Genomic DNA, 144,179 nt, shown 5'->3' on the forward strand with positions numbered 1-144,179 from the left:
GCCTTTAAAAGGTGAATTAAATTTGGACAGACTTCTTGTCTATAAATCAGATGTTAAGCAGAAATGTCATCCAAACTTATCACAACAGGGGGATGATTGCATGTTGCATTCAGATTCTGAGCATCGTTTCATGAAACGTCATAAGAACAAGTTTGACGACGTCCCATTGAAACACGTTTTGATGGGATTTCATTGAACCTTGTACAGTTATGACAATAGACCAGTTCACGGTTAGCACATTACTGCAATGACCCCGAATATCCACAGATCTTCAAAACATGAAGAGCTCCCACTTTGTACATTTTGAAATAATCACTCCTACAGCGATGGAGGTGCTACATAAATAGCCTTTGTTTCCCCTTTTCAATGAATACTTCCACCTGTGTATCATGGAGTGCATAAATGAATAATGATTACATAACTTTCATGAGCACGTATCCAGTATTTCGTCTCCATGTATTTCACAATTCGTTCTGCAATGACCTTTATCTGCTCTTGCTCAGACTGCAACCGTGAACTGGCTTATTTCATGAGATGCTGCCCTAAATTGATATCTTTATTTATTTTTGTTTGTTAATGTCATTCCTTGTAAAGGTACCATAATATTTATATCTTTTTGGCAATTTTTGGCTGAAAAGGAATTGATTTTACTTAGGATGTGATGAGCTATGACCTTTTTCCCCTTCATTTCATGAAATGATATATGTGTAGATACTTCTGGATGGTTATCTTCCAGGTTTACTGGTGTCACAGGCATTGTATGGTCAGCTGTTTCACTATTTGTGAACATATCACCAAAACCACAAGATTAAGGTGAAAGGATAAGGCCTTTTCTACTACTGAAAAGCTAAAAATTGCTACACATTCAAACAAAATTAATATTTATATTGTCAATCAAGACTATGAAATGGATATGTAACACCTGAATTTGATGGCTAATCCTCATACATTTTATTTCCACATCTTGTCATAGTGCAGTTGTAAGGTGTGTAGTGAGCGGGCTTTATAAGAATGAGTGGATTTAGAGTTCAAAGGTCAAAGGTTATTTATCTCATTGAATATATATGTAATACATGTACATATAGGTGGAGACATTTTGAATCATGTTCACATATAGTAGTAGTATTCATCAAGGGGAGGGGGAGTTATTGTTCATTCATTACATATTCAACCAAAGCATTCCATATTTGATACATTGTGCCGATCTTCACTTCCAAATAAGCTTGTATTCATCATGTAAATGGAGCTTTTCTCGCAGAGTAAAGTTGGAGGGCAATAGCACTGCATTCATGTTTTCAATGCTGGTTTCTAGTGAAGAAGATGTAATTAAATACATTGTTTGCTAGATGTCAAGCAATATTTCTGTTCCTAATTTTGCACTTACCGGTAGGTTTCAGTGTGGGTCGGGCACATGATCAATACATGTTTTGGAAAGTATAATGCAATGTTTTTTGTCATTTAAGAGCTGGATACATACTTTTGGTGTAAACGCAGGAATGTGTCTTTAAAAAAACAACAAGGTAAACATGCACTCTACCTTTAAATGGGTCAGTAATCAAGTTTATTTGATATGGTTCAACTAGCAGTTCACCTATTTTACCTATTTGTTGAAGAAATTTGTAAGTTGCTCGCACCATACATTGATTAGTTTTGTGTAATTTCCTGCATTTTAAAATCCTTGTTCAGAGACACAATTGTACACTAGCGTCTGCTTGTACAATGTTCATGCACCAAGAAAACACACAATTTTACTTTTGACCTGTAAGTCGTTTTACAGAGATATTTCATACTTTGCTGATTTAATACATTGGAAGTCACTTTGCTTTTAGCTGTTAATATAGTATCTTGAACTGAAGTACTCTCCTTAATCTCAACTAGCAGTTTCTGTTGATGCTCACCATAACAATATATTGAATATTTTCTTTGAAAATATTGCTTTTTTAACTGTTTCCCATGCATAGTGTTTAGTTTCGAAGGGACTAATCAAATAGGGATTAAAACAATGACAAACTGATGCATTATTTATGTTATCAGTTGCTTCATGTTGAACCAAGGGCGTTTTATTATGGGACATTGTTCGACTGGATGATAAATTAAACCATAGCCACATTGATGGTAGCCTTAACCATACAAATACAAGTAAAACAAAAATCATAATGTGATGCACAACACATGTACGTTTGTGGGTCAAACGTTGCATAACGCCTATCTGGTTCTAACCAATGCAACTGAAACAGATTTCACCAATATCATATATGAGGACCACAGGTTTGAAACTTTTTTTTGTCTGTACATAAATTTTGAAGCCAATCTGTGACTTCAGGTGTATTATTATTATTGTTCGTATGCTGGTATACCAAAGTATAAACATGACCAGTTTGGGTAGTTTTGTAATTTATTGCTAGAAAATCATAACCTTTTTATGAAGATGCACAACCTATTGAGTAGGTAAATTTATTGAGTACCGGTAGGTAAATTAAAGCCAAGTTGAAACTCTATTCTATTTTCCTATCATGTACTTGCTAAATTAATATTTGTTGTAGCATGGATTATTAAAAATGTGTTCTGCTTTTTTAACGTTGAAATCGACCACCCTCTGAAAAGATATATTTTTAAATATGAAGAATTATTTTGTGCTTGTGAATTTGAATTTGTGGATGCAACAAAAAAATGGATGATATACAAAAAAAATTACGATGAGTTTGCAACAGGTCGCAAAAATAATTTCTAGAGCTATGACTAAAGAGTACATGTATTTTCATATTCTGATCTTAATATGAGATATGTGTAAAGCCTTTGTTTTGAAAGTTGACCACGTTAAACCAGGTGGGTGGTATTCTCGAAAGCGGACTAACTTTAGTCCATGGTTTAATCCTCCGACTAAGTATGAAATGCCAAGTATCCATATGAATATATCTTTGAATAATTTGATATGTCACTAAATAACCATGATAACATAATTATTCCATAGTTATATTGTTGTTTATTAATTATGTTATTAAATTTTATTTTAATTTAGTGACAGATTAACTTATTCAAAAACATATTCATATGGACACTTGGCATTCCATACTTAGTCGGAGCAGTAAACAATGGACTAAAGTTAGTCTGCTTTCGAGAATACCACCCGGTTTATTCAAGTTTTTTAATCAATCGATGTGTGTGCCTGTACTCTCTGCACTCCATCCTCTACTCATGTCTCTCACTCCATTGGAAAATTCATGTACTAAAATTAATTTTGTCATGAAATGGTGACATTATTTTTGTCTATTAATTCAGTTAAGCAGAGAACAACATATAGGGAAGTCGGGTTTCAAACCCGGCGTGAAGTCAGTTTTGCTTGTTTTAAAACCGGCCTTTTTACTCTTATCTCATTATGATATATATGTCAATTGCACCACCTTCAAAGTTTAAAAAAAATGAATATTTTCGGTGCTTTTGTGATAATGATCACTTTTTATTTCCGAAATTATTTTACATTTAGTACTACCATAACTCTTTGCTCAGTTTTTGCCAGTTTTGTGAAGGAAATGGTTTATTGAAACTGTTCCCCTAACTTAGTGGTGTGGGGGTGTTCTTTCTTTGAAAGTTTTTTGAAAAGGAGGGAAGGAAGAGAAAATCAACGAAATTGAACGGTTCATCGCCGGGCTCTATTGCTCAATATTTGAAAATTATCTGTATGTTGAGTTTACAATGTTACATTTTCATAGTGTTTTATTGTCATTGAAAATGTTTGATAGTTATACAAATTTGTTCAATGTATTTTAGTATTCTAGGCAATAATGTGTTATTCATACAATTTTCAATTTCAACGAGATACACTGTATTTCCATTCCATTGATTGCCGTTAGAGCGAAGATTTCATCACTGTATATCTGAATTCATTACAACTTTTGAAAAGGAAGTGTTAAATTTTGACTATTGTTTTATTTCGTTCAAGTACAGTACAGAATTCTATACATAGATTTAATGCCATGGAAAGCTGGTTTTTGATAATAATAATAATAATAGTTATAATAAAAACGTTGCTTATAAAGCACTTACCACGACGTCTTTAGGAATCAGTATGAGAGGTGTGGTGTGTGGTTGAGTAGGAAGGGGAAAAGAAATGTTGATAGTTGGGTGAAATTGATTCTTGCCGGGGAGGGAGGAAAACGTTAAAGCCCATCTGTACTAGTTTGGCCAGGAGGGATTAGACCTCCCAGAGAGGTCACTGACAGGTGACTATCTCATCAACTCGGCTCTCAATTAACCGTAGAAAAAGAGGATCACGGGGGACCAACAGGCACCGATTAGGCAGTGTTTTCTATATAGAGGGAGCAATAAGCTACAAGTAGTACAGTGGGGCTTAAAGGCAGGGTATTTTACAGACATCACTACCACTACTGTAATATAATTTATATTCCACACTCTTTTCTTGAAGGCTGACATAAAACCGAAGTCCGGTTCATGTACTCATGCATCATCGCGCGTCCATCATGCAGGCATGCAGTTGGTGTTGCATTGTGGGACAAGGCTGCGGACACATGAGCAGCAGATGGCACTGTAGATAAATCTCAACCAGAGCCATCTATATACAGAGTTTGGCCAACTTGGTTTCACTGGGTCATGACATGGCGTATATTCTTTTGTTTTGTGCTTGCACAACACAACAGTGGTCGCCATATTGGTCCGAATTCACAAAGGAGGTTTGTCGACAAACCTAGGTTTTCGTGCGTCATAATATGACGTGTTCATAAATTGGTTTGTCGACAAACCTCCTTTGTGAATTCGGGCCATTGTGTCCAACTCGAACCAGGTTGGCCAAACTCTGTGTGTAGATGGCTCTGGTCTGAAGTAGTGTCGGTAAAATACCCTGTGGCTTTCAGAGGAGGATGTGGAATTAAAAGCCAGTAAGGGTAACGTTGATGTAAGCGGGTCGGGGGCATGCACTATGACGGAAGAAGAGAAGAGAAGATAGCGTTTTGGGAAAGGTGAACAATAATTTGTGAGCTTTTTTTCATTCTTTTTATATTAGTTTGGAATAACAATATTTCTAATAATGCTGTTAATAATAATAAATCCCTATGCGCTGTAATGGAGAGAAGGAAAGAAAATACTATAAAAGAGTGAGATACACTTGGCGTACTTCCTTAAGTCATTAGTTAACATTGTAAATTGTTTCTAAAAGTTTTGAAGTTTTCAACAGTATCGCAAGTTTTGATATCAGTTTTGGCAGTTTATTCTAAAGCTCTGCTGATGTAACCTGAAAGAGCACGACCCATATACTTTGTATTTACTTGAGAGGTCGTAAACATTTTTGGGAAGACCCGAGATTTCTATGCCATAGAAAAATATTTTTCCCGATTAGGATGGCTCTTGGATTACCCTCAATTTTCCAAATATTACAAGAAATTATTGACCACATTTTCATGCCGCATGGCTATGTCGTCTCATAAGCACATTTATGTGTACAGTGCATGCGACAGTAAACAAGACTAAAAAAAAAGATTTGAGTCACCGTCTCATCATTTTGATAATTCCAAAACCCCACAATGCATTGTGCGCTTCATGACCTTGTAACCATTTCCGACCACTTATAAATAAGAACAGAACTCAATTGATCTTTAAATGGCAGCTTTGAAAGAAAGAATTGAGAAGAGTGACGGAGAATGATCCTGGTATAGGAGGAGCCAGCTCTCCATATATTTATTTGATATCCGTCAGTTGAAATGATTCATAATGATAAAAACGCTCTGAAAATAATTATGGCGTAATCTGTATCCCCTTCGCTTATAATGGAGACATCCGTATGCTTAACGATCACTTGATTCAAGTTGAACTTCATACTTTTGTGATAACAAAACGATCAGTTCACATTAATAAATGTCATAAATATAAACTCTGGTATATAAAGCTATACAAATAGAGGCAAGGTCGATGTCCAATCTATTGTTCTATACTGCCGTCTCTCTTTTCGTGATGATTATTCCAGTTCCAAGTTCGTTTGTTTGAGAGTCCACCCTGTGAAAAATACCTTTCATCTCAAACTCGTTGCCTCTATCTTTAGGGGCATGCCCATTTTTATTCCCATGGTGGTTAGTATCGTTACGATCACGGTGAGCGTACGGCGGTCTGCTCCCCTCCTCTTCCAGTCCGTACGCCTTCGCTAGAACACCTTTCCCTCTTAACCCCTCCGTGTAGACACCAACGTATTTTGTTGATGTCTCCGTTGCTATGGACACCGTTGGGATGATGGTTGCTGTTGCTATGAGGAACATGGTTTTCCATGATGAGGCGAGTATCGCTTGGTGACATGACATCTCTTCTATAACTCCTCCTCCTCCCGCGGTCATCCTCCAAGCCACCTCTGTCCACGAATCGCCTCTTCCAAACATCATCCTCTGTGACACCATTTCCCAACATCATCTCTGCATCCTCCTTGGCAACCATTCTGGGCGTGGCCTCCTGAGGGATCATCAACGCTCGTTCTTTCGCTTCGTGAGCATCCTGCTTCTCGTCGTCGGCTTCCTCGTCAGGGTCGTCCGATCGAGGGTCGGTTTCAATGTAGAAGAGGGTGCAGACTGTGATCATTGGCGGAATACCGGATAGGGCAAAAGCTAAGGTGTAATTCCCAGTCAGGTCATACAGAAAGCCTACGTAACATGAAAGAGAGAGAGAGAGAGAGAGAGAGAGAGAGGGAGGGGGGGGGGGGGGGAGAGAGAGGGAGAAACGAATGAAGGAGTGAAGTGGCAGTGTCTCTAGTTTTTTTGTGGGGTTGGGTTTAAGAGGGGAAAGGGACGGTAAATTTACTATAATTTATTCACCTGAAATGAGTTTGTTATCCAAGTTGATGATGTCCATTGATACTTGTCCTAGCCGGGTTGTCCTGGGGGATTGTGCCAAGGGGTAGATGTATTATGGTGTATATACGTGTCCGAGGAGTACTTGTTCAGCGAGTAGACGTCTAGACGTCCCTATACAAAGATATCCACTTCAAAGTGGCCACCTTTTCCCAATTATATTTTAAAGAATTAATTTTTCTAATAATTTAGCAAAAAGATGATTAGATGATTGGTTCACCAACAGTACCCTGTGGGAAAGTACACAGAAAACTCTTACCAGCAATCGGTGGTCCAATCATCATGGGAAAGGACATGATGCCAAGGACACATCCAATGGCTTGTGACGCCCTCTGCGGCCCGACTAAGTTGAATGCGACAGGTCCGATCATGGAGAAGAAGGCTCCGTCGAAGACTCCCATGATCAGGATAGTGGCACAGAGGGCGATGAAGTTTCGCATGAGTGGCAACAGCGCTGTCGAGACTCCAATCACCAGAAAGGCAAGCTAAGAAGAGAAGTAAAGGGAAAGTTTCATTAATTTAGTACATGAAATAAGTGGTATGGGTCTTGCTAATCTAATAATAATTATATGTTTACCCTCAGCAGCTTAAATGGTGTTCTTCTTGATGGCCCTGCAACTATCATAATGCCATCAAGTACCAGGTACTTACTATACCTGGATGGAGATTGGCAAATGTTGAATTCATTTTTTAAAACATATATTGCCAAAGAACGTTAGGGCCAAGCTGGGATTTGAACCCTCAACCCCTGGAACGAGAGTCAAGTTAATGCACCACAAACTCACACTTTCATACCAACTATTAATTTGACACACTGACAGAGGAGGTTGAATTTTTGATACATTGTAAAGCAAGCGCCATGAACGTCCAGCATGGTAGAACTTACCGGAGCTACACAAGAAGCCAGCATTTAAAGTTTTCTTGAGTAGCATTCATTTTCATGAAAGGTTTCGGTGATTACCTGCTGGATATGAACTGGACTGATCTTTGGATGGTCACTCAGGAATCCTGCAGAAATCCTTCCAACTCCCGACGAAGCACCAAGGCACATGATGATCAACTCTGCCCGGGCTTCAGGTATGGTTTCGTTGACATGTTTTATCTAAACGGAACGAAAACATACCTACATTTGAGATTTCAAATAAAAATAGATCTTAAGGGTATAGATCAGTTCTGGTCATGCGATTGCATTGTGAAAGAAACGTTGTGGAATCGATCGGAAAAGGTTGATCATTGTACTGCAAGGTTCTGAAATCATCAAAATGATAAGAAATTTGGTCCAGTCTTGGTAAAGTTACAAGCATTGTTCACAGAAAGATGTATATGGGACTACGCGATATCTATCCAGTCCGGATAGATAAAATAATTTACTAAATATATCAATTAGTAGGCGGTTTCCCGGCAAAATTTGTATCACCACGTATCAGTCAAAACATATTCTTTCACATGATTGGTAATAAGAGCTTTCATTTTATTTTTGAGGGGGGGGGGGGCGTTTCCAAAACTGGTCTTAGAATCATGTGTGTCTTATCATCAAAGTTTCGATAAATTTCTACATTTAATTATTTCAAGGATAATTCCATTAAGGATCATTCTCACAAATATGTAAACCAACTCTATACACCTTGAGCGGTATACAATTGAACAAGAGTGGTCATTCGTAAGATGCATCTAAACATAAGGTGCGATATTACTCTTCCTTGAGTAGATTTTTTAATTTTTTATTTAATCAGTTTTGATGATAAAAACATTGAACATGCAGCCCAAGGATTGAAAATATTCAAAAAACATAATAAAATATACAGAATATATGCGACTCAAGACAGAAATCAGGTATCAATCATCAATCATGTTGAAATATCTCAAATATTACATCAATCCTACAAAATTACAATGATTTTTTTTTCTCGAATACAACATTAACAACTTAAACGTTCAATGTTGTGTCATCAGAAGTAATATGAATAGGGGAGAGAAGAGAAAAAAAAGGACCCGGTAGATATGGAGAAAAGGAAAAATGGGAATGGAGAGAAAGAAAGAAAGAATAAGATAAAGACAAAGAAGGGAAGGGAAAGGAGCGGAAGAGACATAGAGAGGAAGGATGACAAAGAGAACAGGATGAGGTACCACTCGTATAAAGGTGCGAAGAAGTACTTTTTTTATTATCGGTACTCACCAGGTGAAAGAAGGGAACAAAGTACCCTAACAATCCCAGAGGCATACCAATGGCCCATAACCTGTAGTTCCTGTCCTTCCAGATACTGACATTAATGATACTGCTACAGGAACACTTGGTACGTTTCACCCTTCTACACCACCTTCCGCAGCATCCTTCCCCTTCTTGAAGGTCATCATCCTCTGACCTCCGGACGGAAGTATAGTCCTCCTTGAGGTCAAGGACCTCAACCACTTCCGGTCGAGGGCGATAGGTTAAGGAACCGAGCAACATCACGAAGATGATGGTACTGAGGAGCCAGATACAAGGTCTAAGGCCATAGCGCTTGAGGATCTCCCGCATACCTAAGGGTAGGACGACCGTGAAGATGGACGTCCCGGTGCTGACTAAACCATTCGCGATACCGAGGCGCTTCTGGAAGTAGATCCCAAGGATGTAGAGCGACGGCTGGAAGGCGATGGAGAAACCCATCCCCATGGCCAGGCCGAAGGTGATGTACAAATGTTCAATCCGGGTAGCGAAGGAGCTGCTCAGGATACCGGCAAGAGCGAGGGCGCTGCCGAGGACGGCAGTAGGTCGGCATCCGAACCTGTCCGTGATGAGACTTGCGAAGGGTGCCATGGAGAACGTGACACCGGCACAGATAGATCCGACCCAAGCTGCCAGAAATAGAGTTTGAAACAAAAAATTACTCTTCGATTAAAATGTTAAACGTGACACCGGCACAGATAGATCCGACCCAAGCTGCCAGAAATAGAGTTTGCAACAAAAAATTACTCTTCGATTAAAATGTTAAACGTGACACCGGCACAGATAGATCCGACCCACCTGCCAGAAATAGAGTTTGCAACAAAAAATTACTCTTCGAATAAAATGTTAACGTGACACCGGCACAGATAGATCCGACCCAAGCTGCCAGAAATAGAGTTTAATTGCAACAAAAAAATTACTCTCGATTAAAATGTAAAACTTGCCACTGTCCTAGAAAAAACACGAACGCAAAGACTTGAAAACAAATAAACTGAAAGGCAGCATTTATATTCTTTCTTGTGTATCCAATAGAAAACCATCTTCGGGTCACGTAATTATGTCATTGCTATAATAGTATTAGCAGTATTTAATGGGTGGTGCACAAGGCTATCGAAATGGCGCAGGTTGATTTTTCGAAACGCTATTACAATCGTGTTGAAATGGCATTTTGGGATTTTGGGTAGAATATGTCACTCATTTATTTTGGGGTCAGTTATAAGGGTATTAGCTGTTTGTTCACTATGGGAATCGGGGAAGGTGGTGGTGGACATGGTGGAGGAGGCAGACCCAAGACCAGGGGCCCGTTTCACAAAGCCTTTTTTCAATGACAAAAATCAGTGACAAATCTGCTGATATCCAATCAGAAGCAAGGATTTCAGTAGCTTATAACAAAAACTGTCATTTGTCACTGGCGACAAGTTTTGTGAAACGCCCCCGGGATGGTTTTTAATAAGGCACAATTTGTCCAGCTTTTTAATTTTTTTTAAAGTCAGGGCACCTTTTTGAGAAACAAAATTTTTTGCTTCACCCTTATCGTGAATTCATTTTTTCATCCCTCTGGTACAGATCAAGTGCCATGTGAGTCAGCAAAAACAATGACATATATTTAGTTTGGTACAAGTGTCATTTGTTAACAAAACACACTTTATGATATTATGTATGCAGGCAACTCGCTGACCAATTCATGGATACAAAAGTCATATATTTGGTCATCTCGACGCACGCATATTATAAGGATATTCGGGCATCCCGTTGTCCAGAATCATCCTGTTTCTAAATGTCCCGAGCGAGTGAAGCGAACGAGCTTGGTAAAAATGTAATTTCGATATAAAAATATAAGATATATTCGGACACCTTGCTTCCCGAATGTGACAATATTCGGGTGCCTCGTTGTCAAAGAGATATTCTGGCACCTCATTGATGAATTATGTGGAATATTCAGGTACTTCACTGCCTGTGATCATATTGTTCCTAAATGATGCGAGAGAGTGAAGATTTTTCTTTTCTTTTGGCAGGAATTTATTCTTTGAAATGCTAGAGCGCCGTAATGGCAGCACAGCTAAAACCGGGTTGATAATCTCCAAGTTTGAAAGCGCTTAGTGATTGTAATAAGCGCTATATAAAAACTGAGAATTTTTATTATTATTATATGTTATTTCTTAATGAAAATACATAGCGGCTTATAATACTTTTGTTTTCACGAAATCGACGTTATTTCCATAATGGATAAGCAATCAAATAGATCTTTAATTTATTTCTCTCGCGGCACCCATGTCGGTCACATTACCCAAAAGTAGCCTGCTCGGCGGCCGAGCGGCGAGTTTTTAACCAATTCTGCCCGGCGGCTGCCCGGCCACCGAGCGGCGGCCGCCCAGGCACCGCTCGTTTTTAGGGCATCGCTCGGTCGCCGCTGAAGTTTTAGCGCGGAGTTAAAATTTGGGCGGCGCCTACTCACTTTTCACTCGCCGCCCAAAATACGTTCGGTGCCTGGTCGGTCGCCGCCCGGGCACCGACCTAATCGCTGGGCGATGCCTAAATTCCAGCAGCGACCGAGCAGGCTACTGATCGGTCGGTCGCTGCTCTGATTTGTGACCATATAGCATTAGCACGCCGGTTGAAAAACGATGGAATATGGTATTGAGATATGGGTATCCCTATAATAGTGCGAATCTGCGATTTACATGCTATTATTTGCTTGAGATCATCGAACACGTTTTCTGCTGGACAATAAATCCTTCGCTGCTTTTGCAACTGAGGTTGTAGAACAGCCTTCCTCGTACATACGTTTTGTGATCTGCTGTCTACTTGCCACAAAAAAGTCAGCTGATGACATAAATTATCTATTCCACATTGCGTACAACTAGCCGGATGAAGTATGGATGATATGCAAATGGCAGTTTGTTGTCACTCTGCGAATTCTCAAAATAGATTGGATATGTATGATTATAGTGTAGAGCAAGGAGGGGGGGGGGGGGGGGTGTTTCACAAAGATCCTAAGTTGAATTTATCTCTAAGTTTGACTTAACAATTAATGGAAAGCCGTTAGCATCTATACAAATATTTTGTACAAGTTATTTTAAAAGTCATAAAATGTTGATTCAAATCAATCATATTTTCCATTATCAAGGAGATTTCATGTTTTTGATGTGCAATTAATAAAAAGTCGAAAATACGTGAAATTTCGCTTTTGAATATATCTTTTTAAAAGGCTACAAATGGCTGTCTAACTTAGAGTCAAGTTCGACTTATAATATTGTGAAACACCCCCTTGGTGGCATTTCGGCTTACATGTTTTGAACGCATCGGCGCCTTCGATGTTGAGCATGGCCACGTAAAGGACGCCGAACGAGTTGATGACTCCGCAGACGACACCGTTGGCCCAGCACGACGCCAGACACACCACCCAACCCCAACCGCCTTCGGGGACCGACGTCGGTATAGTACGTCTCGTCATCGTGGTGCAACACCGAGCTCGATGACGTCGTCGACCGCTCTTTATTCTGGCTTGTAAACCGTCATCGACAAAGTGGCGTTGATCCTTCTCGCAGTCTCGTAGTGGCGAATCTAACAGCAGTGCTCAGTAACATTAAACGGTGGTGTAGCTGCAATGGTGATTCCGAATGTCATGTCGTGTCTTTAACATCCAGTGCAGTGGAGGTGAACAACAAGCAATATAATTGGTCAACCTCAATTCTAAATGTATCCAAGTTCATTCGTGATTTTATTGGTAATGAAAAATCTTACTGTTTATTCACGATAAAAATCTGTTTAATGTGTTTACATTGCCATTGATGACGGGATTACGTGACGAATTCATCTTGCTCTCAAACAGGGGCGGCAGAGCGTCTTCCAAAGTTGGGGGGGGGGGGCACTAACAAAAGGGGCACTCTCTGGAAAAAATAATGCACCTATACGAAGGGAAAACCTCAAAGCGAAAATATACAATTTTAGACTTTTGCATATACCCCTACATTGTGTTACATTATTCTGTATGATTTCAATATTTGTTTCTCTCTTTACAAGGTCCAAAACTTGCAGTCGGGTGTGATGGTCAAAATATTCGTTTGTGAAAGTTGGATTTCGAAAATTACATCTTACAAAGAGGAGAATACCTATCCGGATGGGGTTTTAAGCACAATCCCATCATGAAAGACTGAAAAAACTGTAATAAGTTACATAGTTATATCCAAAATAAATGCGAGGGAGTGTAGTGAGCAAGCTTGGGGGGGGGGGGGAATTAAATATTTAAAAAATGCTCTTAGTTTCTTTGAATTAGGGGCCTCATGTTACGAAGGAGTTAAGTGGGCATTTATCAGAAGAGAAAAGGATACTTATTAGACAAGAATAGGAGTATGTGTCAAGTTAAAAAGGGATATTATCAGAATTGAAAAGGTGCACTTTTTGCTCTTGAAAAAGGGCACTTATGAGAATGGAGACGGGGCACTTATTATAAAGGACAGAGCTGAGGATTGAAATGGGTGAAACAAATGTTGCCAAATTGTGTTTGAGTTTCTGATGGTATAACTCTATCATCAAATAAACGTTTATTTTCTTGTACTAAAGATTACTTTTGCTGAGCTAGCGCCATGAGCGTCCCTGGACGGTGTGTGCGCTTAAATAAGTTTACATTATAATTATTATTATTTGGAGTGTCATTTGTCAAAGTCAAGGCGGAAGGGGCTCTTATCAAAGAGGAAAAAGGGAAACGTATAAGAAGGAAAAGGAGCACTTATTAGAAAGAAAAAAGGGCACATATACAAATAAAATAAGCACTTTTAAGAGGTTAACAGGGGCACTCATCATAAATGAAACGGAGCACTTATAAAAAGGGAAGAGGCACTTACTACAAAAGAAAAGGGGTACTTTTCAAAGCAAAACACACAAAAGGGGGCACCTATCAGATTTTGAGAGGAGCATTTATTAGAGATGAAAAGTGCATTTATGAGAAGGGGAAGGGGCTCTTAATAAAAAGGAAAGGGGCATTTGTCAAAATAAAAGGGGCACCTCTTAGATTTGATCAGGGGACATTATCAGAGGAAAAGGGGGCATTTATACGAATGCGGAATGGGCATCTTCTAGACAGAAGAAGGGGCACTTATCTGAAGTAAAAATAAGGGGCAATTTTCCTATGTAATAACCGACACTTTTTGGGTACTTGAAAAAAATTGCCCCTACCCCTTCCTTGGGAGCGCCTCCTCTGCTCTCAAAATAAAAAAATGGGATCGGCTCTTGTGAAGGGGAAGTTTCCCCATTTGAACCCCCCTTTCAAAATTATCAAGCCATTATTTTGATCACCCTTCTGAGCTACAATAAATATAGGTTCAATAAATGCAAATAAATGTATTGTGCTGAAATGCAAGGGCGTATCAAAAATACTGTAAACGTGGACAATAGTCAAAGAAAGCTCCGAGAGGCTAGAATAATAATAGCAATGGTAAAGTTGATGAACAATAATAATGATACTACTACTACTACTACTACTACTACTACTACTGATGCTACTACTACTACTACTACTACTACTACTACTACTACTACTACTACTACTACTACTACTACTACTACTACTACTGATGCTATTACTACTACTACTACTAACTACTACTACTACTACTACTACTACTACTACTACTACTACTACCAGTGGCGGATCTACGGGGGGGGGGGGGGTTTAGGGGGTTTAAATCCTGCCCCCCCCCCTTGGACTGCAAAGTGAAAATGTGATACATGTGAAAAGAAAAACGCCATCATGTGTCCAGACCCACACAGTATTAGAAGATGCCAAGAAAACATCACTAACGGGGATTCAACATAGCCACACACAAAAAATAAATATTAAAACAAAAACAAATCGCCTCACCGCTCCGCATCGTCATTTGGTCACCCCCCCCCCCCTTTAGCAAAAAGCTACATCCGCCCCTGGACTACTACTACGACTATGATTACTACTACTACTACTACTACTACTTCTACCACAACCACTTACCCACTACCATGCCGCCACCACCACCACCACCACCACCACCACCACCACCACCACTACTACTACTACTGCAACTGCCACTAAAGCTAATATGTGATAATCATAGGGGATATTACAAGTCGTAGCTGCAAATATACATTGTATTTTTACAAATCTCTCCCAAGCAAAAGAGAGTAAAGCGGGGTGGGGGGGGGGGGGGGGGGGAAGGAAAGGTCAATTTGCCTCCCTTTAACCCGCTATACTGCTACAAAAAATAATGAGCTCAGTTATTATACTCGAAAAATGAGAAAAAAAAGACGACATAAAAATGATTTACGGCCATGAATCATGACCTGCTTTTCCACGGTTGCTAGTCTATTTTCGAAGACCCAATCTACGGTCATCCGGTGACAACTTATTTTATCCGTCAAAATCATTTGCAGTCAGCCACGACACAGCGGATTAATGCAACCTTGTAGAGTATTGTCATTTCTTGGCTTCTTTATTGACACAAGCTTATCAATTGCTTGTGAAGTCAACGCATTACATCAAAAGAGGAATAAGACTGTATTTATTTTAACTCTATATAATTATGCTGCTATCAAACCTATTCAGCCTAGCTACATTACAAAGGAAAAGACAGCGCCTGGTCTCTTTGGGCGAGGGGTGGGGGCGGCAGGACGGTCTTAAAATTTAGCGACTGAAAAATAAAAAGGGGTACCTTTTTACTTATAAATTGCCAAAGTAAAGCAAATAAGACAAATGAAAGCAAAACGAAAACAAATGCAAACAGACGAAAAAACATAATCAGATTGTTACATGCATTAATTCTGGAAAAAATACTGCCAGGGGCATAACAATTAAGGCAATGGTATAAACAATTAAGGCAATTGTATACGGGTACAATCATGGACCTACTAATCCTCAGGGTCTTTTCAACTTACAACAATGCTATGCATATATACGTCACAATGCGCCGACGTCATAAATGCGCAGGCGCACTTTCAGTATTGCATCACAATCCGCGATCAGCTGTTTTTGTGACCCAGCTGACTGTATAGTAAACACAGTATTATTCCACTGGTATAATGAATACGTCGCATTCTCGCACTGTAGTGCGTGCGGTTCTATCACCGAAGCCAGTGCCACATGCACGGGGAAAGGTCGGGGTAGGGCATAGATAAGAGGCCGTAGCGTTGTGTCAAGTGTCGCTCTGATCACCGATTTGAAGATAAGATGTACTTTGACCAAAAGTAAATATATCTAATTCGCATTGACACAGAATTAGTTAGCTGCGACAAGTTTGACTTACCGTGTATGAGCAACGTGGTGTACGTCAAAACGAAATTCTTTATTCTTCCTCATGCGCCCGTAAGCCTAACCTTACGTTTATCTGACCTCGTGCTTACCCGTGCACCATCGCAACTTTTCTTCATTTTCTCTTCTTCAGCGGTTTGATCAATTTTTGAAGATAAATTGACTTCTCCGAATTGCTGGGATTTTATATATTATTCTGCATCGACGATTGCCTTGGCCGATATCAGAACCGCATGAGACTACCGCACCAATCGAGAGAGCAAGTGCCATGCGACAGTTATAATTGCGTGGGATATCTTCCAGGAGTCGCCCCTTCTTTTTAAACAGTGAATAATGTACATCATTCCTTTCGCAAACTACCGATGGTCGTTTGGACAAGTGGACACCAAAGGAACTGACAGCTTAGCTTCGTCAAGCAGAGGTCGAAGTGTATTTATCCTGCTACTAAAAAATCTGACTTGTATGGGATTTTTTCTTTACAAAGACATTTTATGATTCGATAACTGTAAGTGACGTAATATTTCGTTGCAAGTAGAATTCTTATTCCAATTTACGAGGAATACCAAACGTGACAACACGACATCGTCGACCTCCATTTCTAAGCACGCGACGCGACGTCGGCGTTTAGTCTTCTCCCTCGAGAACGACTACGGCAACGATGACGAGGCGGAGCGTACCGACGTCGGTGCCCGAGGGCGGCTGGGGATGGGTCGTGTGTCTAGCGTCAAGCTGGACCAACGGCGTCGTCTTCGGAGTCATTAATTCATTCGGGGTGCTCTACGTGGTCATGCTCGAACTCGACGGCGCTGATGCATTCCGAACATGTGAGTTTATATATTTCATCTTCTCCATATTATTATATGTTTACTGTGCTATCATACCCTCATTTCCAGTTCTTTTTACTACGACATTTTGTACTCCATTCAAAATAAATGAACTATTCCAAAGGAACTAGCCAAAGAAGAAACACCAATTGATAGACTTTTAAAAGAATTTGAGTTTGTGGTGTTTCATTTACTTCGCAGGAATTATCTTTTATTTAGATTTCCTTTACCACAGCCAATTTTTGTACTCATAATGAACTATACCAAGAGAACTATATCAAAGAGAACACATCAAAAGAGCTAGGTGCATAAAACACGCGAGCTGATGATGATTATTGTTCGTTGTTTTTCTTTTAGATATTTATTCACTCCATAAGAAATTTAAGAATATATGTTCATTTCCACTGACATACCATTTACCGACATATGCTATATGAAACCACGTCGAATGGTGGTAATATACTTATGGTCGCCTATACTCGATTTTATTTACAATCCTCGTTGGCGATAATATGTACGCCTACGATAATGTGACTGACTACCCAAACAAGTTTATATTTCCCAAACGGATAAATTAATACATCTCACTCTCTGACAATATTAAATAACTTAAAAAAGACACAGTAACAATCACGTCAATATATATATTGCAGGTTGGAAAGGTATTATTTACAGCTAAGGAAATACCGAAAGGTCAACAAAAGTCTAATCGTCTAAAAATCACAGAGTTTGCGTTTATCAACTGTGTGGTAAAAATGACACTAGTCATTGATGTGTGCATAATTACGATTGTCATGGTCGCTCGCCTTTCCTTTCATTATGATCAACTGTCAAGTTTAGTTCATGGACGTGTACTATTCGACCAATACCACATGTAAGCAAATATTCTTAACAACCAAGGTGGGATTGGCAATCTCGTAGAAGGACTTTACTGGTACTACACAAAAAGTGATGGGAGAAATCTGAATTCATGGAAACCATTAGTTGACTTTGCATCAAGGCCTTTTGTACTCATAAATGCATAGTTTGTGAAAATGTGTTTCACGCGTTACAATCAATAATTTAATGGTCCATATCTTGTTTCGATGGTGGCAAATATAGACGTGACATATTCTTGTCAACTAAAATCTCGACTAGATATGCCGACGAGAATATTGTTTACTTCGGAAGGGTTGAAATGCTTGATGTTATGACCAGTGAACTGAAGAGTTTTTTCAAGGCTCGATCTATTGTTACCATGTACAGTCGAATGGATATTCGAAATTTCCCTTAACTAGAAAACACTTACACGCTTCAGTGTCTGCCTCTTATAATTATGGTGGCCCTGAAGGGACATCTCGAATAGACTAAATCGTGAAAAATATGCGATAAAATTCACGATATCGTCAATTTTATCGCATATTTTTCACGAAGAAATTCACGAAATTGACGATATCGTGAACTTTATCGTGAACTTTTCACGATGAAATTGACGATATCGTGAATTTTATCGTGAAAAGTTCACGATATAAAGTTCACGATATCGTCAATTTTATCATGTACTCTATCGTGTACTCCCCTGACGGGCGCTTCGTAAACAAAACCAGCCCTAGCTGGGGAAGACAGAGAGAAGGAAAAAAGGGAAAGGGAAAGAGAAGATAAAAGGAAAGAAAGAAGAGGAATAAGAAGGAAAGAGGGAAACGGGGGAAGGGCGAAGGGCTCTTGCCTCCTCCCTCCCCACCCCCGCCAAAAAATAAATAAGAGATAGAGAGAGAAGGGAAAGGGAAAGGGAAAGAGAAGATAAAAGGAAAGAAAGAAGAGGAAGAAGAAGAAGAAAAGAGGGAAACGGGGGCGAAGGGCTCTTGCCTCCTCCTCACCCCCCCCCCCAAAAAATAAATAAGGAGAGAGAGAAGGGAAAGGGAAAGGGAAAGAAAATATAAAAGGAAAGAAAGAAGAGGAAGAAGGAAAGAGGGAAACGGGGGAAGGGCGAAAGGCTCTTACCTCCCCCCCCCCGCCAAAAAAATAAATAAGAGAGAGAGAGAGAGAGAGAGAGAAGGGAAAGGGAAAGAAAGAAGAGGAATAAGAGGGAAACAGGGGAAGGGCGAAGGGCTCTTGCCTCCTCCCCCCCCCCGCCAAAAATAAATAAGAGAGAGAAGGGAAAGGGAAAGAAAATATAAAAGGAAAGAAAGAAGAGGAATAAGAAGGAAAGAGGGAAACGGGAGAAGGGCAAAGGGCTCTTGCCTCCTCCCTCCCCACCCCCCGCCAAAAAATAAATAAGAGATAGAGAGAGAAGGGAAAGGGAAAGGGAAAGAGAAGATAAAAGGAAAGAAAGAAGAGGAAGAAGAAGAAGAAAAGAGGGAAACGGGGGCGAAGGGCTCTTGCCTCCTCCTCCCCCCCCCCCCGCCAAAAAATAAATAAGGAGAGAGAGAAGGGAAAGGGAAAGGGAAAGAAAATATAAAAGGAAAGAAAGAAGAGGAAGAAGGAAAGAGGGAAACGGGGGAAGGGCGAAAGGCTCTTACCTCCCCCCCCGCCAAAAAAATAAATAAGAGAGAGAGAGAGAGAGAGAGAGAGAGAAGGGAAAGGGAAAGAAAGAAGAGGAATAAGAGGGAAACAGGGGAAGGGCGAAGGGCTCTTGCCTCCTCCCCCCCCCCCCGCCAAAAATAAATAAGAGAGAGAAGGGAAAGGGAAAGAAAATATAAAAGGAAAGAAAGAAGAGGAATAAGAAGGAAAGAGGGAAACGGGAGAAGGGCAAAGGGCTCTTGCCTCCTCCCTCCCCACCCCCCGCCAAAAAAAAAAAGAGATAGAGAGAGAAGGGAAAGGGAAAGGGAAAGAGAAGATAAAGAAAGAAGAGGAAGAAGATGAAGAAAAGAGGGAAACGGGGGCGAAGGGCTCTTGCATCCCCCCGCCCAAAAAATAAATAAGAGAGAGAGAGAGAGAGAAGGGAAAGGGAAAGAGAATAAAAAAGGAAAGGAAGAAGAATAAGAAGAAAAGAGGGGCTCTTGCCTCCTCCCCCCTCCCGCGCCAACAAATAAATAGGAGAGAGAGAGAGATAGAGAGAAGGGAAAGGGAAAGGGAAAGAAAATATAAAAGGAAAGAAAGAAGAAGAAGACGGAAAGAGGGAAACGGGGGAAGGGCGAAAGGCTCTTACCTCCCCCTCCCCCCTCCCGCCATAAAGGGAAAGAGAAGGGAGAGGGAAAGAAAATATAAAAGGAAAGAAAGAAGAGGAAAAAGAATAAGAAAAGAGGGAAACAGGGGCGAAGGGCTCTTGCCTCCTTTCTTTTCTTTCTTTTCCTTTCTTTCCTATTCTCCCTCTTTTTCGTTTTTCTCTTTCTTTCTTCTCTTTCCCTTTCCTTCTCTCTCTCTCTCTCTTATTTATTTTTTGGCGGGGGGCGGGGGGACGAGGCAAAAGCCCTTTGCCCCCGTTTCCCTCTTTTCTTCTTCTTCCTCTTCTGTCTTTCCTTTTATCTTCTCTTTCCCTTTCCCTTTCCCTTCTCTCTCTCTCTCTGATTTATTTTTTGGCGGGGGGGGGGGGGAGGGGGGGGGGGCAAGAGTCCTTCGCCCTCCCCCGTTTTCCTCTTTCCTTCTTCTTCCTCTTCTTTCTTTCCTTTTATCTTCTCTTTCCCTTTCCCTTTCCCTTCTCTCTCTCTCTCTGATTTATTTTTTTAGCGGGGAGGGGGGGGGGGGAGTGAGGAGGCAAGAGCCCTTCGCCCCCCCCCCCCGTTTCCCTCTTTTCTTCTTATTATTCTTTCTTTCCTTTTATCTTCTCTTTCCCTTTCCCTTTTTTCCTTCTCTCTGTCTCCCCCAGCTAGGGCTGGTTTTGTTTACGAAGCGCCCGTCAGGAGAGTACACGATAGAGTACACGATAGAGTACACGATAAAATTGACGATATCGTGAACTTTATATCGTGAACTTTTCACGATAAAATTCACGATATCGTCAATTTCATCGTGAAATGTTCACGATAAAGTTCACGATATCGTCAATTTCGTGAATTTCTTCGTGAAAAATATGCGATAAAATTGACGATATCGTGAATTTTATCGCATATTTTTCACGATTTAGTCTATTCGCGATGTCCCTTCAGGGCCACCATATATAATGGCATAATCCTTGAAATCACCAGATCGTAGCACAAATGGGCATTATGTAAACTTATGCTACGGTCACAAAGGTTCGTACGAACGATAATTTCGTACGAATCTCCCTGTTTTTCCAACGTCTTCGCGAATATCCATTGTCTGAAAATCGTTCGTACGGCGTGCGTAGCAGTTCGTAATGGCATTTGTGACCGAGGCTTAAAGGCAGTTGGGGGTAGTTCTTACATGATACAAGGCACATTTGGTGGTATTTCTTGTCTAACAAGTTGATTTGTATAATGTACATGGGTGTCGATCCGTAACTGATACCTATTCATCAGGGGGGGATGATCTATTCATTCATCCCCCCCCCCTGATGAATAGGTATTACGTAAGTATCGACACCCATGATAATGAACATGCATGTGCATCAGCGTGGGGGTGAAGGGCTACCAGAAACTTTGAAACTTTACATGTTAACAGGGATAGTGGAGGATGCAGGTGGCATTTCTTGATTTCATTCTTGTGAAAAAAGATTCATGAATTTACGAACTGTTAACAACATTAAGATTTTTTGCTTTCACAGTGGGTTACTTTTCACCGAGGACAATCACTGATATATAGAAAGCATAGGTATACATGTACATGTACGTACTACGTAGATGGTATTTCTTTAAATTTTGAAAGTAATCGGCATTTTAATTTATGTTAATCACTGACACTGTCTTTACGATGGCATGGAATATTGACCCAATCCTAAAAAGGCAAACATCTTTAAACATATTTTTTGTTCAATTTGATTGGTCTATGATATTAGCTATTATACGATGATGAAGCAGATCCTTACCTAATTGTTTGTTGAGAGCGTACACGTACGTGATCAGGCATTCCTTTTTCCTAACACGTAATTTTACTAATGACCGGTGATATTAGTAAATACTAATGAGCGGCCATTAACACAACACAGAACATCATTTTATAAAAACAAATAATACACATCATTTTGTTCGGGGATTAGTAAAATTACCCATACACTCGGTTCGAAACAGTCAAAACACCCGTGGCTATCGCCTCGGGCGTATATACTGTTCCATGCAAATGTACCTTTTGTGGGTAATTCTTACTAATGCCCTCACTGCTGTGTATTATTTGTATAAATATAATATATACCTTAGATGAATTGAAAGGCACATTGTGAGGTAACACCCCACCCACCATATTTCATGTTGACATGGGTGAGATTTAACAACAAATCAATATAAAAATAATTGTCATAGCCCTGATGGAGAATGTTCACGATCTTTCACAACGCTTTTTACGTAAGCCTATGGATGTAAATCATCCAACGTACTACATACTTTGTTGACATCTCAACGACGTGCTTATGAAGGCTTAAGTTTAAGGAGAGATATTGAGGCGGGTGATTATTCATTGACAATGCATTATTTTCAAGGTTTCAAGTACTCATGGTGAGGATTAGGCTTAAGTCCGAAAATGTAAGAGATTATCGGTATACGTGTTTTCGGAGACGAGTTTATAAGAAATTCTGTACCCATCATTTTCTCATACTCTTCTTCTTTTCCTCCTTCTCGACCCCCTTTCTTCATTATTATTTTGTTTCGTTACCATGATTTCTGACGATATCACCAGTTGTTGTTGTTGGTGGTTCGAGTTTAAAGTCTGTCTGCACTAGTTTAGCCAGGAGAGATTAGACCTCCCTGCAAGGTCACTGACAGGTGGTTATCTCATCAAATCAGCTCTCAATTAGCATAAGAAAAAGGGGATCAGTGGGGAGCAACGGGTACCGCTGAGGCATTGTTTACTATATAGAGGGCGCAATTAGCTACAAGTAGTGCAGTCCCGCTCTAAAAGCGCTTTTCATTCAAATTTGAATATTTGCGCCACTAGTTGTAGACACAGTCCGATTTCTGACTGACGCATTTTCATGTTTTTCGATCATGTTTATGGTTTATATTGCGAAATATCAGTTGACCAAATGATTGTTTCGTTGTTATTTTCACTTTATGCAATACTAGAGTAGCCTGTGGAGGGCTTAATATAATTAAACATGTTTATGGTTTGAAAAACGTCCGGTGCTACCAAGTTCGTTATGTTATTGAAACCTGAAAGAGGTAAATGTAACTGGAATAAGAAGAATAAGAATAAGAAGAAGCAGAAGAAGAAGAAGAAGAAGAAGAAGAAGAAGAAGAAGAAGAAGAAGAGAAGGAAGAAGAAGAAGAAGAGGAAGAGGAAGAGGAAGAGGAAGAAGAGGAAGAGGAAGAGGAAGAAGAAGAAGAAGAAGAAGAAGAAGAAGAAGAAGAAGAAGAAGAAGAAGAAGAAGAAGAGGAAGAAGAAGAAGAAGAAGAAGAAGAAGAAGAAGAAGAAGAAGAAGAAGAAGAATAGGAGGAGGAGGGGAGGAGGAAGAAGAAGAAGAAGAAGAAGAAGAAGAAGAAGAAGAAGAAGAAGAAGAAGAAGAAGAAGAATTGGAGGAGGATGAGGAGGAGGAGGAGGAAGAAGAAGAAGAAGAAGAAGAAGAAGAAGAAGAGAAGATGAAGATGTAGAAGAAGAAGAAGAAGAAGAAGAAGAAGAAGAAGAAGAAGAAAAAGAAAGAAAAGAAGAAGAAGAAGAAGAAGAAGAAGAAGAAGAAGAAGAAGAAGAAGAAGAAGAAGAAGAAGAAGAAGAAGAAAAAAAAGAAGACACACGACACGGTGCTACATATTCAAGGTGCAGGTCTAAAAACTTTACAAATCAGTGCTACTCCTTCAAACAGCGGTAAATTGCCATCTCATGCCTTTGTCGTACAATTCCAAACATGTTATACAGGTGTGACAATATTATTGACAAACCTTATCATATTGGTGATTTGAAATAATGTTCAAAGTGGACATAACGATCACTTAGTCAAACAATCAACGCCCTTTGTTCCGGCCATTGTCTAAATATCTATGATTCACCTGGTCCCCATGAATGGGTGTTCTACTTTAAAGGAGAATATCAAATAAGTATTATATTTTGTTTTCTTTGGTCATTTTGTGTTTCTTTATAAAAGTAGAAAAATGAAATGAGAGAAACATATTAAAAATCATGACATTTATAAGTAAAACAAACTAGCGACTTGACTTAGATTTGAAGGTGTTCTATAGTAAAACTTGTAAACCTATTCTCTAGAATGTTGCCGATTGAATAAGATTTTTCGTTTATTCAGCGAATTCCTCATTTTTGAGATCTAGAAGACTTGATGAAGAAGGCTTGATCCTTTAAAAGTCGTTTTTTTTAATGAGAATTGGAACTATGGAAGTAATTCCCCCAAATTTCCCATGTAGATTTTTGGCAATCGCGTCAAGTGGTTTATCTCGAGCCATAACCATTGCATATCTTTGACGAAATACAGAGCGGAATGTAGTTGGAACACCAATCCTTCATCTAGGGACATAGTATACAAATATACACTGTCTTGAGAGGTTCTGGTTAAAACTATGCGCAGAGGTGACTCCAATGGTACTTTTGGAGTCACCGGGGCCCATAGTTTTAACCAGTACCTCGAATGGAAGGCATGGTATATATTTGTTTTATATCTTGCATCAACAAATTATTAAAAAAAAAAATAAAAAAAAAAAAATCAATTTTTATCTAAAAAGATTTAAAATGATTTTGTTTTTATTTAATTAAGATTTGAAGAAAAAAAAATGAATTCATAAAAATAAGATTCACATTTTTTTTGGAACTCCCAAATAGTACTTTTTCAGAGCAACCTTAAAACAGTTGAAATATTTCTGTTCATGTGACGAGCTCTCAACCAATCAAAAACTAATACATTTTTGATGCATGATATAAACAGAAATAAACATAATACTTTGCAATAGGTATTCGGCAACCGGGACTGCCAAAGTACAACAAATATATTAAAAAATCAAAATAAAAAGAGAATCTGGATGCACTACTGATATCCATTGTGAAATATAGTCAAGGTCAAAGTCTCGCCTAGTGGTCCTCCGGAAAGTGGACAGGAAGCTAAAGGTTAATATGTTGCATCATTCTCTAACGTCAGGGGCGTAGCGAGGGGATGGGAGAGGGGGGGGGGGGGGAGGGGGGCACTGGCTTTATTGGTAAAGGGTTGGGCACCGGTCTCAATAGGTAGACACAAAGTGCATTAACGAGGCCGGACCACCGTTCATGGGTTGTGGAAGAGGGTCCTATCATTTTTTTCTTTATATCTTCCCCTATCCTTTTGATTTCATTTCCCAATTGTTGGCTATTCGACTGGATGGGGGGGGGGGGGTAGGACACATGCCCCCGTGCCCCTATAGCTATACCACCCACTAGCTTATGGTTTCATTTGTATAGAAATTCTATAGTGCTTTCCCATGTCCATATATAGCTTTCCACCCCGAAATAATAATTCCCAGTCATTTCCCTCGATTGTCTGGGTAAAATGTATCATGGAGGTTATTAAGTACCCACCCAACTTTTGGCATTGGTTTTTTTCTTCTCCCAACTTGGTTAATATTTTGCCAATTTTTAAATGATTGTTATACATTTTGACCCTAATTAGACAATATATTACTCAAGTTAATTGGGTAAAGAAAATGTCCAAAGTTGGTTGAATACATAATTAACCTCGTGCTGGGCACATTTTTACCAAATATTTTAAAGAGTGTATCATCTGCCAATATCATGACGTGGTGAAAACTGAAGACAAACAATAATAAGTGTCCGTTTTCCGATATAAGATTCTTCTAAAGATGTTTATATTTGCCATGAATTATAGCATCGCCTAAACTAAACTATGCAGCAAATATATGAAATATATAATATACGGTTTGATCTGTGAAACACTAAACCTGATTTGCAGTCCATCTTTTTGTTAGGACACAGAAAACCGGGTTAAGCTCCAGGTAATATCCCGCAAATGATAATGTTTCGTGAACCACTGAAAGCAAGTCAAGTCTGGTGTTCTATTTTTCTTGGGGCAGGGGGGGGGGGGGGGGGGTCGGCGGGGCTTTGAATGAGAAGTGTGATATTTCTGGTGTGGCGTTTGGTGCTGTCATCGTATTGAACTGGGATGTCATTGGTATAGTTACCTGTAGTTACCTGTAGTTACCTGTCTTCATGCGCGGGCTCTAATTTAAGATGTAGTCCTATAATGCCCACCTTCTTTCATTCAAAATCCACTGCATGATTACAGAACAAGTTGCACCTTTCATGCTCTGAACACCAACATGAATAGCATTTAAAACAAAACGGGAATAATCAGACATATTAGCAGACATTTTGAAAAGTATCAATACAAAGTGTGGCGAGTTACTGAGTTATGTGTTATACAGTATAGTCTTGCTTGAGAGAGACAGAGTTCTTCGTCATATTACCCAATCGAAACTTCTCACGAATTTATTCAATTTGTGAGGGCTTTAAAGCGTATCTGCCATAGTTAACAGGAGGGATTAGACTGCCCTGCAAGGTCACTGGACAGGTGGTTATCTCATCAACTCAGCTCTCAGTTAACATAAGAAAAAGAGGATCATGGGGGACAAATGGTCACCGATTAGGCATGGTTTGTTATATAGAGGGCGCAAGTAGCTACAAGTAGTGCAGTGGGCCTTTAATTTGTCCCCCTCTGACAACCCTAAAAGTTTTCAAAAATAACTGAAAATGAACATGATTGTGAACGTATGCGTGCACACTCAAAGGCAAAGACGCCTGGGTAGAAAAAAAAAGAAGCCCTGAAGGAGGGCATCTATTTGTCCGACCCCCCCCCCCCACAAAAAAAAAAAAAGAAACCTATCTATGCCTTACATACTGTAGGTAATGTTTTGGTTAATCACCACTACTTTTAAGTTCAAGGCTTCAAGTGAAAGGATATACATGTACAAATTATTATAACAAATCCCCCGATTTGTTCGTGATTGAAAAAAAAGTCTTTCTTTTGTTTTTCGTGGATTATGTTTTCTTACCAAGCAAGCCCCCCCCCCAAAAAAAAGGCCAATTTTTTCCTCACAAAGGCAATGTTTTGGTTAATCACAACTAGGTTCAAGGCTTCAAGTTTAAGAATATAACTTCATGTAAAGGTGTATTAATTCATGTAAAAATAAAATCCCCGATCAAACAAAAAAATAATTAAATGATAATCTGTTTTGTTTGTCGTGTATTGTGTTTTCTTACCCAGTATACACTATAAAGTTGATCTTCCTATCAGCTGGTTGTACTTGTTAGTGAGTGGAATCGCTTCCTTTCAGGAAGATATTACTACCCAACAGGTCCGGCTCGTTGCGGCTTTAAAGGGATCCGGTAACTTTGGCTCAGATTCTGAAAAAAAAAATCTTGAGTTAATGCATGCTGCAATGATAATTATAAACCATTAGGTCAGTCAGGAACCCCATGACTTTTACAAGCCGATCGCCTGTCTGATTATCAAGATATTTATGATTGGAAATCGAAACCAAAATAATGTTTGCGTTTTCCTAACGGTTTTCCTAACATTACAGTCTAATGGGGGAAAACGAGTATGGTAAAACCGGTCACTCAAAGATTTTTAAAAACTTTTTTGAGGCATTTCTTGATCATTTTGAAGCGCGATTTTTTCTTAGGGCTTCAATATTACACGATATCACAGACACTGATAGCACACAGGGCCGTGCATCTCAGATTTAAAGATAAACTTTAGTACTGGTAATGCGATTGCATTGTGAAAGAAAAGGTGTGGAAAGGATCAGAAACAGTTGATCATGTAGCATGTAAGTATTGGTGTGTACTGCAAGGTTCTGGAGTCATCAAAATCATAATAAATTTGACCGAGTCTTGGTAAAGTAACAAGCACTCACATAGAAAGCTATATATGGGACAACACACATGGTGTCGGGTCTAGTACTTCCTTGATTTCCTTGTCTTTCTATGCTCATTACTCAGCCAGTATACATTTTCTTCCAAAATTGTTTGGCACATGTCATTTATTTGTAATCTTGAACATTCAGTGTAAGTTTCCTTTGATTCTGTGAGAATTTTTTTTTTTTTTTTACCAGTACTGGAGTTTATCTTTAACCGTGGACCTACTAAAATAGTCTACTTGATCCAGACTAGTCCATTCTTAAATGAGTACGAAGGATACTCAGCTAGTCCATCACTTCGGGGTTTTTGACTACAGACTATCAGAGAGTTTTGTAAACTCTCACACACACCATAGACGTCTATGCACACACACACACACGGGCTTATATTATTCTGCTAGTACAAACTTACGAAAATAATGCATCGGTTCATCTGTTCATGATGTCTTCAGCAAGCCTTAATCTCTTTTACTATGGAACCGTAAAATAAAAATAGCAGGAGAAGAAGAATTAGTAGTAGTAGTAGTAGTAGAAGTATGAGTAGAAGTAGTAGTAGTAGTAGAAGGAGTAGAAGTAGTAGTAGTAGTAGTAGTAGCAGTAGAAGTAGTAGCAGCAGTAGTAGTAGTAGTAGTAGTAGTAGAAGTAGTAGAAGTAGTAGCAGTAGTAGAAGGAGTAGAAGTAGTAGCAGTAGTAGAAGGAGTAATAGGAGTAGTAGGAGTAGGAGTAGTAGTAGTAGTAGTAGTAGTAGTAGTAGTAGTAGTAGAAGTAGTAGTAGTAGTAGTAGCAGTAGAAGTAGTAGCAGTAGTAGTAGTAGTAGTAGTAGTAGTAGTAGTAGTAGAAGTAGTAGTAGTAGTAGTAGTAGTAGTAGTAGAAGTAGTAGTAGTAGTAGTAGTAGTAGTAGCAGTAGAAGTAGTAGCAGTAGTAGTAGTAGTAGTAGTAGTAGTAGTAGTATTTTTGTATTTTTGTATTTATTAACATTTATTTCCTTCTCAACAGCACAATATAAAACACAATGTATATATACATGATATATGTAACAATTATTTCAACATAAAGTATACAGTAATTAATTCAGATACGGAAGGAGGCGAAAACCCGGAAAGCGTAGCTTGAGTTGGGAACGCCCATAATAAATTAACACAGTTACCGAAAGAACATTATAGATATTATTATGAAAATTACATTGTATATAACAGAACGTTGATAGGAAAGAAAACATAGTGAAAGGAAGAGAGGAGTAGTGGTAGTAGTAGTAGTAGTAGTAGTAGTAGTAGTAGTAGTAGTAGAAGTTGAAGAAGAAGTAGTAGTAGTAGAAGTAGTAGTAGTAGTAGTAGTAGTAGTAGTAGTGGTAGTAGTAGTAGTAGTAGTAGTAGTAGTAGTAGTAGTGAAGAAGTAGTAGTAGTAGTAGTACATGTAGTAGTAGTATTGAGTGGATGCAAAGTGAACAGTGCAAATTAAGGCTGATTAGTTTTTTGTTATATCATCAGATTTTAAAATGTTTCATAAATATTCGATGCCTTTTATCGTGGTTTGTTAAATTAACAAATACGAAATGAAATGAATTTAAATGAAAAATGAAAATATATGTTTTAAGTATACAATGCTTTTAATCATGGATTGTGAAATAATTGCCTAATGGAATGGAAAATGAGATATATTCAGAGGCTCATTATAGCGCAGGTTATAATAAGCGAGTTCGTAATTAGGATTTGCGCATGGGCAGATCAAGGTCATTCGTACCCAAATTGTAAAACCATTGAGACGAATACTCGGATCGTGCTCATGAAAGTTATGTAATCAGTATTCATTTATGCACCAACAATACATTAATCTGATACACAGGTGGAAGTATTATTCTCAAGAGGCAAACAAAAGGTATTCATGAAGCACCGCCATCACTTCGGCAGTGATTATTCTAAAATGCACACGTGGGATGTATCCAAACTATCCATCGTGTCAAAGATCTGTGGATATTTTGGGGTCATGCGTTCCAGAGCTATTTATGAACTCGCTTATTACGCAATCTAAACGTGTCTAACAGGCAACAACTGCAATATACTACAGCACTTGTACGACGTGGTTTGTCACCTTTGTTCACGAATATTGGAATTGCAAACAATATCAAACTTTCTTATCTCGTTACATGGCCCTGTGGAACAGATTATCACAAAACAAATTAAAATACATGAATGTTGACTAGTACCTGAAGATACGCGTGTTGATTTGAATGTAATATAAAACTGATTAGTTAATTGTTAAATAAACGATACATGCACAATGCACATGGACTTGGAACCGGTGTATAATTTTGTGTCAATCTTATCAACGACCATCGATTTGCGTGTTTTTTTTCCTGTAAAGTTTGTAATAAATCACACTGGCAGAGCTGTTTGAAACAACATTGTTTTCAAATAAATATACCCCAATAAAGAAAAAGCATTTTAGGAAAGAATAAAGAAAAAGCATTTTAGGAAAGAATAAACAAAACAATCAAACAGACACAAGCAAAAAATAGGCACACATAGATCTTTTTGGCACTGTGAAACTGGAGTTCATTTCCTTCAGTATATGTTGTTTCGAATCTTAAGTACAATTACTCAATCAGGATTTACAGTAATTATGTGTGGTTCTTTCACGTAACCTTCAATCGGTAGGTTAAGGGTTCGAGTCCTAGCTCGGCACTTTCTCATTCGTTACCTGGCAAGAAACTGGCATTGATCTGACTTCTAGCAGCAGCAAAACTTGTTCCTATGAGGGGCGGATCCAGCCGGCGGCGATGGTGGGGGCCCGATTCCTGTGAAAATATTTAGCGGCGAATGAGCGGGGAGGGGGGGGGGGGGGGTAAGGGGCACTATTTTGTGTTGCTCGACGGGGAGGGGGGGGGGGGGGTAGTGAGCACTATTTATTTGTTGCTCAACGGGGGGGGGGTAGTGGGCCCTTTTTTTTACCCAACACCCCAAACCTCTTTAAAAAACTTTGTTGTTGTTGCCAGGGGTGGGGGCCCGTCTTCTTTAAACAAAACAACAAGTCAAATTGTGGTTGCTATCTGTGTTTTTACTCTCTTTTTTGGCCAGGGGTGGGGAGTGAGCACTATTTTTTTTTTACACAACACCCCCCGCCCCTTTGAGTAAAAAAAAAAGAAGTTAAAATTGGGGTTATCATCTTTTTTTAAAACTTTTTTTTTTTTTGCCAGGGGTGGGGTCCGTGCCCCCTTCCCCCATGCCCCACCCTGCCCCACCCAGGATCCGCCACTGGTTCCTATCAATACAATGTTTGTATTTGTTATCACTTTACTTGCTCTATCCTGTGCACATTGTATTCGTTTTGTTGTATGTTCTTTAGGTACTCTTTGCATTTTACGCGCTTGCGCAGATTATGGTTATCTAAATATTGGCCTACAATGTAAATATCTGCTGATTACCTTAAATGACTTTGTAAATATGTCATAGGTAGTAATGACAGTGCAATTATTGGGCGCGATTATTCCATATTTGGACAAACAATCATCACCTGATAATTTCTTTGATATAGGTTAATGGTATGTGATATAGAAAGAGAACAATGCATACATATTCTCATGAATATTCAAGATATTAGATGGGCGATAAAAATTCAAAAGGTAAGCGACCTATGGACTTCGTACCAGTGGCGTAGCGCTTTCCCGCCATTGGAAGGGGGGGGGGGGGCTAGCAGTTCATTTTTTGTGTACTAAACTTACATGAAATGACCTGCATGTACATAATGTATTTGTGTACAGATGCATTTGAAAATGTGAAACGTTTTTCTCTATTCTTTAAAGCCTGTCATCAGATTTATTCAATCATTTATTCTTGTATGTTATTTTTTCATTGTTTTATTTACAATATCTATTTACCTATTTAGTTTTCTGCTTTTATTTTTGTCCTTTATATTGAGAAACATTTATTTAATTTGCTATTGATTAATCCAATAATTTATTTATTCTTTTATTCAGTTTTTATTCATGTATGTATTGATTTAACTGTTTGTTCATTTATGTATTTATTATTGTATTATCTTTTTGTAAGTCATTTATTATAGGACTAATATTATTGCGAATGATTTTACTCTTATCACTTAGGCTATCACTAATGCTTAATTCTTTTTGTTTCAATTACTGTTGTGGCGTAACCTCAAAAATAGTACTAATACCTTTGAGTCGTGTATATTCATTCCATTGAACTATTGATAAACAGGTGGAGCTCTTCCTCAAAAGGTTTACTGTACTTTTGTTTTTCTTTGGAAACGCACATGGAAAACTAATATCTCTGATGAATAGATTGAACATGGTAACTAGATGATGGAGCTATTTTAGTGAAGGTTTGACAGAGAGGAAATAAAATGACAGTATTTCGTTTACATGACATCCTTTATGATTGATTGATTTGTTTTAGATTGATTGATTGATTTTTTTTATTGTCCACATTGAGTGGAAATTCTTCTTTCACATGGTTACAACTATATACAGTATATAGAGCATAGGTCAATTTAACACATTTTAAGTCACACATTGCTCATTAATAAACTCAGCACTACATTTTTTTAGAACAATAAATCATACTTTTACATTTAAACATTTCGGAAAACGCACATTATCCAACGATACTGGAAGGTCACATCGGTTCCACAGAGCTATTGCTAACATAAACTCTCATGAACAACTTTTGACTAAACAATGATTATTTTCCATAATCGCAGGAGCACTGGTTACCCCCTCCCCAAACTAAGTACAACACGCCTTCACCACGTTCGTGACATTTGAGTCGTTTGAAGCATTCTTCTTCTGACTCCCCCTCCCCCTCCCTCCACCCCCCTCCCTCCACCCCACCTCCTCCTTCTCTTACAGGCATACTTCAGTCAGCTAGGGGACTGATTTTTTGTGCAAGAATTTCAACTGTCGAGTTTTCCATATTGTAAGCATGCGAAGCGAGCGCGCACACATTCAAGTTTTGACACTTTTCGATGGTGACATCTACTATTGCTGCATTGTGAGCCAATTTCATAGTTTTTAAAATCATTTGATATTAGTAGCGTTGAAAGATAAAGCATGATAAGATGTACGTGTAGAAATAACCAGAAAGAGACCACCTCGCTGCTCGGACACGAGGTGGCGCTTGCTCGAATATTGGTATTTTCAAGGGGGTGCATGTATAGCCCCCCCCCCAATTGTGTACGGTTATGCCCCCTTTCTTTTCTTCCGTTGCCTCCTTCTCCCCTTTCGCCTGCTTCTTTAGTTCGTTACCATATCTCTGTTGTTGCATTCAGATGCTGTTCTTATTTCTCTTTGCTCTTCTTCCCTTATCTACACAGTAGCCCTGTTGTGTCGGTTTAAAACAAATGCACACGGGTAGTCATGTTAGTCATGACAGATAAGCGGGAGGTCGATCTAGGTCGGACCGTTCACCCAAACTTTGTTAAAGTCTCAATCCGGTATCAAGCGAATATGGCAATCAAGTTAAGCGATATAAGTTTAGTCAGTGACGTAAAAGTGTGAGTCCATCAATATTATCGAGGGGGTACTTCAATGATTAGGGGAGGGGGGGGGGGGCACCGTTCTTAATGGGAAATTAATTGTGATGTTAACAGGCTACTGATTAGGGGGGGGGGGTGTGAAAGGTGGTCCAGGCATCTTCCTTTCTAGACCTTTTCCACATTCTCCCTATCGCTATTGTTTCCATTTTGTCTCGTACTAATTATTTCCATTTTCACCTATCGATTGGGGCGGGGTGCGGGGGGGGGGGGGGAATCATGTTCCCCTTGTCACCTGGAGCTACGCCACCAAGTATTGCCATTGTATTTTTTAAAAATATTTTACCATTGTTTTAAAGGAATCTAATAAGGTTATCTGGTTTCCTTTTCACGAATTGTTGCTAGTACCATCTATATATTCCCAGGACAACGCTGTCGGATAAAGCTGTTGTCTGTTTGATGATTTTGCTTGTTTGTAATGATATGTACCCGATGTCTATTTTACAATTGTACTTCGTTATCTTTATGATGTAATCGCAGACACATGTACCGCCCAATTGATGTAACTTTCTCTTTATAAGTGAACATGCCTTCCTATACTTAATTCTCTCCTCTCTTCTTTTCACTATTTTTTTTTTATCAACGTTCTGTTATATACAATGTAATTTTCATAATAATATCTATAATGTTCTTTCGGTAACTGTGTTAATTTATTATGGGCGTTCCCAACTCAAGCTATACGCTTTCCGGGTTTTCGCCTCCTTCAGTATCTGAATTAATTACTGTATACTCTATGTTGAAATAATTGTTACATCATGTATATATACATTGTGTTTTATATTGTGCTGTTGAGAAGGAAATAAATGTTAATAAATACAAAAAAAATCCATGAATGAAAGTACTTATCGTGTGGGAAAGTCATATCTTAGTTTCCCCATCGGATATCACAGTCAGACAGTATCCGATCTCTCCAACCGACGCCATTAATCCAGTTCCCATGGTCACGCATCCGGGTATTCTAAAATGTGTCTTGAAATCCGTTTGCTTTTCCTGACATTGCGGGCATTCCAGCTGATGTTGCAGAATAATGGAAGGAAATAGTTTGGAAATGAACACCGTTAGAATTGTATGAATCTATGACGTATCTCATTATAAGGAATTTCCTGATATGTTAAAACAAATTGTAAAGAACGTGCATTGTACTATTAAAGCTTGAATCTAGCCAGTTTCGTAATGTATCCAAATTTAATGCAAACGTCTTTGTGAAGTGCCTCACTACAAATTATTTCATTCACTTGATAGGAATAATAGTATTTCAATAGTCAGAATGCAACTGCATTATATTAAGTGTTGCTAGGTAGGTCAAGCCATAATGTTTGTCCAACCTGGCAACAACTAATGTATGCAGTTCGGATTCTGTCTATTGAAATACTATTATTCTTATCAGGTGAATAAAATAATTTGAATTGAGGCACTTTACAAAGACTTATGCATCAAATTTGGTTACATTACGAAAATGGTATATTGAATTTTAAGCCTAGGGCACAATTATATTTAACAACATTCATTTGCATTTGCTGAAAGAACAGAAAAGCAGAATATTGATAATGAAACACCAGAGTGGTATTTATTACAAGATGTCGTAGTAGAGTGGTTCATTCACCTGACTCCATCACAATCCGAAGGCTGTGGGTTCAAATCCCAGCCCGGCACTGCTCTCCTTTGACAAGACATTAATATCCACTTTTGTCAATCTCTACTCAGGGTGTAAAGGTAAAGACCAGTTCTGGTCATCTGATTGTATTGCGAAGCGTTGTGGAATCGATCAGAAAAGGTTGATCATCTAGCATATAAGTATTGGTGTGTACTGCAAGGTTCTGAAATCATCAAAATGATAAGAAATTTGGCCCAGTCTTGGTAAAGTTATAAGCACTCTACCGTGACAGAAGGATGTATATGGGACAACGCAATATCTATCCAGCCCGGATAGATATAATTTACCAAATATAATTAGTATAGGCGCAAAATTCGTATCATCATGTATTAGTCAAAACATATTCTTTCCCATGATTGGTAGAGCTTCCATTTCATTTTTTGAGAGGGGGGCGTGTCCAAAACTGGTCTATACCATTAAAGCCGATATCCTTCAATCCATTATTTCTTTATTTAAAGTAATGCAAGTATTTTCAATGTCGTGACTTTTTCATTCAGACGTTTACGTTGTGGATTATGTTCCCCATGTTCCGACGGCTCCTACTAAAGAGACCAATTCAAGTTCAAACGAACAGTAGGAACGTAATTCCTTGACCGTGAACTCAACCAGACTTCACAAAGAGTTATTCAAAATGTGAAATAGTTTATGAAAAAGGTGAAATTCCACCAACCGGCTATCAATTTTCGTATAATTGTGAATCTCCTTGTCTCAGGGTCACTATGTTATCCAGACAAATTATGTGATCATTATGTGAATTGAACTCGCAGCATGGTCCCCGCTTTTTAAGAATTAAACTTGGTAGTAAAAACAACGTGATTCGACTTAAATCGTGTTTGTTTAAAAATTTGGATAAATCCGGACATGCATGCGCATCTAACATGAAGAGCATGGCCTATATACACTCATGGCAGCGGTGTAGTGTGCCGGGTTCTCATATTGAAAGGAGGGGTGGGGGCCCCGCCAACAAGGCACTGGTCTCCGTAGATAAAATATAAATGCGCAAGCCAAATCTCTTTTGTCCTATACATTACCAATGATACTTAAGATTATTAATACCTGACGATTGTATTTCATTTTCAAGCCCTATATATATACGAGAGCTTGGATGACACAAAATATATCCAGTTGAATAACACTTTTGTGTCGACTCAATAAAGGGGACAGCAAAAAAGCTTGTAGCTCAAGTATTCACAAGGCAATCGATGAACATGCTTCTTTTCACCTTCCGTCTCCCCTTCTTCACGTAACTACCATGTTGCTTTTTTTACCCCTTTTCTATTTTGTTCTCCATTTAATTGTGGGCGCCTGCCCCCCCCCCCCCCCCCCCCCCCTCTGTGCCCTACATGACTCCCTCATAATGTCCATGCTATTAAAATGCCGAAAACTCGACAAACAAACTGATCCAATTACACTAACTGTTACTAGAAGAGTTTTGAATTGTAATAGAAGGATTTCCTGGGCTTTGAGTTACGCTTCGCTGGCTGAGAGACGATCGATACGTAGAACATTGACTTCACGTACCAAAGAAAAATAAATTAGTTAAGAGAAGGAATTACAGAAAGAGAGACCATGAAACGTTGAATGAGATACGTACTGAAATATCTGTTTATTTCCCCAAAAGTATTTGTTCTGTTAATATGTTACTCTGCTTGTATCATATAAAGTCCACGCGGACTTATTGAAGATTAACCGTTCAGGGTTCTGTTTTCAGACCGCAAATGCCTTCAAAGTGCATGGTTACTGCTCTTATTCCTATCTATGACAGTTCTAGTACCCTTTTAGAACCTACAATTGCTATGAAGGTAATTTTAAACCCCAAAATATGTGAAATTTAGCCAATACGACCATACCTATTCAGCTCCACTTTAAACAAAATACGGTGACCGTTAATTAACTATTTAAAAAAAATAACAATACATGGGCCAGCTCGTTGTGCGTTACATAACCAACACGAAAATGCCAACAAAAAAAAGCCAACATCGGCATTGGCAGAAAAACGACATAAAAGGCGCTATTTCGTTTTTTCAACGGCTTTTTCAAATTATCTAATATTTGTGGTGATACACAAGTATTAGAAATCGTTATATTTATGGATATTTCAGCCGTCTCTGAACTGATTTTGATCAAACAAAGATGATTTTGTCATTTAGATTGTATGTTCTTTCAAATTTGAAACTTAGTTTTTGATCATCTCACAATTTTTTTAAACTCAACTATCCCCTAAGTGGGTTTTACCGTGATAAAGTAAATGAATGAAATGAAAGAGAAATTGATAGAGGATAGAGCATTAACAATTTCAATGAATGTTGATAATAGATGTGTTTGGTTCTGCCTCATGGTATTTAGCGGCGGACTATTCGCTGATAAGCCCCCCCCTCCCCCAAGAAGGGACTACACAATTTGACTTGTATGTAGACCTACTAAATGTAGACTTACAGAACGTCGGCCTGGTGTTGCTGAAGGTTGCCCCCCTGCCCCCACCATCACTGTGCGTTCACTGCCGAGACTGCATCTGGTTTACTATAGGGAAGCAATGACGTTTATTAAGCATACTTTGAAAAAGCCCAAACAAATATTTAAAAAAGACAGCAAAAAATGAAAGAGGCCATCTCCTCAAAATGGAGGGGATGGGGGGGGGGGGCATTTTTGGAATTGTGTACTAATGGTATGCCACTTGGGTTTTATGGGGGTGGGGCCCGCCCCCCCCCCCCTCCCCCACTCCGAGAACGGACGGACCCCATGCGTGTTACCAAAATGTCCGGTAAAGGGGTACTTTTCGTGCGACAAAGTCCGGCCCGAGAATTGTAAAAAAAAAGGGGTGTATTAACTTTTCACCCGGAGAATTCTTTAAAAAGGTTTTTTTTTTTCTTTTTCTCTCTCATCTGTTTGGACTCCTGAGGGGGTACATTGAGCATTTTTCATGATTTAGGGGGGGGGGGGGGGGTCGTCAAGGCAGGAAAAGCCCGCGAAAAGCCCGCGAAAGGGGGGTTCGGAAATGTTGGCAGTCCTCAGATAGGGGGTGCTTTCAAAAAGAGGGAACGAGCATATGCGTACCCTAAATAACACTGAGTGGGGGGCCGGGGGTGGGGGAGGGGACTGGCCTGTTATGTCCCTGCCTAAATCCGCCAGTGCTTTGGGCGAGAGCTATAAAATCATCAAAACGATTTCATAGAGTTATACCACAAAAAAATCAATAAAGGTCCAAAAGCTATCAATTTTTAAAATGTCAAGATCACCATGTGTATCGTGAAACAGCCATGTATGCTGTCATACCTTATCATTTTCTTTTGTTTGACAGGTCACTGAAAGAGTGATGACCTCACAGAGCCATGAAGTATTCCATCTGAAAAACACCTGTCGACATTGTGCGACATACTTCTATAGATTATAATATCAAGATATCACAATGGCTCATCCGTATGGAATTTAGGCATAGTGACCCTCTCGTGTATTAAAGTCCATTGCCATCACCGTTGCAAGATAATGATTAATATTTGAAACAGATATGGCATTTCAAAATTTTAGCCTACGTCATTCTTATTGTACGGGATCAATCGTTTTTAGGGGACTTTCCATGATTCCAAGATGCCTATATATGAACAAAAAGAAAAGAAAAATATTTCAAGAACGCCAGCCCCACCCAGATCCACGGACACAATGATGCATGCATGCGTTCGCGTAAGGACACAATTTTTTCCGGGGGTGGGGGAGTGGGGGTGGGGGAGTGGGGGTGGTCGCCGCCCCTGCACTAAACAAAATTGTACACCTTCGAATGAAAAGTATTACCGTAAACTTATTTCTATGGAAATTGCCAAGATTTTACAGCACTGTGAACCAATATCTTTGACCAAACAAACCATCGCCATTTTACCCGATCATTCCACATTTGTCGTAGTTTACTAACAAAGAAATATTAATGCCCTTGAAAAATGTTAATTTTATGAAAAAGTAACGTTTGATTTATTTAAAAGAAGGGGAGTCAGAACATTCACCCATCCCAAATATGACTTTTTGTGCTTTCTATAGAGGCGTATCTTTGGCTTAAGCCTGGATGAGCATATAATGTTTTTGGGGGTCACTTTTGCTTCCAAATTTGGAGCTTTTCTTTCTACATCTGCCTACTTTTTTCTTGGATGAAGACTGTCATGTTGGCTAGGTTTATTTAAAAATACGTCGAGTAGGCCTATCATGTTTTAGAATTCAAATATTGTCCCACAGAAGAGGTGTTGGAGTATTTAATCTATGACACGCGCTACGGAGGAGGGGCGGGCCGAGGCGGGACGAGCCGGTGTGGCCCCCATAGCCCTTTCTTACTTTGGAGTTATGCCTCCCCAAATATTGCGTCTTTCCGTTCATGAAAAGAATTATGTGCAAACTTTGTTTATCGGGTTGCTTTTTATATCACTAGGGTCTGAGGGGCAAGACTAGTAGTATTTGATGCCCTCGAAAACGCACTTTAATCATGTTAATCTGTTATTAATATCCTTGCGTAAGAGGGCTGGTTGGGGGCGTGTCACCTATTGTGTTTAGAAGCCGGAAGGATCAAGTTCTAAACCACGTGCTTGAAAACCAGCTGAACTGTTTCTGTATTTGAATTCATATACCTCTGTGTAGTTGAAGATCAATGTATAGTTCGTACACTGAGGGATCCCTGGTTCGTAGACGTTTCATGTTGATCGCCTCAGTCGCATTGCAAAACCGACCACACACGACTCCACACCGACTCCACACCGACTCCACACCGACTCCACACCGACTCCACACCGACTACACACGACTCCACACCGACTCCACACGACACCACACGACTCCACACCGACTCCATTCCGACCAACACTTAACCATTCGGTGTAGGACCGATACAGCTTTTCTGTTCTGTCTTTGGTCGGTCTGGTCACTCTGGTGTAAGTCTCGTTGGTGTAAATGAAGTATTACATCTCAGTCACACCAAAGGGGACCGACACCAGACCTACTATACACAATGACTCTAGACCGAACAAGACATTACATTGTCTTTAATGGCAAAGAATGGGTCGGTTTACAGTCGGGTTGGAGTCAGTGTGACTGAAGTATACACTCCCTCTACTGCCCACGAAATAGCAAATAATATACAGTTATGTACATGTTATTTGCGCATATATCGTGATTTAAATCTGTATCTTAATAATTAATCTATTTTTTCATGTTTAATCTATATTTATTAGTACGAATGCCAAAACATGACTAAGTGGGTTTAAAGTTCATTAGTATTCTTTGAGCGCAAATAAACCCAACGCTTTCGAATTAGATACAATCAACAATATCGTTTAATAACATGGTCGAAAATTCTTCGGTAAGTTGGTCAAAGGTTAAAGCAGAAAGAACTGGGAGGTATGGGAGGGGGTGGGGTTGGGAGGGAGGGAGGGAAATATAGAGAGAGGGAAAGAGAGAGAGAGAGAGAGAGAGAGAGAGTGATTGGTTGGGCCCAGGCTACGTCATTACTTACATCTCTCACCGCGCGGGAGGGGGTTTTCAGATTCGTATCTGCTTTTTAACAATGACCGTCTGTTTTTCCCAGACTATACTGGTATAATTGGTACATAACTGGTACATTTATAATGCACGCATGCATTGATGAGCATTGTATGCAAATGAGTCGTGAGGGTTGGTCTCGCTTTCAATATCCATATTTGACCTGCATTCACGGAATCGATGCGCTTTGTTGTTCAGCTAACTTACTTAAAGATTGAGTTTAATAGCTTGGGGGGGGGGGGGGGGGAGCAGAAAGAAAAGATGGATTATGTATTTTTCTGAAGTAGATCTCCAGCGATAATAGAAAGTCTTTTAGTCAGTAGTCCACTGTCGTGATTTTTCGTAGCCTTAAGCAAACGAAAGAAAAGAAAAGAAAAATAAAACACATTGATGAATAAACAAAACATTAATTCTCTCCACCTAACCAATTTACTTAAAGGTAAAGACCAGTTATGGTCATGCGATTGCATTGTGAAAGAAACGTTGTGGAATCGATCAGAAAAGGTTGATCATCTAGCATCTAGCATCTGCAAGGTTCTGGAATCAACAAAATGATAAGAAATTTGGCCCATTCTTCGTAAAGTTACAAGCACTATACACAGAAAGATGTATATGGGACTACCCTATATCTCTCACAGACCATGAGAGAAACAAATTTATCAAATATATGAATTAGAAGCCGGTTTCCCGGCAAATTTTTACCATCATGTATTAGTCAAAACATATTCTTTCACATGATTGGTAATGAGAGCTTCCATTTCATTTTTTGAAATTGGAGCGTTTCCAATACTGGTCTTTACCTTTAAACATTAATTGTGACTGAGAAAGACTGAAAAAACGGTAATTTTTAATCATGGTTTTCAATATTTCGCATACGTCCATTGTAATGTAATAGTGGAATTCTAGGGAAAAAAGAGGAAGAGAATGATCCACTGGAATGCAGATGACATTTTGTAGACGTGTGTAAACTAGTTCGGGGCCCCGTTGCAAACAACTTACCATTGATGGTAAATTTTCCATTAAAGACCGTCAACACTACTGGGCCTGAAGGGATTAGACCACACAGCGAGGTCACTGACAGGTGGCTATCTCATTAACTCAGCTCTCAACTAACATAAGAAAAAGAGGATCATTGGGGAACAACAGGCACCGATTGGGGAAGTTTTCTATATAGAGGGAGCAAGTAGCTACAAGTAGGACAGTGGGGCTTTAAGGGTTATTTCCATGGAAACCTAGATTTGATTGGCTGTTGAGTGATGTTGCTAGCAAGGGTAGTTCATGTCGATGGCAAAGTTACCATCGGTGGTTTGTTTTATGCAACGGGGCTCAACTGCGAGTTAAATGCACTCCTTTAAAGGCCGTCTGTACTAGTGTGGACAGGAGGGATTAGACCACTCAGCGAGGAAACTGACGGGTGGCTATCTCATCAACTCAGCTCTCAATTAACATAAGAAATAGAGGACCATGGGGGATCAACAGGCACCGATTAGGCATTGTTTGCTATATAGAGGGAGCAAGTAGCTACAAGTAGTACTGTGGGGCTTAAAGCTTATCTGCCGTAGTTTACAGGAGGGATTAGACTGCCCTGCAAGGTCACTGGACAGGTGGTTATCTCATCAACTCAGCTCTCAATTAACATAAGAAATAGAGGATCATGGGGGATCAACGGGCACCGATTAGGCATTGTTTTCTATATAGAGGGAGCAAGTAGCTACAAGTAGTACAGTGGGGCTTAACATTATCAAAAACAGCAATAACAAAAACGACAAAAATAGTCACGTGGCTCCCTAGAAAACACGTAATACTGCTACATGTACTTTTTTGTTCATATATTATTTTTAAACGGCAAATTGTGAACGATTTCCGTTTTCAGCTGAGCTGATCGTATCCCGTATATTAAACAACGAAACCGATCTTCTGCTTTTATCGTTAAAAAAAAAATTATGATAATGATCGGTGCGGCAAACTTTAGCCTCCACTTGGACAGTCGGATTATTTTTATATATTACATCCATGGAAAATTTCATATATCTAGACCCATCATTTTCAACGATAATCATAATGAAACATACAACTGAAATATAGAATTGGGGGCGGCGATTCCTTGACATCATTAAGGGGGATAGGGAGAGGAAAGGGGCGGGGAGGGGTAGGAGGGGGTAGGGTAGAAGGAAGGTGCGACACTTGAGAGAGCCTAGCGACTTGGCGCGAAAGGGTACGTGATTTTACACGCCTTTTTTCACTGCATGGGGGTGTCCCTCTTCCCCCTGGGAGCGCCTCCATTGAATAGCGTGCCCGCCTGCGCATCCAGCCAAGGTCCCAATTCCGCCCTTTGTTTTGCGATATTTCATAGCCAAGAGCATCCATCAACTAAGTTCACAACAATGAAACCCAGCCAGAATCTATTATACCATTTGCTATCATTTTACGTTATCAAAATCCAAGATAACTTATATATTATTTACTTTCATATGCAAAGTTTTACCCATTGTGCTCGATAATTTTTTTTTTAAAACTTCAATTTGTATATTTAGTAAACAGATGAGTGCGTATTTTATGAGCAGAAACCCTGAATCTTTGATTACAGATTTGGAAATAAAAGGAAACTATCCTTATCACATGTTTTTTTATTAAAATTAGTTTGCTGTTTGTCCTTGTAGTGGACACTTTAACAGTATTTTATAAGCAACAGATGAACTTTACAGTTAATGCCCAAATCCGGTAATATTTTTCTTATTCGCATAGATATTTGATCATAATTGGAATTAATTTTACGCAATTGGTCGTAAACTTATCCACGTTTTTTTGTGCGCGACTTGTATCAACTGTCTATTTAGCAATTTTCTTTATATTGGCAAGTGATTAATGCACCCAATGAGGCGTTAATTCTAATTTGTATTTCAACGACCAATTGGTTCATAAGATTTTCTCATAATCGAACAGTTATCTATAATTTAAAGTTTTGAACAATACTTGTCGAAACAGCTGGATGATCATGATTATATAGAATTTCTATATTTTTGACCGTGTAGTATTTTTTTTTTTGGGGGGGGGGGGGGTGGGGCCTTAGGGTCCCATGACACTTTTGTGTAATTTTGCAAATAGCGCACCTTCACATGATATTTGTACTATGACAAAAGAAGATATATATTCCATATCAGAGATCATTGTTTTCTCACGTACCACCACCTTCTTGTTTCAAACTCGATCCACATGAAATTTTGTTTGATTGTCGACATGAAATCTTGTTTGTTGAGAAGTCTACCGTTTATTCTCCTTTTACCCCATCTGTCGTCTGACGTCAGTTTGATATGACTTTGCTCAACATTGATAAGTTGATAGGGATGCTCAAGGGGGTCAACGAGAAGATAAGATATACCGTTTTTCAAAAGTCGTGTCATTATTGGTGAACTTCACCCTATTTGTTGACATTGTTTTGGTTCAGTCGACGCCACTGATTTGGCACACGTTCCCTTGAATTTCACCCACGTGTTCAAAAATCATGATTTAGATATCCAAATTATTTTACTTCAGTTAAAAAAATAGAAAAGGTGTAAGAAGAATTATTTAGCATGACAAGTGTCCGATATTATTCACTCATGAGTGGCAGGGGGCACCCTAGTCTAGAATATGGCCGATTTAGCGGCACTGCACTGCTTGTAGAGTCTTGCGCCCTCTACACATCCAGCAACGCCTAAGGGTTACCCGTTGATCCCCCATGATCCCCCTTTCCTTATGTTAATTGAGAGCTGATTTGATGAGATAGCCACATGCCAGTGACAATGCATGGAGGTCTTACACCCCCCCCTCACCTGGCCAAACTAGTGCAGATATGCTTTGATATTGAATAACCTCCTTTATTTGACAGTGAAATATGACGAAATCTAATATAAAGCATACAAAATATGTCTATGCGCTTTACATTTTATTATGTAAAATCTTAATTAATTATCTGCTATTGAATTATTCTCAAACAAAAATTCTGACAAAATCTTAACTAAATAGAACAACAATTCATTCTTTAATTCTTTTCAGACTTTACCACTGTGCATTGTTCAAACATAAGCTATATATTTCGTTATTGTGAAAGTATGCGACTGCACAATCGACTTCATAACTTTCGACCTATGGTCACGCTTTCTGTGATAACCGTGTGTTTCACATTCTCTCTTTTTTTTATTTATTATTTATTTATATATATGTTGAGGACTTATTACTTGACCTATATGGAATACATTGTATCATTCCCCTTTATTTTCTTTCCGCTACAGCATGGATCGGCGCAGTTTGTGCAGGACTCACGTTTTTCATGTCGCCTTTTGCCAGTGTCATCACGGACAAGTTAGGTTGCCGACCTACAGCCGTCATAGGCAGCGCCCTCGCTCTAGCGGGTGTCCTGGCTAGTTCGTTCGCAACCAAAATCGAACACATGTACATCACGTATGGATTCGCCATGGGTCTAGGCTTTGCCCTCGCCTATCAGCCCTCTTTATACATTCTGGGGATATACTTCCAAAAGCGCCTTGGTGTCGCGAATGGACTGGTCACCTTCGGCAGTGCCATCTTTACCATTGTCCTACCCATTGCCATGCGTGAGATCTTAAACAGCCATGGCCTTGGTCCTTGTCTCTGGTTCCAGAGCTCCATCATCTTCGTCATGCTTCTTGGCAGCCTGACCTTTCGTCCTCGACCGGAAATGGTTGAGGTCCTTGACCTGAAGGAGGACTATACTTCCGTCCGGAGGTCAGAGGAGGATGATGACCTTCAGGAAGGAAGAGGATGCTGTGGAAGGTGGTGCAGAAGGGTGAAATGTACCAAGTGTTCCTGTAGCAGTATCATCGATGTCAGTATCTGGAAGGTGAGGAACTACAGGATATGGGCCATTGGTGTGCCGCTAGGACTGTTTGGATATTTCGTGCCTTTCTTTCATCTGGTGAGTAGACCCTACCTTGTTTAGATAACCAAAGATGAATCAGAGGGAATATGACCACTAAAAACTTGAAAACACTCTCGCCTGACACTCGTTTATATTAGCCATCCATGGTGCATTCGTATGATTAAAGCGAGGTTGAACCATGCCTCACTTTGTCACAAGGTACGTTGGGTTACGGCTCTTCAGACACACATCCCATCCCCATTTGGCGATGACTTCAATAAGGAAGAGCATTATGATGATAATCAAGATATTATTTCAACTGACTGCTTTATGGTTGTAGGTGAAGAAAAAGTGGACCTTTAAAATGTATTAACTTGATAACTAAGAATAAATGCCCTAAAAATGGCATCAACTCGCTTTCGAGCTTGGGACCGCCCGAGACCACTTAGTAGTTGCCCTACATCACTTTGACCCACAGGGTTCCTTTGGTTGGGTAAATACTCTGACCTAACTAAATCTGAACCCTTATGATATCATTAACCGTACTCCCATCTATTTGTTCCTCCCAGGTGAAACATGTTAATGACACACTTCCTGAAGCTCGGGCAGAGGTTCTTATCATGTGTCTTGGTGCTACGTCGGGAATCGGCAGACTTGTCTCAGGCTTCTTGAGCGACCATCCAAAGATCAACCCTGTCTACATTCAACAGGTATGAGAACACTGTTATCTACAAGAACATTGTTTTTCATAGGGTCCGTTATAATGCAGGACCATTATGTAAAACAGCCTGCGAGCTGATAGATGTTATCCTGTTAAAAGATGTTTTAATAAAAAATGAAAATAAAATAATAATGAAACAAGCGTTGGCGTAGGTTATAACGTCTCGGAAGTTCAAGGAAATCGGTTGGAGTAGAGGTTTTGTAGTCTGTAGAGGGTCGTGGTCTAGTGGTTACGTAACCGGACTGTGGATCGAATCCCAGTCGCAGCAAGACAACAATCTACATTTCCTGCTCGCTGCCCAGGGCCCTGTTTCATAAAACTTGATATCAATAACAAGTTACAAGCTACTGTTATAAGCTACTGAAATCAAGCATCTGATTGGCTGAGAGCAAATTTATCATAGAAATTCCTAGAAATTAAGCATTTTTTATAGACAAACAATTTTATGAAACGGGCCCCTGGTGTAGTAAGTGAGAACCTAGGGGGAAGTCATTCATTGAACACCATTGAATACTTTCAGTGCATCAAGGGAGCTTGCTCGAAGCTAGTGAAATGTAAGTACCTGGTAGAAACCTTAGAAACCTTAGTAGAGGTGTCGTGGATGAGTGGATACGTCGCCAGACTGTCGATCACAAGGTCCGCGGTTCGAGTCCCGCCGCGGCACTAATGTCCTTTGGCAAGACATTGATCTACATTTGCCACTCTCCACCCAGGTGTTAAATGGGTACCGGTAGGAAGGAATTCCTTAAAATGCTGTGAGCGTCGAAATCGGCAGTCGAATTCGGCAGCCTAGCATAGCCGGGTAATGTTGGAGCGCCTTGAGGACCTTGCAAGGTCGATACGTGCGCTATATAAGAATCCAATATTATTAAACCTTGATCATCCCCTGGCTGTAATGTTGGCAATTCATAAGTAACTGTTATTATTCTGCTTCACATCCTGGCAGACTTGTTTATGATGGATTTGTATTTTTGTAAATGGCATGCTTTGGGGAATATGATTTGAGCATAGGATCGTCTAATGTAATGAATAGCCTTACAGATATTCATTCAATTATACACGCAGCTGAGAATGTGATGTACACGTATTTGTTCTTCCTCTTTATGAGATTGCCTTTTCTCTCTCAAACCGCTCGTCTCTAAAGGGATAGTTCAGTTTTGTTTTCAGACCGCAATTGTCTTCAAAGTGCATGGCTATTGCTCTTATTCTTATCTATGACATTTCTAGTGCCCCTTGAGGACCCTAAATTGCTATGAAGGTAATTTTAGACCCGAAAATGTGTGATATTTAGCAATACGATCATATCAATTCAGTTCCACTTTAAAAAAAATACGGTGACCGTTAATTAATTAATTAATAATAACAATACATGGGCCGGCTGGTTGGGCTTAATATAACCAACACAAAAAAGCCAACCCCGGCATTGCCTGAAATACAACGTAAAAGGCGCTATTTCGTTTTTTCAACGGCTTTTTCAAATTATCGAATATTTGTGGTGGTACACAAAATTAGAAATCGTTATATTTATGGATATTTCAGCCGTCTCTGAACCGATTTTGATCAAACAAAGATGATTTTGTCATTTAAATTGTATGTTCTTTCAAATTTGATACTCAGTTTTTCATTATCTCACAATTTTTGTGTGTGTAGCGCCCTATTCAACAGAACTCAACTATCCCTTTAACAATATAGGATTGGGAATCATCCAATGTAATAATCATATATTTGGAATTCATTCAGACACGGCTTACATGAGATTAAACGCATTTCTTCTCCCCTTCATCAGCTTGCCTTCCTGGTAATCGGAGTCTGTACAACGCTAATGCCGGTCTGCCGTAACTTCATCGCTCTTTGTGTAATCGTACTCATCATGGGGATCTTCGACGGTGCATTCGTTTCGATGATGGGACCCATTGCTTTCAATTTGGTCGGGCCGCAGAGGGCGTCACAAGCGATTGGATCTGTCCTCGGTCTCATGTCCATACCAATGATGATCGGGCCACCGGTTGCAGGTGAGTTTCTATCAGGTCGTCTGTAAGTGAAGTAGTCACTTGTCAAAATAGGAGTTTCGCCAATGTTAATAGAGCTGCAAGATCCGTACCTTCAAGATCAGTAGCGGCAGTGGGAAAATAACTTCCCTGCACCTTCTACAATCTAAAACTCTATCAAAGCGATTTTTCAATTTTACACAACCTTTCCATTTGGTTAATAATGATTAATAGAATACTTGGAAGTATAGGAATTAAATAAATCTGCGACCACATATTTATGTGAGAGCGCCATCTGTAGACGAAGAATGGTGAACTTGATACAGTCTTTGCATGTTTTGATGTAAGAATTTGTTTCTTTCTCAACGTTATTTTGAAAAGTAGTGGAGGTGGTGGTGGTGGTTATTTTACCTGACTGCTAAGAAAATATAGATGCTTGTAATTAAGCAACCAGACGGTGATTTAATTCAAATCTATTTCCCTATTGTTCAATGATTAACCCAAAGCATGAATCTATTCTGACTTTCGTAATTGTATATAGGAAATATTGAGTTTTATAAAGGATTACCACACCTTCAATTTGTATAGCCTATTTGGCAATCCTTCTTTATGATTATTTTATTTTAGTCTTACAATTTAAGTATTTTACGTTGACAATGTATTTAGTATACAATTTGTTCAATTATCATGATAATGTTGTAATTAGTTTGCAGCTATGGAAAATACTGTGATGAGAAATAAAATAAATCAAATCAATTATCCAGAATAATTCGCTGGTGGAGAATCTTTCGTGCTTACTCTAAAACAAAGCTCATGCTTTCCCTCACAGGGTTGATCTATGACATAACTGGTACTTACACCATTGCCTTCATCTGCTCGGGAATTCCACCCATCGTCACCGCCTGCATCCTCTTCCTCCTGCGCCCCGAGCCACCACGCGAAGAGGACGTCGTCAACGAGACCGACGCCGCCGCCGCCGCGGAGGAGAAAGAGCGAGAGATGATGATCCCTAGGGAGACGACATCAGCCATGGCTACCAAGGAGACGGAGGCAATGGGTGGAAAGGATTCCAGGGATGAGGATGTTCGGAAGGGAGGATTGAGAGGCGGGAGGATGGAAGATGGTGGTTTTGATGACAGGCGTGGCCTAGAGGATGACCGCGGGAGGAGGAGGAGTTATAGGAGAGATGTCATGTCACCAAGCGATACTCGCCTCATCATGGAAAACCATGTTCCTCATAGCAACGGCAACCATCATCCCAATGGTGTCCATAGCAACGGAGACATCAACAAATACGCTGGTGTCTACACGGAGGGATTTAGCGACAAGGGGGTACTAGCGGGTGCGTACGGGCTGGAAGAGGAGGGGAGCAGATCGCCGTACGCTCAGCGTAATCGAAACCAAAGCAACCACCATGGGAGTCCGAATGGGCGTGTCCCTAAAGACAGAGGCATCAAGTTTGAGATGAATGGTATCTTTCACAGATTAGACTCTCAAACAAACGAACTTGGAAGTATGATAAATGTCATGGACAGAGAGACAACTTTATAGACTTTAATTTGTTTAATCGGAAACAAACGTTTGCGATTTTGATCGTGCCGCTTTTATTTCATTTCAGCTTCGTTTTGCCAAAAGTTGTATTTATGAAAATAGAATTTGATTTTATGACAGAATAAATGTATATATATTGTAATACATCGAAATGTATACATATGAACTGTAAAAAAAAATTGTATATGAGCATCAGTGGCTTGATTTTTAAGAGTTATAGAAAGAATGTTTTATTCACACTGCTATTTGGAACTCCCGTGTCTATATTGGAAGTTATTATCTGTCTTTTAGATCATATTCCATAGAGATATTATCATATAGTTATGTAAACCTCAACATCTCCTGTTAGAAATGATGCAAAAAGTCAAAAGTGCGCGTAGTCATGAAATGATACATCATTATCAGGAATCATTCCCATCGAAACCACTGGAGCCACAGTAACGCATGTAGCGATTTCAAGTTAAAAATAAGTGCCGTAGAAGGAGGGGGGGGGGGGGATGGGCAGGGGTGGCTGGGGCGAGTGTGCTCTAATATGCATAACATAAGTATGAAGTGCAAAGGAGCTGGGAGGGGGTCCCACTCCCGGGATAGGGAAATTATGCATTTTCAATTTTTTTTTCCCCTTCAAAATTCCGAACCTTTCCCTTCTTTTTCCAATTGTATTCTCAGTGGGATTTGTGCCACTTATTTAAAGATTTTCAATTGAAGTCATTTGATCTTCCATTATTTAGAATTTTTTAAATCATCCTGATAGGACCAAGACAGTTTTAAAGATGACGGGTATTCATATTGAAAGGTATACCGACTATTCAAATGTTTTTCTTTGCAATAGAGGGTTTATTTTGATATGCACAGATAATGGACAGTTTCCTTTAGAAATCTGGGTGAATGAAGTCACAGCTGCGTTTACACTGCAGGCAGATACTGCTTTTCTCACAATCCGGAGTTTTTCTCAGAAGTACATGTAGTTAGGCAACCACCCATACAAACCAAATTGAAAAACTCACATCTTGAGTGTCGTTTTTTTTTAAACTCCACCGTTCCTTGCAGTGTGAATGCTCGCGCTCAAAACCGGTGAATTATTCCTTTTTTTTTTCTTTTTTTGACTCTCCTCGCCTCCTAATAACGCATGTAGAGCAGCCACAAGACATTACAATTAACTGTTCTTATGGATGTATATGGTAATTAATCCCCCCCCCCCAAAAAAAAAAAATTGTTTTTTTCCCACAATGTGAATAGGCCTATTGGCAACATGTTACGCCGATGACCTAACCTAAAACATTTTTGTTATATAAACAGGTTGGTTAATATCAAAACAATATTTTCCCTAAATAATTTTGTCTATCTAGAATAAAAAAGAAAAAGGAAATAATGTTGATATAATACATTTTGTAGGTACCAGGTACATTTTCTCCGACGCAATAAGAATATTGTGTCTATGATCAGTCAGTGAGTTACATTACATTTTAAACGATATCACGGTGCTATAATATCACCCCACAATGCTAATTTAAAATCCTTTACCAAGTTATCTATGTAACAGGCTTGTTTATGAATACTAAGATATAAGGACGAAAATCGCGATTAGATATCATGGACATATTTGGCAGACTTACGAAGAATTTGAACGCTTCGCAAAGTCTAAAACCGCACGTTTTATGCGCTCTATGCAAATAGAAATGACAAGAACAATTCGATGGATAGACTGTTGTGTGCCTTACATTATTATGCAATCGAATTGATTTTTCATACATCAGCTGTAGTTGCTTTTAAAACTTTTCATTACGATGTGCAATAAAGAATTCAGTCATGGAATATCTAAGCCTATTGTCTGTGTCTCGTTGACGTCCTTGTTCTTTGGGTAAGTTGGGTTCCGAAAAGAAAGCGGTGAAATATCATAACTATGCGTGTGTGCGTGTGTGTGTGTGTGTGTGTGTGTGTGTGTGAGAGATAAAGGAAAGATATAGAGAGAAATAGAGAGAGAAGGAAAGAGTGAAAGAGAGAAAGAAAAGAAAGAGGGAGAGAGAAAGAAAGAGAAAGAGAGAGAGAAAACAAAATAGAAAGATGGAGAGGGAGAAAAAAAAAGAGAAAGAGAGAGAGAGAGAGAGAGAGAGAGAGAGAGAGTGCGAGAGAAAGAGAAACAGAAAAATCGTGGCAAAATGCAATGAATTATTGCTAGTAAATAGAATTTTTAAATTTTTAAATATTTTTATTTGTAGGGGCTGCCCCCTTACCTAGCCACCGCTGCGTACATTCATGATTCAGTGGTAAAACAATGGCCTCGTTAATGTGAGGCCCCATGATCAAAACCGTGTCGATGTGCTATATTAGCGCCCTTTTATGAGGCATTAATCCTCATAAATGTCAGTTATGACATATGGACGTAGAACCCCTAGTTGATAAGCACAGTAGCACACACATGCTTTTAGCAATCACGCAAAACAAACACTCGCAAATTATTACCCAATAAAATCTGAGAATGTATACTATTATCTAGATCTAGTAGGAATAAATCATTGTCAAAATCATTCCATAAATTAGGGTAAACATTTTTTTTGTTCCACATTTATGACCAACAATGTATACATAATTATATGCACATGTATAACAAAATAAATCCTTATTTTCATTCCATTTTTTTAATTATTGATCATGAATCGGATTTCACAACATGTACTTTGTAGTTGTCATTTGTAATTACTTTGTGTACTTTTCCTCCGAGCAGCAGTGCAGCTGACCCCCAATAATTTGTTAAACCCTTGTTATATGTTATGTAATGTCTCCCCTTCCTTTCTCTCGTGACTCTCTTTTCTTCCTCTAATTCATCTCTTTTTCTCCCTCTCTCGTTTCTTCTTTTCTTTCTGTTACTTTCCTTTCTTTTGTTCCTTCCTTCCTTCATTCCATTTCTCTCCCTAGTCTATCTGTGCCCGGGATGGTGGGGGGTGGGGGGGGGGGGGGGGAGGAGGGGACGAGGGGTCGGTTTTACGAGTTACTTTTCCCGGGGCTACATTCTCATTTAATCCCCGCATTCTACATTCCCTTCTATTTCTTCCCTTTTAATAGTCTTCTTCCATTTAACCTTATATTCTATGTAATTTGTATAATATGTCTGTATTATTTAGCTATTCGTACTTTTTATGCATTTGATATATTGAATGTACTTATATTAAAAATTGTTTACAAATTGTGGAATTTTATGTGATATGCTTCACCTGCCTGGATGGAAAGTTTCTTCTTTTGTTTTGGAAGAAGACAATAAATGATATATTCTATTCTATTATTCATTCCTCTCGTTCCCCAGTTTTATCACCCTCTCTCCCCCTTTAAGTTAAACTCTCCCATAGTTCACATTTTCTTTTTCCTTTATCTACCAATTTTCCCTCTTTTTCTCTCTCTCCATCTCTTATTTTATTTTCATTAATAATTAGTTGATGAACTAACCAATTAATTCATTATTTCCCTCTCTTCAATTTTTTCACCGGCTCCCGTTCTCCTCTCTCTTTCTCTCTCTCTCTCTCTCCATCTTTCCTTTTCTCTTTCTCTCTCTCTCTCTTCTCTCGCTTGATCTCAACTTATTATCTTCTCTGTCATTACCTCGATCTCTCTGTCTGCCTCACCCTAAAGACTGTAGAGGCCGTCTGTTATATTAAGTTGGTTTCAATTTACGCAGAAAAATGAGAGGAACAGGTACTCGAAAGTTTGAGCTAACTGTGACCTGATTAAAAATAATTAAAAATAAGAAGTCGTGAATTTTTGAAGTTGGGATCGATCGAACACAAATTGGCAACTCTGTGACGTCTGGCGGGTACAACCCACCACTTAAAACGTCTGGTATTCGTCATTAGTGGTATAGGGTGTAATGCTCTCAATTTCCACCTGGTTTGATCCATTTACGATACTCGCTAATCTATATCAATGTTGGGCCTCTTGAGGGCCCTTGGCCGCCCCCACCACTCTGTGCAAGACTGATATCAATCTTCTGACACACTTTTGTTCATGGATCATTGCTGTGTATATGAAAAATAGTTACTGTTTTCTGCTAGGCAGACCCACTCTGGTTTCTGGTCTATCATTCACGGCATTTATTTATATAATAATTTTGCAAGATCCCCTCATGCCGTTTCTACTCACTTCCTTTCTCTTAACAATTTGATAACAACAGATAATAAGAATAATAACAAAAGACACGTGTATCAACCGAATACCTTTGTGTTTATCAGTAATTACGCATGAGAGGACAACAGAGAATAATAAACCAAATAATTGTTCTTTTTGCAATAGATCAATTTTAATGAAAGAATTCGTCAATACAGGGTAGGAAAGTCTGCTCAGTTACATAAGCGTGTCCGTTTGAGATGAACCTCTAAAACTTCAAAGTAAAGAATGATATCATCTTTATAGCAAAAATATCGCCATGATAAACCCCGGTTCATAAAATTGTATTTTAGATAAACGTTTCAAAAATAGAAAGAATTGGAGAAAAAAGGAGGGAGAGAGAGAGAGAGAGAGAGAAATGAATGGGGGGAATTTTGGGGAGCTTGTTAGCACTTTTTAGGACATGTGCCCCCCCCCCCCCCGATGGATAAAGTATCCTGAATCGTTGATATTTTCTTTCTCACTTTACTCTCTCTCTTTTAATAAAGGCTCATTAGGATAAGACACGGTAAACAGCAGCAAAACTGAATAGAAAATAATTTTGCGCGTTTTTACTGAGCTATGTGTTATGAAAAAAAGAGAAAAGTGACGCTTATAACATTTTACGTCATCATAAGAAACCACCCGGTTTTGCCGCGTCATTTTGAAACGAGGCCTAATGAAGATTGTATCTCTTCCAAGGAACTAAGTTTTGGGTTAAGGCAGTTAGCACAGTGGTTATAAACCTATATAGGGTTAGTAAAATGTAGGTAATCCGTCATTTTGGGGGTATAGACTAGGGAACGGCCCTGGAATCCAACTTTTGTCAAAATGTGTTGAGTCTCTACGCAGTGGCATCACGTGTTATTGAATTCGTATGTGGCAAATGATAGTTAGGAATTTCGCTTAAAATGCGTAGTTGGAAGGAATGTTTGCGGATTTGAACTAAAGGATTTTATTTTTTTTAAAACAAAATTTGATGAAAAGGGGTGATATTTGTTCACAACAATTTGAATGCGTTTATTCATTTTTTTTTCTTCTCAAAAACAGACTAAAAGGGGCTAGTTTTTGTGACTGTGTATTCGATAAATTAAACATAAGGATTAGGATCTAGAGCCTAATCTGTGTACCAGCTCTTGTGCAAAAGGGATCATGTTTTCTATATTTGTGGGTAAAATGTTCTTGAAAATTATGCAAAATAAAGGGTCCTTTTCGACTCCGCTGTAACGGTCACGCGTCACACCTTTCAATATGAAATGATACCACTCATAGTCTCTGCTCGTCCAGACCCAACCGTGAATGAATAAACGGCCGAGCGAACGCGCAGGAAAAGCCTCTATATATATTTGCTCCCAGTCCGCCCCAAGTTCAGTGTGTCCGCTGCCTTATCTTATCTATTAGTCCTTGAGTTCGGCCAGGAGATCATATAGAGCCTGGAGGACATCTTTCTTCATCATGTCAGCATCCTTTTTGTCATCGAATGCTTCTTCAGCAGCCACCTGTTTGTAAAAAACTAAAACACGATGATGATGATGATGATAATGATGATGGTGATGATGATGATGATGAGATGATGATACTCCTACTGTCAGCGTGATCAAATCACACTAAGCGGCCCCGCTTCTACATCTCTGTGAGGGACTTTCACACTTGTCTGTCCAAGCTCATTCCGCGAACTCACAAGCAGTCGAGTATAACACATAATCGCATGAAGAAATTAATGGATGACGAGCATGACTTGTAAAATGTGACCAACTTACTAAAAACGATGCGGTCAAATTCAAAATTCTGCAATCAATCATTCACACATATATCATTTTAAAAATATATTTATCATCTTCTCTGACCTGATAGAGTACAACCTGATAGTACTTGCGATTCCACATTGGACAAATTCGAATCAGTGTAAGTATGTTAAAACCAACAAGAAGTTGGTGTTTAGGATCTATGTAGCTGTACTGTAACTGAACTTGAGGGACAGGACAGAACCAATGGTCCAGGTTTATCCAGGGACATTGGCTGACGTTAGGCAGACAATTTAGTCGTTATCAGGATAATCAAGAAGCAAGAGATACCCACATTAACGACATTCATATGTTTGTAATTCCTGTATGTGTTCTTGTGTAACACTGATCCGTGTGAGTTGGTCTTCCGTTTGCAAGGTTAACAAAGTCTTAGTGGCAGTAATTGAAATTATAGCAAAATATCACAGGCTTGTGACAGTATTTATCCTCTTCACTGACTTCACCACCCAAGTAAAAAGTTCACCAAAGGCATCGAATACAAAGGTTAAAGAGTTGTTTGAAAATGGGTTGGGAATACTTCATCATGTTCATATAGGGTTATACTACCAAGCTTGAACCCATCACTGTCTGTCCGTGTTGGCTCCAATATTGCTATAGCGCCATCTGTGGCCTTTAACAACACTACTGCATATATCAAATTCATTTCGAAGACTACAATGCGTTCTTTCTCCGAGAAAATTGGCAAAATTGACCAAGAGAAGCAATTTTGATCGTAACATTTTGCTCTGATATGCAAATTTTTCTTCTTTCCTGAATGTTGTGGTGTATGCAGATATTCAGGGGTGGCTCTTAAAAAGTAGTTTTAAAAGGAAGTTTATGAAGTGTGCCAACCATCACAGAAAACTTATGGCCATTGTGTGTTGTGAATGGGTGTTGCAATGCACATTATGAATGGTGTCTGATCAGAAATGTGTGTAGGCAATGGGGGACACCAGGTTCAAGATGGGAGTCGTTGGTTGTGAATGTCGAGTATGCAGAGGACAGTCAATGACCCGATGCTGGTTGGTTAATTGTCCATGTATGGAAATATTTTGGGCCACATTGTTTTAAAATCGTTTCAAAATTACAGTAAGTTCATTGGCTGCATGTATCTCTTTCAAAAAGTGTTTGAACCAACTATAACAATCCCATTCTCATTCAAATTGTATTTAAAATGTATTGATTCGTCACTGTCCCTTATTATCTACACATGTAGGTAATGAGAGATCTTTGGTGATGACGTCATTAATCGTTGTTTATATTATTAATCAGTTTCATCATGACCACAATTTTGTTACCAAATAAAGAAAAGAAGTTACTGAAGAGAATACAAAACTTTCTGTATGTGTAACATTTTTAATATTTATGTAAATATTTCAAATGTGCTTAAGGGTCTCCAATTCCCCACACCCAGCCTATGCATATTTATGCCCACGTGGTGCATTTACTACATTGTAGTTGAAAGCAATACATCTTTTTAAAATCCATTATTTTCTGTCTTTGAAGATGATCCTTACCTTTTCTTCATATAACTCCAATTCTTCCACTCTGCGTCTTTCAACTGTTAACATATTTAAGGAAAAAGGGAGATAAAAAAACACATTTTCAATGAATTCTTGTTGCATTATTTGTATTTAAAAAAAGATAATATTCTTTCATTGAATATGCATAACGCCGGCGTCTGAATGAGAACTACTTTTCGTTCATAGTAAGTGGATGATCATTTGATTTAAACCTCAGCCTTTTTTTAAATCAATAAATTCTACATACCATATAGCAATAATTGTATTCAGTCATATATCTATTAAATGTCTAATCAGGCAATCTCAGCTCTGATGACAATAACAAATACTGCTATAATTGAATTTAAAATCACATTATCGTTAATATATCTATAATTATACATATATATGAGAAAACAGCATAATGGTCAAACGTGTTAGTTGAAATATACTTTATAATTCTTAATACTTTTGTATTCATGATTGGCAGTTATCAGATAGAAATATATTGGCTGTATTTTTTTATTATTTGTTTAATAATAGGTAGCTACAACGGCGAATCTTAAAAAAAAAAAACTTTTAATTCAGTGCATTTGTCTTTGCAATTATCGGGAGGGGCGATCAATTTGGTCGAAAGATCAGTTCGTGTATTGCGGCTTATTTCGTTCCGTCTGGTCTTCGCGTCAGGTCGGGTTGTCGTTTTGTCGGGTTACACGAACTTTCAAAACATGCTCATAAACTCAGACAATGCCGAAGTGTCCATTACTGGTCTTTTTAAGAACTCTTGCGATTACTAATCTCGTATTAAAAAGTGTCATTTTTACAGCGTCAAAGTGACACGGCCGCCTTTTTCTTGAGATAATGACAATGTTCTTTCTTGAATTTCGAAAAGGTGCTTGGTACACCGACCTACCCTTTGGAAAATTATGAGTGCCATCAAATTTAGCTTTAACGGAATGTTTACGAAAGTCCGTGATGATTTTGAGTCATGTGCGCAGACATAAGCAGTCAGATAAAACTTACAAAAAAGCCAATAGTTAAATACTTCGAAAATAACCCAAAGTGAATAAAGTGCCCTCATCGTTTAATGCGTGGCAGTATTTCCCAAGTCAACCTGCTGTTAACGTATATTTTTAACAAATAATGCTGTGTACAGGTTTATTACACATCAAGGAGGATACTTTTACATGAAAATATTCCAGGGATTTGAAGGCAATTGACCTACAGTATTCATTTGTCAAGAAATATATACTGACAGCAGGATGATTGTACATACTCTTCCTTATGCCTTTTGTATACACTGCCTCGTTGAGGGCTTCATATCCATCGTGCGATAATCGCCGTTTTCAAAGTATTTGTGTTGCAGTGTTCTCCAATTTGCCATTGTCATTATTCGAGAGGATGCATCACAAAAGGGCACTAATATAGAACATGGACACGGTTTTGATCCTGGGGCCTCACAGTTACGAGGCCATTACTTTTCCACTGAATCATGAATGTACCTACGCAGCGGGGGCTAGGGAAGGGGGCACCCCCACAAATACCCCTAAAAAAGAAAAAAGAAAGAAAAAAAGAAAGAACATGCAATAAATTATCAAAGTTTCATTGCATTTCCCCGAAAAATTCCTCTGTGTGGCCATACCTTGAACCATAATGCACGTACAGAGGAATTTTTCCTATTGGGGACCAGGGGAAAATGCAATAAATTATCGATAACTTATTGCATTCTCTTTGTTTTTTGTATTCGTGAGGCTGCTCCCTACCCTACCCCCCGATGCGTACAGTCATCATTCAGTGGCAAAGTAACGGCCTTGTAACTGTGAGGCCCCAAGATCAAAACTGTGTTTTATATTGATGTATATTGATTATACTGATGTTCTATATTATTACTGTCAGTTATGATGTAAGGACTAGGTCAGGAGCGGATCCACACTTTTTTTGAGGGGGGGGGGGGGGGCCCAAATTTGAAATTATGCGAGCCAAATATTGGTACGTAATGGTGACACCGGCAGTGTCACCAGTGTCACCGTTTGGGGGGGGGGGGTAGACAAAAAAAAAATCCCCATCAGCCCAGTTTTACATGCAGGCCCCGCTGAACGTTTCTCGGCGGGGGTCAAGGGGTGGAGTCCCCAGAAGCTCAGGGGTATAGGCATTTTATTACTGTCAGATGAGCATATTTTGATACCTTATTTGTGACACTGGCAAGACACAAATTGACGTGGGGTCCAGGGGGCGGAGCTTCCAGAAGCTCAGGGGTTTGTATACATTAAAATATCGTCAGATGAGCACATTTTTATACCTTATTCGTGACACTGGCAGGTCACGAATTGGCGTGGGTCCAGGGGGCGAAGCCCACGGAAGCCCAGTGGTGTTAGGCAAAAAATAACGGTTAGATGAACAGGGGCCCAACCTAGGGACATTGGTTGGGTTCAGGGGGCAGAGTCCCGGAAGCTCAGGGCTTTAAGGTTTAATTACGTCAGATGAGCATAATGATAACTTATTTGTGACACTGGCAGGTCACTAATTGGCGTGGGGTCCAGGGGGCGGAGCCCCCAGAAGATCAGGGGTTCTAGGCATTTTATAACGGTCAGACAAGCCTCAGGGCCCTGGTGGTGTCCAGTGGGGCGAAGCCCCGGAAACTTAGGGGTTTTAGGCATTTAATTACGGTCAGATGAACATATTTTGACATTATGGCACTGGTAGGTCACTAATTTGTGTGGGGTTCAGGGGGCGGAGCTCCCAGGAGCTCAGGGGTGTAAGGCATTAAATTACCGTCAAATGAGCATCCGGGTGCCTGATTTTGGGCCCTAGGTGAAATCCAGGGAGCAGAGCCCCCGGAAGTTCAGGGGGTTTTAAGGCATTTAATCACGCTCAGATGAGCAATTTTTTTTTTGCCCCTGGAAATTGGAAAATTACGTCGTCTGATATTTCGTTCATTGGCTTGGGAGGGGGGGGGGGGGGGGAGGGAGGGAAAGGAACACCTTTTTTTTTGCTTTCTTTAGCACACACACACACACACACAAAATAAAAAAATCTGTCCCCTTTTCCATTCTTTTTTTTTGTCGCCGGGGGGGGGGGGAGCCGGTTTTCTATTCACTCAATTGAGTCTCCAAACTAATAAACCCAGGAAAATATATTGTCGAACAATTGAGGAAGGCAGCCCAAAATTTAAGATTTTCTTTCGCTTAATGTTGTACCTTTGTAAATGATAGTTGCCCCCCATCCCCTCCCACACACCACTGCAATGTAGGGCTTAGCAATTGATTGTACGATATGTAGACTGATATGTCTTAATATATTTTGGTCTTGTATAGTAAAGGGCTCAATTACCAATATTGCAATAAATCCATCTCCAATTTATCTTTTTTGCAATCCAGGGGCCAGATGTTAATCGGTATTAAAGGAATAGTCGAGTTCTGTTTTCAGACCGCAAATCCCTTCGAAGTGCACGGTTACTGCTCTTATTCTTATCTATGACATTTATAGTGCCCTTGTAGAACCTAGAATTGCTATGAAGGTAATTTTAGACCCCAAAATGTGCGAAATTTAGCCAATACGATCATACCAATTCAGCTCCACACAAAAAAAACACGGTGACCGTTAATTAATTATTTAATTAAAAATAACAAAACATGATTCGGCTAATTGTGGGTAATATAAGCACCACGAAAATGCCAACAAAAAAGCCAACATCGGCATTGGCTGAAATACGACGTAAAAGGCGTTATTTCGTTTTTTCAAATTTTTCAAAATATCTAATATTTGTGGTGGTACACAAGTATTAGAAGTCGTTATATTTCAGCCGTCTCTGAACTGATTTTGATCAAACAAAGATGATTTTGCCATTTAAATATTATGTTCTTTCAAATTTGAAACTCAGTTTTTCATTATCTCACAACAAATTATTTTGTGTAGCGCCCTCTGCAACATAACTCAACTATCCCTCTAACCATTTCGCCATTAGACCATTCTACTAAATACACTAAATGAGACATCAAATTGTACTAGACCTCCTTGACTTCCATGGTGCTCGCACATTAGGAGATGAATGTCTCGCCCAATACAGTGCTGGTAATTTCTCCTTTTTGGGAGAAGCTTCACAAAGTCCCCCCCCCCCCTGCACACAAGCACACACACTACCACATATAACCCACACTTCCGTACACACCACACACACACACACACACTAGTATTGATATATCGACTGCTTTAAAGAGAAGGTTGAGTTCTGCGAAGAGGTGAAAAATAATTTGTGAGCATTACTCATTCTTATTATGCAAGTGTGGAAGAACATCAGATAAGACATGTTCCCTGAAAGGCATGGCTCTTCAAATGCCTTAATATTGTAAATATGCATGTAACATCGTAAAAATCGGGGGGGGGGGCCGGCTTTTTACGCCACGTGTTCGTGTAGTCCCATATACATCTTTCTGTGTACAGTGTTTGTAACCATACCAAGACTTGGCCAAATTTCTTATCATTTTGATGATTCCAGAACCTTGCAATACACACAAATTCTTATATGCTAGATGATCAACCTTTTCTGGTCGGTTCAAACCGTTTCTTTCACAATGCAATCGCATGACCAGAACTCAACTTCATCTTTAAGAGGCCTGGCTGTTTTATTTGCTCAATGGGACTGCACATCATCCCATGACCCCGAGGCGCGCCTGGTTAGGCGGCGCGCCGAGGGGTCGTGGTAGGATGCAACGTTCCCGAGAGCCAACAGACAGGCTTCGAATATTAAAGCAATCGATATGTCTTTTATATGCCGAATTGTAACAAAAATTCTTACCTTATTCTTTTATTGAGTAAAGATTGGTTAAAACATCCGGAAAATCTGAGACACTATTTGTAAATCTTCGCTGGAAAAATGACTTAAAGTTTCAATCATTTGGGAATCGCAGGCAAAAAGCATTGTATGGTGTCCGCGCTCACAAAAAGACAATTTAACTCGTAAACCAATGGTGATCGCAGCATGAGGGCATATTTAAAAAGACTATTGACCGGTAGACGGGTATGAGGGCACTTTTTAAAAGACTATTGACTGGTAGGCGGGTATGAGGGCACTTTTTAAAGACTTTTGACTGGTAGACGGGCATGGCTAAAATCACGACTCCAATTTCGAAAAATCAGATGGCTAGATTTCTATATACTATGTTAACCCGAGGTATGGGGCTAAATAAACCAAGACGTTCAGGGGGTAAAAGTACACAAAAATATAAAACTATGTTAATGCATTATAAGTACCCATTTTACCATATGCTTTTAATGAAAACAAATGTTACCACAACCATTCCAAAAAATATCTGAAGTTAGACAAGCAACTTTAATTTCAAATTCCTATGTGCAAAGTTCTACGAAACACTTAAAAGTATGGTTAGAAAAGTAATAACACACTTTTCAAATGAAGTAGGTATAAACATCAATCAATATTAATCGAAGGGGAATCGAAATGATATTTGTAAATTAAACATGCCCCCTCTACCACTCCCTTTTAACAAAAACTACTTTTTGTATAAATAGCTAGATAAAGTTACCGAAATATATGAAAATATGGGCTTTGCTATATGTCAGCATCTGTTGACATGTAATTAAGATTCGCCTAGGTTTAACCAACTTAAAAATAATAAATATTTGAATGTTTCCATGTTATCGCCAATATTTTTTTTTTTTTTAAATAAATGCTCACTATACAAGAAAAACTCTACAGTTCGTTCATCTCGAGATAAAGCTGTATTCTTTGTTAACCCGAAGAGTGGGGCTAAATATACCAACACTTCTGAGGGGTTAAAGTGCAAAAACAAAAATCAAATAATGTTACTGCATGACACGTACCCATTTTACCATATGCTTTCATTGAAACTAATATACTTATTTTAAAACGAATTAACCATAACAATTCAAAAAAATTATTTGAAGTTAGACAAGCTACTGGAACGTTTAATTCATATGTGCGAAGTTGATAGAAACATTTAAAATTGTCCTGAGAAAAGTAATAAACTATTTTTATAATCGAGTAAGTTTAACATTGAACTAATACAAATTGGAAAAAAAAATCAAATTAGATCTTTAAATTCAGGCTTGTAAACTTTTATGCAATTATATAAGAAAAGATAACTAAGTAATAGACGATTTTAAATGAATGAATCATATCCATTGTCCAAGAACAATTAAAACTTAATTATTAGATGATAAACTGGATTTCTATGCAAATTCGCCAAGAAATATATTGGAATCAATAACAAACAAAAAAGGATTTTTTTTTTCAATGAAATAAGCAATAACGAAGATCGTGTCTAATTGGAGCTCCTGGATTCTTTAATCTTATTTATACCAAGTCGTTGATAATCAATAAATAATAACTTAATTTCAGGAAAAGTAAGATAACGAGTTTCTAATGAATTGACCAGAAGTAAGCCAAAATCATTTCATAATCTTTGAATCATGCATGTTAAATAAAATTAAAAACATCACGAGGAGTATATAAAAAAGGGAATAACACGATGAATTAATTTTCAATTAATTAACATTACCAACTCTCATATATAATTCGTCATCTTTAGTTCATTAATACGCACTATGGAAACCGTCAAAAGATATTGTGAAAATCTTCACCATAATCGTTTTTTGAATAGATGGTGTCGAAGAATTATGTAAAATAAAAAACACGATCGCAGCTACTTTCGAAAAAGCCTAAAGCAATTCAAATAGCCTTGTGTGTCACCTATTGAAATATGCAAACATGACAATGACGTTTTGCATAATACGAACATGATTCCAATGGGATATGCAATAGGGTATTACAACTGCTCTTGAGACGATTTTTCAAAAGTAGTTTCAATCTTGTTAAACTTAAACTGAACAAAACCAAACCAAACAACTAGAACAAAGCAAAGAAAAGCAAAATAAAAACACAACTTAAACTCAGCCAACAGCATGGCTAACGGGGGTTGCTTTCAAGAGCAGTTCGCTCCACCACTGTATTGGTCGAGAATTCGGTCAAACCACCCTTGTGGTAGTAGCAGTAGATCAGATTCACGCCCTTGTTATACACACCGTCGCTAGGATGATCTCCAGATTGTGTGGACTCGTCATCAGTCGCCCAGAAGTGCCATTCCTTCTTCACCGACATATCGTGAACCTACAACAAAAATCATATATTTTCTTATAGCACAAATGTTTCTAAGCGCTTTACATCAATTTGTAAAAAAAATAAAAAAAATCCATTAAGGTATCTTATATAATTATGAAAAAAAAAGTTATAAAGTAAGTTCACAAAGAAAGTATTTAGCAATATAAAACAAAACATAAGGAATGAACAATAAGGAGGATTATACAAAAGTTTCAAGTTAACATAATTCTACATGTAATGCATTCGTAAAGGTACCACATAAAGACAAAACGTAATAAAAAAAGGAACGGAGAAGTTAACAATATATAAATCACACAAGTTTAACAGACGTCTACAAGGTAATTACATAGGGCAGTTAATATATAGATAATGACAAAAACAAACAAACGTCGTTTTACAGATTAGAAGAGTAAAATGATTACGTCGACTCGAAATCGGACTTTTCGGATTGACCTATTTTTATTTCAACGGACAGATGGATGAAGAAATTACCCTGCTATAATTTATTTAAAATTGATAAAAGATGTCCAGATCTCAGGCTAATAGAAGGGAAGCAACGACACTCCAAAGCCCATAACTTATGTACCAAGTCCAACAAATCAGAATAGCTCTTTATCTCTAAAATGGAACTGATACTATTGTTTGCACTTAAAATTGCTGACCTGCTCTAGTGTACAAGACCAACGGCCCCCTTTCCCTCTCCTTGGGATTTCGAAATGAGGATTACTGCTTAAATAAAGGGAATAAATCTTCGACTTGGTTTTGAACTAGGGACCTCCGAAATACAAGATAATGGCTCTACCATCGAGCCATCACGCCTCTTTAAGGTAAAACAATTGAACAAGAATTTTGGCCTCACTTAGTTTTGATTAAGTTTTAGGTCAGGTTGAATAGTTATAATCCATCATGAGCTATTAATTTCTATGTTTTCAGATTTTATTCAAGGCGTGATACTGTTGTTCAAATACGCTATTTTAGGCTTAACAGTGAACCTCGATTCTCCCTTTGCTTGGTCGCATTGTGATTGAGTGATAATTGTTTTTCCTTATATGAAATCCATACTTTTTGAGGTTCAGCAATATGATTATAATTGATTTTGGAATGATGTCTTCATAGTGATTGTAAAGTCATTTCCAATTGTTATTCTTGGTTAAAAATATGTCGGGTGAGGGCTTGACCCCTCTCCAAAAATGGATATCAGTGTGAAGAGAAAACGTACCATTACTAGACATTGCCGGCAAACTACTACTCACCAGTTGACAATTACCAAAGCGTGTCAAAAGCATGAAACTGGCGTCAGTGGGGAGGTATATTGCCTGTGAAGCAACGCCATCATCCCGGCAGCAGAAGTTGATTTGAGTGTCTGTCCCAGAAGGGAGAACGCCTTTATTTATCAATGGTTGGTCGTAATCATCTGGGTAACCCCAATCTATGTAACCAGATGTGAAGCCTGAGAAAAGAGCAGGGCAAAAAAAAAAAAAAAAAAAAAAAACACGTGAGAAAGAAGGTGAATATCCCATAGCCCATGTCATCCTAGTCTTGCACCATAGAGGGATATACGGGCACAACACACACCCATATGATTATGTTCATTTCATCAGATGCCCTACAAGGCGGACTGTTATACAGTGCGTGCCAGAAAATAAAAACGAAACTCGAAAAAAGCGGTTAATATCAGAAAACTATGAGCTGCATATGAATAGAATTCTCAACTCAATAGAAATCTATGTAAAGGAAAATATTATCCCCAAACTTCGGAGATTATAATTAAGCATTTCTTATTATTTACCAGACAAAAGTGTCTATATAAATGAAACAGCTTATTGAGGGTTATGTGGGTAATTAGTCACAAATGATACAAGTAGCTACGGTCGTACGTAAAATATATACAACAGCCTTCAGGATCACACAAATATAAATGTAGGTCTACAAGAGTGCAGGATTCAGACCGTGTTATGCTTAAGAAATATTTGAATTAAATAGAAAAAAGTAGGCCAGTGATTTTTTTGAGGAAAAACAAAATTACGAATTTGGCCATGTGAACCAATGAATACACCGTCGTTGACCTCTAACTGGGAATCACGCGGAGCTACGTAAAGGCTCGTTCAGCTGCCGGAACCCCCCCCCCCCCCATCCCCGCCGAGGTTCTTTTATGTTAAAGTTTCAAAGGTTCTACGCTTATAACTCATTTTTATAAGATAGGAAATGTGAACCTTATGTATGCACTGTACGACATCATTTAAAACAATAATAATGATAAAAAAAGAAATCAAGACGCTGCGCCGGCATTGCCTCTTTATATCCGAACAAGGTTGTAAAGTTGTTGATGCGTGCTGTCCAGTATAACTAAAAGGGACTTTTAGATTCTGCACGACGAGAACGTGGACTGCCCTTTTAAGGCACTGGCAGTGACGTCACATTGCCTTAAAAGGGCAGTCCACGTTCTCGTCGTGCAGAATCTAAAAGTCCCTAATACATATTCAAGTAAATACTCACCTTGTGGGCATGCCGAACCGTATTGGTAGATGCAATAAGATCCAGGTTGCCATTGCCAGCTAGAACCAGGAATGGTAGTTACGGTTTTCATGCAAAACTCTTGTCTCGAAAAAACCTCCTCCATCCAACCCGCAAAAAGCATATTGTTGCTCCATGAGTTATCTTGGCCATCTCCGTCATAGTGTTGAAAGCGAGATCCTTCATCCCAATTTTGAGTAGGGCATCCGTTGTAAGGCTTGGGAAGACCGTAGACCCCTGCTGGCCACGTTAGAGGTATTTGGATGGCAGGATCTTACCGATAAAACGACAACAAGTCATTGACAAATCACATCCTGAAATTTGCGGCTACTTTTGTAATGAAATTATGTTTTCCCCTCCGCATTACTGCCTTTTTTTTTCTCGTAATGATGTTTGTTTTAAACAGTAAGGGTAGGTTTTGCCTTATTTTATTTTCATTTGTTGTTGTTTAGCTATCTGTTTTCTTTTCTTTTTCTTTTCACTTTTCACAATAATTATATTTTTGTAACACACTCAAATCTATCCAATATTATATAAGTATTGCTCTGGAAACAGTTTAGATATAAAGAAGCCTTTCATTTATCACCCCCTGATAAACACAATGAAACGTGGGTAGATTATTTCGCTGGCATATGAAGAGTTAACATGCATTTTTACTAAGCAACTGTGTACCCATACTTAAATTTTGCTATTGTTGCTTTAATTATAGTGCTATAATGCTCAAATTGATTATCTGGCATTTATTCGTACAGTACTCAACCAAATACGAATTATTTTCCAAGGAACACTCTTTCCTCATTACATACAGAATTCTGCTTGTGTAACTGTTTTAAAACCTAGGTATACGATTTTTTTCGGGTAAATGTTAATAATCATCTGAATTCAATACATGTTTTATTTTGTTGTTTTGGTTTGAGTCTTTGTTCAGCCACGAATACAATTCATACGTTTTATTATAAAACATGGATCGACCTTTATATAAGGATTGTTTCCTTTTATATTACAGCCTATTCACCTTATCGTTACGTCCCAGTCCAATAATTGTTTAATTTGTAGTTTATGTAATACATCTGGGCCCCGTCTTACAAAGAGTTGATATTGATCGGAATCAATATCAAGTCCCTAAATCAGTATCAAGTTTGCAGTCTCCCATCTCTTATGTACATAGTTGCGATTGATATCAATCACAAATAAGTTGCGATTGATATCAACTCTTTGTAATACAGGGCCCTGATTAATTTTTTTACTGAATGAAACAAAATTGAATTTTACAGAATTACTAACTTAGGAGCGTAAGTAAGGACAAATGTTTTACCCTTCCATCCCAGACACATCTCTTAACCCATTGTCTTCCCGAACCGGGTCGTCCCTATATTAAGCCTATGAGAATGAAATAATTCGATAACCAATGGGTTCAGTCTTCACTCCTTAAAGGCAGGCTTTACTACTTCAGCCAGAAGGGATTAGACCACCAAGCGAGCCAGCGAGGTCACTGTGACAGGTGGCTATCTCATTAACTCAGTTCTCATTTAACATAAGAAAAAGAGGATCATGGGGGACCAACAGGCACCGATTGGGGAAGTTTTCTATATAGAGGGAACAAGTAACTACAAGTAGGACAGTGTGCCTTTAAATGCTAGCCTCCTTTCTTCCCCTTATTCTTTCTTTCTCTCTTTCTTTCCTTTGATTGTGCAATGTCTATTCGTTTGAAGCCATTGAGTTAGAGCCGCTTTTACCACCTATATCATTACGATTGAGAATTTTAGAAACCAAAAAGGTAGGACATTGTTGAAGAAACCCTTCAACCTCGAAATCACTTCAAGGGGGAAAGTCTGACAGAAAAGAAAGGAGAAGCAGATCAGTTGAAATAATGAAAAGCCGATAAAATTTAAGTTAACAATCTCCCTGCGTCATATCGTGCTCATCATGGGGTAGATCTACGAAACTGTATCCAGAGCAAGAATAATACATAAAGGTGTCAACATGGTTATCATGGAGCTAATCAAGAACGGGATTGGGCAACTTTTAAAAGCCATTTGATGCACCAATAACAGCAGTCCTCCATGAAACAAAGGCCCAATGGTGAGAGTAAAATAAATGACACGCCTTCATGCAAGGAAAATGCAATCGTTGAAAAAAAAAATTCAAAGTGCACACCATCCATGGCAAGGGCGGGACATCCCTCTCTAAAATATGAATGCTCAACATTTTCTTTTGACTACATCTTTGCTCAAGAAATTAAAACCAGTTGCGCTATTTCAAAGTTATTCTCACTCAATATTCCTGAATTTAACCATGAAGACAGCATCACTACAAATCCATTATTTGACTATGTCCATACTTTCTTTCACTCACTAGGTCATTATCAAAAGACAAAATATTTGAAAGTAAGGACTTCTGGTTTCATTCCTTTGGCTATTTTTTTTTGCCATGCACCCTATTCCCGTAAAACCCTGTTCATAATTTCCTTCACTCTCCCTATTCAAACCCAATTTTAACGTTTAAATTTCTTTTTGCATTATTAGTTTTGTTGTAGCTATTTTGTGCCAATTTCCCGTATTCCCGTAAAGCCTTGTCCGCCTTTTCTGTCACTCTATCCCTATCAAAAGACAAATAAAATGTTTTTTTTTTCTTCATACCTGTGCTCTTTTCTACTGCACGCCATTCGCCGTATTTCTTTAGAGCACTGTCCATATTTTGTTTCACACTCTCCCTATCAAAAGAAGCGGAGCAGTGGCCATCAGATATATATGTATCTAATCCCGTCCAGTATTCGTTTCCGAAGATCTCTGGCATTCCAATCATTTTTACGCTGATGGGCTCTACAGGAATAAAGACGAGAGAAGACAAAAAGTAGAATTATAATTTATGTTTTGCTCATGTCTGGAATTAAAAATAAATAAATACATTAATGGATAGGTCTGTCCCAAAACATGCTGCATCTATGTACTAACGTTTTTGGAAAACAAGCATTTTCAATTCTTATTTACAGTTTATTCTTAATATAATTAGATAAAATCGCTCTGAAATACTACTATATATTAAAGTGACTAGTTAGCATTTTGAAGGTTGATGAAAAAACGGCGTAATTTTTGTATGAAACTTTACTAAGCATATTCCTTCTACTGTAACCTCTAACATGCAAACAATCCTGAAAAATTCTCAAACCGCAAAGATCGTTATGGTTTTCTTTGAAGGCATCACTGTGCGACACCCTATAACAGTAAATTCTCCATACTAATTTTTGAATTTTCCCAACCGTTTTTTCATGAAAATAGGACATAAAACAGGCTTTTAAAAAAACCTTTCAACACTTCAATGTTTGAATTGGTATATAGAGCTAATTCATTGCTTTTTGACGATTTATATTCACCTAGAATTTAATTAAATTGAAAAAAATATAGAAGGGAGAAATCTGGAATCGATCAGATAAGTTTTCCCCAATTGTCATCATTAATAATGTTTTTTTTTACTCAAACTGTCAGATTATCTTTAATTGTACATCTAGCATTGAAGTCACTGCATTAGCATCATTTTCTCTCATCTGAACAATGTTACCAAGTCCCTTTAACCTAACGTGCTTAATCAATTGATCAAATTATTTGCCTCTTTGATATTTATTTTCTTTAATTGACTAAACAATCAATAATTATAACAACAATAATAATAATAATGATAATAATTACAACAATAATAATGATAAAATATTGCAAGTGCACAAGTGCAAACGGTTTTAACATCATATCTACATAAAACAACCAAATAAGATACAACATAAGAAAGAGAGAGAAAAAAACAAGAAGAAAAGATACTATATAAGACTATAATTGTGAAATCAAACAGATACAGTTCACCCCTCCCCACTTTGTATTTAGCTTAGGAAGAACGAGAAATCCAGAGTTTGGGAAACGTACAGATTCTAGACGGCATGTTATTATTTGTCAAAGTCATTTTGTACTGCGGTGCAGAGCCATGGACACGAGGAAACAAAAGCAAAATAATTTTAAAAAACAATGCGATCACTCAAAGGAAGCCAACGGTGTGCTTTAAAGATACAATGTCCCTTTTGCAGCCAACATCGAATTCTGTAGAATTTTGCAGGAATTATGAATATGTCATGTTTGTCCCATCTGTGAAATATGAACGTTAGCAGTGTCGAAGTCAAGTTATGCAAGGAAACCCGTTTACTTTCTAGACTTCCATGTAAAACACTATGAGTGACTGACTGACAACCTTTTTTCTTTGGTAATAACATACATAAAATAAGCTGTAACAGGTACATGAGCATGTGTCTGCATCAATAACCCACTACTTGTAATGGTCAAAATTAAACTGATTTAATCGTCGTGCAGTACAAAACGTACGACCATTCGGTACAAAGGTCTGAAAATCAGACTATTATTTAGGTGATTGCAATCACTCAAGTCGATTCGACAACTCATGGTCGTTATTTTGCCACAAAAAGCCACTTTAAAATCTTTTCGTTTTGAGGGAAGTTCTAAATAAGTATTGTCTTTCAAATGCCGTTGGAATTTCAACCTTTTAATTTTTGTAAACCTGCAAATGGGACATAGTACCTTTAAGAACTGTTCTGATGTGACTGTGCCACTACACAAGCAGTACCATTCTGTAGCCTAATTTGTGTAAATGGTACAAGTTGGTTGTGAAATATACAATAATGCTACATTAAATTACTTTTAAAACTGTGGACAAAACATGTTTATGTTCTAATATTTGATCAACTACGACAAAAAAGTCGTTAAATACCCTACCGTTTAAATCCTGGGATCCAATTGCATACTTTGAGTAACTGCTGCCAAACTTGGTTCCACTGTCCATTGCGCTATTGAATGATTCCATATCAACCGATACGGAAGCACTGAAGCCATCATAGACACCTGAAGCCTGGATGCTTCCTTCAACCTATACGATGGAAATAATATTGATAATAATGATAATGATAATAACAACAATATTAATAATAATAATAATAATACTGATAATAACATTTTTCTTCTTCCGGCTAGCTGTACAAACTGGAGCAGAGACAATCAGACCGCTATTAAATGTGACAAAACAGCAATTTAGCTGAATGAATTCACGTCATTTAAATTCTAGAGCACTGTCAGCTATCTACTAGCTTTAAAAATAAAGTGAATGTATTTTTTATGTTTTTAGCCTGATGTTTTTTTAAATTTCACTTTTCATCTAAACAAAGAAGATGCCCGTATTAATGTAGAATGTAACCTGTGATGGTCGGGCAACAACATGGAGGGGAAAACAAAATCAAGTGACGTATTAATTTTGTGGATGGGCCCTCGATTTCTTTTGTTTGCGCCCTTTGATTGTAGTGTAACATTTCCCGTAATCCTAACCGAATTTGATTATCTCTTCTTAGAATTATCAGTTACAGTTTTGCTGTTCGTGAAAGAAATTGCTCTATGTGGGATAAGCCATATTTGTCTATTAAACTATATTTTTCTTGGGGGGGGGGGGGGGGGTCCCGAAATTTGAAAATTTGACCGATCGACATTCCCTTTCGTTAAGGGGGGGGGGGGGGTAAGGTCATCCTTTTTAGGTCGTCCATTAGGTTTTTTTTTAATTTTATTTTTTAACCCCAACCCCCCCCCCCTGCGTACGCGCCTGCCCACACACCACACACGCGCGCACACACAAATACTTACCTACACGCATACATATACATACAAATGCAATTCCGCTGAACATTCTTACATTTTGAGCTGCGTAATTGACGAAGGATGATCGTTTTTCTTCGAAGTTTTCACCTTTCCTGATTCCCAAATTAACCTCTATAACAGTATGCTATTAAAGAAAAAAATATTTGTAATTGTTATTATAATTGTAACTATTAATATTATTCATTCGTTTATTTACTCATTTACTTACTTATTTACTGTTTCTACTACTACTATTTATAATAATGATAACAATAATAATGATGATAATGATAATAATACTAACAATAATAATGATAAGAATAATAATAATTCGATTTATAAAGCGCATTTTTTTAGAAGATATTATCTAATGTATTCATTATTAATTTATTTTACCTGTATTTATTTGTTTTACCATGACAAATTAGAAAATAAAACATTTTAAGTAATAGGTAGACAGATACAAAGTACAATAAAAATTGCCGGGCCTAAAGAAGAACAGCATTAATGCTGATGAGATCATTTTTAGATGTGTATTTTTACCGTTCCCCAGTCTTCCATGAATTGCATATACTTCGTCTTATCTGCTTCCGTGTAGGTCGCTGGAAGAAGGCAGCTTGCGGACACGAAGTCGGGTGTGAGTAGGCTCCCCGTGCGCGCAAGATCCATCAGGTAACGTGCTCGCCCACGGTTTGTGATTGTCTCGTTGCTAAGGAACACAGATCCTTTGCTAGACGTCTTGTCGGCCACTTCTTGGTAACCTGCAGTAAGTTTTACCATTATATTTTCAAAAGGACGAAACGATAACAATTAAGAAATTGAAACAACAAAAGAGAAGAAAAAAATGTTTTATTGAGTGACACAGGCTAGGTTACGGTGAAAATACTCGTTCCCTCGGATAGGGCGTTACACTTATTTTTATACATTCTTGCTTCACACATATTTTGTTAGAGGTGATTAGTACACATTAATAATAATATCAATTGCTATGATTTAATTCCGAAAAAAAGAAATACAGTTTTAGACACTTCACTGTCACACCATCCCAAAAGGTCATCAAATAATGACATAACATATCTGTCGATTGAAAACTAAACTAAACTCTTCAAAGGTCAGTCCTTAGAATAGAGGTCCAAAATGGGGACAGAAAAGGCCTGATTAACTTTGTTTTGTCCTTGTTTTGTTGCCTATCACATAATTTTAAAGGGTCTGTAGCATGGGAATTACTGGTTAACGCCATCTACGTCTTCTTTTGGACAACTACACGTAAACAAATGGACTTGATGTACTGGGTCAGCACGCGCAAGCGTCCGCGAAACAGACCGAAGTTCTCCTCACGCTTCAGAGGAATGTAATTTATTGTTCGGTATGCTGCCGGTGTGGGGTCGGACTCGTTAGGGTTACTGAGGTATTAAAGGCAAATCGTTTAAAGATAAACTTGAGTTCTGGTAAAATAAGAAAAAGAATTCTCGCAGAATCAAACGAAACTTACACTGAATGTTCAAGATTACAAATAAATGTCATTTGCCAAACAATTTTGGTAGAAAATGTATACTGGCTGAGTAATGAGCATAGAAAGATAAGAGAATCAAGGTAAGTAGCCCGACACCATTTGTGTAGTCCGGCCCATTATACACCTTTCTGTGTACAGTGCTTGTTACTTTACCAAGACTGGGTCAAATTTATTATAATTTTGATGACTCCAGAACCTTGCAGTACACACCAATACTTACATGCTACATGATCATTTTTTCCTGATCCATTCCACACCCTTTCTTTCACAATGCAATTGCATGACCAGAACTCAACTTTATCTTTAACAATGTTAAATCTCAGATGCATGGCCCTACGTGTTATCAGTGTCTGTGATATACCGTGTGAGTTAAAAAAAAGTTTACACCTAGAAAATTGCTAATTATTTTTTAAAATCATCTATGAACAGTAAATTATTATACATCTTATGAAAGAGTGTTTTATCCCAAATCATTTGGTGCCATTTTTGTGTGGTATGTATTCACGCTTGGATGAACAGGTGGCATCGTTTGTGAGAGTGCCAAAATCGACCTGCGCCAAAGTGATGCCTACAGTATGTATTATGTTGGGATTAGCGGAGTGAGAGAATGGATTGAATGTATCAAATGAAATGCATTGCATATGTTTTTTGCAAAGGACAAAGTCACACACACCCACACAATCGCGCAAAAATGTTCGTTGATATTTGATATTTGATATGTGTGGCATGATTAATTATGTTAGGGGTGTTATTTGGATCTGCAAAGACCGAATTAATACCCAAATCCCAATTGTTTTATTCAAACATCACATAGGCAATTTAGGCGCAAGTCGATTTTTGCACTCTCGCAAACAATGTCAGCTGTTCATCTAAGCGTGAACACATACTACACAAAAATGGTACCAAATGATTTGGGATAAAACACTCTTTCATAAAACATACAATAGTTTAATGTTCATCGATGATTTTTAAAATAATGAGCAATTTTCTAGGTGTAAACTTTTTTTTGACTCACACTGTAGTGTGATATTGAAGCCCTACAAAAAAAAATCACGCTTCACAATCATCACGAAGTGCTTTAAAAAAGTAAAAAATCTTTGAGTGACCGTTTTTACGATCTTCATTTTCTCCTATTGACTGTAGCTCTATAAAAATCGTTAGGAAAACGAATTTTTAAATTTCGATTTCCAATCATAAATATCTTGATAGTCAGACAGGCGATCAGCTTGTAAAAGTCATGGGGTTCCTGACTGACCTAAAGGTTTACAATTATCATTGCAGCATGAGCTAAATCCAAGATTTTGTTTCAGAATCTGAGACAAAGTTACCCGATCCCTATAAGTGGAAGCGGTCGACTTACGGGCACTTGCAGCGAATTGGACCTCGGCCGCGACACCTACGTATCCACCTGAAAAGAAATAGATCGAACGAGATTGGCATGACTGGTGTTGTTGGCTGTTTCCTCGGGTACAAAGACCAATGGGTTTTGGACTGAAGGTCATGGAGAGGTGGACGGGCAGGATTTAAAATAGAATCCAACTACTCTTTAAGAAATTAGAAAACAATCATAAAAACAGACTGGTGAACGTTTAAGTTATTTCGGACAAAAATAGGACAGACTTCGAACTGACTGAATATGTAATGCCACTATATACGACGTAGTGAGGAATAACATAAAATGACCCCAAAATTAGAATTGTATTAAATGTATGACTCATATATTGTTCTTATTAGAAGACCTATAATAATATGCTATCCATATTTTAGAGCTTTATAGGCGCCCCAGGGAGACGGCGAGAAAAAACATGAGTAATAATATTTTGTACACGACGAACAGGAGAGTTGTCCGTGACTACGTCACAATCAACTGAACAAATTGGCTATTTAGGATTCACATGGATGTATTGATCTTATTTCTTAAACATTAACAACTCTCTTATTATGAGTCCGATTTATTTCAAACTTTTCTATTCTGTTTCTCTTATTTTTTCTGCTTTCATGCAGAAGAATGATTGCCCTTTAATATGGCTTAATAGACCGATCCTCGAAAGACGGACTTCCCCGGGCTACGGCAGCTGAGTAACGTCTTCCTCTGTCTACGCTCATTGATTTGTGCATGCCTAAACAAAAATGCAATATTCGATATTTTGAAAAACTGAAGCCACTTAAATCAAATAAATAGTGCCTAATTCATCCCTCATTACAATCTTTAAATAAAAAAAATGAAGTTACACGTTATTTTCTCATGCAGTTTGTGGTTCCTAAGGCCTTCTACAATATCGTATCACTTTGCAAACATAAACAACTTAGTTTGCTTCCATTGCCTCTCTACACGGTCCGTTAGCGTTCTTCTAATTATTTCATCTTCATCTTTTATATCTCTTATCTCACATACCTCTCATATTTTCGTTTGCATTTACCCGTCTTTTTCTTTCTTAGCTTATTTTTCTTTCAATCTCTTCTTTTCTTTTCTTCTCCCTTTGTTCTTCCCCCTTTTCATTTATTTCCCTGCTCGCCTTTCCTCTTTTCCCCTTTCCTCCTTCCCTTTTTAGCCGACAAAGGCGGCACATTACCGACATAAATTTAGGGTGTGGTGGTGTCACACTTCCAACCCCCCTCTAAACAACGCCCCTGTCTGCAAAGGTCCACTGATTTCCCAAGTTTAGATGACACTCACCTGATACTTCAACTTGCGCGGCGAGTTTGGCAGCGTAGCTTTTCGTACCAAAAAACGTTGAGAGTGATGATTTCGAATAGGGGTTTTGTTGCTTTAAGTACGACACCTCATCAGGAATTCGACTCGACTGGTCAAACGTTTTTTTCCCTTCGTCATAAGTGAACTTGAAGATTTTTCGACTGAGCAGTAGACCAGGATCTACGCCTCCGGTATTTAAGTCACCACCTTCAGGGTTACCATCTATAATGTTGTAGCCGACGCCGACATACTTGACGCCGTGCACGATCGGAAGTTCATCCGCCGTAACCCAACAGCGCTTGACATCTTGAATTATTACCAGGGTAGAGATAATAAGAAGAAAAACAGGTTTTCCGCCAAACATTCTGGATGGCCCGCGAATGCTACAAGAGATATCAAGAAAATATGAAAATAATGAACGCTCAGAGAAAGCTACCGATTTGGCGGTCGCCTTATATAGGAGACGCAGGAAGGCGGTGACGGTCTGATTATTTACATCTTATTTAGAATGTTCTCTATAACATGGTGTTATTTGTATAACATTCTAGCAAAAATAGCAGATGTTTCACTAATTTGAAAAGTTAACAATGTATTTAGTAATTTAATTATTGGGGGGGGGGGGGTAGAATTTTTTTCTCGTTATAATTAATCTGGGATAAGCTCTCAAGATAAATCTTCAATGTAATTCTAATCCTGCTGCCTTAATATTCTGCTAATTTGATATCAGTATCGATTACCCCTTTAACATAAAGTCTTATCTTGGAAGAATAGATTTTCAGATTTAAAATGATCTATAACCCATCAAAATAGAATGTTCCCAGCTAAATAAAAAAGGAGATAAAAGCAAGTCTTTAAAACGTGCGTATCACGCATCACACACGTATACACACGCGCGCGCCCAACGCACCAACCCACCCTCACACACAAGTATCAGGGACTTTTAGATTGAGTGGACGAGAACACGACGAACGCCGACTGATCATGCGTGTCAACGTACTCAACTGCCCATGTTGACTACAATTAGAAATCTTTTAGATTGCACTCGATGATATACATGCATGCAGGAAGTAACACTATGAACATGACGGACAAAGAAAGAGGAAAAATATACAGTTCCTCACTCTACCCTCAACAATTGCTGTGGTAGACAAAAGAACATCCCTTCACTGCTATTAAGTAAAAATGTGTAGAACAGGTGAATATGCATATGTGACACCTGTTCTACACATTTTGACATAATTATTATGTTCCTTTGTCTACCTGATGAACTGTATATTTTATGCGCACGCGGCATATACTAGTACCGTACTAGATTTAGGAAAATCAAGGTTGACGCATTCTCGATCGCCGATTTAGACGACGTGACGCATGCGCAGTGCCTTAAAATGACGTCACACGTTGCAGTCAAAGCTGTCGACGGGCAAATCTAAAAGTCCTTATTTTTGTGGTGATGAGACCCAGGATTAAAACTGAGTAACGTCTTAATAATTAGTGTTTCTTAAAAAGCGCTTTACCAGAGATACAACTTAAAAATGAAGTTGAGTTCTGGTCATGCGATTGCATTGTGAAAGAAACGTAGTGGAAACATTCAGAAAAGGTTGATTATCTAGTAAAATAAGTATGGGTGTGTACTGCAAGGTTCTGGAATCATTAAAATGATAAGAAATTTGGCACAGTCTTGGTAATGTTACACGCACTGTACTCAAAAAGATGTATATGGGACTACACGAACATGTGGCCTAAAAATGTCATATTTAGAATATTAAGGAAATTGAAGAGCGATTCTTTTCAGAGAACTTTTTTTTATCTGATGTTCTTCCACACTTGCATAATACAATGAGAACGCTCACGAAATTATTTCTCCCCTCTTCCCAGAACTCAACCTTTTCTTTAACCACCCCAAACGCTCAAATTAAACCCCGGTCACTGAATTCTGTTTACGATTCTGCACATTCCAGTGCTCCCTTCTCTTACGGGCGCGCACATGCTTATCCAGCACATTGACGTTTGCAACATATCGGCACATATAATTATCAGCACATCACCAACTGCACGCAACACAGCACATCCCTCTCCAGGACAGCGTTCACGCTTTTGGGAGAGTAATTCTTCAAGGTTCAAGGTTCAAGGTACCTACTTAACACCTGGGTAGAGAGGATAAATGTAGATAAAAATATCTTGTTCAAGGACAAACAATGCCGTGGTAGGGATCGAACCCACGACCTTTGCATTTCCAGTCGAGTGATTAGACCCACTCGACTATACGAAACCTATATACACCTCTCGTCTTTCGAACGATGACGTTAAAGGTCCGTCACACACACATAAATAACGAACCCCCCCCCCCCCCCCCCACCTCAGTGTTATTTAGGGTACGCATATGCGTGTTCCCAGCACCCCCCCTTTTCAGCATAAGTCTGGTGCGTAAAGTCAATACGGGTAGACCTTTTTCTTTTGTTATACGAGCCTTTTCAGCACCCCCCCCCCTTGTCAGCATAAGCCCGGTGTGTGAAGTCAATACGGGTAGACCTTTTTCTTTTGTTACGAGCCGGAGATTTCGGGAACACGCATGCGGTCCCTCCGTTCCCGGAGTGGGGGGGGGGGGGCGAATCCTATACTGTATTCAGGTATAAACCGGGCTTAAGGTGCCAGGTAAAATTGCAAGAGGTTTAAATGCAAATACTGGATAATCCAGTGCCCATCACCGTCACTGCCTCAACCATGGCAGGCGAAGACTTTCCAGCACATATCATTTGCATCATTACCTTTGGCGGTCCCGAAAATGTTACATACGCACCCTACCAAACAATGTCTGTAAAATATTTAGAGGGGCTATAAAAACTGAGAGTACAAATTAACGCTTAAAAAGAAACTAAAATACATGATTCTGTACATACTTGTTATTTTCTGTACCGCTATAGGAAACGTTCATTAGTCGACACTACACGTTTTAGATTACACTGAGCATTTAGTAGATGTTATAGTTTGCTTACCAAATACTTTGGAGAAATCTTGGCGACTGATTCTTTCTTCTAAGGCGCGGCACGAAAGACGCATCTGTCTCGACGTATTAAACGACGTTACAGCTATTGTTGTAAAGTGATTTTACACCTATATTCGTCGGTATTTATGGAGGTGTTTGGACTGCCAGATCGCGTTGATCGCGAATGCCACGCCCATACGTTTTATGTTGACCAATCAAGGGTCGATGAGATCAAACATGTAGGCGCAGGTTCACGGCCACCAAATCAAATTGGAAAAATCAAACCGGACCATATGGTTTTTGGTTGAATAATGCATTCTCCGTAATGAAGTCCTTGGCATTGTTTTGATTAAATGAATTTAGATTAAACAATTAATATTTTGATGCTAGTTTCTCTCGTCTTTCATTGAGAGTGGGTAGTCTCGATTCTTTGAGAGCATGTTGGTAAGTACAGTAGTGTGGCCCAAGCTCGTATTGGATTCTTTCAATCTGATTAATTTGGTTTTCAGTTAGCCCAAGTGCTAAACATTTTTAGATTTGCCGAACAACAACGTGGATTGCTACGATCGACGTCCTTTTAATGCACTGCCTTGAATGGACGTCACACGTATCAGTCCACGCAAATCTAAAAGTCCCTAATACCACGGGACGAATGTACGTACAGTAGACACATAATAAATCATTTGCTGGAAGTTTTAATCTGTTCAATATTTTGAGCATCAAGTATTGTGCTCGCTCGCTTGACAATATCAATCACATGACCTGACCTTTTCAGATCATTTTGAACCAGCACTCTAATTTTACAACCGACACTTCACTCAATTCATGATTTCCAATGCGTATTGGGGGTGCACTTATCTCTGAACACATGACGTGTACATTCAATACAGAACATTAAATTAATTTCATGTAAATATGCGATTATGATTGATTACTATTCAATATATATTTTTCCATATTTATTCAAAATTGGTCTCGCAGCTTTAGCTGAATCGTACATATAAACAAAAAAGAATATAACTGTACTATACCAAAATATCACAACGGTTAAAATGATACGCGATTGGTCATGGTAGATGTGACCCATATATTATATCATGTCTATCTATCCTGGTATTCTCCCAGTTTGGAGGTTGATAAGAAAATATTGCACTCATTTCTGTTATCTGCCATTCTAGTATGCTCCTGCATTGTCTCCCCCTCCATTTCACAAAGACTTTTTTCAATGACAAATGACAAAAATCAGTGACAAATCTGTTGATAACCAATCAGAAGCAAGGATTTCAGTAGCTTATAACAAAAACTGTCATTTGTCACGGATGACAAGTTTTGTGAAACGCCCCCAGGTCTTTATGTTCTCCTCCCAGTTGGTTTCTCGGCTTCCCTCTCGGTTTTCTATTTCACCTTCTAACAAATCTTTCTATGGACCCTCAAGTCTTTTAATATGATCAATTTTGCTAGCCTTTATTTCTTGATCTATTTCATTGAGGACATTTTGTTTAAGCCATGCCATGTGAAATATCTTAGTCTTCAAAATATATATAGTATATATTCTTATCATTTCCAATAAAAACCAAATTTCAAATGATGTGATTTTCGTTTATGTAACCTTGAATACTCTTCATGTATCTGCTCCATACAATAGAACAGACCAGTCAGCGATTCATCATTCTCATCCCAAGTTCAAATTTCACTTTTCTTGCTGTGAATTTGTTTTATTGCTAGGAATGCATTTCAATCCTATATTTTGTAGGGTTTAAGGGAATTGAAATTGATAGACTTCATTATATAAAATAATTGCGTCTTATTTCCCAAGGGTAGCCTATTAATACCGCTCGACCTGTGTTCCCTGCAATTATTATTACTGAATATGTAAACATGCTGAAAGCACGTTCTCCGGAGTATCAACGTATTGAGGTCATTGGCCTGCCTGCCACGTCGCGTTGATCGCTATTGCCACGCCCATAATTGCTCTGCGAACCAATCACGGGTGGTTGAGAGTACGCAAGCACAAGATCACGGTCACCATAATTTGCAATCGGACAAATAAAAGCGGGCTTTATGGTTTTTTATTGAATCATCGCAATTAATCCTTGGCATCGTTACAGAAGTACAAGGACATTTCTCACAGCTAATTGAATTATCTAACTTTATGTAAATTTGCCAGTATGCTTGATAACTAGTTCGATTTCAAAGTTAAAGTTCAAGTTTAAGTTCAATTTTTGTCCACTGTCTCATATTACGTATATAATAAAACATAAACTAAATAAAGCAGAGGATTACCAGAATCGGTACAATAATTTTGCAATTATTAAATGATGTACATTCTCCTTTTAGTGATCATATACATTGCATCATTATCACAGAATTGCAGAAAATATAATCATTCTTGATTATATTTTAATTTGAGAATAAGTGAAGGAACTTTAAAAAAAAAAGCAGAGCTTGAGAAGCTATAGGTCCCCTTTTAGGAATAAAAAAAAAATCAATATTGTATTCAAGAATGAAAACAGGGATAAAATGATTAGTTTAGTGCAAGGATAGAGAGGGGAAAGGGAAGAGAATAGGATAGACAAGGAAGAAGGAGAATGAGAAAAGGTGAAAGAACAGAAAGGAGGAGGGGGAAGAGAAAGAAAGAAAGGGGGGAGAGAGAGAGAGAGAGAGGGTGCAGCATCATAAATTCACAGGAGTTCAAGCAAGTACAAGGTAGTACGCGGTTGTAACAATAAAGAACTGTCAGGGTTATGAGGAGAAGCCTATTGAAATTTACAAAGGGAGAAACCTGCTAAAGGTATGTGCATGATTTTGTTATGATATATACATCTGAATACATTAGGGTTAGGGTTGTCAAGACTTGCATCCACAAATAATCGTAACCATGAGTACCCTGCTTTATTGGAGAGTACACACATTAATGAATAGGATACGTTCATGTAATGACACCTTTAATTCATTTAACAAGTCATTTTGCAAAAAAAAGATTTCTTTTCAGGTACCGAAATAAATGAGCACAAAGTGGGAGTATTTGCCAAGGTTTCCTCGAGAGAATTCCAAAACTTGTGTCAAGTATAGAAAAAAGAATGTTTTGCTGACAATGTTCTCATTCTCGGTAAATGATATGAATGAGAATGTCGATTGTGATACTTATGGTGTTGTTGGTTTTTTGAAAACATAATATTGAATATTTCAAGTACACTGTTGGTCATAATGGTGGAATATTTATTTTTTCCCCAGTTTAGGGAAGGATTTAAAAAAATTATTTATTTCTAATAGATCAAGATAATGGCATACATTCTCAGATTCTATTGAATAATAATTTGCGAGTTTTTGGTTTGCGTGACTGCTTAATCATATGTGTGCTACTATGCTAATCAGCTAGGGAACCTACGTCCTTAAATCATAATTGACAGTAATGAGGATTAATGCCTCACAAGAGGGCACTAATATAGCTGATCGACACGATTTTTATCCTGGGGCCTCACAGTAACGAGGCCATTGCTTAGCCCCTGAATCATGACTGTACGCAGTGTTTGCTAGGGTACGCGGCCCCTTCCACAAATCCCCCAAAACGAAAAAAATGCAATAAATTGTCAAAAATTCATTGCATTTTCCCCCGGCCCCCAACAGGAAAAATTCCTCTGTAGGGCCATGCATTATGGTTCAAGGCATGGCCACACAGAGGAATTTTTCCTGTTGGGGGCCGGGGGAAAATGCAATGAATTTTTGACAATTTATTGCATTTTTTTCGTTTTGGGGGATTTGTGGAAGGGGCCGCGTACCCTAGCAAACACTGCGTACAGTCATGATTCAGGGGCTAAGCAATGGCCTCGTTACTGTGAGGCCCCAGGATAAAAATCGTGTCGATCAGCTATATATTAGTGCCCTTTTGTGAGGCATTAATCCTCATTACTGTCAATTATGACTTAAGGACGTAGGTCCCTTAGCTGATTAGCATAGTAGCACACATATGATTAAGCAGTCACGCAAAACAAACACTCGCAAATTAATATTCAATAGAATCTGAGAATGTATGCCATTATCTTGATCTATTAGAAATAAATAATTGTTTAAAATCCTTCCCTAAACTGGGGTAAAAATAAATATTCCACCATTATGACCAACAGTGTATATGCGTTATAAAAGTGATGAGTAAAGCATTTTCAATAAATTTGATGGAAAATAATTTTTCATTTTGTTAATGACACAACTTTTCTCGAGAGTGTTATTATCGCCCGGCATATGGATTTTCCACGACAGTCTGTTATCGATTGTGAGACCAAAAACAAATTGTAAAGGAGACCTCTGCTAATTTTGAAAGAGTCTGGAGTGACCAAATGTCACGATTTTTAACTTGTGCATGTATAATAACGTTTTACGAGTTGTATGCATTGATTTGTACATGTTTATAAATACGTCACGTATTGCTTTCCTAAATGGCGGCTAGGGAGAATTAATTTCCCTTGCGTGGTACTTGTCCACTCCGCCTGTCTGACTTTGCAAACATGTTCCAACTAGTTCTGTCTGGATTGTAATATATTCTATTATGACGTAGTCTTTTCATTATTACGTACATCGCGTATACTGACATGTTATTGTGTACGCGTATTTCAAATTATAATTCAACCAATCACGCTCCAGTGGTGATTGGGGCTTCGCTTTGATTTTCCATGAGGAAATCAAATCGGTACATTCAGGTTGTTACTGTGTTTTGTTTATCGTGCCGGTCGAATTTTCGTCCAGCGAGGAGTCAACGACTTCGTCCCCGGACTTCTCCGGGTGGACTTGCTCACCAAACGTCTTTAAGTTTGTGAGATGAAATTTCGACTCTTTTTATATTGTTTTGTGGAGAGACTTGTTTATCGCCTCTACCAGCATATTCTAGCATGATCTATCTTTTCCACCGACAATATTCATTGTGTTGTGTTGACACGCTGATTATCGTCTTCGTCATCACCTCTCCATCATCCGTTGTGTTGTGTTGACACGTTCATTATCGTCTTTGTCATCAACGACACCATCGCCAGCCACATCGTCGCCCTCACCGTCTTCGTCATCATCGCCGTCTTCACCATCGTCCTCCTCATCATCGCCGTCTACGTCTACTTCATCATCGCTTTCATCATCGTCAGCATCGTCCTTTCCTGACCTCGTCGTTGATGCGGATTTGGTTTGATGACTTTATCTTGAACACTTTGCTGAATTGTTTAATGAGCATTCTTGTGCTTGATTTTTTTCTTGATTGTGTGTATGTTTTGTTTGCCCGAACGAATATATGAACCTTGATTATTTGTATAATTATCTATATTGAATTGTTAATATGAATTATATAACCTTAATGTTTGATAGTGTTTTTTTTTCCTCGTGAGATGATGATGATGATGATTCACAGCATTTGAGATCGTAAAGTTAAAATGTACAACCCCTTCGAGGAGTCCTACACAGGCGCGGATCCACGTAGGGGCGGGGGGGGGGGGGGGATAGGCCAAAAAATAGTGCTTTTACCCCACCCCCAAAAAATAGTGCTTTACCCCCCCCCCCCTTCCCACACCCCCGATTATTTGCCGGCTTGCTATGTCGCCGATAAATATTTTCTCACGAATTGGGCCCCCTCTTGCCGCCGGATGGATCCGCCTCTGGTCCTACAAGTCAAAGATTATATCACCTGGAAGAACGTTAATGGAGTTACTGAAAAGCATGTAATTAGTTATTTCTAATTTCAATGAGAGTTTGTTCACTTTGATCCAATTAGTCGCTTTTCTTAATGCATTAATTTCAAGAGAAAGAAAAAAATGAATGACCGGCCGTGTCACAAAATTAGATATCAAATATGCTCATCTGACGTAATTAAATACCTAAAACCCCTGAGCTTACGGGTGCTCAGCTCCCTGGACCCCACCAAGCGCCCTAAGACGGGCCCGTGGATGCTCATCTGATCGTAATTAAATGCCTAAAACCCCTGAGCTTCCGGGGCTATTGAGCACATTTTTTTTTGGCCCTCCAAAATTTGAAAAATTGCACCCCCTCTTTAGCGCCAGGGGGGGGGGGGGGGACGGGGCCATCCTCAAAAAGAGGTAAAATTAACGCGTTTTAAACGTTTTTTTCCCAGGAAAAAAATAATCTTCTGTGTGTCCATGCCTTGAGCCATAATGCATGGCCGTACAGAGGATTTTTTTATGTTGGGGACCGGGGGGGGGGGGATTCAATGAATTATTGATATTTTATTGCCTTTAAAAAAAAAAAAAAAAAATTGTGGGAACTGCCCCCTACCCTAGCCCCCGCTGCGTACAGTCATGGTTCAGTGGCAAAGCAATGGCCTCGTAACTGTGAAGCCCCAGGATCAAAACCGTGTCGATGTGCCATACTAGTGCCCTTTTGTGAGGCATTAATCCTCATTACTGTCATTTATGACTTAAGGGCGTAGGGCCCCTAGTTGATAAGCATAGTAACATACACATGCTTTTGCAGTCACGCAAAAGAAACACTGGCAAATTATTATTCAATAAAATCTGAGAATGTATACTACTATCTAGATCTATTAGGAATAAATCATTGTCAAAATAATTCCATAAATTGGGGTAAAAAAAAATATTTCAACTACACTGTCGCTCATAAAGGTGGAATATTTTAGTTTTACCCCAATTCATGGAATTATTTTAAAAATTATTTAAAAATAATATATCTAGATAATAGTATATATTCTCAGATTTTATTGAATAATAATTTGCCAATGTGTGTTTTGCGGGACTGCTAAAGCATGTGTATGCTACTATGCTTATTAAATAGGGGACCTACGCCCTCAAGTCATAAATGACAGTAATGAGGATTAATGCCCCACAAAAGGGCACTAATATAGCATATCGACACGGTTTTGATCATGGGGCCTTACAGTTACGAGGCCATTGTTTTGTCACTGAACCATGACTGTACACAGCGGGGGCTAGGGTAGGGGGCAGTTTCCATAAATAAATAAAACAACAGAAAATGCAATAAATTTTCAATAATTTATTGCATTTTACCCCGGTCCCCAACATAAAATTCCTCTGAAGGGCAATGCATTATGGCCCAAGGCATGGGCACACTGAAGATTTTTTTACGTTGGGAACCGGGGTAAAATGCAATAAATTATTGAAAATTTATTGCATTTAAAAAAAATAATTTATTAATGGAAACTGCCCCCTACCCTAGCCCCCGTTGCGTACAGTCATGGTTCAGTGACAAAGCAATGGCCTCGTAACTGTGAGGTCCCAGGATCGAAACCGTGTCGATGTGCTATATTAGTGCCCTTTTGTGGGGCATTAATCCTCATTACTGTCATTTATGACTTAAGGGCATATAGGTCCCCTAGTTGATAAGCATAGTAGCATACACATGCTTTAGCAGTCACGCAAAACACAAATTGGCAAATTATTATTAAATAAAATCTGAAAATGTATACTATTATCTAGATATATAATTTTTAAATATTTTTTAAAATAATTCCATAAATTAGGATTTTAAAAAAATATTCCACCTTTATGAGCGACAGTGTATATGAGCGACCGTGTATAAATAAGTTTGAGAATTGAAAATGAGAAAATAATGGTTTATATACCTTTGTCAAAGTTCCCTTTTGCTATCCTCCCTTTTTGGAACTTGGAAAAAGTTTTAACAAATGCCTTAACCACGGAAACCCCGGGCCTGCATTTCGGCGAAACCAGATTTAATTGACCGACAGTTTGACAAATATTTAACCTCTATTAATTTGTACCGGGGGCAGAGGACAAGCCGCTTAATTCAGTTGGACGCTACCTTTAAGCTTGAATGCATGCTTACGATTCGGAACAATTGTTTAAAATACAATGAAAGAAACTTGACAAATGTCAAACAACAAAAATCGTCTTGTAAATAGATATACAAATGAGAGATATCAGAATAATTTGGGGAAAAACGACATGAATGACATAAACATTTTTCGACATCAACGATCTTTTAACTGAATAGTTGATTTTACCATGATTTTACCTTAGAAAACAGACAGCTCTCTCATCCCCCCCTCTCTCTATCTCTCTTTCTATCTCACGTCTCTCCCTCTCTCTCTCTCTCCTCCCTCTCTGTTACGTATATATATATATATATATATATATCTCCCTCTCTCTTATGTCTCTCCCCCCCCCTCTCTCTCTTTTTTCCTACTCTCTCTTCAATGTGTGTGTATGTATGCCTTTCCGTCTTTCTATATTTTTTTTTTATCTCTCTCTCTTTCCTAATCCTCCCTCTGTGTATGTCTCTTTCAGTTCGTCTCCCTCTCTTCATCTCTCTCTCTCTCTCTCTATTTCCCCTCTCTCTCTTCCTATTTAAATATATCTTTTTGGAATCCGTTAATATCAGGACTCTTAAACATTTAAAAAAAAAAAGATCTTGATGGATTGCACTTTGATTAAAGGGATAGTTGAGTTCTGTTTTCAGACCGCAAATGCCTTCAAAGTGCCTGCTTATTGCTCTTATTCTTATCTATGACATTTCTAGTGCCCTTTTTGGACCTAAAATTGCTATGAAGGTAATTTTAGACCCCTAAATGTGTAAAATTTAGCCAATACGATCATACCAATTCAGCTCCCTTTTCGTGACCGTTAATCAATTAATTAATTAATAATAACAATACATGGGCCGGCTGGTTGTGCGTAATATAACCAACACAATAAAGCCAACAAAAGAATTCCAACATCGGCATTGGCTGAAATACAACGTAAAATACGCTATTTCGTTTTTTTCAACAGCTTTTTCAAATTATCGAATATTTGTGTTGGTACACAAATATTAGAAATCGTTATATTTATGGATATTTCAGCCGTCTCTGAACCGATTTTGATTAAACAAAGATGATTTTGTCATTTAAATTGTATGTTCTTTCAAATTTGTCACTCAGTTTTTCATTACCTCACACACACTCAAATATTTTGTGTAGCACCCTCTGCAACAGAACTCAACTATCCCTTTAACTCAGAGCAAGGAACGAAAAACAAAGGAACATATATATGCTAACCAACAATATCAATTGTTTATTATCATCATTTCAGAGTTTAAATTTATAGAATATACGGAAATTAAAAGAAAATGGGATAGAATGTTAGGCAATCTTGATAACACTGAATAATGAACACAATACATTATCTTAATCTAACTTGTACTTGATGAGATGGGGTGTACTATAAGGGCTTATATTCCCTGAGTGGTAAAAGTGAATGCTCTAACTCAATCCAGTTGATATTTGTATTTTTTTTTAAACAGATATAGATAATATTAATAATAATAGAGTATTTATACAGTGCATTTTCCATATATAAGTTCAAATGCGCTTTAAATTTATGTAATGTAACAGAAGAGGTGAGTTTTTTTGTTTTTGTTGAAGGAATTGAGGGATTGTTGGTTGCGAAAGAAAGAAATAGCTAATAAGAAATGCAAACTCCATTCTAGAAATGATGATACTTTTAAATAATCCTGCGAATACAGAAATGCTCAAGCCTCACCGAACGAGGCCGACCCGGGACTGAATGAAAAATGAATATGATACAGATTTTTTTTAAATGTAAGAATTTGTGATATCATGACTAACTTAACCCTTTCCTTGCCTTGGTGGTCTAAAGGAACAAACAATGCATTGCTACAGTCGACTTTTATCACACCTGTATTGTATATGTACCATATACTAAAAACGTTATGGCATTTTACAATTTCCATGCACGTTGGTTAAAGAATTAATAGCATGAGGTGGACATGAGAAGAAAGATTAGTTTACAAAAGTCCTGGCAAGTAGGGAAAACTAACCACCAATAATGTCGAGAAAATGAAATGAAATCTTGATCTATTATAAATAGAATATAGAAACGTTTGATATCGTCACTAATATTACTTCATCAATGTTGTAATCAACGATAAATCAATTCAAATGTTATGTTGTCTTTCACGAGTGTTCCAATGATAAGGTCAATGACAAATACAATGATAATGACAATAACAATTACAATCATCACTAAATGTTGACAATGACAATGTCAGCGGAAATGACAATAATATTAACAATGTCAATCACCACGTTGCATTATCATTAACAATCACGCCCACCGGGGTTTATGCGTAGTAAGTATCACTGGCAACGTTTAGAAGGCGGTTATTGGAAGGTAAAAACGCGGCGTTGCTCGCTGGAAGATGCGTCATCTTGTCCTTGGAACTTGTCGCAACAAGGATGTCCAGGACGAGATCAGTCATTGACTTCCTCCCAGTAGGTGTCAGGCTAGTGGTGGACAGAATCATGGCCGCAGCACCTAGGTACACCAACCGTTAAAGATATGATAATAATAATAATTAAAATTATACTAATAGTAATAGTTGTATTATGTGTTTTATAGCACACATGTCAACCACGCACGGTGCTCAAGGCACTCCAATATTACCCCGGCTCTGCTATATGCTACGGTTCTCGATGCTCACAGCATTCGAGGAATTCCTTCCTACCGGTACCCATTTAACCCCTGGAAGGCCAGTGGCGAATGTAGAACTGCGAACCATGTGAGCTGTTGCCCGACGACGTAAACACTAGACCACGACACCTCTACTTGCAATCATCAACTAACACCTTTACCAGAAGCATTAAAATTAGATTCATTCTGTGACAAAAATCATTTGTTGCTGTACTAATCTGAGGACATTGCTTTACCTTCAATTTCCCACACTAACCGAATTCATAACTTCAACCCTGGACCAAACATTATTTTGAAGGTTTTAGGATTAGGTTTAATCACAACTCTAACCTAACACCCAACTGCAACCCTCTCCCTCTTGCTATTATTATTTTACTCTTTATTAATATTATTATTCATATTTTTATTATTATTATCATTATTATTATCGTTATCATTATTATTATAATTATTATTATCATTTTTCTTACCTGCCACCGCAGGTGTTGCAAAGGAGGTGCCGGATGATCTCAGGTAGTTGGAATTACTGCTACCGGAAGGGGCAGCGAGATCGATATTTCTTGCTGGGGCGTAGATGTCGACACAAGGACCGTAATTGGAGATTCCGATACGACTGTCGGACATGCCATTTTGACGGGCTCTCGACCCTCCGACCGTGATAACCTAAGAGCAAAAAGCAATGTGCAAAAAAAAAGTATTGCACAGGGGTGTCGAAGGCGCGAAGCGTCTTTCAAAGGAGGAGAGGTAGCAGAAACTCTGGAGAAAGATGGGGGTACTGACAAAGCGTAACCGCTAGGCGGAAAAAATACAATTTTGAGGCATTTGTATATATGTGTATTCCTAAATTCTAGTTGATATATTTTCAAGGATCATCAATATGTTATTGCTTTTCTCCTTATGCGGTTATAGATAGCGGTTTTAGCGTCATACTTTGCAGTTGTTTGTAATGAACGTAATACTTTATTTGCGAGGGAGCGAATCAAGTGAACGGGAAATTTAAGATTAATTCCATAATTACATGAACTGTATGTGAGCGAGTGTAGCCAATCGGCTTTGGGGGTAATTTCACAAAATAGGGCTCTCAATTGCTTTAAATTAGGGATACATATTGCTTTGGGGGAAGGGGAGGGGTAGAGAAATGTCTGATCATAGCACCTATTGTGATAATGCCTCTTTGCAACATGATTGATTTTTAAATGTGCTTTGTAGTTCCTGTGAGTTTACCAGATTCGAAAATGAGATCTTATCACATTTGAAAAGGGACACTAAGCCCAATTCAATTTGATTTAAAGGAGAAAAAACTCATTAGAAAAGAAAAGGGTGACTTAACAGAGAAGTGCACTTCTCAGATTTGAATAGCGACTTATCAGAGAAGGAGCACTCTTTTGGAAGGGAAACTGAAGGGGTACTCTTCATTTAAAAAAAGGGGAACTTCTCCTTTTTGAATAGCTACTTATGAGAGACGAAGGGGGGGGGGGGCACTTATTTGCAGGGGGAAAGGCCACTCATCGTTAAAGAAAAGGAGCATTCTAAATGTTTTTTTTAACAAATATTAAAAAAAAAAACATCGATAGACTATAGGCTAGGACTTGTATAGAGCGATTCTCTTCCCATGGTTTTTAGGACCACTGTAATTCTCCGTCCAACAGAGATGGGGGCCATCAAAGAGCATAACAACAGATGATTCGTTGTCTTATTAAATCAGACTGGTGCCAGGTAGTCCGGGAACTAAAGCAGGAACACGTTTTTAACATAAGTTAAAACTAGTATTAAGCGTACTCGATGCCCCTCGAAGGATCTCCCCTCCCCATTATCGACAGGAGGGGGGGGGGGGGGGGGGGCTTACGCGTACAACTTAAAATAATGTGCAGCGAGAAGGTGACTTGTTGAACTCGCCATTGCTCCTTCTGAATGCCAAAAATTCGAGAGGGCGACTTGTTAAAACTCGGCAAGGGGCCTCGTTTCAGTTGAGAAGTAGAGAAGATAACTGAATTAGGCAGAGCGCCTTGTTTAAGTAAAGATGGTGAGAAGGTGAATTGTTAAAACCCGCCAAGAAGCCTTGTTAATAACGAGGAGATGAGGAGATGACTTGTTAAAACTCTTTATCGTATTCTCGACCTAAACAAAAGGCAAAACGTCAAACAAGTCGCATTCTCGCTGCACGCTCAACCGCTCGTGCGCCCTTCCACGTTGAGCTCTCCGAATCGGTGAATATTTACATTGGGTGATCCAGACGGAGAGTAGTTACAGGCATTAGCCTCGCTGAAGTGCGAACCTTGGTTTCCGGCTGCCACGACGACCACGCAATCAGTGTTTTTGCTGAAGTTCCCGAAAGCATAGATGAGTGTCGTACTAAATGACGTGGAAATCAGTGAGTAGGAGACGACACACTTAGAGCCCGGGTTGCTGTTCCACCAACGTTGAACATTGTCAAGCCCTGTATGAATAGGATGTAAGAAAACAAATAATATAGGTGACAAGACATGCGTTCCTGCCACAATATTGCTGCTTGATTTATTTCGTGATTGGTATAGAGTCAGGCGCGGATCCAGGATTTCTTAGGGGAGGGGCCCAACTTTTTTTTTTGCTCCCAAAAATTTGAAAATCGCGCCGGCCGAAAAGTCGCTCAGTGGGGGGTGTAGTGAGCACATTTTTTTTTGGTCCTCGAAAATTTTAAAAAGGTAAAAATCACGTGTTTTTACATGACTTTTTTTCTCAAGGGGGGGGGGGGGGGTCCGGCCCCCCTGGATCCACCACTGTATAAAGTAATGGTTAAGGTTGCGATTGGATTGAAGGTTAGGTCTGGGGGTTAGGGGGAGGTGTTAGGGTTATGGGTTGGGTATGCCTATATAATAATTATTGGCCTAGTTTGGGTTCCAAATTTGCAGTTAATAATTCGGTTATTGACTTTTGTAGCAAAATTTACGTGAATCAATATGTCGAGCCACTTACCGGAAACATCACAGATTTACCAATGGATCGTTTTTCTTCAAAATATAATACATTTCATCGCAAACACTTAATACAATTCTTACACAGCTACTATGTGGAGCAAATTGCGATTTGATTTATAAGTACAACGACGTGAAAGGCGCTAAACAGGAAACGACTCTGGATTTAATAATATTGAATCATTCAACATTTTCGATAGCTTTATGTCATCCAAACTTGTTTCTAGAGATATAGAGCTGCACATGAAGAATTATGCAGTAGGGTCCAGAGGTTCGTGGAAATATGTATCATGCATGGGCTAAGTGGATCATTATTAAATGAGAGTTTAACCCCTCGTTTCGTTAAATTTAACCAAGTTCTGTTATTTAAAAAAGAAACTCGATTGCTGAAAACACAAACGTGTTCAAGGCATCGGAATCGACGTGGCCGGTAGGCAGGTATACATTAAACACAGTCGGAACAGTTGACGGCGCTTTTATATGTTTCTTGACATGTTAAAAGGACTGATCCCTCAGAAGTCCAATAACCCGAATCAACAACATTTCTATATCAAGGCCTTTATATGTTTTGTTTGTTTGTTTGTTTGTTTACTTTGTGTTTAGTTTTATTTATTCATTTAATTTATTTTTTCTTTGATTTTTTCTTGTTTTTCCCCTCCTGTTTATAAATTCATGTACTCATAGAATCGAACAATACGATCACTAAGACTTTCAAGAAATCGATAAGACCAAATTCTATTTCCTATGGTATTGGTCCTATAAAAGTTTTTTTTTTTTTTGGGGGGGGGGGATTATTTAATATGTTCGCTCGAATGTTACATATTCCAAAGTTGATGACAAGTAGGGTGATTTTTGTCTTCAGTTTTGCTATTGTTTTAAAGGTACTATGTCCCTTTTGCAGCCAACCTCAAATTCCGTAGAACTTTGCAGGAATTATGAATATGTCATGTATGTCCTATCTGTGAAATTTAAACGTTAGCAGTGTCCTCATATTCAAATTATGCAAGGAAACCCGTTTACTTGCTAGACTTCACTGTCAGACACTATTAAATAACTGACTGGCTTTTTCTTCTTCTTTGGTAATAACATACATGAAAAGAGTTGTAAAGGGTACATGAGCATTTGTCTACATTAATAACCCACTTCTTGTGATGGCCAAGATTAAACTGATTGAATCTTTGCGCAGCATAAAACGTATGACCATTCGGTACAATTGTCTGAAAATCAAGACTATTACTTTTGGGCTCTATAGCCCTAAAGTCGATTTGACAACTAATAGTCATTATTTTCCCATTTGAAGACATTTTCAAGCCCCACCTTTTTGAGGGAAGTTCTAAATAAGTATTATCTTTCAAATGCAGTTGGAATTTAACTTTTTCATTTGTTTGGCCTGCAAATGGGACATAGTACCTTTAAGGATAAAGTTAAGTTCTTGTCATGCGATTCAATAGTAAAAGAAATTGCGTGGAAAAGGTTAATCATATTGCAGATAAGTATTTCTGGAAATTGTGAGGTTTTGGAATCATCATCATGATGATAAATTTGCCCAGTTTTTATGAAAGTCACATCGGCACAGAAATGTGTATATTGGGCTGTGCTTGTGACATGATATATTTAACGAGTATTTGTCATATTATGAACATGAAGGCATGTGAAGAGCCATCCTTCCTCACAAAAATGAACAGAATGAAAAAGCTCCCAATTTCCTTTCACTTTTTCCAGAGCTCAAACTTGTCTAAATTCTCGTTCAAAGTACATACCTTCGAGGACGTCGTCAGCCGCGGCTAAGCCATCGGATCCAGCGACCCGAATGCTCTTTACGGTCGCGCCCCGAGCGACTCCTATGTTGGCCCCGGCGGCTACGCTCGCACAGCGGGTCCCATGGCCATTGACGTCCACCATAATGGGCGACTACAAAGCAAGAATAAGGATATATGAGAGAAATGAAAACGTAACAATTAAGCCTCCTTCAGACAGCTAGCTGTAATTAACAGCTGTTTTTTGGTGTTTTAGTAAACAAAACTTTTAGGCCTATATATATACTAAGCAAATATTAATCGACTACGAGGGTAGAATTACAAACTATCATCGCCGAGGTGATCTCGAGGCTACTATCATCCCGAGATCACCGAGACGATGATAGTTCGTATATTGCCCGACTAAAGGAGGTAAATATTTGTTTTATATCCGACATCGGCAATAAGGTCTATTTAAGGTGAATTTTACATAATTAAAAGAACTTATTCTGCAGACAGTTTATCTTCAGCTAGATTTTACAAAGCACAACATGCATACATGTAATAAAGTCGATGCGCGCTCATTTGACATTGATATTGACATTGACATTTCGCGTAACCTACTTTGCTATGCTTATTCAATGGGCAAGAGGGGCAGCAGCAAAAAATTAATGTACAAAAGTCCTATCGCAGGGAGATAGTACTTATCTATCATTGTTCATGTGACCACATTTAGACCAATCAGATTGCACGATTCTTAGTATGCGGGATATAAAGTGTAATACGCTTCACATTACTTAATCTTATAACACAGAGCTCAGCGCATACGCGTTGGACCTTTATTGCCCGCACTTGCCATTCATTTACACGTTTTGAAAAAAATAGGGGAAAACCCTCTTTTTTTGAGGGGGGGGGGGGCGGCAGATTTACCGCATCATATATGAACCAGATTTTAGGCATCCGCAATGGCCTGTCTACTCTACCCCCTCCATTTCCTACAAACAGTATCGGATTCAAGCTGGACAATCATCCCCATATAGGCCTCCCTGCCCCATTAAAACTCAACTGTTACCTAATTATGTACCCAACGGAACCCATAAAACACAACAACAATAAAAAAAAAGGCCCAATTAATGATTTTTTTTTCTTCTCACAAAATCCTGGCTCCCGGCTCAGTGGTCCACCTATATTACGCCATATTTCCCGGTTTTTGACAAACAAGACTTTTGACCACTTTTCATATATTCTATTTCTTCCGTAGCATGCATGGTTAGTAATGAGATTTTTTTAAAGGCATAGGGGGGGGGGGGCATTTCTTTGTTTTTTTGAGGGGGGGGGGCGGCAGATTTACCGCATCATATATGAACCAGATTTTAGGCATCCGCAATGGCCTGTCTACTCTACCCCCTCCATTTCCTACAAACAGTATCGGATTCAAGCTGGACAATCATCCCCATATAGGCCTCCCTGCCCCATTAAAACTCAACTGTTACCTAATTATGTACCCAACGGAACCCATAAAACACAACAACAATAAAAAAAAAGGCCCAATTAATGATTTTTTTTCTTCTCACAAAATCCTGGCTCCCGGCTCAGTGGTCCACCTATATTACGCCATATTTCCCGGTTTTTGACAAACAAGACTTTTGACCACTTTTCATATATTCTATTTCTTCCGTAGCATGCATGGTTAGTAATGAGATTTTTTTAAAGGCATAGGGGGGGGGGGCATTTCTTTGTTAGGTCTACATTCAATTATCACCTTCCTTCACCACGTTTTTTTAACGTTAGGCCTATATAAGTGATGTTCTTCGTAATACGCATGAGAGGAATAACGGGGATATTGATTTGATTCACGTAAGATACTAAAGAGTCGTGAAGTAATAATAATACTCACGTTTGGTGTAACGGTATCGTTATAAAACCTAACGCGGCCGTTGGTAAACTCATCGTGAGTAGACAGGACTCCAGTATCAAGAATGAAGATAGTCACGTCTGTCGCATCATCTGAGGAAGAAAATACAAAAACATGGACATTACAAAGCTGGGGTAGGGTATAGTCTAACCCTGAAGGCAGTGACGTACCTGGCATACCTCGTCAGGGGGAGGGGGGAGCAAGGGGATATGTAGGTGTGTAAAGGGGTGAAGGGGGACTAGGGTTGTACCCCAAAACACAGGGGGGGGGGGGGCAATTCGTGAGAAAATATTTAGCGGCGTTTCGCGCTTGCATGGACTGGGTGGAGTCTGAGGGGGGATGTGCCCCACTGAAAAGCTGAAGAAAAAATTTCAAACTCAATTCGGGCGATTTGGTGTATACATTTTGCCAGGATATCATTATAAATCTGTGACTCTTTCCAGCATAAAATTATGATAAGCCTTGGATTTCCTGGGAGGAAAAGACTGTAAACACAAAAAGCGGGACACGCCGGTGTAGAAAAAAATGTCTTTAGGACACTGGTATTCATGACACCGGTACCTCGAGGTGTAAGTGTTTAATATTGATACATGTTTAACTAAACACAATAATGATTCCCTCAACAAGATCATGAGTCCATAACGTATAATATTTATCCTTTTTATTTCATTTCTAAACAAGATCCTCAATGCAACAATGTTGACAAGGATATAATTGACATGGTACAGTTTCCTAGTACCTCAGGTATCACTTGATTGTTAAAACCAGTCAGCACAAGACTAGTACATCAGTTGGGATGGGCAGAGAAAAATCACTGGCGTCTGGCTTCAACGTTTTTCAATTATTATTATTATTTTATTTTTTTAATTTTTTTTTGGAAGGGGGGCAACCAAATATAAACGGCACTTTCCTGGAAAAGGGGGCACCTACAGAGGGAAACCTCAAAGCGAATATATACATTTTTTAAAGAAATTGGTATACACCCTTACATTTTGAGTACATTATCAGGGATGCTTTTACTGTTTGTTTTTCCCTTGACATGGTCCAAGGTACTGTTTAAGCATCATACATGTTCTTTGTAGTTAGTGGTGACGTCGCAGTTTAAAAATTACATCTTATAAAGAGGAAAAACAATCCGGACGGGGTTTCACAATCTAATCATGAAAGACTGAAAAGATCTTTGATAAGAAACATAATTATATAAAATTTAAATACGAGCGAGAGTAGCGAGCCAGATTCGGGTGAAATTAAAGACAAAGTTGATCCTAATCGCTTTAAATTAGGAACACTTTTTATGGGGAAAGGAAAATAGGGCACATATCCAAAGGGAAAAGGACACTTATTAGAAAAGAAAAAAAGAGGGACTCGAGCCCACCGCGGGCCCTGTACATTGTGTAACGGCATGATGATTTGACAGATGGACCTGAAGCTTGAGTCCTGACATACTTTTGAACGTTGTAACTTGTCCGCCCTATAGTGTAGAGCGATCATAGGCATATGTTTTTATATTATAGGCCTAAAACACGAATAAGGGCTAGTTCTGATGACCTGAAAACTACCCAAATCTCGGTGCATGGCTAGCTAAACCACGGGGCCTTGGCCTATATACGGATAAGTGAGTGCCCTGGGTCCACTTATAAATCGTGTTTTTAGCCCTTCTTTCTTCCCTTTTCCTTTACTTTCCGTTTTTGTTGTTGCTTGTCAATCAGACGTTTAGACATTGATCCACTTTTTAGCCATGGTGATGATGACCTTTATTTGTTTAATTTAATGTGTGCTTGCTTGTCACTCGTCGGTGGGGGGGGGGGGGGGTTAGGGGGCAGACTTCCCCCCCCCCCCTCGTAGGTACGCTGGTGCCTGAAGGGCTACATATAGGGCCAGTGAAACAAAACTTCTTCGGCGGTTTTATGAACCAACAAATCCGTCACAGATGTTTCTCTGGCCTTGTCGAGTTATATATGGCGTCAAAATGACCTAGTAAAATAAAATAATGAATAAAATGTCTTATAACAGTGTTAGTACGGCTCTTCCTACGGGCCGTGCTTTTTTTTTATTTCCCCAGCGGTTTCCAGGTAAAATTCGATTGATTTGGTAAACAATAAAACGTTTTTTTTTTACATTTTGATTAGTTCTATCTTACTTTTGTTGTCTTTTTGTGTATAATGCAAGTACTGGAATTTCATATTCTGCACTTTTGCGCCTTGAGAGTTTGGTTTGATGTCATTTGGAATCGGTGTCTTAAAATGTTATCATAATATTTTTAATATCATTATCATTATCTTTAGTATTGCTAGTATTCTTCTTCTTCTTATTATTATTATTATTCCTAATTATTATTCTTATTATCATTGTTATTATCATTATTATTATTATTAACATTATCAGAATTATCATTATTATTATTATATCAACACTATCATAATTATCATTATTATAATTATTATTATTATAATCATCGTTATTATAATTATTATTGTTGACTCACTTCTGTCATAAGGAGCTCCATCACGGGGAAGAGATGCCTGGTCGATTCGGTCCAGTAGCAGGATGGGCGGATTCGGAAGTGCAGCGGCCGTAACCCAGCAGCGTTTTTCATCTTGAATTATTACCAGGGTACAGATAATAAGGAGAAAAACAGGTTTTCCGCCAAACATTCTGGATGATCCGCGAATGCTACAAGAGATATCAAGAAAATAAGAAAATAATGAACTGGGAGCGTTGCGACTAGCGGGGTCCGCATTTAATGGCGAGTTGCTCAAAATGAATGATGGGAAAGTTGTACGACACTTGCTCGTGTGACAACATTTCGACGTCAATCTCCTACAGTAAGCGAATTCTGAATGTTAAAGGGTGTGTAGCATGACGAGGCTATGCGTCTTTCCCGTGCCCCTACTCGGGGCCAATCGGGTAAAAATACGACTACGGACGACGCGACGCAGCATTCCCGTGCGTGCAACATACGCGAAACAGGAGCGTGAGGAGAACTTCGGTCTGTTTCGCGGACGTTATCGCGCGCTGACCCAGTTAATCAAGTCCATTCGTTTACGTGCAGTTGTCCAAAAGAAGACATAGATGGCGTTAACCAGTATTTGCCACACCACACTCCCTTTAACTCTGAACCCAGCGCTCTACTTACCATAATCCTTACCTTATATTTAATCTTAAACCAAAATGTAAGCCTAGCTCTAACCCTATACCCTTTGAAGAAGAAAACAAAAAACAAGCAATTAGAGCAGGGCCCAATGTCAGGTCCCAGCTGGGAAATGTGATATTGTTTAGGCTAAATACAAACGCAACCCTATAGATCGGTGTTATTGGTGCAGACTATGTTGGTAGATGAAATCACCAAAGTCAATTGTATAGCAACAACGCTAGTTTTGCGGAAAGAGACTCGGCAGAGACTTTTAGTTGGATGCAATCATCACAGTCTCTTTGCTGTTGATGAGCGGTTTAAGATACCAGGAGCTTTCAATTTCTGGGATTTTAAAGGAAAATCCAACATGTGTAGTCTAGTACTCTAAACGAAAGCAGACAATTCAGAGAAGCAGACTGATAAGAGTTTGAGCAAAAATGGACACAAGCTATCAGGAAGCTAATTAATTCAATTAAGGGCATTTCACGAAATTGGCTGAATCGGTAATGTCACTGTGACGTAGTGCCGGACAAATGTCCGATCTGTTTCAGTACAAATATGATTATAATTTTTTTTCTTCAAAATGTATAACTCAAAAGGGTCTTTTTTAAGCAGTGGTATTAATTTGTTGGATGCAATCATCACAGTCTCTTTGCTGTTGATGAGCGGTTAAAGATACCAGGAGCTTTCAATTTCTGGGATTTTAAAGGAAAATCCAACATGTGTAGTCTAGTATTCTAAACGAAAGCAGACAATTCAGAGAAGCAGACTGATAAGAGTTTGAGCAAAAATGGACACAAAATATCAGGAAGCTAATTACTTCAATTAAGGGCATTTCACGAAATTGGCTGAATCGGTAATGTCACTGTGACGTAGTGCCGGACAAATGTCCAATCTGTTTCAGTACAAATATGATTATAATTTTTTTTCTTCAAAATGTATAACTCAAAAGGGTCTTTTTTAAGCAGTGGTATTAGTCATCAATTAGATTAACGTCATCCAGAAATGGGATTTTTGTATGAGGTGTACACTGTTAATAGAAAATTGCATTTAAAAAGCACCACCAAAGGACGTCAGCATAAAGAAAAGTCCCGACAATTCTGCACACTTGCTTCTCCCACTTGTTTGTAACTGTGTTATCTAGTAACAGGAGACAGCCAATCGCTCAGAGAAAGCTACCGATTTGGCGGTCGCCTCAGGAGACGCAGGAAGGCGGTGACGGTCTGATTATTTACATCTTATCTAGAATGTTCTCTACAACATGGTGTAATTTGTATAATATTCTGGCAACGACAGCAGATGTCTTACTTATATGAATAGTTAACACTGTATTGATTCATTTATTTATTTGGGGGAGGGGGTTTACGTTTATAAAAATCTCAGATAAGCTCCCAAGATAAATCTTCAATAAATCTTTCACCGATGTAATTCCAATTTTACTGCCTTAATATTCTGCTAATTTGATATCAGTATCGATTATTCCTTTAACATTAAGTCTGATCTTGAAAAAGTAGAGTTCAGATTTAAAATGATTAGGAAATGTTCATTAGCCAACACTACACGATTAGATTACACTGAGCATTTAATAGATGTTATAGTTTGCTTACCAAATACTTTGGAGAAATTTTGGTGACTGAGGGCGCGTTCATGCTTGATTTTGACGGCCAGAATCAGGCATCTGTTACGCGTTTAGTTTAAAACACGGTTGCGTCTTAGCTCACTTTTGTAGAATCACCGAAAAACGGCGATCACGATCGCCGATCGTAAACTCACAAAAAGATGCGTTTACAATTTGTAAACGCGTTTAAATGGGGTCAACGCACTGACCTCTAGTGGGTCTACGTAGCATGCACAGTGAAGGTTTGCGAATCCAGCTGGAAGACCAATTAAGGCCACACACTAAGAATTGCCTGGGGGAGCCAGAGAAGTAAGCATGAACACTACATCGTGGAACTGCGATCACGATGAGCGTTTACGATGAGCGTTTCAGATCGCTCATTCTGCCTTCAAAATTTAAGCATGAACGCAGCCCAATTCTTTCTTCTAAGGCACGGCAGGAACGACGCATCTGTTTCGACGTATTAAACGGCGTTACATCTATTGTTGGCGGAGATACCGTCTAAAAGTGATTTAACACCTATTGTTTTTTTCGCTATTTATTAAGGTGTTTGGACTGCCAGATCGCGTTGATTGCTAATGCCACGCCCGTGAGTTCACTGTTGACCGATCGAGGGTCGATGAGATCAGGTAGGCACAGGTTCACGGCCACCATATCGAATCGGAAAATCAAACCAGACCATATGGTTTTCGGTTGAATAATGCATTCTTCGTAATAAAATCCTTGGCATTGTTTTAGTTAGATAAAATAGATTACATAATTAATTATTTTTATTTATTCATTTACTCAAGGTAAAATATAAAATATGATAATCAGCCCGAAACTAAATTGTTTATATTTTACCAGCAATTTTTAAAAATACATAAAAATAAAATATTTAAAATTGCAAAAAATATACAAACGCCAGATGATACTCAAGGTACATAACATACTGTTTTTTAACAAACAAAAACAAAACAAATATCATAAGTCACAAAACATAGTTCATAGAGAGAAGTAATTGTGATTTGGATCGATAAATTATGCCCATCGTTCCCACCATTCTATCCATCCTCTTCTTCTCTCTCTCTCTCTCTCTCTCTATTTTCCTCTCTCTCTCTCTCTCTCTATTTTCTCCCTCTCCCTCTCTCTCTAGCATGTAGGTTGTTTCGCAGATATATCGATAATTTGGTTATAGATATTTGGTTGAATTTAAAGTTCATAGTATTTATGAAAAGTACAAAAGAGAATATAATTCTAATCAACAGTATCCTTATCAAAAAGATTTAAAATATAACATAATTACAAGCCGCCATAGTGCTTTTACCTCAGTGCATGTATATTGCACGGCATATTTATGGATCTTCTCCAGTTATTACTTTAAATTTGCGTATGATGAGGTATAGTGGAGAGCACTTCTTTTGTAGCGCTCCGTTTTGCAAAAGACTTCGGAATAGTCTCGGCCATTTCGCAATGATCGACAATGTAAAGTTGATCACAAGGGAGGAGGCCAGGGGTGAAAGTTAGATGATGGGCTAGGCCGCTAGGCAATCTTTCGACCGGACTCAATGCTGTAATCTAGCTGAATCTAGCCGAGGACCCAGGTTCGAAACTGAGTCACGTCTTTCTGATGGTGACGTTTAAACGTCGGTTCCCAGACGTAATTAATCATATCTGATTGATACACTTCTGTAAAAACCCAACACACATTGTGAGAAGGCAGTCCCGATTCTTTGAGAGCATTTTGGTAATTACAGTAGTGCGGTCCAAGCTCGTATTTGGATTCCTTCCATCTCGTTACTTTGGTTTTCAGTTAGCCCAGAGCGCTAAACAGGGGCACAATATTCTACCACGGGCCGAAAGTACGTCGAACAGTAGACACATATTGATGATAAATCATTTGCTGGAAGCTTGAATCCGTTCAGTATTCTGAGCATGAGTAGTCTTGTGCTTGCTCGCTTGACAATATTCACATGACATGAACATTTCAGATCATTTTGAACCAGTACCCCAAGTAATTTTACAACCGACACTTCACCCAATTCATGATTATCAATGCGTATTGGGGTGACACTGTCTCTGAACACATGAAGTGGACATTCATTACAACAAATTAAATCAATTGTATGTGAATTTGCGAGTATGATTAATTACTATTCAATATGTATACTTTTTTTTCTATATTTATTCAAAGTAGGTCACGAAGCTTCGGCTGAATTGTACAATACAAAAAAACAACGAATATAACAATACTATACCAAAATATCATAAGGGTTAAAATGATACGCGATTAGGCAAGGTAGATATGAACCATATATTATATTTGTCTATCTATCCTGGGGGTGTTTCACAAAGATCCTAAGTAGAACTTAACACTAAGTTGGACTTAAAATTTATGGACAGCCATTGGAGCCTTAAAATGAAATATATTCAAAAGCAGAAATTCAAGTATTTTAGACTTTTTTAAAAATAAATTTCACATCAAGAACATGAAATCTCCTTGATGATAGAAAATATGAATGATTCGAATCAACATTTTATGCCTTTCAAAATAACTTTTACAAAATATTTTCAAAGATGCTAACGGCTTTCCATAATTTTTAAGTCCAACTTAAAGATAAGTTCAACTTAGAATCTTTGTGAAACACCCCCTGGGTTCTTCCAAGTTCGGAGGTTTACTACAAATTTGTTTCCACACATCTCTGTTATCTGCCATTCTAGTATACTCATGCAGTGTCATTCCTTTTCAGGTGTTTATTTTCTCCTCCCAGTTGGTTCTCGGCGTCCCTCTCATTTTTTTTCTATTTTACCTCCTAACAAACTTTCTAGAGACCCCATGTCTTTCAATATGACCAACATTTTTTTGCTTTTCTTTCTTGAACTATTTCTATGCGGATATTATGTTTAAGCCCTGCCATGTAAAATATCACTTCTTTTTTGGGGTAAAATGAATTAATTGATTAATATACATGCTTTTGAACAAATTGTATCAAAAGTGTAATTCCTTTCGTTTCTTGATTATTTCCTATCTCGATAGCTAATAGGGCTGAAAGAGGGCATCCCTGACGCACGCCTTTTGTTATGTTAATTTGTTTTGTTAATAACCAACCGTTTACATTGACACTGCTTTTAACATTTGTGTACAGAGTTGTGACCCATCTGTAAAAATAATTTTTCAAATCCCAATCTCCGTAAACATTCAAAGAAAAAAAATCCCAACTTAGACATTTTTTAAAGGCTTTTCTAAAATCTGTTAACAATGCAAGTCCTTTGTCTGAGTGATTTTGGACATGATAAAATAGATTTAGATTTATGAAATATCTTAGTGTTCAACGTATCAACCTATTGAGGCGATGGGACTGCCTGCCAGGTCGCGTTGATCGCTATTGCCACGCCCATAATTTCTCTGTCAACCAATCACGGGTTGATGAGATTACGCAAGCACAAGGTCAAGGTCACCATAATTTCCAAACGGTCAAATAAAATCGGACCTTATGGTTCTATTTATGAAACAGTGCAATTAATCCTTGGCATCGTTACAATTTAATTAATTTGATGACGGAAGTATAAGGTGTTTCTCACAGCTAATTGATTTATCTTACTTTATATAAATTTGCGAGTATGGTTGGTAACTAGTTCAATTTCAAAGTTCAAGTTTAATATTTTTCCACTGGCTCAAAATACATATGTAATAAAACATATACAAAACAAAGCAGTGGATTACGACAACCCGTACAATAATAATCTTGTAATTTATTCATTAAGTTATGTACATACTGCTTTAGTGAGCACATATGTTGCACCGTTATCAAAGAATTGCAGAAAATACCATTATTCTTAATAATATCTTAATTTGAGAATAAGCGGAGGAACCTATGCAAGAAGCAGAGCTTGATAAGATATAGGTCCCCTTTCAGGAAAAAATCTAACTTGTATTCAAGAATGATAAGATAGGGAAAAGAACTAGTTTAGTTTTTTTTTTTTTTTTTTTTTTTTTGGAGTGTAATGCACTTGGAGAGTATATAACTATTATGTTTGTATTTTAAAATGTAAAGCGCCTTGAGCATGTTCATGTAAAGGCGCTCAATAAATACCAATATGTATGTATGTATGTATGTAAAAGGGAAGTGAATAGAGAAGGAAGAAGGAAAATGAGAAAAGGTGGAATAGAAAGAAAGAAAAAGGAGAAAGAGAGAGAGAGAGAGAGAGAGAGAGAAAGAGAGAGGGGTTGCAGCATACTATTCTTAAGGGTTCAAGCAAGTACATTGCAACAATTTATTCATTTTTGCTAGCAATATTTCATATCTTGTATTTTTCTTTAAATCTTTTTTTGTTGTTTTGTTTTCTTGTTACTACTTTAATGTTTTAACTTAAAAATGTATTCATTGTTGTATATTTGTCCTCATTTGCTATGTTATCTTTATGTTTTTGAATGCTTTTTATATTGATGTAAACTTGCATTTTTAGTCTTCGGACTTGTTGACAAGTAATGAATAAAACCTTATTTGAATTTGAATTTGAACTTGAACTTGAACAAAAGGGTAGTGCGCAGTTGTAAACTCTGAAGGACTGTCAGGCTCATCATGAGAAGCCTATTGGAATTTACAAAGGGAGAAACTTGTTAAACTTATGCGCATGATATGTTATGATATATTCATATGAATACCGTAGGGTTAGGGTTGCCAAGTCCTGTATCCACAAATAATCGTAACCATGAGTACTCTGCTTTATTGTAAAGTTCAACACAACATTAAAGAAGCTACGTACATATAATGACACCTTTATTTCATTTAATATGTTCATCAACTAGTAATTTTGCACATTGATAATTTTGAAGGAAAAAAAAAATCCTTTCAGGTACCGTAAACGGCGTTATAAATGAGCACAAAAAGTAGGAGCATTTGCCAAGGTTAACTCCTAAATTCCAAAACTTGGGTCAAGTGAAAAGAAAAGGATTTTATGCTGACACTGTTCTCATTCTCGGTAAATGATATGAATGAGAATGTCACTTGGGATAATCATGGTTTTGTTGGATTTTTGAAAACACAATATTGAATATTTCAGGTAATTCGTTTGAATTAAGCTGTTAAATGAATTGACGAAGGAGCAAGGTATCCAATGTTGTTAATAATTTGGAGCTCCTTTTTTTTTGGAGTAATACAATTCTGTTCATTTGAGTTTTGGAGGAGTTCCCCTAGGCGAGAATTCCATGTTTTAAATAAAGTAATGTGTAATGCTACGTTTACACTATTATTGCTTGGGAGGCCTTATTTTTATGCCCTGGGCACACACGTGCTTTAAAGCTGCCCGACGTCCACGTTTCATCCGTAGAAACCCTTGATCAGAACGTGAGAAACGTGAGGGACCATATCAGAACGTGACGGACCGGCAGGGAACGTACTGGCATGGTAGACCGTAGGCCGAACCGTAGTGTGCCTTGGAGACTCCGGGACACCATCCTCTTTCCCTCCCATGGCCCGTCACAGAAACCGTGGTAGACACTGAGAAAACTTGGCAAGACCTATATAACAAAAATTGAATAGAGAGAAAAAAATTGCCCAAATCACACGGCGCACTACGTTTCGGGCAAACGGGGCTGCCGTGGCTGCCGTGGCTGCTGGGAACATAGTATACATGTACACGTAGCATAAAGCATTTTTAATGAATTTGATAGAACAAAAATTAATTTTGTTAATGACACCAACATTTCTTGAGATTGTTATTATCAAATTATCGCCCGGGTATGGATTTTCCAGGACAATCTGTTATCGATTGTGAGTCCTAAACATTTGAAAAGGAGACCTCTGCTAATTTTGAAAGAGTCAAAGATAATATAACCTGGAAGGTCTTTAATGGAGTTACTAAAAAGCATGTAATTGTTGTTTTTTTAAAGTTCAATGAGCGTTTGTTCGCTTTGATCTATTTAATCACTTTTCTTAATGAATTAACGTCAATAGCGATACATTCGGGTCTCTATTGCTGTAAAAGGCAAGTTTAGGGTTGAGAACGTTCAATATGATATACTTAAATCTTTTCGGGAACACTTTCGAAGGGCAAATGAACAAGAGAAGATAGTAACTGATAATTAAACAAAATAATTGCGTCTTATTTCCTCAGGGTAACCTATTAATACTGTTCTACCTACGGGCAATGCAATACTACTAAATTATATGGAATTATGCATTTCTTATATACCGTACACTCAAAAAAAAAAGTGCTAAATTTAGCACTTAAAGATTCAATTTTAGCACTTTTTAGGAGCTCGCATAGTGACTGCACTCGAAGTGCTGAGTTAGCACTTGCACCCGGGCTACTTTGCTAGCACCCAAAGGAGCTGACTGTTGTGCTAAATTTAGCACTTAAAGATTCAATTTTAGCACTTTTTAGGAGCTCGCATAGTGACTGCACTCGAAGTGCTGAGTTAGCCCTTGCACCCGGGCTACTTTGCTAGCACCCAAAGGAGCTGACTGTTGTGCACTTAAAGTGCCAAGTTTTGCTCTCTTTTGGGTGCTAGCAGAATAGCCCTTGTGCAAGTGCTAACTCATGCGTTGTTTGACATGCCCCATCTACATTTGGTATGTGGTCAAGGTGGATGTCCTTCGTCATTTACCACTTTCAACTCTTACAGGAAACATTTATTAAACCAACATCCACAAGAAGAACCTGAACCTGAAGTTGTACAGGGTATGGAGGGTCTAGTTGATGCTGATTTGGGTGTTGCTGTTGGTGAAGTGCATAATCCTGCAGCAGATGATGCATTTGATGATGATGATGATAGGATAGGCCTACTACAAGAACAAGATGGAGCAATGCATAATGACAGTACAAGACACTATGAATATGACAGACAATGAAAGCGGACAAAATATACAGTTCCTTAGGTAGACAAAGGAACATCCCTTCACTGCTATTATGTAAAAATGTGTAGAACAGGTGTCACATGCATATTCACCTGTTCTACACATTTTACATAATAGCAGTCAAGGGATGTTCCTTTGTCTACCTGAGGAACTGTATATTTTGTCCGCTTTCATTGTCTGTCATGTTCATAGTGAGACCAGCTGCATTTTTCATTGGTTCTCTTTTATCAAACACCAACATGACCCATGCTATGACAAACAGAGTGTTATCTGCTGCAACAGCTTTGAATACTGATGTTGTTGACAGTTTAAGGAGCAAAGTTATTCAGACTTTTGAGGCCTTGGGTATTGACCTGGAGAATGAAGAATGTAAGAATCTCTTAGCTGAATTTGATTCAAAAACAAATATTCACAAGGTAACAGCTATTATACTAACCGACCAATCAGATCAGGTTATGCAGTCAGCACTCGATGTTAAGTGCTGCATATTGTTATAGCACTCGTTTTCTGCACTCAAATATTCAGCACGTTTCGGTTTCCTTGTTAAAGTTAACCCGTCAAGTGCTGATTTTGGCACTTCAAGTGCAGAATCTCACTCAGCACCCAACATTTAGCACCTCAGTTTTTTGCGTGTAGGTACTCCACCACCCTACGAGTGAGTATCCATTCAAGTTAGTGAGGAGGAATTTTAACTTGTTAAATGACAACCCTGCAACCAAGGATATTTATATTATACTAAACATTCAATAGATTTTAGAGTTTGCTTACCATACATGTGTTCTAAACCTTGATTATTATTACTATTAAGTATATGGCGTCATCTGTGCCTGGAAGGCGAAAGCCGAACTGAATCATTGCAACCATCGGGTCTCTCCTCCCGGTCTATCAGGAACCCCCCGCAACAAAATTACACACTACCTCAAGGGTGTATGTTTGTGTGTGTGTTTGAGGGGGGGGGGGGGGGGACGATGTTCTTTATAGGCATGGGAATGTCAGTCATTGATAATTAATCAGAGTCGGATGTTTTCACCCCAAAATGGAATAAAAATCGACACGAATGATGGAATGTTAATTACTAACCGGAGTAAGATGTTTTCACCCCAAATAGGCCATTATGTCTCCCTCATGTGGTTTGCGATGGGCAGGTCCACACACCAGAGTCCTCTTTAGTTCTTTCTCAATCCCACTCGATCTGTTTCCGTTTTCTTCATTAAATCATTAGATATGTCACCTCTGACTTACACCATCTTAATTCTTAGTCTACCTCTTTAATCCATCTTCCCTTCCGAGATGTTATTCTCTTTAGATGACTTGTGTCCAATTCAATTTTCCAACCGTCTCAATATTTTCTTTTTCTTTCAAGATCTGATCCTTTGTTTATTCACTACATTTTGTATGTTGACAAGATTGCCATAATACTCATGCACACACACAGACCCCACATGCACACCCACCACACAAACCCGACCGCGTTTCTGGTGCCAATTAAGGACTCAAGTATGCTAATAAGTATTTTCTTACAAGTTCGATGACACACACATTTCTATAAATAAAACATCCCAAGGACAATCTGGAAATGTACCGCATAATAACCGAGAACCTACATTCCCCGTGCTAACAGAGCACCTAAATGAGTGTACCTTTACATGAAAGGGCCTAACAATTAAAACGATTTACATGGTTAAGAGGTCTTAATCGTTTTTCGAGTGTTTGTAAAAGTGGAGGTACGGTTCTCATAAGTATCCTCATAAGAATCCTTTTTTGAAATGTATATCATTTCATTATTCTTTAATAATCGCCTCCTCTCTCTCGGAGAGGAAGGGAAAAGTGTAGTTTAGCACCGCACTGAATTAATTACCGCACCCTATTTACGGTCGACACCTACATGATTGCTCACATCATCGATTGAACGAAGGCTGTGAAACTCAGTGGCGACCATAATTATGAGGAGCAATATTGGAGAAAAAAAATGAAACATTGAAATGAAATCAATTTTCAGACAGAGAAAGAGAAACAGCACCATCTATCATTGATGAATAACTCGAAGAACAGTATAGCCAGGCGGGATCAATTTGTTCAGACTGGATAGCCTTAAAACCAAACAACAACGGCAAACAACCCCACACGCACACCCACCGCACAATTCGGCCGCGTTTCTGGTGTCAATTGGGGAATCAAGTCTGCTAATAAATATTTTATTACAAGTTCAATGACACACACATTTCTATAAATAAAACATCTCTATGACAATCTGGAAATGTACTGCATAATAACCGAGAACCTAATTTTCCCGCCAAAAGAGCACCTATAAAATGAACGTACCCACAAACGAAAGGGCCTAAACAAATCTACATGGTTTTCAAACCGAGGACGTCCTCGTTTTTCGAGTGTGTGTGAAAGTGAAGGTACAATTCTTATGAGTATCTTCGGTGCCCACCCACATACGCACTTAGGCACACCCACATTCACACACGCATATTGACTCCTAAAGATACAGGTTTAATGTTATGCTGTTGAGGAGTAGTATATCAGTCTGGATCTCACGTTCCACGAACATGTGAAGAGGGCATTCGGCTCATCCACGGGTCTGATCAATACAGGCTCGGTGGTGGTTCAGAATCTGACCGATTTAATTGTGATCTCCACCACGCCAGCGCAATGCGATTGCGACCTCCCCCTACTTACTCGCTACCAGCCGAAGATGGTGTTATCCTTAAATAAGGACGCCCGGCGGCCCATATTTTTTTTTACACAACTGTTTAGCCATTTTCGCGAAAAAGTTCCAAGAAGTGCTCTGGTGAAAGAGTCTAAGTCGTCAGCGCACTATATGTGCAAGCACGTACACCCAGGGAAGGGAAACTGATAGAAAGGGAAAAACATTAAGGAGTGGAGAGGATATGGAGAAGGAAAAACAAGGAAATAAAGAAAGAGAAGAGAGGATAGTTTTAACCCGAAACAAATAACAAGTAGTGTTACACAGTGTACAATTATTTGACTGAAGTGGCTAAACAGTTGTGTAAAAAAAATATGCGCCGCCCGGCGAACAAAAGGCGGGGTGGTGAGTGTATGAGTTCGTTGATAACGCCATCTTCGGCGGCTTAAAACAAGTGTAGGGAATATAAAGAACCGGCCAGATTATGTACTAGCTTGGTGGAGGACAAACTAGCAGCTGGCCGTTGGTATATGATGTCATAACTATCAGCGCCTACTGTGTTTCAGGTTTATTTACTATTTCTTCCTTTGGTTTTAACGCGTCTGTATGATTTTTTTCTTTTAGAATTAGTTTGATATGATATAAATGTTAAAACCATTGACAAAAAAGTGTTATTTTATAGGAATATTCAACGTGTTCCATGTTCTCTTTATGAGAAGAGTGGAGAATTCATTTCAATTCAAAGCGATAAGTACACTTAAATGTATCAACAACAAAGAACGTCATGATTTTCTTTTACGGCATTGTGTCATTATAAATGAAAGCGTGAGCAGTGTCGATTTCCTTCTTCGCAATAGTTGATGATTTACGTTCCTTGGTATAATATTGTCATGGAAACAAGCAGAAAACACCGATTTCTTATTAAAACAAAAATACAAAAGTGTCATTACCAGCTGATAAACATCTTATGTTCTTGTGGTCTATGCTTGACGTCACCGTTTTTACTCCAGTTTGGTCTCTTATTGTGTTATAAAACCCAATGAAGTTATTTGACGTTCTATGGTAATAGATTTTCAGAGGTGTCCTGGTTTAGTGGATAATCCTCGGACTGTGGAAAATGTAATGCACGTTCAGATGCGATAGCTCAAGGCATCGTTTCGCGAGATCTTCTAGGACAACTACCCCCGGACAACTATCCTAGTGGGTAGTTGTCGGGGGGGGGGGGGGGTAATGTCCTAGGGGGGGGGGGTAGTTGTCTGGGGATGGTTATCCATGGGGTTGATGTCCAGGGGGTAGGTGTCCGGATACGCCGAAAAAAAACCCACAAATTGTGAAAATGTGCCTTATTTCGAAAAAAAAATCCCCCCCAAATGACCCTAAAAATGGGTAGGGGTTTCGAGGCTTGAGCGGCACACCCCGACCAAACCAAATATGAGTAACCCCCTCGAGGTTAGAGTTACAATAGGTTTAGGTAAGAATGAGGGCTAGGGTTAGGTAAGGTATAGTGTTTGGTCCAGGGTTGATATTAAAGTGACTCGGTAACATTGCCTCAGATTCTGAAACAAAATCCTGGATTTAGCTCATGCTGCAATCATAATTATAAACCTTTAGGTCAGTCAGGAATCCTATGACTTTTACAAGCCGATCGCCTGTCTGATTATCAAGATATTTATGATTGGAAATCAAAATTTCACTTTTCGTTTTCCTTACGGTTTTTATAACACAACAGTCTATCGGGGAAAATGAGTATGGTAAAACCGGTCACTCAAAGATTTTTACTTTTTTGAGGCACTTCATTATCATTTTGAAGCGCAGTTTTTGTTAGGGCTTCAATATTACACCAGGTCATACACCAGACACTGATAACACGTAGGGCCATGCATCTCAGATTTAACATTGTTAAACGATGCCTTTAAGAATTCAGTAAGTGAACACAAATTGACGCGGAGCAATTGTCGCAGTTAGGCCCACCATTCCCCACCCCCAAAAAAATTCCCGCCACAATGACGTCATAAAGAAGTGCCTGGAAATAAAAATAACGAGTGTAATAATTATTTTCGGATTGTATTTGTGACCACTTCCCGGAGAAAGCGAGGCCGTGGCAACGGCACTGATTGTTTAGAAGGCCTTCGTATTTGTATTCACGGATGTAACATGAACAAGGAACTAGAAACAAAAACCTTAAGACAATGGCATTTCCTGATAGTATCCCATTGAAAATGCCAATTCTTATCATTCATTTCTATGTGTTGGCTTTTATAGACTGTATTGTGTTCGGTGTCTGTTCTTTATAACTTGCTCTGGTGATGACGACCCATCTCTATTGAATAACGTTGATTAATAACCTCGGCGGTAAATTTCTTAAGCCATGGGATTTTTCACCTCACCCCGGGGACTATAAACAGAGTGCCTAGTCCCAACCCTAACTCCAACCCTAACCCTGATCCTAACCTTATATCTACGATTAAAAAAGGTTAGGGCATATTTCTGGAGCATAATGTTTTGTCAACGAGAACGATTTCTCATCTCCAATACAATAAGGACTGATCTGGTGGCCTTAAACCTTTCAGGATGGGTTCTCGGACACCTACCCCTGGACATCCACCCAATCACCCCCAGTCAACTACCCCCTAGGACAACTACCCACAGGACAACTACCCTCTAGAGCAACCACCCTCTAGGACAAATCCCCCCGGACAACTATCCTAGGGGGTATCCAAGGGGTAGTTGTCCGGGGGTAGTTGTCCGGATACGTCCGATGATCACGTTTAAGCAATTTAATTAACTTCTATTTTATGCAAATTGCTGACTACAATCTTTCATGTACAATCATGTTTTTTAAAAATTTGCATGTAGTGTTTAGAAGTCGGTAAATATATCGTGTTCGTGATGACTCTGTGTCTTCTAAGGCCAAGTAATGTGAACGAACGATACATTCAAATGTCATTTACGTTCCGTCGGCCCTGTGAAAAGAATTAGTTGCTCGATTTTTCCATCTGTTTGTTTCTCTGAAAATTGTCCACCCTCTTTTTTGTTTTTTGTTTCTTACAGAACTAATTCTTCACCTTTTCCTTCACACAAGTCTGTAACTATATCTGCTTCTTTTTGGTCCACATCTTTCTTTGTCTCTTTCTTTTTGCTTTCTCTGTCTCTCCTTTTTTTGATCTTATCATATTTTCCTCATATATGACGTTCCCTTTCCTTCTCACTCTCTCTAGTCTCTCTCTCTCTCTCTCTCTCTCCCTTTCTCTCCCTCTCTCTCCCTCTCTCTCCCTCTCTCTCGCTCTCTCCCTCTCTCTCGCTCTCTCTTTCTTTCTCTCTCTCTCTCTCTCTCTTTAACTGCTTTCATCCTCTCACTTTCTCATTCCCCCCTCTTATAAAATGTTAATCATTTCCGCCTCTCGTGCTCTTGAACCCCAAAGCCACTTCTTGAACTGCCATTTAGCGTAAACTGTACGCTACGTCATTTAAACAAAAAAAGAAATCTACAGTGAACATGATGAATACCTTTACTTTTACTTGGTTTTTATTTTATTTCCATTAAAAAAAAAAAAAATTGTCTATTTATCTATCTATATATCTAACAGTTATGTTTGTCTATCTATCTACATCACTGTTTATCTATCTATATATCTTTTTAACTATCTTTCTATCTATATAATAATAATGACAATACACAACATTTATAAGGCGCTTAATAATTAGGTTGTTTCTAAGCGCACGATTGTCTGTCTACAAATTACCAACCAAAACTATAATGAACATACGACTAAATCTGTTATTTTCGCTCATAAATCATGCATATATAATAATGAAAATGACATCAAACATAAGTTCAAACATACAAGGAATAAGGTGGTGTGCACATCGTTGGACTGACTCACAACGAAGCCCGTGTAGAATATCATTCATAAATGAAAAAGGTCCTTTTTTTAGCAAGGTCTTAAAGGTAATACAAAGTTTTGGTATCGGGTCATGAATCTGGTTCTAATGAACGTATTGAAAGCATATGCAATTCTACAATTTTCAATTATCGTTGTCGCGGTTGATTTTTACAAGAAAAGAGATGAAATTGCCAATAATAAACTCTTTATGTTGTATAGCTCCCTCTTAAGATTGATATTACTTCAGCTTCAAAACAATGTTTCTTGACCAAAATCGACCGATTTTCTATTTCCGTTTGAAAATTGTATATCAGAACTGCATATTCCGAGATTGTCATGGTCGCAGCTACCATATTGTATGGCCGTAGGCGCTATTTGAAATTCATCGGGAGCACCGATAAATTTGATATTTTAATTTCTCGAAACCCTTAGCGATTTAGAGCCCAATTTGTTCAAAAAAATAAATAATCCAATCCTGTTGAAATATTACCCAAACTTTGTATTACCTTTAAACTGGTCAAGGGAATGAGTATTATGAATATGCGCTGGTAATTTGTTTCAAAGGATAGGGGCAATTACTGAAAAAGCGCGATCGCCATATCTTGTAGCAGTACGAGGTCCAATGGTTAACTGCAATGTTGATGATGATCGAAGAGGTCTTAAAGAACTAGAACAACATAAGGAAATCAACTCTGAAAGTATTTAGGGGCTTGACCATAGAGAATGTTGTATGTCAAAAGAAGAACTTTAAATGTTATACGATGGTGTACGGGAAGCCAATGAAGAGAACGCAATATTTTCAGATTTTCTCGAAAGAGTAACAAGCCTTGCAGCAGCAGTATTCTGAATTCTTTGAAGTGGAAGTAGGTATGAATGAGGAAGGCATGCAAAGGAAGGAGGAATACAAAGGCATGGGTTAATTTTTCAGTTGTGGGTCGGTCAAGTAGTTTCCTAATTTTCCCAATTTTAAAGATTCCAAATGATGCAGATTTACATATGATTTTAATATGCTGCTGAAATGTAAGTTTCCATCCATATGTCTGTCTTCTAACAACTATCCATCTATCTGTCCATCAATCTAGCTATCGATATATGTTGGTATCTTCTCCCTGCTGTGAGGTTGATTGCGAAATTGTACACACCTCTCCCTTCTTTGCACCCCCCCCCGCACTCTTGCTTTGTCTTTTCACTCCACGTCTCTCCTCCCCGTTGGTTCTTGGCGTCCCTCTCGATATTCTACCTTCTGTCTTTCCTTCCAACAAATCTTTGATGATGATTGTTTTAAGCTAAGAAACATGTGTATGCTTGTAAATAAACAACCAGGGGACCGACGGCTTTAAATCCTTTGCGAGGGAGTTGGTAATGAGGATTAATGCGTTACCAAAGGGCACGAGCGCGTTGATCTGCGCTTCCTTCTCCAAGAGAAGGAAACTCTCAAGGAAGTTTTACTTTCAAAAGATGTCAGCTCTCTTTAGAAACAAATAATCAGTTTTTCCTGATGTGTCTATTTTAAACGCTCTTGAATCTATTGTCAGTCACAATGTACTCGACAGTTTCGGTAGACATAAGTATTTGAATTGCTCTCGTGCTTATAATATAAAAGCACGAACCTCTTAAGTGAAATGAAGAATATGAGCACAATGATATTTTGCGCTTTACAATAATAATCGGTTTTAATTACAAGTGTTATCAAGACCTGTACCATCAATTTTGGTTGAGAAAGACTATGCAAAAGGATAATGCAGTGACATAACTTTTAAGCTTTTAAATCCTCTTCTCTGTAGTTGGTTTTATTACGATACAAAACTAATCATTTTCATTACGGGCAGAATAAGTCTGTTTAAGGAAAAATAAATACTCCGGACGATCTTGGAATTTTCTTTAACAAAATGAATGAATAAAATAACATAAAGGCGACTCTGAACATCCTTTGTTTACCGATCGACCTGTTTACAAATTGTTTGCATACTTTGAGAAAAAAGGTTTCTCTTGACAATTAAAAAAAGCTTGTCATAGATATAATATTTACAAATTCGTTTTTATGATTTGAACAGAAAAATATTTACTTCATATTCATGAAAAATATCTTGATACCAAAAAACCTGGCTTAAGATAATGAGGAAACTATATTCTTAGAAAATCGAGGTAATTAGATGTTTATCATTAATACTAGCAAATGTTTTGGTTAATAGTGAGAAAATGAAGTCACAAACACTGAACTAAGTTTTTAATTAATCTATTTAATGATTTCGTAATTTTTCATATTATGTAATTATGCTATTCAATTCATCTCGAACGTTATATCCTAATTATTTGTCTCATATTCTGAAACACTTTTCTTTATCTGTTCGATTTGTTTGCTTTATTTAAGATGATTTATTATTATAATAATTATTTTTACATTTAAAAAATATGTTTGATTTGTGTGTTTAGCTTGAAATCAAGGAATTTTTGGACTGGCCTTGCCCTTAAACTTCTGTAGGGCACCTTTGACCGGATGCTACATCAGACAGTTTACAACTCATTGGTGGAAACAGGTTAACGAAGTTAGAGTCGGTCTCCATGTAAGAACCATGACGTCATACTTGGAGGAAGTCAGCAAGACAAGGATATATCTGGCCACATTATGGTGTACATGTATGTCTGTATCTGTGTATATCATTTGTTCCTGTGTTGTGACCTTTTGCGGGGAGGATCAGTGAGAAAGTGCCAAGTTTATTCACGAAGGTGTTGATTGATCAGAACTATTTCAAAAATAGAATACTTCCGGATATGTGCATTTCTCTGTGGATGCCATTCCAAGTTCCAAGGTCCAGACAGTAACGCATGGCTGACTTTGTTAAAGTACCTGGATCGACAACGTTCACATATACGATAGCATACCAATGATTTAACCCTATCTTAACTGGGGGGGGGGGGGGGTCAATTTGACACCCTGTAGTAATTTAGCGACTACTCCGGAACCGCGCAGATATAAAGTTATCCTTTCATGACTTTTTTCTTTCGAGTCTTACGCATCTTTTAAAACAATTTTTTTTTTGAAAATCGGACGTAAAGTTACAAAGTCACGTGACCTTTTGTCTTTGCATGTCAGCCCGAAAATCGCTCATTTTTGTGATTTGTGTACAAAACATATGGAAATATCATTTTTTCCTAAAAAGAGATAAAACATTGGTTATTTGGTCTTGTTTAAAGTTTAGGTGTTTGTTTTGGGGTCAAAAAAGTTGAATCGTAGTTATTAATGAAACGAGACAACAAAAACAATAAAATTTAAAGTTAAAAAAACACAATGAAATACATAAGAATTATCAAAACAAGAGATAACATAAGGAATAACCTGGCTCTTCCAATTTTGTTGTCGTATTATTATTCCAAGTGGTGTAACGAATATATGTATTGAAAAACAATGCTTAAATATGAATAATATATAATTTATGGGTAAAAATATGAATTTTATGACCTTATTTGCTTAAATTACCATAAATATGCAAATGAGTGATTTTTCCAAAAATTGAAATTACCATAGTTTTCTATACACTTCACTTGATATGCATACACGTTTTCGCGGCGATCGGCTGTGAAACGGTCGAGATCTTAGGGGGTGTGGGGGGGGGGGGGTCCCCCACCCCGGTAAAAAACCTGGTCTGAAATAGCCCGGTTAGAATAGGGTTAAATGAGATCTTAACCTTTTTTTATTGGTGCCTGTTTCCTACACTCACAACTTGCGGTTCTGGACTAGGATTCATGAAAGCAGTGAAAGAAGTGAAAAAAACTCTTTTGACTCATTGAGAGCTGGATTATATTTATCGTGCGTGGTCAACCCTTTAATCGAAGAAATTGTAATTCTTGTTTAAAGAAGGTCTTGGATTGACGGGGTGAAATAAAATAAACACCTATCTATTGATGCGATGCCCTGCCCGAACAATCACGTAGACAGACTCCAAACTAAGATTCATAAAATGACTCAAGAAGGGAAACTCTGTAGACTGAATGAAGCTGGATTAAATGTATCATGTTTGATCAGCCCTTGATAAAGGATGAATTTCGATTCGTTTTTAAGGTCGTAAATTTACAGGGGGGAAATATTTTACGTTGCGAGGTATGTCGCTTCGTATCATTTGTGGAGGATTCATTGAATATCTGAAAGAAAGTAATTTTTGTAAATGCTAATGTCAGTGGATTATCAGGTCCTACCAGCCGGATCTATCATGAGAGCAACCTTAGCATTTAAAATTGAGGATTTATATCTACTGGGTTATTACGATATATGCAACTATTCATTACAATATTAGTGCAATATATATATATATATATATATATATATATATATATCGCTTACAACCACACATACTCAGTTATATAGTTAGATTGATAAATATCTGGAAGAAAGAAATGTGTCTGTAATCAGTGACGTTTGATCAACTTTATTTACTCATCTCTACGCAGTGTTGAGTGTTGATAATAAGATTAGGTTTCATCTTCTTTTATTTCTTTAAAGTGTCATATTTTCACCTGCTTCCTCTTGTGTGATCATACGTCAATAGATTGTAAGGACAGCACTTCTTTTCCTCATTATACTTTGGAGCTATGCGATACTTTCGATGTGTGAATTGTGATATCCTAACTAAACAATCAAACAGGAAGACAGTTTTCTTATTGTGAGAGAGAATTTGACAACGTCAAGACCTTGGAAATGTTTTAATTTCTCGGGATCTGATATCTGAGATGGAATACGTGATCTTGTTGACGCGTGACATACTAGTTTAGCTCCACGAACTGGATTGTTTTCAAAAGCAAATATTGTGATAATTATGCACCCCACTCTTCTGTGGCCTTCTTGATGGAGAAACGTGTATTATAAGGAAGTACGGTAGACGTTCGCTTAATTAGATACACGGTAACTTCTTATTGGTCGCTTCCTCAAGCAGGGAAAAAATTAATACTTATTTTTGGGGGGCTACTTTTCAAGCTTGCCTGCATGAAAATAACATTCTAAAATTTGTTTTGCGTTGAACTCTATGCAAATTTACAGCGGCTCTTTTCTGATTTTCGGGGGCTCTTTTAGGCATTTCGGGGCTAATTCGCCCTGAGCCCCCGTGTATTATGAGAAAATGAAATGACTATATAAGACTTTTTCCTTTAACGGCTTTATAACCACAAATCATGATAAATGGATTTTATGGTCGTCAAATTTAATTTTCGAATTGACAACACGGCTTTTGATTTGCCGGATTTCTACGCCATTAACTCCTTACCAACACAAATTTAACTGAGATTGATGTTTTTTTAATTCAATTTTCAAATTGACAACACGATTTTTGATTTACTGAATTTCTACGCCATGTTAACTTCTTACCCACAAATTCAACTGAGATTGGTGATTGTCGAATTCGATCTGCAAATTGACAACTCGGCTTTTGATTTGCCGGATTTCTACGCCAATAACTTCTTACCCACAAATGTAACTGTTATGCAAATTGGCAACCCGGTCTGGGTCTTGATTTGACGGATTGCTATGCCTGATGAACTTCAGATACAGCTGTTTTCATCGCTGACTCAAACATATATATCTCAACGTGGCTATACGTATCCGTCTGAATCCGCCTTGCTTCACCCGGCAACCCGGCAACCTGCCAAACTCCTGCGGCAAGAAACGGGGGTGGTTGTCAAGGAAAAAAATGTTAGACTACGAGGCCTTTGGATATAGTATTCCTCACGACAAGTCAGTGTTGTTATGTTCTTCTCGTCGTGTTCTTCACATCGGAGGAAGTTTACCAGTGTGCTGACTTATAATTGGGATAGGTTTCAGGAGTATGATGACATTTTGCGAGTCGAACATATCGAGAAATCGTGCAGCTCAGCAACAATTCATCGGTATGAACATAACTCGTTCCTGACAATTCATTGCTTAGTGGATAGAGTTGATAGATAAACAACCAGTTATTGTATTTGATTGATTCAAAAACATCGATGGGAACTTAAAATACTTTAATATTCAAATACCCTGATAGGAATCAATGTACATTGGATGTGTGTACACGGGGTATTAGTTTCATACTTCTACGCAATATGAGCCCTTGAAAATGAATGATGTTATTTTAGTACAGTGTCGACACGCCATATTTTGAGTATAATTATTTAGCTGGTATCTACAAGAAACTTGATATATTTCTATAGGTCAAGACTGACTGAGTATCAATTACCAGTCTTTATTGTTCCGACACCATGGGTGATATCAATAAGTGACTGGTATCCGGCCTGGGGAGTATACCGGCACGTAAGCCACATTTGGAATGATCGAGTGTTAACTGTGACAGAGAACTGACTATTTCCTTAAAAAAATCATGGACCCTACCAGAAACTCTTCAAACTTATAGATCTCACTTGTTGCTATTGCCGTCATGAATCACTAAAATCGGCAGTTTGCCAATTTGTGTCCATTCGTGAAGCGAGGCCGACGGTGGGAGAAGATATCGGTGCGGTGAAGGAGCTTCGTGAAGGGAATAGGACAGGAAACCGCACCTGAAGATATGTATATGTATATATACCCCTGTGTATTTGGCTCTATACACCGAGATTTGTGAACTTCATCACCGTCCAATTTAGAAGTCAATAACCGTACCAAATATATGCTACATTTCGGAAATTAATGCGGGAAATAAGCAAAGTCAATGGAAAGGGAGAACTTCAATACAGAGAAAAATATTTCAAATACCTCGGAGAAGTCTATGGAGAAGAAATATGTTTCAAGATTTTTTGACAGGTGTTACAGCAGAGGGCTCTAGCCAGTATTCATCATATTGGTTTGGAGTAAGGCTTTACTGTTTTGAAGCTTTGTAGTTATTTACATTTGAAGGATACGCGCCGTTTAAACACTTAGACGACGACGACGCCGACAACAACAACAACAACAACAGTGCTTGCTCCATTCTCATGCACGTGATATCAGTTTCAACGAAACTCAGTTTTTCAAGTGTACAAGCAGCGGATTTGTAAAACCCTTCGACCCCATGAATCATGCACCGGCAATTTGCTCCTAATCAAGGGCGAAACAATAAAAGTGACTCAGACTTTAGATGATCAAGATGGTGTATGTACGTTATGGCTTCGTTGTTTCGCAATCTGTCCACGCAATGTTGCAAAATATAACCGAAGCCTTCAAGTAAGCCACGCAATATAAGCAATGCTGTAATTGTCGCAGTGACCTATACGTCTTCGTGTTCCTTTAAGAAACATAGGATTTCATCAGCAATTTACGCAATCACCTCCAAATCTATAACTTTCATCTATAGATAGAGAATAGTTGCAAGGAATAATCGCTGCATCTTGTTTAACGTTTCTTGATTGGCAAAGCTTGATTCGCGACGACCGTCTATATAGCGTTGGAAATACGTTGATTGCTACCTAGTGGCCGGTGACCGTGCTGCGACAACAAGTGAATTAACGATATACTTATGCGATCTGTTCGAGCTATTATATCTATTTTTCAAGGAGGTTAACGGACAGAATTACTTTACATCGTGTCTTTCTATATGTGGTTCCTGATGCTAGATTCCGGAATTGATAAAACATACATTTGATCTATGTTTGGGCTGATATTCCGGCTGCATGTACTAATATAGCTGATGTGATGATGATGTTTGTAATTGTTGAGATATGATTTCAACAACTTTCAGGGAAATTGCTTTGTGCATGGAAAATCCTTGGATGTTCACATGGCAGAGGTCGATTGGTTGAACGTTAAGAGAGGAACGCGTTTGGTGTTCAAAACATTTTAGCCGTATTGTCTACAGTCTCTACTGTATATATATTTAATTCATTCAGAACTGTGAAAGTATAAATCTGAACCTTTGATCGTTCTAGATTTGACCTAGATAAACTGTAGAAACATCTGCGTGAACTTCCCCGACGCCACAAAATTGTAGGCTAATGTCAGGTCACTGTTTAGGGTCAACGCAAAGGTAGAACAGGAAGTATTCTGCTGACATGGCTACTACAGCAACTGAGTACGTTATGGAACCGGATGGTCCTGTTCCACACAATGCCTCGGAATACATTACCGGCATGGTTACTCCACTTTATATCACCGTTATCTTCATCATCCATTGGCCACTATGGATACTTAACGTCGGCGGCAACTCGCTAGTCGTCCTCGCCGTCTACCGGGAGAGGAACCTTCGCCGACCGACGTACGCCCTGATCGCCGCTCTCGCCACTGCAGACTTAGTTTTCGCGCTTTTTGCGTATCCGCCGTCGATATACGCCGTGATCGTGGAAAACCGGTACACTTGTGCGATTGGAACTCGAAAGTATTTCTTCGTGTTGACGTATGTCTGTGCATCGGCCTCGTTCTTTCACATCATGGCGATCACTTTCGAGCGGTTTATCGGTGTTTCGAAACCATTGCGATACCATGAGATCGTCACTATGCGACGAATTGTCTGCCTGGAAACATTCATATGGACGACGAGCCTTTTGTTAGGGGCTACCGCCGTCTTTAAAAAGAGTGGCAACGATCCCATGCGGCCTGTCTGCAAACGAGCGACTACTTCGTCCCTCTTTTCACTCGTTTCCTTCCTCCTCTTGTCAGTGGGTTTTCTCGTCATCACTCTCGTTTACCTACACATCTATCGGATCGCGAAGAGACACTGGCGAGACATGCAGGCCGAACGAAAAAAGGCACTCGCCCTTGGCAATAAAAAAACCCAAAACTTCGACAGCCAGACCAGTAGTGACGATACACAATTCAAAGCCACCAAAACCATTGGCATCATTATTGTTTTCTTTGTCATATGTTGGTTGCCAACAGCAACGAGATACTTCTTTGAAGGAATCGGGGCATCCGTCTCCATCAGCTGGACAACATGGATACTAGTCAAGCGTAGTTCGGAGACATTTTGGCTTTTAAATGGAGTCATTAACCCGCTCGTGTATGCTAGGAGGAACTCGCAATTTAGACATGCGTTCAAAGACATCATCAAATGCTCAGTAAAGAGATATACGTGTAAGACAGAGTCGGAATCTAGGAGATACTCTCTGACTACCTGGAAGGGTAGACCCTCATTGACGTCGAATACAACACTACCATGACATTTAAGGCCTCGTTAAGATATGACGCGGCAAAACCGCGGAGTTAAAAAAAACGATGACTTGAAGTGTAATACGTGTCACATTTCTGTATTTTGTAACACGTAAATACGAGCAGGATTTTTCTTGCGCGCCGTTGCCATTCGTCTTTACGTCGTAAAAAACACGGCTTTTTTAAGGGGGGGCAGCGGTTAACCGCGTCATTTTTTAACGAGCCTTGAGGGAGACTGTTTCCCATCTTATTGATCAATGTTCAACACGATGGCAAAGACTCACGAGAAACCAACTCAAGGACCAGGGCCCCGTTTCATAAAACTTTTTATCAATAACAAATGCTAAATAGCTATGACAAATTTGCTCTCAGCCAATCAGATGCCATGATTTCAGTAGCTTATAACAGTAGCTTGTAACTTGCTATTGATAGCAAGTTTTATGAAACAGGGTCCAGTTCGGAATCCCATAGGAATTATGTTCGAATTACAGTTTAAGTCTTTGTTAAAAACGTTTCTGTTCTCAACATATTAGTTTGTTTAATTAATTATGTCTTACATTGTACTACCCTTATATAACTTGATTTACTGTAATATGCTTTGTATTGTATTATTGTATTATTGCAAATTATGTCCTGAAGTATGTTAAACTGTAACTTATGTGTATTTTACTTTCTTTCTTGAATTCTTGCCCACAATTATACAACTTCCACACAACTGCGCCAGGAGTGTCATTTTTGACAGACATGGCGCATTATAAATGTTCACTATTATTATTATTATTATTATTATTATTACGCACTGTATAATTGCCATGATTGCATATTTCATTGACTGATTGACAAGACTACCGAAATTGCAAAAGGTTGAGTTTCCGAAAGTTCTTGCTATGGTGCTGCTTAGAATATTATGACAAAATAATGAGATGTGTGACAAAGAGTTTCTCCATAATTAGGGTCTTTATGTTTTCTACGCTTTCGTAGCCTTAATGCATAAAAGGGTTGCGTTTGAACACAATTCAAAATGTTAACGTAACTTTATTTTCAATCAATCAAACAGGGTCGCAAATTTTGGAAAGGTGTGTATAGTTGCTTTTGAACGCTACTTTTTATGCATAGGGTCGAAGTAGTTTTTGTAATGGAAATCTTTAAGAAATTATTTTGGATGGACACATATTTTTATTTGTTGTTGTTGAAATGCTTGAAAAACAAAGTTTCTTGAAAATACCAGGAAACTTATCACTTTTGAGCTTATGTACATGATAAAAAAGAAAGTTTGATCCCAACGTTTTCCGTGGTCTTCTGTCATTAGTTATTTGTATAGCACACGGAAGACCAAGGGTAGAACGTTTTCAAAAATATAATTCCTGAGATTTCAATCGGCATTCTTTTGGTGCCAGGTGATAATAATAATGTCAGAGGTAAAAATGTCAAAGGTTTTTGAAAAAAATAGATTAATAATAATAATAATAATAATCCTTTTTTTTTATATAGCGCTCAATACACCGATCCAACGATGTACCTAAGCGCTTTACAGATATATTATTACCCCGGTCATCGGATTCAGGCTCACCCGCACACAATGTGTGCACATTTTCCACTCCCTGGGGAGCATTCCAGCCAGTCGCCATTTTACAGGCGCACACTTGCTCGTTCAACCACGTGAATGTTCGCATCCTACCGGGTACCCATTTAACACCTGGGTGGAGAGTAGCAAGGTGCAGGTAAATATCTTGCCAAAGGATATTAGTGCCGTGTCGGGATTCGAACCCTCGACCTTCGCATCTACAGTCAAGCGCCTTAAACCACTCGACCACGACACTCCCAACCAAGTATTAAACAAGTATATTTCCTATACCCCTACCTGTTACGCTCTCGTGGTCTGAATTAGGCCACCCTGGGAACTATCATGGATTATGTGTATTCTTAACCTATGAAGGTATCGACATACACAGACAATTGTAAGACAATTGTACTGCTGAATCTGGAAAAAATGTTTGAAATTTACATAGTTTGGTCCACAGGGGGCCACGTTTACCATTTGAACTACTTTTGACCCCCTACCCCTAAGGATGAATCCTGCCACGTCTGTGTAAAATCTGACCATGTGTTTTCAAGAAGAAGATGCAAATGTAAAAGGTTTACGGACGACGGACAGGGACGGACGGCAATGAGCCTCCGGCTCAGGTGAGTTGAAAAAACAATGATTATGGTAGTACTTGGGTAAAAAATATGGCAAGAAGGAGGAACAGAAGTGAATTCTATTTTTTAATTTTTTTTTAGGCTTGAAAGATATACTGTGATTCATGGCCTTAGCGTACTTGAAGCCAGGGAGAGAGTCCCCCCCCCCCCCCCGCCTCCCCTCGGCAATAATCGGGCAAAAAAGTCACAATTTTGGGCCGAAACGTTAATGAAAAATAACGAAAAAATAAAATAAAGCAGCGCCTAATACTGACAATCCTTCGTTGTTATTTTTCAAAGAGTCTAATATACAACTATTACCAATATTCAACCTGTAACATGATTGTGTTTTAATATATCTACCTCTGACATTTTTATCTCTGACATTTTAACCTCTGACATTTTAACCTCTGGTAGTTTTGCACAGAGCCATTGCTTTTCTCATTCTCCGTACTGTCCTTTATCATGCCATCAGGCTTTTGAGGTATTAATTTATAATTTCAATTTTGATACTACATGTATATTGTACTGTATTGGGAAATCGATTAGGAATATGTACCATGTCATCGTACTTCATTTTCTTTTGGTCATTCATGTAATTAAAAATGTAATGTACAACGCCGGTGAAATAGCCTTAGGTTGAAATTTTGAAAGTCTTTGTGATCACCTTCGTCGCAACTTTATTTCTTTATCATCGAATCAGTACCAGAGGTAGAATTTCAAGTACTCTATTATTCACTATAAGTATGAATGAGTCATTGACTTGTAAACTGATCTAACATATGAAGTGTAAATTTATTTAAACACCAGAAACAAAAAAGACAGAGTAGATCAGGTGAAAGTGCTTGGAAATCAATTCGACGGAAATTGGCTTATACACAAAATATAGGATTACATATTGGTATGTAGATGACAGTTTAAAGTTCATGCAGCGGTCATGCAGGTATTTCTTTTCACCAAAAAAATTGTCGCAACCTAAATTATCATGATTTTTTTGCTGTTGAAATTCTACCGTGTAGTACGTCTATATAGGGAGATGTGAGTTGGTCTGGCGGCACGTTCACTTGGTCCACTGTCTGTCTTCGCCTACAAACTGGCTCAGGCGACACCGTCTCGAAACTGAGACACGTCTTTCAGATGGTGACGTTAGAGGTCGGTCCCCACACGTAAATAATTATCTGATTGATACACGTCTGTTAAAACCCAATTACACACACGTCTATCAAAAAAGTGACTATTCGCAGTGAAGCACGACGTTTTATGTGTACCATTTCGAAAACTATGTAAATATCTAAGTATCTTTATTCGAATTGAAAATCAATTGCAATGCATGACATACTTTTTGAGAAGAAAAAAACAGAAGAAAGATGTTCTTGATTTCTTTTGCTAGAATTAAAATGATCACAGATCAGAAATTCTAACGTATGTTACATCAAAGGGAATAACTTGCATAGTGCACATTTAAAACAGTCGTCTGAGAGTTTATAATTATTGATTCGTCGATACATCTTCTCACTTTCACGGAAAATCAACCCATCCTGTTTTCACAGGGATCTGAAATAAAAATGGAATTTAAGCGGAACCAAAGCATGTTTCCGAGTCGAAGTATACTGAGATCTGCCGCTAGCTGGCGCCAGACCTCAAGGAACAGAGTTGATGTTAATTTAAGGAAGTGCGCTTCTCTCTCCATATTATGAACTATACTGATATGATTTAGTGAAATATCGATGATTGTAGGTTCGAGGTCGTGTAACGACCTAACGCTACTTTACCTGATTAATTAATCTCAGTTCTAACTTGTTTGTATAATGGACGAAACTGATGAATCCTGTTATCTTCGGCTACATTTTTTAATTTGGCCCCGAAAATAGACCTATGGACATTAAACACAAATATTTATATTTAACAAATAATTTCGTTCATTTCTCAACCACTCATTGAATTATATGTATTAGTTCCTAATTATTATCAAATGTCGTCTTTATTATCACGTATCTTTATGATAATAGAGCATAATTTATGTGCTAAGTAGTACTTTTCACTTTTAGGCCCACTGACAAGTTCTGTAATAATAATTTAAAAAAAGGTTACTTGAAATTATGCACAACCTAATTTAAATGTGTGGCCCACATTTACTCAAGTAAATAAAGACGAAAAAAATTCAAATCAATCTAGAAAGTATGTTTCTTTTTTTTCTGTGACTGAAGTACTATACATGAACATTAAACGTTGTTTTATGTATTCAATTTTAGAGTCCCCCCCCCCCCCCCAAGGAAGTATATGCGAATTGTATGTGTGCTCAAGTTCATAGAATGTACACCTCGAAATGTATTGAATCGGTTAACATTGCTTTTTGATTGAGTGTTTCAGTCGATCTTCCTTATTGCAAACGTTTGGACTTTGATTCCTTTCAAGTTCTAATGCCAAAATAGAGCCTCTCGAAGAGAAGGTTTGTTCTGGTATTAAGTCCAATAATTGATTGCGAGCATTCTTCTGATAACATTCTTTATCCAATATTGAGAGGAGGGCATGTGTGCGCATATTGGTCAGGCGAATGGGAGCAGCCTGAATACTTGTACGAAGGTACTTACACTTCTAATGGTTATCAGTCTATATCCAACACCAGGCGCGTACGCAGGGGGGTGTTTGGGGGTTAAACCCCCCCTTTCGTATTTTTATGTGTATAAACCCCCCTAAAACCCCCCCCCCCCTTTTTTTTTTTTTTTTTTTTTTTTTTGGACTCCAAAAAAAGAAGAAAAAAGTGTCCGCTTACCCTCCCCCCACTGAGCGACTTTTCGGCCGGCGCGATTTTCAAATTTTCGGGAGCAAATTTTTCGGGCCCGACTTTAAACCCCCCCCCCCCCCTTGAAAAAATCCTGCGTACGCCACTGTCCAACACCCAATTAATTGCAGATAAGAAGCGATGACGAAACATAACGATAATGAAACATCTAAATATATCATCATAAATGTATGGGCATGGTATTGATCATAATGATGATGGAAGTTGAGAATGGGGAAAATGAAAACTTATTTTAGAAAATTAAAGATGATAAAGAATATACATTATGCAAAGGTATCAAAGAACATTCGATGTGGTGATAATGATTACAACAACGACGCCTGTGGTGATGAAGATGGTAAGGATGACGAAGATGACTATTAAAAATTGAGTATGATGATGATGATGTTGATAATGATGATGATGATGATGATATGATGATGATGGGGAGGATGACGGCGATGATGATGATCATCATCATGATGATGAAGATGACGATTATGATAATGGTGATGATGATGTGAATAATGATAAAGGTCGTTATGATGAGGATAATGATACTGCTTGGGATGGTGGTGAGAACGGTGAGGAAAAGTTTAAAATGATGATGGCGATATCAATATCCATTGTTTAAGAAATCATCAATAATTGGATATGCTATTTTGGGATTATATGAAGAAAAAACCAAACGATTATAAAAGCTGGACAATTATTTCTCGGACGTCTACCCCTCGGACAAATACGCCCGGCTACAAACCCCGGACAACTACCATTTAATTAGATTACCCGCTCCATAGCTGTCTAATCAGGGTGATTGTGTGATGGGGTAGTTGTCCATAGGGTAAAAGTCCGGGAGTAGTTGTTCACAGTGCAGTTGTCTGGGGTTGTTTTCCTTAGCATATGGCAGTTTTCTAGGAATAGTCATCCGGTGGTAATGTTGTTGCGTCACAATTATGATAATATGTGTGTGTATCGCTCTGTCCTTATTCGACTTACTATCTGTTTGCCTTTCAGTTTCCCTCGTTGTCTTTCACAAATGTAAAATAAAGTAAAGATGTGTGAAAGAGAAATAGGGTAACGGGAGGAGATGCGTTGGAAGCCATAATATGAACATCCTCAGACGTCTTCATGATGTATCGATAAAATAATTAAAAAATGATACATTTGGAATGCGATGGCCAAGTTGTTGACAAAATAAAACAAATGTAATATCAACATAAAACAACGATAAGCCACCCCCGCTAAGAAAATAAAAGGAAGCATAATAATAAATCTATATAATTGTGTGTCAAATGTCACGTACATGCTTATTGTACCTCTAAACTAAGAAGTGAAAAGTTTGCTCTGTTCAGATTTGTATAAGATTGCCCATGTAAACATTATATCGGCCGAATAGACAAAGGTTAAGAGATTGGTAAACCTCACTCACTCCTTCAAACCGATTCCGAACCTACCGGAGTTTAGGAGTAAGGTTTTACTTTCATGGTCTGTCCTCGATGTGGTGCCGGCGTCATCGGTGTGACTGGGTAGATGAAAACACTATTGACGTAACAGTAAAGAACAAATTACAAAGTTCAAAATGATATCAGTTTATGGCACGCTATATTAGATATTTGTGTCGGTTGTCAATATAGTCAAAGGTCAAATTTATCTGGTCAAACATTACAAATAAAAATGTAAGTGTTTGAATAACAAGAGATAAGGGCCGATTTTGAAATCTGTATTCACAGAATCTCAAAATCAAATTTACTTTAAAAAAAACCCCGAGATAATGCTAAGTGCCGTTGCAATCTGATGAACAGGAATGACTAATGAAAGAACTTACGGCCAATGCAATCATCTGAGAAGGTGTACACACAAATTTCTTGAAATATCGGTAGCTTCGTGTAGAAAAAAAAGTACACGAATTCATACTGCGCATCTACTTTTAATACATTCAGAACTATTCCTATATACTCGTATGATGCAACAAAGGATGGCAAGGAAAAATGCATTATACGTAGATATAAAGCTTCGTCAAGGATAAAAAGAAGAAAGAAGAAAGAAGATAAATAACCAGTGCCACCCTTCATTTTTCTACTCCTATTTGGGCAGGGTTCCAAGGAAATGTCACCTGTCAATAACGCAGCATGCAATATTCATTGTAAGAAAATCGAATGAACTTACCCGAAAGTCATCCAAGAGCTTCATTTCCAAATGAGGACTTTGATGAAAGAGAACAAGAGGCGAACGTCCCCGACGGCCAAACCATCTGATTGGCTAAAAATAAAGAAGATGCAAGCCTCCTCTCACAAGGAGAGGTTCTAGAAGATTTTGACAACCATTATTATTTGGGGGTGAGGGGGGGGGGGGGGTGGGTGGGTGGGTGGGGAGGAATTATGGTTCTTGCATTCATTTTCAACATGTCTCTCGATATTATTTTTGGAGGGCTAAGAGGGTCTTTGTATTAAACGATGTATGGGTGTTATTTCAATGTTACACTCGGCTCACGTTAACCCTTCCCGTGCTATTGATATAGTTTCACACAGGCTACATAGAAATCCCAATAAATAATATTTCATCTGGTATACAAAGTGTTAAGAGTAAATCCCAATGTTAGGTTCAGGCAGTAGCACTTTTAGATGGAGGACTGGAAGCTCAACCGAGCCCCCCCCCCCCACAAAAAATAAAAAATAAAAACAAAAGAAGAATATTCTCTCCTTAAAATTATTGTGCTAGATTCAAAATTCAAGTTTTCTGGAACCGTGCGTGCGTTAAGGTGGAGGATTTGTCATAGATATCTGTGAATATGAAAGCTAACCCAATTAAAAAGCACACATTTCAGATGCAACCTTTTATAATAAATTGATTCTTTTATCTTAAACTTTGTTTTCTAGATGTTTCCGATTGTCCTTCTCCATGCACTCTTAAATATTGTTGTTACCATGTACAATGATAAACGAGGTACCTTAGAACCGAAACATCCAATCGAATCCCGCTTACTCGTTAATACTCTCACTATTAATGGTCAAACTTGTCAACATAAAAACTTTCGAAAGCTGAATGATGGATGGAACACAAGATATTAACGAACTTGGAAAATCATTAATATGATATATGATGAAGTTTACCGATCTGTATGGTGCTATGAAAGTATATAAAAGTGACCCTATACTTGAGGATAACAAATGTATCAGATATCTTAGCTTCATCAACTGATTTACAATGTTGATGTGAAACCAAATGTAAGCCACGGTCAGAGAGTTACAGTCTGAGAGTCGCAGTTAGAATAGTGAAGACCTATGTGTGATGAATCCAGAGCTGCCAACCCCGCTTGCATTTCCTGGTTGGACTCCAGACGCGAAGACACCCCTATTCCTACTTTTTAGATCATTGCTAAGAATAGAAAAATAATTTCCTACGGCAAAATGTGGCTTCCACTCTTGGTTCTCCTGATGTCCCCTGTTGCACAAGGTGCACCACAGGTGGAATTTCTCATCCAGCCCACTCGAGTTGCAGTGAAGGAGGGACAACCTGCAGTGTTTGTGTGTTCTGTGAAAGCGGGGTCACCTTTCGAATCAGCTTCAGTGACTTGGTCGGACAACTACAAAACATACCAAGATTCGGATGCCTCCATCTCAATCAACGAGGAATTGAATTCGACAGTGGTTACCTCTCATCTTCAACTATTGGACACAAACCGTCATTCGCGAAAATATTTCAAGTGCGCAGTATCGATCAGTTTTAGAAGTGGGGACAATGTTAACCTAGCGTCTCCTCTGGTTGGTGTGGATGTCCAATTCTTCTTGAAAGGCAAAGACATGGAATGTCGAAGACTGCCAGATGCAACCTTCTACCGAGAACACGAGGACTTTAACATCGAATGTGAAGCACCGAATACCAATCCACCTGTTGCTCTTAAATGGATGGTGTGCAGTCATCACCACTCCTCTCTCTTTTCCCTACCAGAGAATCAGATCCCAACAAGACTGGGTGACCGAACACTACTTAGGATTCCTTTGATAGCCGACAGACACCTACACAATAAAGAGCTTTGTTGTGTCCCAACCAGTTCTGCCTTCGAAGGGGAAAGACTCAACTGCTCTCTAGCACCTTTTAAGATAGCTCATGCTCCTCAGGTGATGGTGGTGCCCGACCGCAATTATCTGATGCCACCTATTGTGTTAGAGACAAGAGTGAGGTGTAATGTTCTCCCCTACCCCGAAGTGAGTGAACCGTCCTGGTCCTGCGATCCGCCATATCCATTTACATCTTGTGAGTCTTCCGGTCCATACTTGAATGTGTCATTGGCAATACCATCATCAGAAGCAACTGGCGAGAACGTGACAGTGACATGTAGTGCAAGGAATATAATTGGTAGTGGTGAAGGCACGGTGATCATTGGTCTGAGTTACATGGACGTGGCGTCTCTTAAGGATTGTCCAGTAATGAACCAAAACGTTAATACTACTCTTTTCAAAGGACACCTCGTGGGTAATGATACAACCACAAACAATCCTTTGGTAGTCAGAAGGGAGATGCAATCTACGGGTGATGTCTTTTATTGCTCATTTAAAACTAGCAATTTCAATACCATGTCAAGTGGGTTTCAGATCATGTGGTACGTCAATGGTCACATTATGCGACGCCATACTCCAAATCCAAGTCACCCGATGAACGACGACTGGCGCTTTGTGCTTCCACGCAGATCAAGTGAAAAGGCCGAAAGAGTCATAGTCGCTTGCGAAGTAGGTGATCTCGAGAAAAATTACATAGCTGCATGTATGTTTGACCATGGGGCAAATTCCGAACCATCAACAACCGCCCAAAGCACGTTACAGTTGTCATCTAGCCTTGATGTTACGACTATTCTTGAGACAAAGAAAACAACACGCACCTACATTTTACCAAACACATCCTCAGCCGCAGATCAAGAAGAAGAAGAAGAAACTTCCCCCGTCCCTTCGAAGACACAGCCAGTAGATATATTGAATGGTTCTGACAGGGCGTCTACTTCTCAAAGAGGTTCTCTCGCTATCGCATGGATGCTGGTGGTGGCAGTCATCGTAGGGTTTGTTCTTCTAGCCTGTGTTGTTGGTGTGGTCAAGGTAGTCCAGAAAGTTTGGAGTCGATCAAGGAACACCCTGAACATGCTGGATGGCGTATATCAAACGACAGTCGTTAAGTCTCTGACATCCCCTGGTCAATCCTTCCCTACACCGGAACTAAGCACCAATGACCAGATGGAGCAAGAACATTTGTACGCCATTCCTAATGACGACAACATGACTACGACTGAGCAAGCCTCTCGGAATTACCTTCGGCGACCACACCTATCTGCGTATGATTTTGATGACACTCTCATCAAATGTATCCCACCCAAGGAGTTCCGAAACTCGTGCTACAGCAGTCCAGGAAGCTTGGACTCGTCAACAGCAGAGAGCGAAGAGTTATACATCCGCAGTTCGTTTGAGGGAGAGTACAGCGATATCTCGTCAAGTTCGGGATCACACGTGTACGAGAATAAGAATGTGGTCCACTTTGGAGCCTCGGATAAACACAGTGCGTACTACAAAGCGAAAAGACTCCATCTGCCTGGTCTCCAGAGTGAAGTTGAAACAGAATAGAATGTTGAACTTGTGATGGTCACTACAACTTCACTGTATTTCATTACTTTTATTTTTAGGCATACACTGATTCACCCGAGATGCACACCATACAGGCAAACTGTTTCATACCAACTTAAATTCGTCCATTTCTATCCCTATTTAAACTAGCATGTATGTAATATATCATGAATGTTCAAAACTAATGCCGCTATCACCGCGGTAGTTAGTATTGAGGAATGTTTAATCCGAAATTCATCACGTTGAGGTCTTCATTACTGAGATTGACCTTAGTCAGCGAAAATAAGCTGCATCGAATTTTTAGCTCTTACACTTCATGTTGGCTTAAATACTTTTTCGAAGTGGTGATACGGATAATATGTAATGAATCATTATGTAAATATTTATATTCATTGCGTAATTCCATGAGAGGCTTTAGCTCGGGGTTGCATGCATCATGGGCTGTTTTGACCATTGTAATGTACATTTAACTATGGCTTCGGTGTAAATCCCATTTGCCATTTCAGCGAAGAGGACCGCTTACATTCCTATTCTACAGCTTTTGTTTCATATGAAAGTGAAAGGAAAAAATATTTAATAAAATTACATCTCAACTCTGAGATCAAGTATAATAGGTGAATCGAAGTAAATGTGTAAACGTGTATTGTAGCTGAGCAATCAAAAGCATACTGCAAAATATCTTCAAAAAACATAATCTTTTGTACGCATTGATTGCCGCGATGACGTACATGTAACATTTAAAATATAGGGGCAGATCTGGGCATCAATATCAAGTGAGGTGAGGAGGTTTGACAAGAGAAGTACCGGAAAGAACAGAATCCCCAACTATAATATAAACTACTCTCCAGAAGTATCAGTATCATGTTCCTATTGTTACGTCAAACATGAATTTCTCGTGAGGTTTACATGTAAAGGGTCGGGTCGGGTGGTCGCGTCATCCTGAAGAAAATTGTCCCTTTATTCACGAAAAGTCGAGAGAATGTTTGTGAAATAAGACCTTTTCTTCTACAAATGGTCTGGTTCAATTTAGCCGACATAATTTGTGAAAACCATGCGGCAAATTTACGAAAGGTCGTCGCATAATTTACGTGCATCCTCACACAGGCGCGTACGCAGAGGGGGGGGGGGGGGGGGGGGGGGTTAAACCCCCTTCACTTTTGTGTATTTTTTTTGAGGAAACCCTCCCCCCCCCCCCCTCGAATTTGTTTTAATATATTTTTTTTATATTAAAAACGAAACGAAATGTTGATCGGTCAAATTTTCAAATTTCGGGACCAAAAATAAATTTAAAAATGTCCTCTTACCCCCCCCCCCCTTCCCCTCCCCGCTTATTCAGCGGCTGGCTGAGGCGTTGCGAAATTTTCGGCCCGATTTAAAATTGTTAACCCCCCCCCCCCCCCTGAAAAAATCCTGCGTACGCGCCTGTCCTCACATGATCTTCGGCTTGGACCTGACACGAAGACCCGATGATTCGAAGTATGCCATGAATAACAAAACGCGTTTCGAGACAATATTTCTTTATCATGCTCATGGGCACATATTAGTATGTTCTAAATGTGAATTCGTTGTGATGGTGCTATTTGTAAACGTATAAATAATCCAATTTACCATACACTTATTGATTTTCAGCGATTTATAGAACGTCAAATGTCCAATATTGTATCCCTTACACATTAATATGCACCTATATAACCCAAATACTTAATGCAGTAAATGAAGAAAAAAAGAAGAAACAAATATTGATTGGAGATTAAATGCATTGAAATGGATGGTATGAAATGAAAATGAGAAGTATAATATGGTTACAAGATTGTCGATTATTAAGGCAGGCGAGGTTTAAATCTGGACTTATGTTTGTATGGTTTCTGGAATACGGCCTAAGATATTTGTTTGTATTGCTACAATAACTGGGAAAATATCATTAGAATGAACTAATTGATTTCCAGTATTTAATAAATGAATAGCTTGAAGCTTACATAGTTCTCCACTTTGATTATTGCTTCACAGTGCTTTTAGAATAGCAATATCATTCGTAACGGTTACGGTTTAACCTAATTTTTTGGAAACCTCGGAACGGTGACTCTTATTTTGTGAGAGACATAATAGAAAATATTTATCATAACAATAATAACCAATAAATATATAATTGTGCAAATCTTATGTGGTATAGCAACCATATTACGGGAGAATGAATAGTGATTTAAAAGGACAAAGAATACAAAAAAGAGAAAGAGAAGTACCCAGTGTTAACCTCCAGTCTTTTAATTTGTGTTTCTTTGGAGTGTAGCAGTTTTAATGAGTGTGCTTAAAGATGTTTTTCTCTTTTATTAACGGTAGGAATCTTAAATATTTTATTTTTGTTTTTCGATGATTGTCTCCAAACACTTGAAAGGTCTCCGTTGATGTTTCATAGCATCGTGTGAGAGGTAGTGTCAAGGGACTTGATCCGTTCTATGGTAAGAAGTTTTGCGGTGGTGTAAATGATATATATACACACGCACATCCACACATTCATCGACCCCACACATCTCAAATGCACATTCTCATCACAAACCTTTGTAGCTCACCTCCCTCAAAGTATGCTTGTACGGCATGAGGGGGTGGGGAGAAAGAAGGTGTATATGTGTAGGGCGAGTGTGTTTGTGTGCGCGCCGATGGGACAGAGAGAGAGAGACATAGAAAAAGAAAGAAATGAGTAAAGACTGTGCTATATTTGAAGTATTAAGCTGATAAACATAGATTTAAAATAGACTATATTAGAAAAGAGAAAGGACAGCAGGGTGTGTGTATGTGAAAGAAAGAAAAAAGAGAGAGAGAGAGAGAGAGAGAAACTCAGAGGCCGAATGGCGATGTTGTAAAAATCTGGAAAAAAGTGCCTTTTTTACATAAGATCTGGAAAAAGGTTATGTATAGGTAATGTTGAAAAGAAATTTTAAAATGAGCATAGCTGGAAACATGTTGATCATTATTTGACAAACTTTTAAAATTTGCATACAAAGACTTTTTGCAAAGACAGTTTTGCATTATATATGACTATGCTAGTAAATACGAGATTGATGTGTGCTTACAGTTTTCAGTCAACATAACCTTATCTCTAAGTCAAATAAGGGGTCGCTTACAAGAAACCCGTAATAAACACTCATACATTCGATAACAGTTAGTTTAAAGTTAATCTTTCAAATATTAGATTTACAATGTTAATGAAGTCATTATCAAGTAATATTCCCCTAGAGACTATTAAATCTATATGTTCTAAAATTAATAAACAGCCTGGACATGACCGGTGTTCCAATTTTAGAGAATTTTAACGTACCCTTTTTTGCCAAGGAAAAGTGTCCTTTTCCCTTGTTGATAGGTGCCAGTTTTCATTACAAATAAGTGCCACTCTCTACTTATAAGCACCCCTTTTCTTTAAATCTCTGATGAACTTCCCATTTCCTTTCTAATGAGCGCCGTTCCCCATGTTATAAGTGACTCTTTTACCACTGATTTTTACCCCTTTTACACTAAAAATTGAATCTTTTCTTTTCCATGGTGTCTTTTCCCTTCCTTATAAATACCCTTTTTACACATGGGAAGAGTTACGTTGACAAGTGTGATAACTGCACTTTTCATTTCAAATAAATGCCCCTTTTCTTTTCTAAGAAGTGCCCCTTTTCACATTCTTTTCAAGTGTAATATATATATGCCACTTTACTTTGACAAGTGCCATTTTTCTTGCATATAAGTGCAATTTGCCTCCTCTTATACCTTCTGATATCTATCCCTTTTCACCTCTGATGAGAGCCCCCTTTCAAATGTAATTTATTAAGTATCTGTCTATTTGAATGCTTTTTGAATGCTATTCAGTTGATTCATCAGCATTCGTATTACCCTCCTAGCTACACCCGTTCAAAAAGCTACATTTATAAGCCGTTGCTAGTTCAGGGATGTCAAAGTGTGACACCCTGCTTAACATAATAATTATCGACAAAGATGTAAATTCAATAACTATGACTCGAAAGTCTTAAGGGGCCTTAATGAGTTAGAAAAAACATTTTCACATTTGGTCCGCCAAACAATTTTGATTTACAAATGTAAACGTTTTGTCAGCAGAACCTCCAACTACATACATTCCTGTGGTATTCATGCACAATGTACACTGCAAAACAGCCAAACACTGACGCCTTTTCCGATTTTACATCTCACTTTTTCTGCTGAGTGTGGTATAGAGTTATCAATTCCCTTGCCACCGAAGCGTACATTCATTATTCTTTTATATCAAACATAATAGTAAAGGATGTGTGTGCCAGCGAATTACACGGCCAAGATGACGACAAAGTAGGGCATGAAAAACCTTCATGTGTTTAAGCTGCGCCCCTGACTTGAGTATCTTGAATGCTTTAATTGATCATTTATGAAAATAATTCATACTTTGCAATTTTGATCCTAATCGTCTGTGCTTTCATGTTCCTTTCCCTGAGTTTCTTCGGGTTTCCTCATTCTATCTGCAACAAATTTGCCATTGAAACACATCGATATTACCAATACAATAAACATAACGCCTATAGTGGCTGCATAATAATAATGTTGATGTTTATATTCATTACAAACACATTGATCACAGCTGAAATACGTCGTTTCTTCTGTTGAAGTAGCTGAATTGGTGGAATGTTCAATCTCACTCGCGGATGATCCCAACACAGTTTTTCCATTACTCTTCAGACTGGTTAATACTGGACTTCTTGTGGTTTTTGGTTGAATATTGGATTCAACTAGGGCGGCTTTTGTAAAGTCATTACAGTGTCTAGGAACCCTCTCATAGTTAGCTTCATGTGAACAGCAATTTATATCGTACTGTGCATCCATCCAAAAGACAGCGCTCACATCAGTTGCTGAACGTTCAGGAGCACTCTGAAACGGAGTCTTGACATCGTTCTGATAGCAAATGAGTAGACCACCTCCATCACTTCCCACTGCTGCCTGACAATGGACTTCTCGTAAACCAGAGGAGTACGGAGATGGGATAATAACACACTTTGCTCTGCCAGGGGGCAGAATAACATCCACAAACACGTCAAATGAAACGACCAAGCGTTCAGCCCCTATCGTATGCTGTGAAACAGCCCATACATACACCCCTCTGTCTATTTTCGAGATCTCTCGAATGTGTAGATCAACTTGCAAGACGTCTTCTCCCCAGGTAGTGCTTATGTAAAATCGGTTTCTCTGCCTTGGATTCAAAGCATCTGGCTTCATCGTTCCATTGACGTTAAACGGATCGCTTACACCAATTCTGAAAATTTCCCAGCAATACTGAGAATGTTCATCAAGCGCATAAAAAAATGGGATGACTGCATTAGTTCTGAGGCGGAATTTGTAAGAATCCAGTGCGTAAATTTGTCTAGTAAAAATCGATGTGACAATCGCGAAAATTTGAAAAATTTTACATCGTTTGTAGAAACGTACTTGTATCAGCCAATCCATTCTTAATGATCCTATAATGACACAAGAATTACAACAGTTGATAATTAAAAAGAAGGCCTAAAACACATGATTATTGCAGAAAATCAAAGATCAGTATCAAAATTGGAACCCAGTTGAATAACATGAATTACACGATAACGCTGATGGTGATAAATTATTCTGCTTTAAAAAAAAAAGAATCCTTCTGATGGCAGCCACCTATCATGTGCACGATTAGTCTACATAAGAACAAAACTATCCATTACATTAAATGAAAGTTTTATATTCAAATATTTGTTATAGGATCATTGTCATTGATCTCTATTTTCTCATGCATCAATATTGATAAGGTATATCTGATCCAGTACCTGGTAGACTTAATTCTAGACCTAGGAATAGATATCTGTGGCGAATTAAATTTATATCAATATGCACCATCTGTTTTATTGTTCATCATACATTTACTTTTAAAGTCAGTTATTTTAACAATGAGTACAGCCTGCATTAATAATCGTTCACTTGCCTGCAGTGCTTTGTTTAATAATAAACTGCAGCGTTTGTCTCTTCCCTGTTGCATACAATTGGCCTAATCATTTTAGCAGCAGTTTACAAGACTTAGGGAAATTTAAACATCAACATTTGTCATCGAAATCGGAATACTTTTTTTTCTTCAATTCAATTCAAATTAAATTAAAATAAGGTTTTATTCAAGACTTGTTAAAAAGTCCAAAGACTAAAAATGCAAGTTTACATCAAACAATCATATAAAAAAGCATTCAAAAACATATTCATATATAAAGAAGAACATAGCAAATGGGAAAAAATATTTCAAAATAAATAAATGTTTGCATCAAAACATCAAAGTAGTAACAAACAAAAAAAAAGAACAAAAAAGGGTACAGTACAATGCAAGAAGTAAACGTGTTTGTATATGAGAAATCCTTATCCATTGTGATTAAATACATAGGGAAGAAACCCCAAAAATATATACATACCATCATCGTCTTTGAATCCTGTCCGGAGTTCCTCTTCTCATATTTAGAAATTCACAATTGTCACAACACCCAATTGCAACAGTTTCCGTAGATCGTAAGTTCTCGAATGCCAAACACTGCTTTCCCTCGCATTCTGCACATTGTCCATATTCCGCTTACATCAGGTCTTTTACAAACTTTGTAGTCTAATGGCTTTTAAAGTTACATATTAAAGCAAATATTGCAGTGTTTTTATCGGGGATCTTTGAGCTATAACAAATTATAATGCATGATATTTTTCAATTGAAGATAAATAAAAGCTAAATTTAATCTAAGTAAAGATCTAAAGGTTCTATTGACATTGTGAAACAAAATCAGGACAAATGGCAAACGGAGGCGTTCGCCTGTCGAAAAAAGGGGTTCGAATCCAGACTAGACAGATACATAATGCATACGGTGTGTGCATATGTGCCCGTCCCTTGTTCATGCTGGAGATACCTGTTTGATTGAAAGCTCTATATGAACCAAATGCCTGAAATATATTTGCCAATGACATTCCATGTAAATCCAAGCCTCGACATTTTCAACGAATTTTTTCTCTTGGTATTTACGCTCGTAGCTCTTAAACATAGGCGCCGGAAGTGGGGGGGGGGGGGGGGGGGGGGGGGGGGCAGCTGCCCTCCCCCCAATCAAAAAAGGTGGGGGGGGGGGAAACGCATTTTGCCCCCCCCCCCCCCAAAAAAAAAAAAAAAAACGTATTGTATTTTTAACCCCAAAGAACATAACAATAATAAAAACCTGAATTAAATCACGTATAAAATACTATTCAAAGAAAAGGAAAGTTAACAGGAGTTAAATTTCCTAAACATTGCGCATGCCACCTATATTTATCAATGGAGTTTTTCATAACAGCGATACGCGCATATCGTGGAAATATTGTGAGGGAATGGGTAAGCGTGTCTGTTTTTTTGTTTGTTATAGGGGTGAGAAGACATGAGGCCCTATACGCTGGCGTACTAATGGGCAGGCCAGTAGCGACGGGGGGGGGGGGGGGGGGGGCACGTGCCCTCAATTTTTTTCCAAGATCGGTTAAACTTTTGAGACCCCTCCCCAGGACGTTGATCAAATACATGTATGTGCCCCCCCCCCAACATCAAACTCTGGCTACGGCCCTGCTGATGGGGGGGGGGGGGGGTCATTCCTTTGTATGCGTTTGTTGGAAAATTAGAAATTCCCAAATTTACAGTCGGGCGACAAAATATGCTTATTTAGAAGCCTTTATGTTATGGTCTGCAAAAAGGTTGGGCTCGGGGGCTCGAGCCCCCTGTCACTTTTTGAAAAAGTATATTACAGAGAAAAATAAAGAAATAAAGAGAGAAAAAATAAGTGACCTGCCAATGTCACAAATGTGGTATCAAAATATGCTCATCTGACCGTAATTAAATATCTGAAACCCCTGACCTTCAGGGGACACTGCCCCTGGACCCCACCAAGGGCCCTAAGGCAGGCCCCTGGATGCTCATCTGGCCGTTATTAAATACCTAAAACCCCTGAGCTTCGAGAGGCTCTCCCCCTTGACCGCATTAATGGCCTTAAAGAGGGCTCCTGGATGCTCATCTAACCGTAATTAAATACCTAAAAAAAACCTGAGCTTCCAGGGCCCGCCCCCCCCCCCCCACCACTCTGGGGTCGGAATGACCACATGCCTGTTACCAAAATGTCCGGTAAAAAGGTACTTTTCACGCATCAAAGTCCGGCTCGTACATACACAAAATTGACCTTAAACACCCGACTTAGAGGGTGTTTTCAAAAGGAGGGAACACGCATATGCGTACCCTAAATAACACTGAGTGGGGGGGGGGGGGGGGCGGGTTCCAGGGGCTCTACTCCCTGGACTCTCCGCCAATAAGGGACCTGCCAGTGTCACAAATAAGGTATCTAAATATGCTTATCTGACCGTAATTTAATGCCTAAAAACCCTGATCTTCCGGAGGCTCAGCCCCTTGACCCCCTGCCGAGGCTCATGCCATGGCATGGACCCAACGCCAATTTACGCTCTACCTGATCGTTAATACTCCACTTTGAAAAACGTTCCACGGGGCCTGCACATAACGTGTAAGAGTGGTCGTTTATGCAGATTTTTCTTCTGCCCCCCCCCCCTCCTCCAAACGTTTTTGCTCATTACGTCACTGCCCCTGGAAGGTGAGCCGCCTGGAATGTTTGCCCCCCCCCCCCCAATCCCAAACTGCTTCCGGCGCGCCTGCTCTTAACATAAACAAATATTGCAAAAGGTGACGTTTAACGGGGATCTTTGCACTGTAGATATGATATATAATACAATTTGAAAGTATGAACAATAAAATAGGATCTAAATGTTCCAGTAGACATTGGAAAACATACAAAACCTAAATCCGGACGAGTAATGAGAGGAGGAGTTTTGGCTCAATTGAAAATCGTCTGCCTGTCGAAACTGTGGTTCGAATCTAGCATGTGTTGTGTGTAAATGTGCCCTTACCTTGTTCAGGCTTGATATACTTGTTTGATTGCAAGCTCTAGCTGAAGTGAGAGACTTTTAAAGATGTTGTCACTGACATCCCTCAAAAACCTCACACTCACATCCCACATAAAGTCTCCTTCCCACACATACGCACCAGTAGAAAATTCAAAAAGGAGCTCTGACAGGACTGACGAGAAAGAGAGAACGGAAACTGAAAAAAATGAAAAGGGCAAGGAAATCAGGAACAGAAAAAGAGAGAGAGAGAGAGAGAGAGAAACACACACACACACACACGCGCACACATAGAGACAGAAAAAAGTATTAACTTCATGAATTGATCAAAACTAATGGTTCAAACCATTCTAAATTAAGTTTATTTATTCCTTTTAAAACTTTCATAATTTGTTATTTTCTATAAAGAGAATTTTTGTCGTAGCTCTGCCCTAAATATGTTAAAAGACAATTATTCCTTTACTTCATTTACAATGAACAGGTGGCGACATTTTCATGTCTTAAAAGCTAGAAGATTAAGTTCAATTAAGTCTTTATTTTTCATCTTCAATAAAATAATACATGACATATATGAAAACAACAGAGTATCAGCAATAGACAACGATG

General features: G+C 38.6%; 5 protein-coding genes and 1 long non-coding RNA gene across 7 annotated transcripts; 2 read left to right on the forward strand and 4 right to left on the reverse strand.

The window, feature by feature from the left end:
- Positions 1-5,658: 5,658 nt before the first annotated feature.
- LOC591508 (monocarboxylate transporter 10-like) lies at positions 5,659-9,674 on the reverse strand. The gene is made up of 4 exons (XM_030994459.1): positions 9,019-9,674; positions 7,804-7,944; positions 7,102-7,327; positions 5,659-6,635 (listed from the first exon to the last, which is right to left on the reverse strand). The coding sequence occupies exons 1-4, from the start codon at positions 9,637-9,639 to the stop codon at positions 6,094-6,096; spliced, it is 1,530 nt and encodes a 509-aa protein (XP_030850319.1). The 5' UTR covers positions 9,640-9,674; the 3' UTR covers positions 5,659-6,093.
- Positions 9,675-16,025: 6,351 nt separating this feature from the next.
- On the forward strand, positions 16,026-50,267 carry LOC576836 (monocarboxylate transporter 10). The gene is made up of 5 exons (XM_030994460.1): positions 16,026-17,151; positions 45,012-45,673; positions 46,186-46,326; positions 48,124-48,349; positions 49,155-50,267. Exons 1-5 carry the CDS (start codon positions 16,986-16,988, stop codon positions 49,874-49,876), a joined length of 1,917 nt encoding a protein of 638 aa, XP_030850320.1. The 5' UTR covers positions 16,026-16,985; the 3' UTR covers positions 49,877-50,267.
- LOC115927996 lies at positions 26,205-28,535 on the reverse strand. The gene is made up of 3 exons (XR_004065809.1): positions 28,441-28,535; positions 27,367-27,510; positions 26,205-26,414 (listed from the first exon to the last, which is right to left on the reverse strand). It is a non-coding gene; the product is annotated as an uncharacterized LOC115927996 (long non-coding RNA).
- Positions 50,268-62,543: 12,276 nt separating the features above from the next.
- On the reverse strand, positions 62,544-79,941 carry LOC754760. Of its 2 annotated transcripts, XM_030994461.1 has the most exons (10): positions 79,825-79,941; positions 76,814-77,214; positions 75,497-75,544; positions 73,167-73,384; positions 72,679-72,768; positions 71,718-71,868; positions 69,585-69,767; positions 66,928-67,218; positions 65,685-65,881; positions 62,544-64,440 (listed from the first exon to the last, which is right to left on the reverse strand). In XM_030994461.1, the coding sequence occupies exons 2-10, from the start codon at positions 77,193-77,195 to the stop codon at positions 64,240-64,242; spliced, it is 1,761 nt and encodes a 586-aa protein (XP_030850321.1). In that variant the 5' UTR covers positions 77,196-77,214; positions 79,825-79,941; the 3' UTR covers positions 62,544-64,239. The 2 variants fall into 2 exon arrangements, with proteins under 2 accessions (XP_030850321.1, XP_030850322.1); XM_030994462.1 differs by lacking the exon at positions 72,679-72,768.
- Positions 79,942-89,799: 9,858 nt separating this feature from the next.
- LOC105441422 (extracellular serine proteinase-like) lies at positions 89,800-101,637 on the reverse strand. The gene is made up of 7 exons (XM_030994463.1): positions 101,614-101,637; positions 99,359-99,546; positions 96,856-96,965; positions 94,983-95,133; positions 92,491-92,708; positions 90,742-90,934; positions 89,800-90,115 (listed from the first exon to the last, which is right to left on the reverse strand). The coding sequence occupies exons 2-7, from the start codon at positions 99,525-99,527 to the stop codon at positions 89,922-89,924; spliced, it is 1,035 nt and encodes a 344-aa protein (XP_030850323.1). The 5' UTR covers positions 99,528-99,546; positions 101,614-101,637; the 3' UTR covers positions 89,800-89,921.
- An 18,750-nt stretch (positions 101,638-120,387) lies between these two features.
- LOC105437745 (octopamine receptor Oamb-like) lies at positions 120,388-124,437 on the forward strand. Its single transcript, XM_011664698.2, has one exon. The coding sequence runs from the start codon at positions 122,987-122,989 to the stop codon at positions 124,088-124,090; it is 1,104 nt and encodes a 367-aa protein (XP_011663000.1). The 5' UTR covers positions 120,388-122,986; the 3' UTR covers positions 124,091-124,437.
- Positions 124,438-144,179: the final 19,742 nt, after the last annotated feature.

The sequence above is a fragment of the Strongylocentrotus purpuratus genome, unplaced genomic scaffold, assembly GCF_000002235.5.
Source record: "Strongylocentrotus purpuratus isolate Spur 01 unplaced genomic scaffold, Spur_5.0 spur5_scaffold_21, whole genome shotgun sequence".
In the NCBI taxonomy this organism is placed as follows: Eukaryota; Metazoa; Echinodermata; class Echinoidea; order Camarodonta; family Strongylocentrotidae; genus Strongylocentrotus; species Strongylocentrotus purpuratus.

Excerpts from the sequence above, each read along its gene's own strand:
- LOC754760 (XM_030994461.1), bottom strand. The coding sequence starts at position 77,195 with ATGTTTGGCGGAAAACCTGTTTTTCTTCTTATTATCTCTACCCTGGTA. Across the intron at positions 73,385-75,496 it reads CCAATTCGCTGCAAGTGCCC|GTTACCAAGAAGTGGCCGAC; the intron begins GTAAGTCGACCG and ends AACTTACTGCAG. Across the intron at positions 71,869-72,678 it reads TCAATTACGCAGCTCAAAAT|GTTGAAGGAAGCATCCAGGC; the intron begins GTAAGAATGTTC and ends TCCATCGTATAG.
- LOC591508 (XM_030994459.1), bottom strand. The coding sequence starts at position 9,639 with ATGGCACCCTTCGCAAGTCTCATCACGGACAGGTTCGGATGCCGACCT. Across the intron at positions 7,328-7,803 it reads GTCCAGTTCATATCCAGCAG|CTTGCCTTTCTGGTGATTGG; the intron begins GTAATCACCGAA and ends TTCTCTTCTTAG. Across the intron at positions 6,636-7,101 it reads GATTGGACCACCGATTGCTG|GCTTTCTGTATGACCTGACT; the intron begins GTAAGAGTTTTC and ends CATGTTACGTAG.
- LOC105441422 (XM_030994463.1), bottom strand. The coding sequence starts at position 99,527 with ATGTTTGGCGGAAAACCTGTTTTTCTCCTTATTATCTGTACCCTGGTA. Across the intron at positions 92,709-94,982 it reads GGCTGACGACGTCCTCGAAG|GGCTTGACAATGTTCAACGT; the intron begins GTATGTACTTTG and ends CTATTCATACAG. Across the intron at positions 90,116-90,741 it reads TGCAACACCTGCGGTGGCAG|GTGCTGCGGCCATGATTCTG; the intron begins GTAAGAAAAATG and ends TGGTGTACCTAG.
- LOC105437745 (XM_011664698.2), top strand. The coding sequence starts at position 122,987 with ATGGCTACTACAGCAACTGAGTACGTTATGGAACCGGATGGTCCTGTT.
- LOC576836 (XM_030994460.1), top strand. The coding sequence starts at position 16,986 with ATGACGAGGCGGAGCGTACCGACGTCGGTGCCCGAGGGCGGCTGGGGA. Across the intron at positions 17,152-45,011 it reads CGCTGATGCATTCCGAACAT|CATGGATCGGCGCAGTTTGT; the intron begins GTGAGTTTATAT and ends TTTCCGCTACAG. Across the intron at positions 48,350-49,154 it reads GATCGGGCCACCGGTTGCAG|GGTTGATCTATGACATAACT; the intron begins GTGAGTTTCTAT and ends TTTCCCTCACAG.